Below are 144,179 nucleotides of genomic sequence, written 5' to 3'. Positions count from 1 at the left end.
AATTTCTCCACTTTGTCTTTAGCTTCATTTTCTCTGTTTAAATGCAATGGCATTTTAATCATGTTTTTCTAAAGCAGTATTTTTTTCTCTATCTTTATCTACCTACCTGCCTATCTATCTCTACCTTTTTATCTCTTTATGTACAGTAGAGAGATACTCTCTATAACACAAATGGATCTTGTCAGAGACTGTCTTCAAGTATTAGGATTTTTGTGTGAATTTTTAAGTTTATGGGCTTTTTTCTATTGTTTGACATTGTTTAACACACATCCTTCATTTTTACAAAAATCAAAGCTTTAATTTTGAAGTTGTATTAAATGATTTCAGTTTCATATTATTTGTTGTTCAATAATTGGTCACACCTAAATTTATAGTTATAGTTATCCTTTAAAAGATTAAATTTTCATTTACTAATGACTGAAAATACCATTTTATTACAAGTATTTGACAGTAAAATATCTGTCTACAATCTGGTGACCGGTTTTTATGTGCATGGAACTACAACAAGGCAATGGATAGTTGCAGTTTAATTTTAACATTTCACAGCTTGCAATGGTGAAAAAATATGTACCTGTGATGTTATAGTTAAACGGGTATACGTCAAGGCTAAAAGATGGAAATGAACATCCACAATTAAATCTTTATATGTTATATCTTGCAATGGTGAAATAAATATCTGTCAATGACATGAATGTTAAATGGCTATGTATCAGCATCTAAAGTACAGAAATTAATATCCTCAATTAAATGTCTATATGTTATATAAGATTTTGACACAGAAATTCCTTACAATTTGAAATTCTTTTAAGAGTTTTTCTATCTTAGAAAAGGTTAGATCTGTATATTTGCCCTTTTTAAAAACATGGTAAGCGTGGAACACTGAGAAATTTTAATTTACAGAAGGTCTGCAATTTTTAAACAGTAAATGACCCATAAGTATCTTCACATCTCCTTTAAAATTTTAATCTAGTACACTAAAAAGTTGAATCTCTTTTCCCCTTCATTTTTAGTTCTCTTTATCAATCATCTTTAACCACTTTCATTCTCTTAAATGTTAATAGGTAAAAAAAAAAAAAAAACGATATATAATCATAAAATTAAGAAGGATTCTATGAAAGAAAATTAATCAAGTTATAATGAGAAAATATTGGCATTTTAGCTTATTAAATACATACTTTATATATAGTGTCAATGCTGTAAAAATAAATTAAAATTTCTAGAAATATCTTGCTTACATAGATAAATATTATGCAACTCTGAATATCTTTTAGGACTGCAGAGAATGCCATCTCCCAGAGAACTCTAACTAGTAGACACTTCAAACAACATAGTCACAGGGTCACAATGCTGAAGTTCATTTAGAGACTCTCTTTAGTAAGTACTTTTTCAAAATGATGTCTGTTTTGGAAATGTGGAAGTAAAAAATGGTAAACCCAGCGATCATAGCTTATTTAAGATTCTTCTGGAAATTCTATAAGGGTAATATTTATTAACTATGAAAAACAGGTATGGAAACTAAATTTTTGCTGGTGAGCACACTGTAGTGTATACAGAAGTAGAAATATAATATTGTACACATGAAACGCATAATGTTAAAAACCAATGTTACCTCAATTAAAAATAAAAATAAGTCAATTGTTACTACAGTATTTAAATGGTAAGACTAAGCAGGTATGACAAGCTAATCCCAGAAATAATGCAATTTTATTATCTGCTGATTCTGTATAGGAAACACAAACTCATTAACAAATATAAATTATAAATTGTTATTTCTTCTCGTGATTTTCACATTAGGAATATATATCTATGCAACTTTATTTTAGTATACAGATAGCAAACACATATGCCTGGTACCAACTTTCTACAAATTTTGTTTTGTTAACTTACAGGAAAATCAGCTTTTTCAAATTCTAGTTGCCACTCACCAAATCACTTTTCCCTCAAGATTTCTCCATTTTGATGACAAATCAAGCTGTTACATTACACTTTCATCAGGCAGTGTCTGCACACGTATCCAGGCAACCACATGCTGCAGTTGCATTGATTCCTTGAAGCACAGGATGAGAAGGAACAGGAAGGTCAAGAAACAAGTTTTAAGAAAAAAACTACCATAAATAAATAATTTCTGAGTTGTTTTTGAGTCAGTAGCATTCCCACAAGCTGAGTCTATAAACTCGTAATTTTAGACATTTGCATTTCCCACCTAAATAAGAATGTTAGGTTACAAAAAAGAAATGGGTTTTGGTTCTATGACAATGTAATATAGATCCAGACCCAAATATGAATGCTTCAAATTCATTAACTGGATATTTCTTTATTCTAGCTTGAGGAGGTTTTCCTTTTTCATGATTTCTGTAACAAAACATATCTGAACACATTGACTAGTTTGTATATGCTGAGCATGCTAAAATAAAAAAAATAAAAAAACCTCTTCTTGCTAAATTTAATTATCCTTGGCATCCACTCTGGACAGACTGACCTCTCAAATGCATCAATGATGATGAAAACTATCCAGTACCAATTACCATAACAGTCATACACCTTCTCTAATTTGCTGCTTACAAGTTGAGAGGGGTCAGTAAGAGGCACCTAAAATCCTTCAATGGTCCATGTTCTATTTTCTATCCATTTAAAAGACTAAAACATGTCCCCCAATATTCAGCTAGACACATTTTTTATGTTATCACTCTAGCCTCTGAACATGCAAACATACAGTGATCACATAAAAACTGCAAATGTTAATTAATGTTTAGAAGACTTAGATTTCAATGTACCAGAACACAAGAAAAAAAAGAATTGAGACACCTAAAGAAACTGGAAAAAGAACAGAATAAAATCAAAGAAACAAGAGAGGCTATAAGGATAGAAATCAATAACACAGAAAACAAAAACAATAGCAAAGATTAAAGAAAGAGTAAATTTAGTTGAAGACTGTTTAAGGTTTCGTGTTATTTTTACAAGACTGAAGATGAAATAGTGCAGAACAAATGAAGATAAAATTACTGTTACAATGGAGATTTAAAATACAACACTATAAAATTTATATGTTAATAAATTTGGTTAATTGCAATGGGTACATTTCTTGCAAAAGAAATACCAAAACTAGAAAAAGAATAATTAGAAACTTGTAATGTATGGACTTACATGGCACTAAATATTTTTTAGTAATTAATGACTCCTCTTTGAAATCTACTACTATCCCACATGCTAACATGGAAATATTTTTTCTATTCTTTTTTTAAAGTTGAACTATAGTTAATGTACAATATTATGTTACTTTCAGGTGTACTACATACTGATTGCATGAATTATGAAATGATCACTGTGATAAGGCTAGGAACCATCTGTCCCCATACACAGTTATTACAGTATTATTGACCATATTTCTTATACTGTATATTGCAACATTGTGGATTATTTATTTTCTAACTGCTAGTTTATACCTCTTAATCATCTTCACCTATTTTGCTTCCCCACCCTCCTCTCCTCTGGCAATCACACTTTGCTCTCTTTATCTATGAATCTGTTTTTGTTTTGTTTTGCTTTTTAGGTTCCACATATAAGTGAGATTATATGGCCTTGTATTTCTCTGCCTGACTTACTTCACTTAGCATGATACCCTCTAGAGCCATCCATATTGTTTCAAATGGCAGGATTTCATTTTTTATGGCAGAGTAATATTCCATGGCATATATATGTACCACATCATCTATATTCGTTCACTTATCAATAGAGACTTAGGTTGCTTCCACATCTTGGCTACAGAAAATAATGCTGCAGTGAGCACTGATGTGCATGTTCTTTTCAAATAAATGTTTCCTTTTTCTTTGTATAAATACACACGTGTGAAATTGTTGAATCATACGGTAGTTCTATTTTTAATTTTTTTAGGCACATCTATACCATTTTACATATGGGCTCCACCAATTTACATTCCCACCTTTTCTCCCCATCTTGGCCAGTGCTTGATATTTGTTGTCTTTATGATGATAGCTATTCTGACAGATGTGAGACAGTATCTCATAGTGGTTTTGATTTACATTTCCCTGACGATTACTGATGCTGAGTATTTTTTAATGTTTCTGTTGGCCATCTGTATATCTTCTTATGAAAAATGTCTATTCAGACCCATTGCCCATTTTTAAATTGGGATTATTTTTTATGTTGAGTTGGGTGAGTTCTTTGTATATTTTGGATATTAACCACTTATCGGTTACACTGTTGGCAAATATCTTCTCCCATTCAGTAGGCTGCCTTTTCATTTCATTAATAATTTCCTTTGCTGTTCAAAAGCTTTTAGTTTGATGTGGTCCCATTTGTTTACTTTTGTTTTTGTTGTCCTAGCCTGAGGAAACAGACCCCAAAATACTGCTAAGTCCCATGTAAAAAAGCTTACTGTCTATGTTTTCTTCTAGGATTATTATGATTTCAGGTGTCATGTTTAAGTCTTTAACCCATTTTGAGTTTATTTTGTATATGGTGTGAGAAAATAGTCCCATTCGGTTCTTCTACATGCAGCTGTCTGGTTTTCCCGACACCATTTATTGAAGATGCTATCTTTTCTCCATTATATATTCATGCCTCCTTTGTCATAGATTAATTGATCATATATGCATAGGTTTATTTCTGGTCTGTCCATTCTGTTCCATTTACCTGTGCACCTGTTTCTGTGCCAGTACCATACTGTCTTGATTACTGTAGCTTTGTAGTATAGTTTGAAATCAGACAGTGCAGGACCTCCAGCTTTATACTTCTTTCTCAAGATTACTTTGGCTATTCAGTGTTTTTATTACATACAAATTTTAGAATTATTTATTCTAATGCTATGAAAAAAGGCCATGGGTATTTTGATAGTAATTGAATTTTTTTTTTTTTGCGGTACATGGGCCTCTCACCACCATGGCCCCTCCCGCTGCAGAGCACAGGCTCCAGACACGCAGGCTCAGCAGCCATGGCCCACGGGCCCAGCCGCTCCACAGCATGTGGGATCCTCCAAGACCGGGGCACGAACCCGTGTCCCCTGCATCGGCAGGCGGACTCTCAACCACTGCACCACCAAGGAAACCCGATAGTGATTGAATTTTATCTGCAGATTGCTTTGGGCGGCATGGACATTTTAAAAATATTAATCTTCAAATCCATGAGCATGGTATGTATTTCCATTTATTTGTGTCATCTTCAATTACTTTCACCAATGTCCTACAGCTTTTAGAGTACAAGTCTTTCATCTCCTTTATTAAATTTATTCCCAGGCATTTTATTCTCTTTAATGTAACTGTAAGTAGAATTGTTTTCTTCATTTCTATTTTTCATAGTTTTTAATGTATAGAAATTCAACATCTCTATATATTAATTTTGCATCCTGCAACTTGAGTGGTTCATTTATTAGTTTTATTAGTTTTCAGTGGAGTTTTTAGAGTTTTCTGTATATAGTGTGATATCATCTGCAAATAGTGACAGTTTTACTTCTTCCTTTCCAATTTGGATGACTTTTATCTCTTTTTCTTGTCTGATCCCTGTGTGGTTAGGACTTCCAAAACTATGTTGAATAAAAGTGGCAACAGTGGGCATCCTTGTCTTGTTCATAGTCTTAGAGAAAATGCTTGCAGTTTTTCACCATTTAGTATGATGGTATGTTCCTTCTATACCTACTTTGTTCAGAGTTTTTTTTTTTTAATCATAAATAGATGCTGAATTTCAGAAAATGGTTTTCCTGTATCTACTGAGTTGATCATATTGTTTTTTACCTTCATTTTGTTAACATGGCCTATCACATCATCTGCAGATATTGGGAAACATCCTTGCATCTCTTGAATAAATCCCACTTGTTCTTGATGTATTATTCTTTTAATATATTGTTGAATTTGGTTTGCTAATATTTTGTGGAGGATTTTTGCATCTATACCATCAGGGATAGTTTTTTGGTCTTGTGAAATGAGTTAGGAAGTGTTTCTTCTTCTTCAATTTTTGGAATATCTTGAGAAGGATAGGTTTTAACTCTTCTTTAAATGTTCTGTGGAATTCACTGTAAAGCTATCTAGTCCTAGACTTTTGTTTGTTTGGAGTTTGTTTTATCACTGATTCAATTTATTTCCTGGTAATCAGTCTGTTCATATTTTCTATTTTTTCCCAATTCAGTCCTAGCAGATTGCATCTTTCTAGGAACTTACCCATCTCTTCTAGGTTTCCATTTTATTAGCAAATAATATAGTTGTTTTAGTAATCTATCATGATCCTTCATATTTCTGCAGTGCTGATTGTAACTTCTCTTTCATTTCTGATTTTAGTAATTTGGGCTTTCTCATTTTTTTCTGATGAGTCTGACTAAAGGTTTATCAATCTTGTTTATTTTTTTCAAAGAAGCAACTTAGTTTCTTTGATATTTTCTATTTTTTGTCTCTACTTCATTTATTTCTACTCTGATCTTTATTATATTTCATCTACTAACTTTAGATTCTATTTGTTCTTCTTTTCCTAGTCCCATTAAATGTAAATTTAGGCTGTTTTAGATTTTTCTTGTTTCCTGAGGTAGCCTTGTATGGCTGTAAACTTCCATCTTAGAACTGCTTTTGCTATATCCAATAGAATCTGGATTTCTTTTACATTTTAATTTGTCTCCATATTTTTAAATTCTCCCTTTGATTTCTTCAGTGATCCATTGATTGTTTAGTAGCATGTTGTTTAGCCTCCACATGTTTGTGTTTTTTTGTAGGTTTTTTTTTTCTTGTAGTTGACTTCCGGTCTCATAGCATTATGATTGGAAAAGATGCTTAATGTGATTTCAATCCTAAATATATTAAGACGTTTTTTGTGGCATAACATGTTATCTATTATGAAGAATATTCCAAGTGCACTTGAAAGAACGTGTATTTTGCTTCTTTGGGTGGGATGTTCTGTATCTATCAATTAAGTGTACCTGGTCTAATGTGTCATTTAAGGTCAATGTTTCCATATTAATTTTCTGCTCTGATGATCTATCCATTGATGTAAGTGTGGGATTACTATTATTTATTGCCATCTACTTCTCCCTTTATTTGTGTTATTATTTTCTTTACATAGTTAGGTAGTCCTACACCTAAGGTACATATATTTAATTCTTGTTGGATTGATCCCTCCATCATTATGTAATGTCCTTCTTTGTCTCTTGTTACAGCCTTTGTTAAAGTCTATGTTGTCTGATATAAGTATTGTTTTCTTTTCATTTCCATTTGCATGGAATATCCTTTTCCTTCTCTTCACTTTCAATCTGTATATCTTTATATCTAAAGTAAGTCTTTTGTAGGCAGCATATATATGGGTCTTATTTTTGTATCCAGTTAGTTCCTCTATGTTTTTAGATTGGAGCATTTAGTCCATTTACATTAAAAGTAATTATTGATAGGTGTGTACTTATTGCCATTGTCTTACTCTTTTTCTGGTTGCTTTTGCAGTTCTTTTTTGTTTCTTTCTTCTTTTTTTGCTCTCTCCCTTGTGATCTGATGAGTATTTTTAGTGTTATGTTTGAATTCCTTTCTCTTTTTAGTCTGAGTATCTATTATAGATTTTTGGTTTGTAGTTAACATTAAATTTAGATATAGCATCTTATATATGTGTGATTACTTTAAGTTGATGATCTCTTAAATTTGAATGTGTTCTAACAACACTATATTTTACTCCTCCCACATTTAATATTTTTGATGTCATATTTTACATTTTTTTGTTTTGTGTCTCTTAACTACTTATTTTGGATATAGATGATTTTACTACATTTGTCTTTTAATCTTCCTATTAGATTTACATCTACTGCCTTTACTGTATATTTGCCTTTACCAATGAGAATTTTCCTTTCATAACTTTTATACTTATAGTTGTATTTTTTTTTCTTCTGTTTTCCTTAGAAAAGATCCTTTATCATTTCTTGTAAAGTTGGTTTAGTGGTGATGAACTCTTTCAGCTTTTATTTGTCTTTAAAACTCTTTATGTTTCTTTCAGATCTGAATAATAACCTTGCCAGGTAGTGCATTCTTGTTCATAAGTTTTTTCTTTCATCACTTTGCATGTATTGTGCCACTCCCTTTTGGCCTGCTAAGTTTCCACTGAGAAGTCAGCTGAAAGTTCTCTTTTATGTAACTAGTTTCGCTTGCTACATTTAGAATCTTTATCTTTAATTTTTTCTATTTTAATTACAATGTGTCTTGATGTGGACCTCTTCACGTTCATTTTTTTGGGACTCTGTTCTTCCTGGACCTAGATATCTGTTTCTTTCATCAGGTTAAGGAAACTTTCCATTATTATTTCTTCAAATAATTTCTCTGTCACTTTCTCTCTTTCTTTTCCTTCTGGGACTCCTGTAATGTGAATGTTAGTACCATTAATGTCCCAGATGAATCTTAAACTATTCTTACTTTTTAAAATTATTATTTTCTTTTTTCTGTTCAGCTTAGGTGATTTCAACTACTCTCTCTTCCAGGTCGCTGATTTGCTCCTCTGTGAGATCTAACCTATTAATTTCTCCTAGTGTATTTTTATTTTAGTTATTTTATTCTTCAGCTCTGTTTGGTTCTACTTCAAATTTTCTCTTTGTTGAAATTCTCATAGTATTCATCCATTGTTCTCTCAAGTTCAGTGAACATCTTTATGATCATTACCTTTAACTCTTTATCAGGTAGATTGCTTATCTCCACTTCATTTAGTTCTTTATCTGAAATTTTGCCTTGCTCCTTAGTTTGGAACACATTCCTCTGTTTTCTCATTTTGCCTAATGTTCTGTGTTTATTTCTATGTGTTAGGTCAGTTGGTTATATTTCCTGATCTTAGAGAAATGACCTGATGTAGGAGACATCCTATAGGGCTCAATAGTATACCCTCTGTTCACCAGAGCTGTATTCTCTAGGTATGCCCGCTATGCGGGTTACATGCACCATTATGTTGTGGCAGGGTTAACTATTGTGGGAGTCCTATTAGCAGGTCTGGGCCCAGACCCAGTTGGTTGCAAGGCTGTCCCTTGGGTGGTGACTGTGAGCCCACTAGAGGGTGGGGAATGTTTCCCATGCAGTTGGTTACACAGCACAGGGGCTGTGGGGCTGCTACTGGCTCAATGGTGGGTAGGACCAGGTCTCCACATGGCTCTCTATGCAGCCTGCGGAGGCTTGGGGCTGGTGTCCATCCACTGGAGGACAGAGCCATATGCCCACGTACTGTCTGCATGGACTGGTGGGTCTCAGGGCTGGTGCCAGCCCCCTTGAGAGTGGGGCTGGGACACTCACAGCTGTCTTCACAGCTTCCTGGGGATTGTGGCTGTTGCCAGCCCAATGGTGAACAGTATGCCCCCAAGGCTAATAGGCTAGAAGAAGGATTTCCAAGTGGTGCTTCTCAGTGCCAGTGTTATCACAGTAGAACAAGCTCCAGAATATGGACTTCTGCCTGTATCTCCATCCTCAGGGAATTTTTCAATTGTCTCCTTCTTCCATAGGAGACTCTCCAAGATCAGTAAGTGGGACTGACCTAGACTTCTTTCAAGTTATTGACTCTGTGCTGGAGTGTTTCAGAGTAATGTGCACCCTTCTGTTTCCTACAGCCCTCTGGCTCTCCGGAACATAAACCCCACTGGTTTTCAAAGCCAGATATTATAGGGCTTCCCTTCCCAGTGCAAGAGTTACCCAGGTTGGGGAGCTGGATGTGGGGCTTGGACCCCCTCACTCCTTGGTGGGAGGCTTCTATGACTGTGATATTCTTCCAGTTTCTGAGCCACTGACCCAAGGGTATGGGTCCGGACTAGACCACATCTTCACCCCTCCTACTCTTCTTGTTGTCCCTTCTTTATGTTGTGCTTAGCTGTAGAATTCTTTTCTGTTAGTCTTTAGGTAATTTTCATAGATTATTGCTCTCTAAATAGTTGTAATTTTGTTGTGTCCATGGGGGGAGGTAAGTACAAGGTCTGCCTACTCCATCATCTTGTCCACCTCCCCTTTTCTATTTCTTATACATCTGATCTTTATAATCAATTATTTTCTCAGTAGAAACTTAATTTCTAAAGTATGCGAGATAATAACCATTTTAGCTATTTTGAATTTTACACAGTATATAAAATGTTTTTATATCCCAAAACCTGTAATTAGTCATATATAATGATATACTGCTCTTTTAAGATTTCAGGCAGAAATTAAGTAAATGTTCTATATATATATATTTTAATATCAATGTATATATTTCTATGTATATAATTATTTGTTTCTATGTTTTGTACATGCATATTATGCATGCATTTATTTATATATGTGTATATTTAGATATATATCAATGAATAAATATATAGAAACAAAAAATTATATAAAATAAATATAGAAAACTTAATGGAAATAAATATATAATGCTATATTAATAATTTAAAAGTAAGTTTTAAGATATACTAATTGTGGCAGCCTTGATAATATAATTAGTGGATGGCCCAGCTGCTGCACCTTGAAATCCATCACCACAGTTTTGCAAGTAGACATATTGCATGGTCTCTCCCAACCAAGACTCAGTGCAATTGAGATACTAGGGCAGACCTGGTTCAGGTACAAGCAAATTTCTCTAATGACCAACTTTGACTTGAAGACTTCCCAGTGGGTTTGCCAAAATGCATTAGACTTCACAACAGTCTAGGATGTTTCCACTCAACTTTCTCTTCTTCTCTGGCACTTAGGGTCAGACTTTCATTGCACTCTCAGCCTGTCCAGCTCCCTTTTTATTTTCTCTCACATAGCCATTTCCTTTAATGAAATTCTAACATATTTAATCTTGTATTGGTTTTGGCTTCTCAGGGGAACTGGGCTAAAACAAATTGTACAATCTATCATGTACCACTAGTTTATGTTAATCATTATCAAAACACAATCTGGGGTACTTCCAAGAAAATCCATAAGAAAAGGATCAGTAAATGTGTTTTAATAAGTTTTTAATGAATTTTGAAAATGTTACTTGTAAATACAAAAAAGATTGTATAGTTAAGAAACATTTACAATAGGCTCTAGCATTAGTCTAAAGTTTATCTTTAGTGCTATTTGGTACCAATAAGCATGGACTGTTTTTGTAAGCCATCTTTTAATAATTATAATATATTCTTAATTTTAAATAAAGAATTTAATTTAATTTATAAAATTAACTGGATATCCAATAAAAAGAAATTTAAAATTACCAGTATTCCCTAAATTGCAAGGCCATCCAGATTATCATATAATGTTCTTTAAAGTTTGGGAAATTATAACTGCCTTTAAAAATCTGTTGAAATTTACAAACTTCTCAGAATAATGCACATATGTTTAATTTTTCCCCAACATTTGTGTGTGTGTGTGTGTGTGTGTGTGTGTGTGTGCACGCACAGGATAATATAGCTCTATACCTTGGAGACACGGAAGCATATGGCTTTATAAGTTAATTTTATTTTTCACTGAATACATTGTAATGATTAGTGCATTATTCTTAAACAGCATCATTAAATTATATAAAGTATGCTATCAATTTTATTTAACCAATTTAACCAATGTTCTATTGTATGATTTTTAAATGATTTAAATATTATTGGGTTTAAATATTTGAGTATATCAATAGTTACTTCCATAAGATACATTTCTAGCAGTAGAATTTGTAAATTAAAAATACAGTCATTAAAAATGCAAATCAAAACTACAATAAGCTACCACCTCACACCAGTCAGAATGGCCATCATTAAAAAGGCTACTAATAACAAATGCTAGAGAGGGTATGGAGAAAAAGGAACCCTCCTACACTGTTGGTGGGAATGTAAGTTGGTACAGTCACTGTGGAAGAGTATGAGGTTCCTCAGAAAACTAAAAATAGAATTACCATATGATCCAGCAATCCCACTCCTGGGAATATACCCAGACAAAACTATAATTCAAAAAGATACATGCACCCCTATGTTCATAGCAGCACTATTCACAATAGCCAAAACATGGAAACAGTCTAAATGTCCATTGACAGATGAATGGATAAAGAAGATGTGGTACATATGTACAATGGAATACTACTCAGCCATAAAAAAAGAACAAAATAATGCCATCTACAGCAACATGGAAGCAACTAAAGGTGATCAAACTAAGTGAAGTCAGAAAGAGAAAGACAAATACCATATATTACTTATATATAGAATCTAAAATATGGCACAAATGAACCTATCTACAAAACAGAAACAGACTCATGGACATAGAGAACAGATTTGTGGTTGCCAAGGGGGGGTGGGGGAGGGAGAGGAATGGACTGGGAAATTGAGGTTGGTAGTTGCAAACTATTACATTTAGAATGGATAAATGACAAGGTCCTAACATATAGCATAGGGAACTATATCCAATCTCCTGGGATAAACCATAATGGAAAAGAATATAAAAAAAGAATGTCTCTATGTGTATAACTGAGTCACTTTGCTGTACAGCAGAGATTGGCACAACTTTGTAAATCAACTATCCTTCAATAAAAAATAAATGAATAGAAAAAATACTCATTAAAAAATATATACATAGAAAAATAGCTCAAAAAAAGAAAATAAAGTATCTGTTTATCTGAGCTCTCAATGTCACTAATTATAATTTTAGTCTGCAATTAATTGAAGGTGAAATGTTATTTTATTAAGTATGTATTTTATTGATTTCTAGAGAGGTCTACTGAATCTCTCTCCCTCCCCCCCCATAATTGTTGTTTTCTTTTGTGAACTGTCTTTGTACTGTGTTTGCCCATTTTCTACATTAATAATTTGAACTGCATTCATGGATTTAGAAGAAATAACCTATTCTTGCCTTTCTGGGATAAATTCGCTTGTCTGTAAAATATTGCTGAATTATATTTGTTAGTATTTTATAAAGTTAACCTCAATAAATTAGATTTAATTTTTACTACTTTAATAATTTTTGTAAGATTTTGGTATTAGTGATATTCTGGCTATGTGAAAAATAATTTATATGTTGAAAGAATTAAATTTTAGCTTGTATACATTCCTGCAGTTTTCTCAGCCTGGACTTTTATGGGAAGTATCATGTTAATTATTCCACTCATTTCACCCTTTCTTCAGATTTTAGCAGATATTACCATAGATTTAAGTAGTCTGATTTTTATTTCTAATTTCAGGTTAATTTCCAACTATGGGTTTCCATTGCACTAATCAGAAAATTTCTATATATTCAAATAATTTCCAAGCAACAAAAAAATTGTATAGATCTTAGACTACTAAGAGTGAATTAAAAGTTGACATTGATTTTAAAAATTTAAAAGATATTTAATCTCTTTGCTTGTAAATATATGATACTCAGTAGGATTACTTTATTATTTTGTGTAACTTACTGTCCAATTTTAAAATGAATGACATAACAGAAGCACAGATTTCCACTTCTCATTTATCACATCATATAAGTTATTTTATTATAAGTTACTCTTGTATAATATAAAAGAACTAAAGCATACATTCTCTAAAGTGTTTTATAGTTGTGTAATTCCCAAAGTTGAATATCCCTAATTGTACAATGAAATGTAAAAGTAGGAGAATGTTCCAGATGTATATCTGTGTCATTTGTACTGATATGGTAGTTCAAGCTTGGTATAACATAAACTCTTTGGGGAAAGCATACAAAAAAGAATGGAGGTGTCCCTAGTATGCAGTAATGTTCACACTTATGGAAAGGAAAAAAAGTGAGGGGAAACTAGTAAGAGAGAGAAAATATTATTACATTTGATTTGATGCAGTATTAATGATGTTGGTAGAGTATAAAGTTCACTTTAAAACATATTTCTAATAAAGATGGATTCTTTATATTGAAGCCAGGAAACTAGGCAGATAGAGATAATGAATTTACATTTACTGATTAAAAATTACTTAGATTCATTTAATGATCAATTAATTCTCTGCAGCCTTTTATAAATTTAACCTAAATAAGAAATATGGATGCTGAAAGAAAAGGGGAATAATTGAGGTATGTGGGAGTAGATTGTTGCTCTTTCCTCCTAAATTACAGAAATAATAGAAGTAATAATATTCCACATTTAGACAGCTTTTCCTTCTCAACTATTAAAGCAAGCACAAAGATTAAATTAGGTGTCCTTTTTCTTACCTATTCAACCAAGCTCAAAAACATAGCAAAAATAAAAGAGCCATTCTTATTGCTTCTCTGATATATTCTAATAATTGCCAGTCAGTAGTTTACTGATTTCTTCATCGTATAACAAGTTGTATATTCCTTAAAAACTGCATCTCTCTTTTCATTGTTTTTCAGTGACTAAGGACAGGTATTTGACTACTGGCTTGGTGCTTGGCTGATGTTTGTGTGTCTTTGTGTGTGTTTAGGCACAGATATTTGTAAGATGAGGTGTTGACCAAAGGGCTACTGACATTCATCTTTAAAGCACCTCCAGCGTATTATTAATAGGGACATTTAACAGAGACCTTGGCTCTTAATCAAAATTTTTCTTATTCAAAAGCTCTTTGGGGGCTTCCCTGGTGGCGCAGTGGTTGAGAGTCCACCTGCCGATGCAGGGGACACGGGTTCATGCCCCGCTCCGGGAAGATCCCACATGCCACGGAGCGGCTAGGCCCATGAGCCATGGCCGCTGAGCCTGCGCGTCCAGAGCCTGTACTGCGCAACGGGAGAGGCCACAACAGTGCGAGGCCCGCGTACCACCAAAAAAAAAAAAAAAAAAAAAAGTTCTTTGGGAGAAGTTATCAATAAAGAATTTTATTGCAACATGAAATTGTGCCATACCACTAATATTAAACAAATATAGATAGCGCTTACAGATTGCAATTGGAAGTGGATGGGATGTCATTATGAGAAAATGGATTGAAAAATGCTGAATCTCACTAATCCAGTTCTTGACAGGCCATAATTTGCAACAACAACTCTATTTACAAGAGTTCTCTGTAGTGATAGATAGATGAACAACCATAAATTCGCATTTTTGGATTGTAATACATAATTGTCTGCTCCAGGCTTTTGACTTAGCCTATAGTTTTCTTCCATAGGTAAAATCTTTCTTAATATGAAATATTTACATGAGTATATTTAAACCATAACTATTTGGTGCTTTCTAATTCATTGTTGCTTTATTCACTATAACCTTAAGCCTAAATTACTTTACATTAAAAAAACATTTTCTATAATTATCACTCTTCTCTCAACTAATTTTATTTCACAAATGAGGATTCTTTGCACTGCAAGTAACAGAAGCCTGTTCAACCATCTTGAGTAGAAAAGATTTTAGTATGTCTCAAAGAACCCAAAGCAAAAATATAATTCATATTAGAATCTACTGGGAACTAGGTAATCAAATTTCATCAAGATAGTATTTCTTCCTTTTTTTTTTTTTTTTGTCTATGCATTTCTGCTTCATTCTTCACTCATGTTGCAGAAAGTGTCCTCTATTTTTTAGTACAGCTGGCAGATTAGTCACTGAGGCACCTTATGTTGTACTGTTGGCACTAAAGACAGACTTCTCTTTTTTGATCCATCTCTCCATGTATCTAGGGCTCTCTGTCTCTGTCTCTCTTCTTCCCTCTTGTTTCTGCTCTCTCTTCCTCCTTCCCTTTTTCCCTGTTACATCTTCTTCCTCCCTGTGTATCTCATTTTTTCTTTCTCTCCATTCCATTTTTAAAAAACTCTTAGAACTGGGAATAGGATAGACCAGATTGTGACAGGTGTCCACCTTGGAACAATTCCAGGAAAAATATATCATTTCGGGCTTCCCTGGTGTCGCAGTGGTTGAGAGTCCGCCTGCCGATGCAGGGGACACGGGTTCGTTCCCCAGTCCGGGAAGACCCCACATGCTGCGGAGCGTCTGGGCCCGTGAACCATGGCCGCTGAGCCTGAGCATCCGGAGCCAGTGCTCCGCAATGGGAGAGGCCACACCAGTGTGAGGCCCGTGTACCGCAAAACAAAAAATAATAAATTTCATAGTAAATGGCTGCTTCTTAGGGTAGAATAACAATTAATAGCATTTCCCAGAAAAGGTGAGTGAAACTAAGTGAAGGACCTCTCTGCAGACAAAGCAACTGGCCCATGACTTAAATATATACCACCACTAGTGCTGTGGGAAATATACATATTTGTAATATCTTCCTCAGATTTCACACTATATTAATGTATATATTAATTATACTTGTATATTCATAAAGTATATCAATCATATTGAAGTATATTAATTTCCAAAGTTATATATTAATTATATAAATTTCCAATTTTTATGTTATATTAATTTCCAAAAATATACCTTTGGTGGTAAATGTTAAATATTTTATTTTTCCATAGATATATTTATTGTTTTTATTTTGTTTTCAAGCTCTCCAGTTAAATCTTTCTTTCCTTTTCCAATTTTTGTTTTCTGTTCTTGTATCCTTTCTTCTTTAATGCCTGAACTGGTAACACAGTGCTTCATTTAAAATCCCAAACACAGTGTATGTCAACTTTGCTGAAGCTGCATTTTTAAGATGAGGCTTTGAATTTTTTTGGGGGGGGGGGGAAATTAACCGGGTCATTCATGCAAAATTTTGCACACCAAACTAAGTATCTAATTATGCTTTCTTATAGCAGATTGTGCTGTGCTCCAGATGTATGCTCTTAAATAGCTCTGTAATGTTCTGCAACTCCAAGCAATGGCATTTTGAAACTTTTTTATCCCCCTTGGAAAACTCAGTTTATCAACTTTAGTCAAAGAATAAACGTGTCTATATCATGACACAATCTACTAAGTCAATCATGTTTATGCTTGATTCTGGGAGAAAGTGAAGCACGTGTCATGTTAAAGTTTAAGTGGCATAAGAAATTACATAGTTTGAGATTAAATGTTTCTGCCAGTACAGATATACAACATAGGAGAAAATACATAGGAGTATTTTCAGAGCATTGCTTACTGAGTTCATAATACAAGATTTTTCTAAAAAGTCATACCAGGTCAAAATGCCTTGTTTTGGAAGAATACAAATTAAGCTATAACAAAGGCTTTATTCTTCTTAAACAGATATTTTAACCTGTTATGACAATATGTGTATATGTGTGCTTGTGTGTATATGTGTGGATATATGTATATACATAAATGTATGAACATATATATGATTGCCTATGTAATAGTTTCTTTCTAGTGTATGATTAGTCCTTTCATGAGTTTTGTAGTTTGAATGTTTTAATATTAATGTTTTAATATTAATTTAATATTAAACTATAAAATACAAATGATTTACTTTTACTGAAGTACTCTCCAACACAAAATTCTCTACGGTGGCAATTTTGAAAGTGCATAGAAATATTCCAGATACAAAATCTTAGCAATGAAATCAGTTAACTACAAATTGATCTTGTAATTATAAATGCTAGAACTCAATACATTTTTAATGCTCAAATTAAGATACACTAATTACACAGTAACTGCTAAATAAATGGCATATAATTTAGAGTTATGCCAGAGTGCTGCTCAGATTTAGATGCTTCTAATCATGGGGGAAACTTGCTCATCGCTGGTAAAACGTTAACTTTGATGAACCAACTGGTGATTATCCAAGAAAAGATCTACTAATGGAAATTGTGAGTTCATATAATTTCAGGTATCTTTTTTTTTTTCATTGACCTATTTTGAAGATTGTTTTTAAACTCTTATTTCCATTTCTTGTTAATTTATTCAATGTTTCATAACAATGGAAGATTCCAATTTTAAAAAAGATCTTTTTTAAAAAGTCAAAAGGATTATTCACAGAAGCAATATTTTGAATACTGATTATGTTTCAGAGTATAGTAAACAAATGCCAATTTTATCCCATGTTGCTTCTAAAACTGATATGTTTTCAATGTAATTCAATGGATAAAATATTATGATACTAAGGAGAAATTTTGAATGGGAATTTAAAAATTTGCTATGAATTATAGTTCTTGGAGGATAAAATATTTCATTAAAGGAGAATAAAAGAGGTACATAGAAGTTTGTGGAGATTCATATGGGAAATTCTAAGAAATTTCAAAGTCTATCAAGTTTAATGTGACATGTTTTTCTTGAAGACTAAATTCACTTGAAATATAGGACTTTCATTTTCCTTGATATATGTTTCCCATTAGCTTTCCTTAATGTTTATTGTCCTTAAAGGGAGGGGTCATTCTTTGACTCACAAGTGGAATAAAGATAAAAGGAGAAAAAAAGGAGAGGTAGACAAAGATCTTCTTGGAATAACTAGAGAAGAGTTGAAAGGGAAGGGAAGTAAGAGAATAAGAAGTAATGCATATCTAAATAGTTTTAAAAATAATTAAAATAAGCTGAACTGTAAGTGAATAAAACAAAAAGGAAAATGGAGCACTTCTAAGTGCAAACATTTTTGAATAGAAATGAAGTGGTTAAGAAAATGGTTAAGAATAACAAATGAATTTAACAGTAGACAAGCTATTTATTCTCTAGAACTATTGAATTTCTCTTCAATCAGAGATGTGGGTAGGAGTCAACCATTCCTAAAGCCAGGGCAGTGTGGGATTCACTATTAATGAAAATGGGGATTGATTATATCAGATATTCATCCATTGTTGAGTGTAGAGTCCTATAATTTTAATTTTTTTCCTTATTTTCTTCCCAGCAGTTTATTGTGGAATTTCTGGGGGAGTATACAGGGGCCTTCAAGACCAGGTATTTTGATGTAGTTTTTTCTTTAGTTTCAAAGTACAGAGAAATCCCTTAAAATAATTTAAGTAATAAGGCAATTTATTGACCAAATGCAGTAGCAAGAAGAATACTTAGGCTTCAGATTCTGGGATAATCTTCCAGTCAGTTATGACCAAGATGAGGTCACCTGGTATATTATTGTTTACTTTTACAGAAACCATGAATGGGACAGTTTCACTACAAAGGAAGCTATGGGAGTTTAGTCGACAATTGTAATGCCTGCTACTCAATAGGAATTATAATATTAACAGTACAATATGGTACATTAACAGTACTCAAGTATCAAATACAAGAGGACAGATTCAATTAGTATCTTTTAACTTTTGTGATAGAAGTACATGCTTCAATCCATTATAGTTTGTTCTCTTCTCCTACCAAATCAAAAGACTTTATCCAAACTAAGATTACTAACAATATTACAATTGATAACCCCATACCCTATTTTATTTTATTTTTTAAATTTTATGGAAATATAGTTGATTTACAATGTTGTGTTAATTTATACTGTGCAGCGAAGTGACTCATTTTAAATTCTCACCTTTGATTACAGAATAGCATTTGGCAATGGTGAACTTCCCACTAATATTTAAAACTCTTGCCTTTTTTGTTTTCTTCAGTACCACTCTTACTAAGTTCTATCTATTTATCCTTTCTTTTTGTTGTTTTCTTTGCTCTCTTTCCACCTGATGAGGTCCATCCTATATTTGATTGAAGTTCCATTTAAGATTGTGTTCTTTTTAAACTTAAAATATTTCCTTTGGTAATCCAATGGATCTTATTTCACATATGATCAGATATCACTGGAATGGTATGAAACTTTTGGTGTGTATGTATGAGTGTGTATGCTCATTGAGATAAAGGTCCATAGATTTCATCAGATTTTTTTTTTTAGGTCTATGAAATTTAGAACCACGTCTTTATTTTATGCTTGTCTTCAAAGTCCCAAACTCATAATTCTTGCCCTTTAACATAACCACCTGGGTAACCTGAAAACACTGCACAATCTCATTCTTAGCAAGTACAAAACTGAATTTATAACCTATCTTCAAAAATACATTCTTGGGTTTCCCGGGTGGCACAGTGGTTGAGAGTCCACCTGCCGATGCAGGGGACGCGGGTTCGTGCCCCGGTCCGGGAAGATCCTACATGCCGCGGAGCGGCTGGGCCCGTGAGCCATGGCCGCTGGGCCTGCGCGTCCGGAGCCTGTGCTCCGCAACGGGAGAGGCCACAACAGTGAGAGGCCTGCGTACCGCAAAAAAAAAAAAAAAAATTCTCTACTTACTATTTCTTTAGACTTGTTAATTGAATTATCTTCTAATCTACTTGTATAATTTTTAGTGTTAAACTTAGACTTCTCCTTCTCTCTCATTTCCTAACATCTTTAATGTTAAATGTAAACCCTATACCTAACTATCCCAATACTTCTTACTTAAGGACTCCTTCAGTTGCCTTTTACACTACTGAAATATTTCTCCCTAATCATCCTATTCCAGATCGTCTTCCTTACTGACAGTATATCATATCAGTTCAATGATTATAAACAAAACAAAACAAAACTCTGCTGGAAGATTTTAGTCTATAGAAAGAAACATGGCAGGATTCTCATAGTTTCTTTTCCAGTTGCTTGTGTTTCAGACCTTAGTGTCATTATTACTCTAATTCTCATAATTCTCCAAATAGACAAGCCTTTCATATTGTTCCCAAGATGGAGTTACCTATGTTTTTACCCTTGCAAATTTCTGTCTGCCCTTTAAAACTCTACTCCTCTCTTATGTCTTCAATGGAACTTCCCTTCAATACCAGAATAAGTTTGGCTAATCAGCCTTTTAGGTTCACATAACAAATATCTACTCTGTTTCTCTTATAGTAGTCAATAAGCTGCTTTAAACTTGTATGAATTTTCAAGTTAATCTTTCTCATCAATTCTCATTTCCTCATTATGAGCTCCTTGAAGACATTGTTTCCTAAAATTCCTAAAGGTGTTAGACCATAAATCATATACCATGCTCCTCAGGTAAATACTGGTACTAAATCAGACATGGGAAAGGAGGAGAAACATAAAAGGACATCAAATAATTATCTCCTGTAGCTCTCTCATATTGAACAAGAACTCTCAATTTGAATTACCCTAGAGCCATCTTACTCTAAATGATGCTTATATTGTATATTAAGTTATTCAATGAAAAAAAAACTTCTATAATCCCTTTAAAACTAAACCTCAATTGATAAAGTATGAGGAAGACTGTAATTTAATAAGTAAAAATTTTAACCATTTGATCTAAGAAATTTACAGCTATCAATATATATATTATATACAATAAAAATAATTCAGATAATGTGAGAGTTCAGGTACCTACAGGAGGTAGATCCTTTTCTGATAATTACATTAAATTCACTGGCTTGACCAATGGGCCCTTTAATACCTGTGCTCTCTGTAGAGTACTATAACCTATGCAGAGAACATGCTGTTAAATCCCTAACATCTTAAATCTGCTACTGCTAGAGGAAGGGACATATTATGAAAGAAAAGTGGACAACTGGAGAAAAATTTATTTTAATTGATTCTTTAAGTTTCAAAAACTTCCGTATGTAAATCTTGGGAAAATGCTTAAACCAATTATTATCCTTTTTAACAAAGAATAAAAAAAGAGAAGTATTTTATTTTTAGCAGTCTTTCAGACAGAAGTCTTATAGTGAAATCCATGTAGATATTCTAAATGACATTCATAAAATGTTCCACAGAATACTCATAAATTTAAAAAAGCATGGATTTCTATATAGTAATTTCTATAAAGTTTTGTATTATAGTTAATATTTCCCAGTTATTAACCACACACATACATACTCCTACTACTGGTTGAACTCAACAAGGTCATTAATCTGAAAATAAATGTTATATGTCATATTTTCCTTTAATATGTTTTATTTACTTACTGATGTTATTTTATATGTTTTTACCTAGGATGTAAAGATTCTTTGATATAAAAATACAAAGCTATGCATTTCCTTTGAATCTTAACTATGTACATCAGAAAACTTCACTTAAATATTATTTTTGAGTAATTCAAGGTTCAGTAAACCTTTTCTGTAAAGGGCTATGCTATAAATATTCTAGACATTATAGGCCACATATAGTATCTATCACATTTTTTAATCCTTTAAAATGTAAAATGATAACATCAGAAAAAACCTAGATGATCTTGGGTATGATGATAACTTTTCAGATAAAACAAAGGCATTATCCAAGAAATAAATAATTAATATTAGAAACTCTGATCTGCAGAAGGCAATGTGAAGAGAATGAAAAGATAAATCACAGACTGTGAGAAAGTATTTGCAAAAGATATCTCTGATAAAAACTGATATCAAAGATATACAAATAACTCTTAAAACTCAACAATAAGAAAACAACCAACCAGGGTGCTGTCAGCATCATGGCAGTGTAATGTCCCTTCTTTTTGTCCACACTTCTAACAACTAAAAATCAGCATCCATCAAGTAAAGTACCACTGGGAGCTGTAGAATCCAGCACCATATGCCAAAAGATCTAGGAGAAGTCTTGCTGACCTATACATTGGGTATTAGGTAGATAGACTTCAGTATGGGTCAGCAGAAGCCAACGCACCAGCCCCATCCCGCTTGGCCAAGGTTGGGGAAAACCTGGAAAATGCTGGTTTGGGTGAAGATAAGAGAGACTTTGTAGAAGTCTACCTGTCCCAATGAAGGATTCAGCTCTCCATTGGAAAAATAAAAATGAGTTTGTATGCCTTGGAGAGGGTAAGAGGAGTTTTGCCAGCACTGCCCCTCTTGTAAGGAAGCACAACACAGAGCTGAACTAGCCAGCATCAACATCTCCTGCAAAGGAAAAGGAGAGTGGTGAATGAGTACCTAACTCACTGGGGAAATGCTGCTGGGGAAACTTGTTTCTTTCCGGCCGTACCCAGAATATTATTCAGAACTCCAGCAGAAGCCTGCACAAAGCTGCTGGGAGAAACTCACTCAAGGATCTTTGGGCATTCTCAATACTCCAGTGCTACACCCACACCTCTGCCTACCATGTGGCTGGCTCCTTGTGAATCCTCCTGAGTTCAATAGCAAGACAGAACTCTGGTAAACAGGGTATCTGCTCAGAAAATCAGGGCAGGGTCTGTGGCTCAAAGTGAAGGGACAGTGTACTGGAAAAACCCACAGCTCTCCTCCTGTTTATAGTCTTTACATTTACACAGAACACTGCCACACTCACAAAACTTTTGACCCCAGATATGTTGAGACTTTCCCCACAAAGCAATTCCCTGCACCAGCTGGATGCCCTTCAATTTACTCATTTCTGACACTGTTTACCTAGAGATAACATCAGATCCCAGAGGTAGAAGGACTAAGTCCAATGAGAATGCCACCCCCCTCCCACTTTAGGTGTCAATCACAAGTAGAAGGTTCCCAGTTTACCCACAACTTCTGTCTGACTTGGCTACATATTGGAGGTTTCCATTACTTCCTCTCACTTTGGATTAGATTAATTTTCTACAGTGGCTCACAGAACCTAGGGAAACAATTATATTTACCAGATTATGAAAGGATATGATGAAGGATATGGATGAGTAGTCAGATGAAGAGATACATAGTGAAAGGGTGGGAAGGGTCTCAAATGCAGGAGTTTCTGCTCCCATGGAGTTGGAATGTGTTACCCTCCAAGTATATGGATGTCTTAACTAACCTGGAAGCTTTCTGAACTCATACTATTGGGATTTTTATGGAGGCTTCATCACATAGGCATGATTGATCACTGACTCATTTTCAGCCTTTCTACTTTCTCAAAAAACAGGAGGAAGAGTTGAAAATTCTAAGCATCTAAACATGGCTTGGTATTTCTGGTGATCAGTTCTCATCCAGGAGCCATCTAAGAGCTCATCCAGATTTGCCTCATTAGAATAAAAGACACTCATATCACTCAGTTAATTACATGGTTTTCAGGAGCTCTCTGTTAGGAACCAGGGGCAAAGACAAATAAAGTTTTTTTCTATTATTTTACAGATGAAAAAAGATAATCTATGCAAATGTAAAACAAAAGAAAGCAGTGGTAGCTACATACTTATATCAGACAAAGTAGACTTTATGCCAAAAATTAAAACAAGAGACAAATAAGGTCATTATACCATGATAAATGGATTGATTCATCAAGAAGATATAACAATCATAAATATATATATATATATATATATATGTATGAAGCATTCAGGTACCTAAATATATTAAGCAAATACTAATATGTCTGAAGGGAGAAATAGATAATATTACAAATATAACAGGAGACTTCAATATCTCACTCTCCACAACAATAGATAATCCAGAGAGATAATAAATAGAAAATTAATAAGGAAACATTGGACTTGAACAAAACACTGGATCAAATTGATACAAATAAGTTTATAAAACATTCCAGTTGATAGCAGCAGAATACAGATTCTTCTCAAGTATACATAGAATATTCTTCAAGATAGATCATATGATAGGTCATAAAACAAGTCTAAGCAAATTTAAGATTCAAATCATACCGAGCATCTTTTCTGACCACAATGATATGACACTAGAAATCAGTAACAGAAAGCTGGAAATTGGCAAATATGTGGAGAGTAAATAACACACTCTTGAACAACCAATGGGTCAAAGAAGAAATCAAAGGGAGATCAAGAAATATCTTGAAACAAACAAAAATGGAAGCACACATATCAAAACATAGGGGATGCTGCAAAAGCGGTTCTAAGAGGGAAGTTCATATAGATGGGTGCCTGCATTAAGAAACACATTAAGAACAACAGAGGAAGAAGGAGTGGCCAAGATGGTGGTGTAGCAAGACCTTGAGCTTACCATGGGCAAATGAAAATTACAACTATTTACAGAGTGACTATTGATGAGAATGACCTCAAGACCAGTAGAGAAGATTGTCTACAACTAAAGATATAAAGAAGGAACCACAATGAGACAAGTAGGAGGGGCAGAGATGTGGTAGGCATCCCCTGAGTAGGCAACCCATATGGGAGGATAAATTACAATTGCAGAGGTCCTCCTCAGGGAGCAAGGGGTCTACAACCCACATCAGGCTCCCAGGCCAGGCATCCTGCACTGGGAAGTCAATCCCCTAGAATATTTGGTTTGAAAGCCAGTGGGACTTACTTTGGGGAGAGCCTGAGGGCTGTGGGAAAGAGAGGCTTCACTGTAAAAGGGTACATACAAAATCTCACATGTTCTGAGACTCCTGGCAGAAGCAGTAATTTGAAAGGAGCCTAGGTCAGACCCACTTGCTGAACTTGGAGAGTGTCCTGGAGAGGCAGGAGGCAGCTGGGACTCACCTTGGGGGTGCAGGTGCTGGCAGCAGCCATTTTGTGGCCTTGTTCTACCATGAGGACACTAGTGCCAGCAAATGTCATTTTTGAATCCTCTCTCTGGCTTATTAGCACTGAGACATGGCACTACCCACCAGCTTGTCAGTACCAATAACAGGACACCTCAGGCCAAGCAGCTAGCCATGCCTACTAGAGGGCCCAGAACCTGGCCCTACCCACCAGTGGGCTAACACTAGCCCCAGAAACTGGTCTCACCCACCAGAGGGCAGACACTAGTCTTGGGATCACTGTGGCCCTGAAGCCAGCCATGTCAATCCTAGTCCACCAAAGAGCAGGCCAACACAAGTTCCGAGACCCCTGGCACTACAGACACTCTAGCACTGTGCTCCATCTATCAGTGGGCCAGCAATAGACCCAGATGCCCTGGGACTCCTGGGACTCACCACATGAGGCGGCCCTACCCACCAAAAGGCCAGCAGCCTCCACACAAGGTAGGGCCTGGTTACCAACTGCACAGGGACAGCCACACCTACCAGTATTCCCACGGTAGTCAGTAGTCATTCTGCCACAAGAGAAAGACACACATAGAAGGCACCACCCCTAGAGAATATATCTCTGGTGACCAGATGGAAATGTGCTGCTGGGCCACATAAGATATCTCCTACATAAGGCCACTTCTCCAAGATCAGGAAAGTTCTACCATCTTATCAAACATAGGGAAATAAAACAGCAAATTACACAAAATGAGGTGACAGAGGAATATGTTCCAAATAAGGGAAAAATGTAAAATCCCAGAAGAAGAATTAAGTGAAATGGAGATAAGTAATCTACCTGATAGAGTTGAAGTAATAATCATAAAGAAGCCCAAAGAAATTAGAGAAGAATAGATGAACAACCTGAGAAGTTTAAAAAAGAGTTAGAAGATATAAATAAGTACCAAAGAGAACTAAAGAATACAATAACTAAAATAAAACATATACTAGAATTGATCAACAGTAGATTAGATGATACAGAGGAACAGATCATAATACTGGAAAATAAACTATTGGGTGGGCCAAAAATTGCCTTTTTTTTTTAAGTAAAAATAAAAGACACATTTTTCATTTTCACCAAGAACTTTATTGAATGATATATCCACCGTTTTGTTCCACTACCTTCTGCCATTTTTCAGGCAACTTCAGAATTCCATCTTCCCCAAACTATTTATCTTTTTGAGCAAAGAACTGGTTCAGGTGCCTTTTACAGTCTTTCAGGGAACTGAAATTTTTTCCATGAAGAGAATTTTGTAAAAACTGAAATAAATGGAAATCCAAAGGTGCAATGTCTGGTGAATATAGCAGATGAATCAGAACTTCCCAGCCAAGCTGTAACAGTTTTTACCTGGTCATCAAAGAAACATGCAGTCTTGGGTTATCCTGATAGAAGATTATGCATTTTCTATTGACTAATTCTGGATGCCTTTTGCTGAGTGCCACTTTCAGTTGGTCTAAGTGGGAGCAATAGTTGTTGGAATTAACCATTTGGTTTTCTGGAAGGAGCTCATAATAGAGGACTCCCTTCCAATCCCACCATATACAAAACATCACCTTCTTTGGATGAAGACCAGCCTTTGGTGTGGTTGGTAGTGGTTCATTTTGCTTGCCCCACGATCTCTTCTATTCCACATTGTTGTGCAGTATCACTTTTCATCACCTGTCACAATCTGTTTTAAAAATGGAACATTTTCCTTACGTTTCAGTAGAGAATCACATGCGGAAATGTGGTCAAGAAGGTTTTTTTCACTTAACTTACAGGGAACCCAAACATCAAAGTGATTCACATAACCAAGCTGGTGCAAATGATTTTCAAAGCTTGATCTGGATATTTTCAGTATGTCGGCAATCTCCCACTTGGTATAACGTTGATTGTTCTCAATTATTGTTTTGATTTGATCACTATCAACTTCAACTGGTCTACCCAAAGGTTGAGCATTGTCCAGCAAGAAATCACCAACACGAAACTTCACAAACCACTTTTAACATGTTCGATCAGTCACAGCACCTTCTCCATACACTGCACAAAACTTTTTGTGTGTTTCAGTTGCATTTTTACCTTTCTTGAAATAATAAAGCATAATATGCCAAAAATCTTGCTTTTTTTCTTCCATCTTCAATATTAAAAAGGTTACCAAAAATTCACCAATTTTGATGTCTTTTTTTAAATGCACACTGATATGAGAGCTGTCACATACAATCTAACAAAATTGTTTCAAATGAAGTTAAAGACAACTAAGTGCTACTAGAGCCATCTTACAGAAAAAAACGAATGAACCTTTTGGCCCACCCAAGAGTAGAAATCACTTAAGCTAAACAGAAACAAGAAAAAATAATTTCAAAAAATGAGGACAGTTTAAGAGACTTCTGAGAGAACATTAAGCATACTAGCATTTGCCTTATAGGGGTTCCAGAGGAGAAGAAAGTAAGGGGCACAGAACGTATATGAAGAATTAATAGTTGAAAACTTCCCTAACCTGGGAAAGGAAACAGATATCTAAGTCCAGGAAACAGAGTCCCAAACAGGATGACCTCATAGAGGGTCACAGCAAGACACACTGTAATTAAAATGGCAAAAATTAAAGATGAGAAAATATTAAAAGCAGCAAGAGAAAAGCAGCAATTTATATACAAGGGAACTTCAAAAAGGCTATCAGCTGACTTTTCAGCAGAAATTCTACAGGCCAGAAGGAAGTGGCATGATGCATTTAAAATGATGAAAGGGGAAAACCTATAACCAAAATATTCTACCCAGCAAGGTAATCATTCAGATTTGAAGGAGAGATCAAAAGGTTTAAAGACAAGCTAAAGCTAAAAGACTTCAACATGAAACCAGCTTTATAATAAATGTTAAAGGGACTTCTCAAAACAGAAAGGGCCACAACTAGAAGTATAAAAATTATGAAAGGAAAAATCTCAATGGTAAAGGCAAATACACAGTAAAGGTACATTGACAATTTATAAAGCTAGTATAAAGCTTAAAAGACAAAAGTAGCAAAATCATCTATACCCACAAGTGATACACAAAACAAAAGGTTGTAATATATGATGTCACAAACCGTAAACATAAGGGGGAGTAAAAATGCAAGGCTGTTAAGTGTGTTCAAACTAAAGAAATCAGCAACTTAAAATTATCATCTCTATATATAGAGACAGATATATTGATATGTTGATATATTATTGATATATATAAGCCTCACTGTAACCACAAACCAAAAACCTATAATAGATACACACACAAAAAAAAGAAAGGAATCTGAGTATATCTCTAAATATAGTCATCAAATCACAAAGGAAGAGAGCAAAAGAAGAACAGAACAAAAAAGAATCACAAAAACAGCCCTAAACTGTTTAAAAATGGTAGTAAGTATACTCTATCAATAATTACTCTGAATATAAATAGAGTAAATGCTTCAATCAAAAGGTAGAATGGCTGAAAACAAGGATTAAAAAACAAGTCTTATATATATGCTACCTACAAGAGACTCATTTCAGATCTAAAGTCACACACAGACTCATTTCAGATCTAAAGTCACACATAGACTTATTTCAGAGCTAAAGTGAGGGGCTGGAAAAAGGTATTCCATGTAAATTGAAATGAAATAAAACCAGGGTAGCAATACTTATATCAGACAAAATAAACCAAGACACTAAATAATGATAAAGGGATCAAACCAACAAGAAGTTATAACAATTGTAAATATATATATGCACCCACCATAGGAGCACAATAAATATAACAGATATAAAGGGAGAAAATGATTGCAACATAATAAATAATAGTAGAGGTTTGTTAACACCATATTTACATCAATGGACCCATCCTTCAGACCGAAAATCAATAAGGAAACATTGGCCTTAAATGACACATTAGTTCAGATGGAATTAAGAGATATATACAGAACTTTCATCAAAAAGCAGCAGAATACCCATTCTTTTCAACTGTACATAGAACATTCTCCAAGATACATCACATGTTAGGCCACAAAACAAGTCTCTGTAAATTTAAGAAAACAAATTATATCAAACCTTATGACCACAGGTGAGAGCACAGATAAACTATAAGAAAATACTGCAAAAAACACAAACACATGGTGGCTAAACAATATGTTCATCAGAGAAATCAAAGTGGGAAAAAAAAAGGGAAATACTGTAAAAGGAATCACAAAAATCCAACATCTGTGGGATGCACGAAAAGCAGTTTTAAGAGGGAAGTTTGTAGAAACACAAGCTTATGTTAGAAAAAAATAAAAATCTCAAATAAAAACCTAACCTTACACCTAGAGGAAAAACAATAAGAGGAACAAATAAAACCAAAAGTTAGTAGAAAGAAAGAAATCATAAAGATCAGAGGAGAAATAGATGAAATAAAGACCAAAAAATCAATAAAAAAGATTAATGATACTAAGAGCTGGTTCTTTGAAAAGATAAATAAAAGTGATAAATCTTCAGCCAGACTCATAAAGGAAAAGAAGGGAATCAAAATAAATAAAATCAGAAATAAAAAAGGATGAGTTACAACTGACATCACAGAAATACAAAGGTTCATAAGAGATTGCTATAACAATTATGTCAATAAAATGGAAAACCTAGAAGAAATGGAAAAATTCATAGGAATGTACACTGTCCTAAGACTGAATACAGAAGAAATAGAAAATATGAAAAGACCAGTTACCAGTAAGGAAACTGAATCAGTAATTAAAAAAAGAAAAACTTCCAACAAACAAAAGTCAGGACCATATGCTTTCACAGGTAAATTTTACCAACAATTTAGAGAGGAGTTCACATCTATTCTTCTCAAACTGCTCCAAAAAATTGCAGAGTGAGGAAGGCTCCCAAAGTCAATCTATGAGGCCAATATCATCCTGATGCCATAATCAGACAGATATCACAAAAAAGAAAATTATTGGCCAAATCACTGGTGAACAAACATGCAAAAATCCCCATCAAAATATTAGCAAACAGAACTCAACAATACATGAAAAGGATTACATACCACGAGCAAGTGGGATTTATCCCAGGAATTCAAGGTTGGTTAAATACCAACAAATCAATCAATGTGATACACCACATTAACAAATTAAAGAATAAAAAATCATGTAATCATCTCAATAGATGCAGAAAAGTCTTTTTAGGAAATTCAATATCCATTTATGATAAAAACTCACCACCAAATGAGTATAGAGGAAACATATCTCAACATAGTAAAGGCCATATATGGCAAGTCCACAACTATCAATAATATCATACTCAACTGTGAAAAACTGAAAGCATTTCTTCTAAGATAAAGAACAAGATAAGGATGCCTAATTGTCCCACTTCTTTTCAACATTGTATTGGAAGTCTTAGCAACAACAATTAGACAGGAAAAAGAGATAAAAGTCACCTAATTGGAAAGAAAGAAGACTGTCACTATTTTCTGATGACATGATACTGTATATAGAAAACTCTAAAGTCTCCACCAAAAAAATACTAGAACTCATTAATGAATTCATTAAAATTTCAGGATACAAAATTAATAAGCAGACATCTGCTGCATTTCTATACACTAACAATGAACTATCAAAAAGAGAAATTAAGAAAACAATTCCAATTCCAATTGCATCAAAAAGAATAAAAGAGTTAGGAATAAACCTAACTAAGGAGGTAAAATGACATTTTCTCAGAAAACTATAAGATACTGATGAAACAGTATACCATGTTCATGGATTAGGCAGAAATAATAGTGTTAAAATAGCTATGCTACCCAAGGCAATCTATAGATTCAATGCAATCACTATCAAAATACCAATGACATTTTTCACAGAATTAACAAATAATTCTAAAATTTGTATGGAAACACCAGAGACCCCAAATAGCCAAAATAATATTGAGAAAGAAGAAAAAGCTGGAGGTATCATACTCTCTGATTTCAAAATATACTACAAATCTACAGTAATCAAAATGGTATTGTATTGGCTCACAGACACATAGACCAATGGAAGAGAAAAGAGAGCCTAGAAATGAACCCACACTTTTATGGGCAATTAATCTACAACAAAGGAAGCAAGAATATACAATGGGGTAAAGACAGCTCTTCAATAAGTGGTGTTGGGGAAACTGAACATCTACATGCAAAAGAATCAATCTGGACTACTTTCTTGCACCATATACAAAAATAAACTCAAAGTGGATTAAAGACTTAAATGTAAGACCTGAAACTATAAAACTTCTAGAAGAAAACATAGACAATATGCTCTTTGGTGTTAGTCTTAGCAAGTAAATTTTTGGATATCTCCTCAGGCAATGGAAACAAAGTCAAAACTAAACAAATGGGACCACATAATACTAAAAAGCTTTTGCACAGTGAAGGAAACAACCAAAAACAAAAAAAAGGTTGCCTACTGAATGGGAGAAGATAATTGCAAACAATATATCCAATAAATAGTTAATATCAAAAAAAAATCTACAAATAAACTCATACAACTCAACATCAGAAAAAAAAAAAAACACACTTAATGGGCAGATGACCTGAAAAAACATTTTTCCAATGAAGACAAACGGCCAACAGGCACATGAAAAGATGCTCAGCATCACTAATCATCAGGGAAATGCAAATCAAAAGTACAATGAGATACCACCTTACATCTATCAGAATGGCTATTATCAAAAATACAACAAATGATAAGTGTTGGCAAAGATATGGAGCAAAGGGAAACCTGTGTACTGTTTGTGGGAATGTAAATTGATGCAGCCACTATGGAAAAGTATGGAGATTCCTCAAAAATTAAAAATAGTACTACTATACAGTATTTGCACTTTTTACTATACAGTAATTGCTATACAGTAATTTACTATATTTACTATACAGTAATTGCATTTCTGGGTATTTATCTGAAGAAAATAAAAACACTAATTTGAAAAGATATATGCACCCCTATGTTCATTGCAGCATTATTTATAATAACCAAGATATGGAAGCAACCTAAGTACCCATTGATTAAAAAAATGGATAAAGAATACAGACATATGTGTGTGTGTATATATATATATATATATATATATATATAAAACAATGGAATATTTCTTAACCATAGAAAAAAATGAAATCTTGCCATTTGTGACAACATGGATGGACCTAAAATGTATTATGTTAAGTGAAATAAGTCAGACAGAGAAAGACAAAAACTGTATGATTTCACCTATGTGTGGCATCTAAAAAACAAAACAATTTAACAAATATAACTAAATAGAAACAGTGCCATAGACATAAAGAACAAACAGGTGGTTGCCAGAGGGGAAAGGAGTGGGAAGAGGAGAGAAATAGGTGAAAGAGATTAAGAGGTACAAATTTTCAGTTACAAAATAAATGTCATGGGTATGAAATGTACAGTGTGGAAAATGTCAGTATATTGTAATATCTTTGTATGGTGATGACAGATGGTAACTGGAGTTATCATGATGATGATTTTGAAGCTTATAAAAATATTGAATCACTATATTGTGTATCAGGAACAAACACAGTATTGTAGGTCAATTTTACTTAAAAAACAAACAAACTCATAGAAAAAGAGATCAGATTTGTGGTTACAAGAGACAAGGTGTGTGGGGAGGGGGAATTGGAGGAAGGTAGTCAAAATACAATCTTCCAGTTATAAGACAAATAAGTGCTAGGAATATAATGTACAACATGATAAATACAATTAAAACTGCTATGTGGGGCTTCCCTTGTGGCGCAGTGGTTGAGAGTCCGCCTGCCAGTGCAGGGGACATGGGTTCGTGGCCTGGTCCGGAAAGATCCCACATGCCGCGGAGTGGCTGGGCCCGTGAGCCATGGCTGCTGAGCCTGTGCATCCGGAGCCTGTGCTCCGCAATGGGAGAGGCCACGGCAGTGAGAGGCCCGTGTACCACACACACAAAAAAACCTGCTATGTGTTATGTACAGAAGTTTTTAAGAGAGTAAATCCTAAGAGTTCTTACCACAAGGAAATTTGTTTTCTAATTTTTAAAATTCTGTATCTATATGAGAATGATGGACCATCAGTAAACTTACTGTGGTAATTATTTCATGATGTATGCAAGTCAAATCATTATACTGTACAGCATAAAATTATACAATGCTGTATGTCAATTGTATCTCAGTAAAACTGGAAGAAAAAAGAAACAACACAAAAGCCCAATTAAAAAACCTCACTTTACACCACAATGAACTAGATAAAGGACAAACAAAGCAGAAAGTTAGTGGAAGGAATGAAGTAGCAAAGATCAGAGCAGGAAAAAAAAAGAGAGATTAGAAAAATAATAGACAAGCTCAATGAAATTAAAAGCTAATATTTTGAAAAGATTAACAAAATTGACAAACCTTTAGCTAGACTATCTAAAAAAAGTGGAAGACTCAAATGAAATCAATAAAAATGAAGGAGGAGACATTACACAGATTCCACAGAAATACACAGGATCAAAAGAGACTACTTTTAAGAATTATATGCCAACCTGTGGGATAACCTATAAGACATGGATAAATTCCTAGAAACATACATCTTACCAGGACTGAATATGAAGAAATAGAAAATCTGAATAGTCTAATAATGAGTAAGGAGATTAAATCAGTAATCTAAAACCTCCCAACACAGAAAAGCTTATGATAAGATGGTTTCATTGATGAATTGTCAACTTTTAAAGAAGATTTAACTCCAATCCTTCTCAAATGCTTCCAAAAATTGAAGAGGAGAGAACACTCCCAAATTCATTTTATGAAGCCAGCATTATCTTGATGCCAAAGTCAGATAAGGATACAGGAAAAGAAAAGTACAGTCCACCATCCCTGTTGAATACAGATGCAAAAATTCTCAACAGAATATTAGCAAACCAAATTCTAAAGCACATTAAAAGGATTATACACAATGATCAAGTAAGATTTATCCCTGGGATGTAAGGATGGTTTAACACACTGCAAATGAATATATGTGATATACCACATTAGACAATGAAAGATAAAAGTCATATAATCATCCTAATAAATGAATAGAAAGCATGTGACAAACACAACATCTTGCATAATAATAAACCTCAACAAATTGGATATAAAAGGAATATGCCTCAACACCATAAAGGCCATATAGGACAAACCCACAGCTAATATCATACTCAATGGTGAAAGTTTGAAAGCTCTTCCTCTAAAATCAAAAACAGGACAAGGGTAACCCCCTCTCACCACTCTTATTCACCATAGAACTGAAAGTCCTAGCTAGAGCTGTAGTCAAGAAAAAGAAATAAAAGATATCTAAATTGGAAAGACGAAGCAAAATTGTTATTTACAGATGATATCATTTTATATACAGAAAATTCTAAAGGCTCAATCAAAATATCCTTGTAAATAATCAAAGAATTTAGTAAAGTTGCAGGTTATAAAATAAAAATACAAAAATCAGTTGTATTTCTATATGCTAACAATGAAAAAAATCTGAATAAGAATTAAAGGAAAATATCCACTCTCAATAGCATCAAAAACAATAAAATACTTAGGAAAAAATTTAACCAAGGAAGTGAAAGACCTGTACGCTGAAAACTGTAAGACTGTGATGAAATAAAATTGAAGAAGACACTAATCAGTGGAAACATACCCTACGTTCATTATCAGAAGAACTGATATTGTTAAAATGTCCATATTACCCAAAGCCATTTATAGATTCAATGTAATCCCTACTAAAATTCAAATGGCATTTTTCACAGAAATAAAAAAGCAATCATAAAGTTTGTATGGAACAACAAAAGACCCTAAATAACCAAAGTAATACTAGTAAAGAAAATGAAGCTAAAAGCATCACACTTCCTGTTTCACACTATATTTGAAAATATAGTATTTAAAACAGTATGGCACCAGCATAAAATTAGACACATAAACAATTGGAGCAGAATAGGAAGCCTAGAAATAAATTCTTGCTTATATGGTCAACTAATAGTTGACAAGGGAGCCAGCAACACAATGGGGAAATAATAGTCTCTTCAACAAAAGAAGTTAGGAAAACTGGATAACCATATGCAGAAAAATGAAATTGAATGCCTATCTTACACCACTGACTTCCATTAACTTGAAATGAATTAAAGACTTAAACATAAGTCTTGATACCATAAACTCCTAGAAGAGAACATAGGAAAGACAATACATGACATTAGCGTTGAAAATGATTTTTTTAGTAGGAAACTGAAAGCATAAGCAACAAAATCAAAAATCAACAAGTAGGATTACATTAAATGAAAAAGCTTCTGCACAGCAAAAAACAAACAAACAAACAAAAAAATCATCAACAAATAAAAAGGCAACCTAAAAAATAGGAAATAATATTTGTAAACCATATATTGGATAAGGGGTTAATACCTAAAATATACAAAGGGGGACATATATAACTTAACAAAAACAACAACAATACAGTCTGAATAAAAGATGCTCACCGTCACTAACCACCAATGAAATACAAATCAAAAGCACAATGAGTTATCACCTCATATCTGTTAGAATGGCTCTCATCAAGAAGACAAGAGATAACAAGTGTTGTTAGGATGTGGAGATAGGGGAAGCCTTATGCAGTGTTGGTGGGAATGTAAATTGGTTCAGCCACTGTGGTAAACAGTATGGAATTTCTGCAAAAAACTGAAAATAGTAATACTATATGATCCAGCAATTCCAATTCTGGGTATACATCCAAAGAAAATGAAAACAGGATATTAAAAAATATTGGCACTCCCATGTTTACTGCAACATTAATAACCTAACTGTCAACAGATGAATGAATAAAGATGTGTTATATATATATATTCAACCATGAGAAAGAAGAAAATCCTGCCATTTTCAAAACATGGACAGACCTTGAGGGTGTTATGCTAAGTGAGGTAAGCCAGAAAGAAAGACAAGTACTGTAAGGTATTATTAGTATGTGGAATCTAAATATGCTGAACTCCTAGAAACAGAGAACAGAAGGGTAGCTACCAGGGCTGGGATTGGTGGAATTGGGGAGACTGTTAAACCATACAAACTTGCACCTAAAAGATGAATAAATTTCAGAGATCTAATGCACAGCATACTAATTCTATTCAACAATACTGTATTATATACAAAGTTGTTAAGAGACTACATCTTACATATTCTCACCATAAGAAAGAAATAATAATGTGACCTGATAGAAGGGTTAGCTAACACTGTGGTGGTTATCATATTGTAATATACAATTGTATCAATTTGATACATTCTGCACCTTAAACTTACACAGAGTTATGTGTCAATTATATCTCAAAAAATAAAGAAAAATCTCTAAGACTTACAGTCAACTCCTATCAATGTCCCTTTAATTATCTTCTAAAGTACGTGTTAATTACTCATTACTTACAAAATAAATTTTATTTACTCTGCTCAAAGTAAAGAAAAAAGTAAAACTTGACTGATTAAAAAATGAGCCAAATACCTTAACAGATATCTCACCAAAGAAGATATATAGATGCCAAATAAGGATACAAAAAGATGCCCCATATCTCATGTCATCAGTGAAATACAAATTAAAATGAGATATCACTACACACCTATTAAAATATGAAACAGTGAGGACATCAAATGCTGACAAGAATGTGCAGCAATAGGAATTCTCATTCATTGCTGGTGGAATGCAAAATGGTAAAATCACTTTGGGAGACATTTTGGTAGTGTCTTACAAAACTAAACATGCTCTTACTATAAGACCCAGCAATCTCCCCCCTTGGAATTTAGTTAGCCTAAGGAGGTGAAAAATCTATGTCCTTAAAGAAATATGTGTACACAGATGTCTATAGCAGTTTTATTCACAACTGCCAAGGAAGCAACCAAGGTGTCCTTCAGTAGGTGAATGGATAAAGAAAGTATGGTACATCCAGAAATGGAATATTATTCAGTGCTAAAAAGGAATGAGCTATCAAGCCATGAAAAAAAATGGAGGAATCTTAAATGCATATTACGCAGGGCAGCATAATATAGTAGAATAGGGGAGGGTATAAATTACTAATTTTCACATTTTATAAAGAGGATGTGTGTTGGTAGTATGTGGCAAAATACCATTTTACTTTTAATCTTTATAATTAAATTAAAACTTTTCATAGAATGCTAAGAATTTTTTAAATGATGAATACTTCCCAAACTACTACAAAAATAAATCAATAAAAGCAAATGAATTCTGCATTAAAATAAAATAAACCCATAGAAATGAAATATAAAAAATATATAAATATATGAAATATAATATTTCATATAAATGAAATCAAATAAGTATGAGCAACCATATCATCTTGTCTAGTATGGCAAATGATTTTAAATTTCATATTATATTCCAGGACTTTCAAACTGAGTACTAAAAAAGCATATATATAGTATAAATATTATATATATATATACATTTTTTGGTTATTTTTTACTGAAAAAAATCATTCATAAATTGATGTACAAAAATGTTCAAACACATGAGTAAATAATGTATGTAATGATAAAGAACTATTTTTTGTGAAAAGTGTTTTTTAAAACATCTTTATATTTCAGTGCAAAAACATACCCCTGGCACCTCTTAAAACGTAAGAGCAAGCTCAAAAAACTGTAGTGATGGAAATAAGTGAGGAAAATAATATATATTGTATATATATATAATTAAAAATCCAATTTTAGAAAGTTATATCAAGAAAATTCAAAAATAAAGAAACTAGATTTGATAGTAATGAGAACTGACAGGTAGGATTTTATTGGGAAAAGTGAGTGATTAATCTATGAGTGATTAATGACAGTTATCTTAATTGAATACAAGACATATTGAAAAATATCACAAGTATAGTAAAAAAGCAAAGTGTCAAAATATATAAATCAAAAAATTTAAAAGAAATTTACTGCGTAAGAATGGAGAATTTTTCCACTTGTCAGATAGTAAATAAAGAAATAACTCCAAAGGATCTGATTAATATAAATTCTTTTAATAGACCCATGACAAAGACTTGTCCTATAGTGTGAGAAATTTTGTTTTCAAAATTTCTTTGAAATACCTTTGGGGCATTTATACTTTTATTAAAATTTAGGTCACAGAAAATCTCAATAAAATGCAAAAAGTAAATATTTAGGAAACATTCTGAAACCTCAATATGAAAACCTTGAAAATCATAATCAAAGAATCCACAATAAAACCACTAACTTGAAAGTAATTAAGTAAATAAATTGTTTCTATGAATTTGCTTAGAATGAGTACCCATAATTTGGATCTGTTGCTTTAATAATCATAATATTCACAGTGTTGTGTTCGTAGAATTGACTATCTCCTGGATACAAAAAGACATATGTAACTTTGTAAAAGATCCTACCCAGCATAATGAGAAAAATAAAATAAGAAATAAAAGTTGTAAAAACCTAAATATAGTTCTAGTCCATGAATTTCTAACATAGAACACTGGTGAAATCAGAGGTGAATGAGATAATTTTTGCATGAATCTTTGTTTACTACTTCCTAGCTTTGTGACCTGGGCCAATTACCCTAACTCTCTGAGCTCCAATTTCCTCTTCTTTCACACAAAGACACTAACAATACTTACCTTTTAAGGTTATTTTAAATATAAAATAAAAGGTGTAAAATGCTTAGAATATTTTTTTGTCCCATATCATTATTTTATTTGGTTAATTGCTGCCAAGTCAATTAATAGTAATTTTAGTAGTGTTATAAGCTTGTTCTTGATCTGGGCAATTGGATTTTGGTTTAGAAATGCAGTATCTCAATAGTTTTTGAGTCTATCTTACTCATATAGTGACACATTAAACACTGCCAATAAGTTTCTATTGCTAAGATAGCCAGAATTACTCTGGTTCATTTTACGTCTGAATCAGAATTTTTTCCTTTTTCATCAATTCTGGGAGCTACCCAGTATACATCCCCAAACATAATTCTTTTTAAATTTTAAAATTATTTGCATAAATCAAGTCAGATTTTATTGATTGCAATCAAAGAATCCTCATTAGCACCAAAGTTTGTACCTGACTAGATGTAGGTAAGATTGATCCAAGAAAAGTGGTGTATTCAGAGATGGCTATTGAGAAATAATAAAAGATATGGAATGAGAAGTCTTCAGCCATTAGCATATTATGGTAAAATATGCCATATTTTACATCAAATCATGTAAGCAGATTAAGAATGAAACTTGAAAGGATAAGAAACTTCTTTCTCCACCAATTTAATACAAATGCTGTCAATTAGGCTGATAACACTGATACTGTCCATTAGGTTGGATGATTTGTCTGCACCAGAACACTGGATAACTTAATGTGACAAATTCAAATCCCCTAGACATAATCTACACATTGCCCCAAGGTGTAACCACCCTGAAAGAAGCATTTAACCACTGTGGTGATAGGATTGAGAACACAAACATACATTCAGAAATAAGTAAATAAATAAATAAATATCGACTTGCCAAATAAGCCCACCTATTTAATTTACAACTTCATTCTGCCTCTAATGAGAAAGTTAGGGAAATCTAACCATTGTAATAATGATATTAGGAAGCTTTGAAGGATTTGGGTAACAAGAATAACTAAACTTCCTTGAAATACCACCCATTGCATTATTCTTTTTGCAGAGCCCACTCCTCTTTTATAAAAGGAAGTTCAACTTCCCCCTGAATCTTCACCCTTTGTTCTTAGCCAGGGGCCAGAATTTAAGTTCAGCCATTACTGATGGTGAAGCAGTGGGGGAAAATGCAGAAAGTTTGAGGAAGAGAAAAGGTATAACCAGAAAAAACTGCTCAAGTTGGCGATAAAGCATCTCAAAAATTGAAAGAATATTTGTAGAAATATACTTTTGAAAGTGCCCAAGAATGTAGAATGAACCAAAAGTTTGAACCAAACTGACTGTATCGACACTGGAGCACTCTGCAGAGATTCAGGCAGCTGGTCTAGGTTCTAATAGATTTTGGGGTTGGATAATATGAAAGAGAACTGGTCTGTAAGTAATCCATGCTAAGTGTTACTGAATGTGAGAAATCTCTTGGTCTAAAAGAAAAGAATGCAAAGATTTTGAGAGACAAGGAGGTTGAATCAGCTCATCATGAGTTTTGCATGTACCCTTACCTCTTTGGATCCTCCTGAGAGGTATTCCCACAACACTTTCCTCTCTTCCTTTCCTTGAGATCTACTATAACTAGGGAGGTGGCAAAATTCAAATAAACAAACCAAGCCAAATTTGCAATTTTCTTTGGGCCTTTAAGGCTGGGGAGAAGGAACAACTGAATGGCATTCTAAGGGGGAGAGAAGCCCACTGAGGCTGAGCATGAGAGGTAGTAGTTAATTACAAGGCAAAATGTATAACAGGAATTAGGGTGGGCAATGTATAACAGGAATTAGGGTGGGCAAAGAAATAGGACCTTTGAGAATGATCTGTTTAATGAAGATTATACTTAATTAATTATGGGATTCCCAGTAATTAAATTATTAAGAAATTCACTGATATCTTAAGTAATCTGTATACTAAAAAACAACAGAAAAAACAGATAACAATAAAAGTGTACAAACTTCAGATATGAATAACTAGATATCTGAACGACAGCAGTAAGCCAGACGCAGTCTTTGCCATTCTTCAGATGTGTGTTAATTCAGAGTCACAGATTCCATAAATGAATAATTTTCTTGATTTCTTTAAGGAAGGAACCTATAAAAACACCACAAGCATGTACCTACTGTGAGACTTTACCTTCATTCTATCACTAAATTACCTATGACCACTTACCTAAATAACTCTAGACTAAGGACTGTAAACACCCCAGGCTTTGTGAGATTATTGCACACCAGTTCTGAGCTAATTCATGTGTCTGAGGACCTGCAGAAGTTACCATATTATTTTCTACAAAAGAAAGATGTTTAAATTAACTTTGTGATTTGAAAGTTCAATTGCAGTTAGTCATTGTTGGCATCATCTTGAAATGTGTTTCAAAATAACATTAAGCATGTTTATGTACAAGTTAACTTAAAATATGTCTCAAGGTTCCCATGGTACAAACTTTTCAGTTGTATGTCATTTTATTTAAGCTAGCAGCAGCATAGAAAATGTATGATGAAAATTTCAAATTGAGCATTTCTATATTTCTAGGGGAAACTGAAGGATAATGTGAGGTTGAAGGCAAAGGTATGACCAGTAGCATTAACAGCCACCACAACAAGGGGCGCAATAAGATATTTTTCGTAAATTTATTCAACGTATATTTATTGAGAACCTACCAAGAGCTAGGTGTGTTCCAAGTGTTTACAAATTTTCAGGGACCTTAACAAGAAAAAAAAAGGCTTTTGCCTCTAAAAAGAGACCTTTTAGTGGAGAGATATGGACAATAAATTATATTTTGTACCACACTGCAAAATATTAAATGCAAAGGAGAAAAATTAATATAATAAAAGGGGAAAACGTGTTCCAATGATGGAAAATTTGCAGTGTTAAAGAGGGGATCATTGAAGATGTGTCATCTGAGCAAAGACTTGAAGGATACAAGAGACCAGTCTCTGCAAATATTTGGGGTAAGGACATTCCAGGTAGGAAGAACAACAAGAGCAAATATCATGGGGCCAAGGAGGCAAATAGAGAGGAAGGGGACACTGGTTGAAATGAGATAAGAAAGACAACAGAGGAATATACTTAAATGGAAGGAAACGTGGCATTTATTGTAAAATAACCTTTTTGCCAGTCTTCTTTTAATTGACCTAAGAAGAATATTTAATCATGCCTTACCAAAAAATGCGGCTCTAGAAACCATAGCTAAATAAAACTATATATATATAGTTATATGAATAATATATAATTATTTATATATTATATTATATAAAACTATATATAGTTATATAAATAATATAAATAATTATATATCATTTATATAACTATATATAGTTATATAAATGATATATAATTATTTATATAATATATAATATATTATATAAAACTATATATATTTATTTATATATATACATATATTATATATATATATATATATGTATGTACATATGCTTCTAACTCCTATTACTATTCTATGTCAGAAGAAAGTTACATTTTAACTATTTATTTACCAAAAACTTAGCCTGCAGGTATTCATCACTTTATATCGGCATGCTGAATAGCAGAGACAAATATATTTATAGAAATAGCACACTTAAGAATATCCTAGTCGCTTTTCTGTTACAAGCTTATAACAAATTTGGTGTGAATATCATTTTGTAGAAAAGTAAGATGTTTCAAAGAAGGTGGTACAAATGACATCTCTAGGTGTTAGCTTGTTACTTGTGGTACAGTGACATTGACCTTAAACAATTCTCTTAAATATAGGTAAAAATCTCTTAACTACATATAAATAAATGATAGGTACAAATAAATAGGTGTAAAATAAGTATAAATAAATAGGTATAAATCTCTTTAAAGGGTATAAATCTCCTACTTACACCATGGGAAGCATGGTCAGAGGAGAGCTACCTTTCCTCTGCCCATCCATTTTGAGTATGCTACAGACATACTATTTATCCTCATGGAATCAAATCTTGAATAACGATTTCTCTTCCTCTTACTTTGCATCCATGTTAGTCATCCCATCAGGTCTTACTTAAAAATTGTTTTAACAAGAAACCCTTATTTTCAGGGTAATTAGCTGAGAGCCCATATCTATGGGAAATTGTGTTTGGTTGAGAAAGGCCTCCCGCAGCCCGAAAAGTTATCTAGGGCAAATCCTTGGAATCTATGAATGCCTTCTAAGTTGGAAAAGGAATCTTTTGCAGATGTGGTTTATTTGAAGATCCTGAGATGTGTTAATCCTGGATTATCCCGGGGAACCCTAAATCCAATTACAAGTGTCCTTACAGCAGAAAGACAGAAGGAGTGTTGAGACAGACAGGAGAGGAGAATACACAAAAGAGGAAGAGGCAGTTTGACCATGGAGGCAGATTCGAGTGATGTAGCCATGAGCCAGGGTGACTGGAGCCACCAGAAGCCGGAAGAGGCAAGGAATGGAAAGTGCTCTACTGTCACCAGAGGAGGGGCTGCCCTACCAACACCCTAATTTCAGACTTCTGACCCCCAAAACTGTGAGGCAACAAACTTATGTTCTTTTTTCACCAAATTCATGGTATTTTGTTACAGCACTCCAAGGAAACTAATATGGAAGTTATAGTAATACAAACATTATATAGATTTTTTTATTTTCAAGTTTACTTGCAATTTTGAAGGAAATGTAATATGGTATATTAGGAATTAAAATTTCTTTTCATAATTTTAGAATTACTGAAGAGACTTCTGAAAATGTCTACACCTGTAGCAAGTGCCCACATATCTGTGTAGGTACATTTTTCCTTTCTTTCACATTAAGGATGCTTTGGCAGAAACATTTGAGAAGTAGGATATTAAAAGATTAAAAGTCCATAATTAAAATCAAGAAGGGAAATATTTTACCTGGTTGCATTTATTTAACCAATTTTTGTAAGTTAAAATTATTGAAGGAGAATAATGGATACTCCTTAGAATATAAACAAAATTGGGGAGAAATAGAATAAGGCTTGATAAATAGCCACTGAATCCCAGGAACTCTGCTAACCTCACTCATATATTATATGTCATCTCATTTAATCATCATCATAATCCTAAATGTAAGCAAGTGTATATTTAACTAAAAATTAATTATATATATTTTATCTGGGTTAGTAGTTTTTGATTCAGCAGTTCCAGTGGAAAAAAGCCCACTATTACTACCCTGTTTGAAGTTCCTCTATTAAAGTTCTGTTCAAAATTGTGATATAAGGCAGAAACATATTAATTGGGTTTAGAGAGTAAAACAGCATGTGAAACATAGGATAAATCTACAGGGATTCAATAAGCTAAGGACAAATAAGTGGATCAAAGCTGAGAAGAAACGTGATAAAATAAAGAGCAGACTTTCCCTCATTCAAACTTCTGCACTCCTCATCCTTGATCTTATTGGGATAAATAGCCTTTGATAACAGAAAAGAAATAATCCTTCCTCTTTACCACCACTTCCTTCAGAGAATGCCAGAGGTACATATTTCTAATACATACTCTGAGACTCATGAGTTATGGAAAGTGTGGTTACACTATCAAAAAATGTTTGAGAATCAATGAATGCTCTATTACTGTTCTACCTTCCTCCTGGAGAGTCACAGAAACATCACCAATTCATAAGCCCTGAAAAATCCTGAAGTTAAAAAAATCTTGTTTAATGTTGTCAACTTGTCCCAAATGTATTTAGCCATGGACTCTTTTGTTCACCTGACATTTGTTTTCCAGAGGAACTCACATTGGATAAAATTGGCAGCTCAGCCTTTTTGGACAACATGCAGTATGAATGATTCTGAGGACAGTCCTGACCAAAACTTGTAAAAAGCCAAGAGTAAGCATGATATCTCTAGATTTCTGCTATTTAGGTTATATCTTAATGAATGAAGTCATAGCAAATTTACAGTACAATGATTTTAGGACTTTCATGCCTATAACAAGCCTAAGGTACAAACATCGAGAAGGACAACACAGTTAAATATTTTATAAGAGGTTAAAAGAAATGTATATAAAACAAAAATACCCAAGACATACCTGTATTCTGTCCTCTGGAAACAGCATGAAAGCTGTTGTGTAAAATTACAAAACAAAGACATCCAACCACCCAGAAATTACCCTCTCTTACTCCTCTTTCCTTCCTTCCTTTTCTTCTTTTTAAATTTGAATTCAATTAACACACTTAAAATAGGCTTAAAATCTGGCAAAAATAGATAGTTTTTCTAACATAAGAAAAAGATGATCAAAATATATTTTCTCAGATTATCTTGGCCGCATTTACCAAAGGTAAGCTGTTTTCTTTTTTTCCCCCTGTAGTTTAATCTGGGATGTCAATAACAAATTTTTTTATTAAAATGCTGAACTTCACAGGCAACAACCTAATTAAATACACTTTGTCCCTTTCTGCGCCAAAGAGGCATTACCATCTGAATTTTCTCCAAGCTTGATAGTATACCCAAAACAGTATATTGAGTAGGAAGAAACAAAACAGAACCTAAGAGACAATTTCGCACATCTGTTCCTGTGGGTGTTCTTTCATTCTATCTCATTTATAATTAATGAAAAATAATGATGCTGACACAAGTTAATTACTATGAAAAATTACAGTTTATGCTATTTATTATAATAATGGTAAATTACTTGAGATTTTCAAACACTGTTCCTAAGCAATTAGAAGTGTTCATAAGGAGTTTACCTGTGAAATTTTTTCATCTGTGTTTGCATTCTGTGAAGTGAAAGAACACCCAATGTTTTTCATTAGCAGCAGAGATAACAAAGCAAGAGATATTAATCATAGAGTCCTGTACCTGAGAAAACATTTAAAATAAAATTGGATTGTATAGCTGAAGCAGAGGTCAAAACAGTACACAGAGATATTTATTACAACCAAATTTTTCTTAACAGGTTCAATTTGGTATAACTAATTAGAATTACTATCTTGTCCTAGTTTACCAAAAATATTAAATTACTGATTTAAAAATTAGAATTAATATCTTTCTAATTAGCACAAATTAGGGGATTGTCCCTTCTTGAACTTGCTTTCTTATAAAACTTATAAACTTATTGTAACACTAATGCAATAGTCCTCAGGTTATTAAGAATAACTTAAGACTAAAAAATACTAATTAGGCCTAATATGCCTGTGTAAATGAGCTAAGTGAAAAACATCCCTGTGAAATATTTTGTTTGCTGTAGTTTCAATAGTAACCTGAACAGGAAAGAGTTTGTTTTGTCTTGTTTAGATCAATGACAATATTGTTATACATATACACCTATTTTGTTTCAGTTTTTATTCATTCAAAGTAATACAGAAAAAAAATTTAAAAATTCAACACAGTGACAAATTCTCCATATTAGTTTTAATATTTTCTATTAATTATGTTTTCAGGAATACGTTGATTTAAGAATACACCAGTTGCTAAGAGAAAGACAAATAAATGTCAAGCCTTTGCCTTTTGAAAAGGCAAAGAAAAAAACCCATAAAAATGTATAACTCTTATTCATTAATATGTAGTCAGTAGTTGGCATTAAAATTAGTTTTGATCAAGTAGATCCTGAGTCATTATCATATAACACCTCTCCTACAAAATATTAACTGCCATACTTTAGATGATATCCTCTTTTCTAAACACGTGTAAAAATTCAAATCACGGAATAGAACTGAACGTGTTTAAAGAAAATAAGGGTATAAGAAAATAAAAGTCTTTACTTAGTAAATCATATAATTTTAGCATAACTGATTAAATATCAGAATTCAAAATTTTTTAATCAGAAAGGAAAGTTGATTGATTCATATAACTGTACTTAATACATTTTTTCCTGCTTTCACATGCTGATTACAGTTAGTGAAGTTACTGCATCAGCATTATCTCTTTCTCTGCTTTTGTTAGGCTGCTTATCTTTAGGTTGGTTGCATTCTCATCAGGATCTCTCCATGATGAACACTAATAGTTGCAATGTCCTTAAACCTTTAGATTTCCAATGGTGGTGGGTTGATGGTTTCAGAGTAAAAAGAATGAAAATTTTATTTTCAAAAGCAATAGCAAATTGAAATAGACTTACAAATTTTGTTTGAGATTTAATTTCATGAATAGATAAGACTAATTTTTGATATCTTTTATCAATTTGCTGTGCATAAATGGATATTTCTCAGTATACTATTAATACAATAATGAACCTTGTTTAGTCCTTATACTAGAACTATGATGTTGAAAATATCTTATCACTGAAGACATAACTTATCATTGGACATGTTAATTGCCCAGGATCAAACAATTTTCAAGCAACTAATATAGGAATCAAACAGAGATTTATCTTATTGAAAATCTATTTTATTACAATTTTTTCCAGTTTCTTTTTAAATAGATTTAATATTTAGATAGAATTAATAGGAAATGATTTTGCTAAGGATGACAGTTATACTCTATTAAAAGAAGTTTTAAATTTTTCCTTAATAAGAACATAACATTATATACAGATATCTGAAATTTTTGAATCTTTTTGTCTCATATTTCAGACTCTACTTAGTTACTGGAGATTATTTGAGAAAAAAATCTAGTACCATATAAAGGAAAGCCTGTGTACTCAAGGGTACTTATATTCAATGGTTCAGAGGCTGACATTATTATATCTATTCAATAGTATTCTTTTTAGTAAAGACTTTGCTCTAGATGACTAATTGTTTCTCAAGAGAACTGATTAAATATTTTAATTTTAGTGAAATCATCACAGAATGATAAACTAGAAACTGAATTTTGAAACCAAGGACAATTTTATAGTCATCCGTATATTTTATAAAATTTTACACTGTGAACTCTCTCTATATTCATTCTATGAATTAGTTTCTATGTAGTATGTCCTTTTTCATGAAATGGTTTCTTCTTTTATGCTTAAAAACTCATGGGTCCAACTATATGAAAAATAATCATTTAATATATATTTTATCAGTTCCTTCTAAACTCTTTCTAGAATACAAACGAGATGCAATTTAATTATCCAGAAAGTTTAAATTCACAAACTTTATAAATCAAACCTGAGAAACTCAGATGTGCAAGAAATTTTGCAATATGGTATTTCCTTTAAATGAAATTAAATCTGAATCCTAGCAACCAATCCACCATGTTGACACAGCACTTGGTTTCAGACTTTGGGGAAGTTTTCAAGGATCTGGAGGGAAGGGTGGCTTTATGACCATCAAAAATCAGGAAAAGGGCTGAAAGTCTCCAATACATAATAGTCAGGCTCACGTGATCATTATTGAAGTCCACGTGGCCTCTGAAAGTGGCAGTAATAATTCTCTAAAAGATGTGAGCCTGGAATTTTGGGAAAGCCTTCCTAGGTAACTACATTTGGTAGGAAGATTGGACTCTGGAGGAACAGAGGCCTCCACTCGCCAGACGACTAGCCCTTGTACTTGATTGCATCCTAGAGGAAAAGGTACCTTTTCTAATGCTAGTGAAGGTGCACTGGGTGTGGGCAACAGTCCTGGCAAACCTCCGTAATTATACCACACAGATGCTTCCCTTAAAGTTCTGCCTCTGTCCAAGTTGCCATTATATATCATGATATAGGGACCATGATATAGGCTCTGCTTCCTGGAGGGCCTGAAGATGTCTGCTTCCGTCCCAGTCTTGTGAGACATCTATTCACTTTCCTCTAGAAGACTTCCATAATGCCCCTTCCTCACAATGTATTGTCCTCAGAGAGGATTTATTTACACACACACACACACACACACACACACACACACACACACACACAAACAGAAAAAGAGGTTTGGCTTTAAACTTTTCCACTTAAACCTCACCAGAGGCAATTTAAATACTACCATAAATTTTCTTTCACTAAGTAAGTAAATGTTTTCCTCATGACAACTACATACTGCACACATATTTTAAGGTGTTTTGTAAGGCAGAAAGAGGACTGGAAAGAAGGAAGTACCTATGTATTGAATGTTTGTTATGTTTCAGATGCTTTATATTATTCACCTCTTCTAATAGCCTCACTATCCTTACAGTGTCATAATTTATTTTTTCATTTTTTGGAATATGAGGAAACTAAAATTCAGTAAAATGATTTTAAAAATTAACCAAATTAATTTACGCCTTGTTGCTAGTAACACAACTTGCATCTAAACTGCGGTTTTCTCTCACCCCAAACTTCATGACATTTCCACTTTACCAGTGTTCCCAAAATTTAGCTATTCAGTATATACCAAACTTAAGTTTTTCCATGACATTGGACTACTTGAATATCTCATATGTCTACCAATTGCTAGATGGAGAGTCACAGTAGCCTCTCCTGGAATGTACTCCCATTCCATGGACAGATGACTTATCTAAAACTCAAAACCAACCAATTCTGTGGAAAAACCTTCCACTTGACTCTTGGACTCCAGAACTCCTCCTGCAGCCTATGGAATTTAAACGTCCCTGAAAGAGAGTACAATCACCAAGAAGAGAGAGAAAGGTCAAGTCCTCTATTCTCTAGATCCCTCTAATTTTTATTCTTCAGAGAGATACCTCTTATATCACATTGGAGCTTAAAAGTGGTATCTTCATTTATTTTAGAGATTAGGAGTCCAGGTAGTAAGATTTGGAAAATTAAAAAGAAAAAATTTTCCTCAATCCTTCCATAAGCAAATGAAGGAGAATCCAGAAAAAAAAAGTGAAAAACAATGCAATAAGGAATTAAAAATATGGGATTAAAAACAACAGAGTAATTGGAAGGGGGCAGAGCCTAGAGAGAGGCATGTGCTTTTACATGTGCATTTACAAAGGTTGGCATTAAGGAGCAGGGAACGGGCTATGGAAAGTACAGCGTGGGCAGAGAGGGCTGGATTCCTTGTGAGAGGTGGGTGTGGGTTTTTTTATGGGATGATCTGCTGAAAGCAGATGAGGGTCTGACAGTTAAAAACTTGAGCAGAGAGGTAAACTGCATCTAAGGTGAAGGACCAGGAATGGGAGGATTGAGAAAACTTTAAAGAGCTGAAGAATGGGAAGCAAACCTAAAAATTTAAAGGTGGGAATGCTGAGGGAAGAGGTGCTGAGACTGTGAAGCTATAATGGTGGGAGTAGGAGCAAGCTGACAATTTACTTCCAGAGAAATAGTGGGACCCAAGGCTTTAGATGAAGAAGAAGAGTTGAGGTCTTGACATGTAGGAGAGAACACAGGGTTTTAGTAATGGACCCTGGAAGGTAACAACAAGGACACAAATATAAGAAGCTTGTACAAAATCTTTTGGGTAGAAAAGACATGAGAATAAAATAGCTCCTCCATTTAGCACCATATTGGCCTCCTGTGATTTACTCATCCATGTCTTGGGTTCCATTGTATGAGGCTAACTAGTCACTATTCCTATTGCACAGCCAGGCTGAACAGCCATAGAACAAAGGATTCTGGCTATGAGCATTACCTCTGAAATTCTGTGAAAGACCAACTACAGGGTCTAAAATCTGCCTTTCATAGCCTTATAAACTGGGTCAAATGATTACACCACTACCTGCAGGGGAGCTAATTTCCAGAGAAGCAAACTTTGACCAATGGGAACTGGGAGGCAGAAGGAGCCCAGAAGATAAATTCCCTTTCCTTGCTTTCATGGAAGCATGGCTATGGCATGGCTCCCCTTGATGTGTGCCCAGAGATCTTACATGCACCAGCTTAGACACAGAAAGAGACTGGGTCTCTTTTCAACTTTTCTTTTTAATAAATTTTATTAAAAACGCTGGATATTCTTTTTCTTTCTTTGGCTGCACCACATGGCTTGCAGGATCTTATTTTCCCCACCATGGATCAAGCCTGGGTCCCCAGCAGTGGAACAGCAGAGTCCTAACCACTGGACTGCCTGGGAATTCCCTCTTTCCAACTTTTCTTAAAGCGGTAGCCAGCACTGTTGTGCATGAATTTGCTTTAGCTCACATCCTTCCTTGTCTCACCACTCTTTCTCTTCACCTTGGATTTGCTATCCCAGATAACACTGTCAGTTTAACCCTTGTTTTGGGCCCTGTTTCCAGATAACTTTAGCTAAGGAAATTACATAAAAACTATCCCCTAAATCTAAGCCATATTTAGAAAACACTTCAATGCATCATGTTGATTCCTATAGAAATAACGGAAAGTAGTATTCAAATATGGATTCAAGTTCCAGTATTTCTATGTGCCATATGTCTTTTCATACTGTTTTGTCTTACTGGGTTTTAGCCGCTGATGGGGATAAAACCATCAGATGATTTAACTGCTTCATAGAGTTATTGATAATATATTAAAAATTGTAGTCAAAGCCATATTATAAGGCAAATTCAGTCAAAAGTTTTCATAAGTAAATAAAAATACTATCAAATTAATTATACATTTGATATTTATTACATTAATATAATAGACTACATTACCATAAAGAGCTATTTTATTTTATACTTTAATGTTTGAATATAAAACTGAAACCATTATAGAAGATGTCTGACATATTTTAAGGTAGATTGTCATAATCTAATTAAATATGTAACTGCTATTTTTTTAATGTAAAAATTAAAAATGGAAGAAATGAAGGAAGGAAGGAAGGAAGAAAAGGAGGAGGATTGAATAAAGGGAAGAAAGGAGGAAGGAAGAGAGGAAAGGAGGGAAGGAGAAAAGGAAGGAAGGAGAAAGGAAGAAACATAAGAAAAGCAGTAAGTTTACCTACAGAATGTAAATATCAGGAAATATGACTTTAATTATTTGTAATTAATTATTATTAGACTAATTAGACTCTTAACTGCATTTTCAATTTTTAAGGATCAGCAAGTAATCCATTTTTACTTGTTGGCATCAGTTGCATGGAAAAAACATTGATTTTCTGTTAATCTTAACTTTTCACAAATATACTATTCATTTTGGTTTAAAAAAAGAATGCTGAGGCAAACACATAAGGTTGTAACTGAGGTCTGTTTTCAGTTCTATATAAAGGTGCCTTGATTAAAACAACTGAACTCATACATGGAATTTAACATACTTCCTGACTGTAATGGTTTTACTCCATTCTCCAAGTCCACTAACATGTAGATACAGTGTAATTAAAATCAATTAAGGAATTCTAAGGTATGCCATACAGTAAATTTCCAATTCTATGTTGGCTTCAGAACTACTGATATGTGGAGTGTTCCTCATTCATAAAAGGAAAAAGCTCAAAGCAAAACCTATGCCAGAGGAAAAGAAGATGACTACAGAAGCCATTCCCCTGAACTTGTGCTCTAGCTAAACATACACTATTTTAGGATAACTTGCCCAATGCAATACTTAATAGGCTTTATCACTAAAGTACATTTCTTACTATCTATTCTAATATCTTACTATAATAGAAGCCCTTATTTTACCTGTTAAACTTTCTTAATCTACTGCCTAAGAAAATGTATAAATGTATAGTAGAAACACTGATTATACAGTTATTTCTGTTTACTAGGAAATGTTCATTTTTAAGAGCTTATACATTCTTGCATTTACCTAAATTTCCCCTAGGGAATATCTAATAAGTGCTATGTGATGATGTGACATCACTGTCTCTGAATATTTCTGGAAATTGCTCCAAAATCAATATTTTAAAACATGACAATGACTGTATAGTTTAAGTCAGACAAAAGAAGAGACCCAGGAGTTCACCATTACATTTAAAACTTTAGAAACCAATGATGACTGAACTCCAAAAATTGCCTACTTGGCTGCTCCATCATTGTGTTTTTATCTGTCTTGAGAGTTCCAAATACATCAGCTTAATTCTCTGGAGTTTATAATCAATTGTGGCTATAAAACACATGGCTTAATTTTCCACTGAAGTTTAATGTTTTCCTTGGGCCTCCCCACTCATGCCTTCTCAAAATGGTTTTATCACTGTAATATAGAGCAGTGGAATTAAGTATGTAAATATTTGACAGCTTACAGGTTTGCTTTTCTTCTGAGTCAAATTAAAATAGCATTGAGTTTAAAACTTGCAAACACTACTAGGTTTAGTTCAAATCTTCAAGAACTGAATTCCCATGCAGTATATTTTACTTTGAATGTCTCATTTCAAAATTCAGAACATTACACATTCAAGAATATATCAGTTTCACAGGCCAAGTTAGGAAATCTGAAAGCACAAAAGTGACCATTTATTAAAAGGAAGAAAATTAGTACAATTTATGTGGACATGTAGACTTTGAATAAATAGTGGCTGATAGTCTATGCTTTCAATCAATTGCTATAATGTGAAAGGCATCTTCCAGTTAGCATTATTTTTGCTATTATTATTTTTCAGTTTGTAAAACAACAAAACAGAAACACAACTAAACTGGAGTTTATAATTTGGCAAAAATATGTATAGGGATTTAGAACTATGGTGTCAGTTTCAAAATACCTCTTAAGGGACAAATTCATGGGCTGTACACCATTGGATTTTGGATATTTACCAGGTTTTTACAAATGAGATTGTCAATTACATAGCTAGACATAGTTATTTGTTCTTTAATGTAATTTTATTAAAATCTCAACATTTCTTAGTTGCTTATAATTATAGTATTGGGTTGGCCAAAAAGTTCGTTCGGGTTTTTCTATAACGTTATGGAAAAACCCGAACGAACATTTTGGCCAACCCAATACATCTAATATATATTTCAAACTTTCTTCATATTCCTGACAGAAATATATATTAAAAATAATAGAAAATAATTTTAAAGGGACACTCAAGTTATAAAAATAACTAATTCCAAATCATTTAAAAACTAAGAGAGAGGAAATGATGTTTTTAGGTTAAAACACAAGTGTGCTCACAGCTAATATCACACTCAATAGTGAAAGACTGAAAGCTTTTCCTCTAAGATTGGAAACAAAACAAGAATGCCTGCTTTCACCACTTCTATTCAACTGGAAGTTCTAGCCAGAGCAGTTGGGCAAGAAAAATAAATAAGAGGCCTTCAAATTGGAAAGGAAGAAGCAAAAGTATCTCTGTTTTCAGGTGACATGATCTTATATATAGAAAAGCCTAATGATTTCACACTACAAACGAAACAAAACAAAAATTCTTAGAACTAATAAGTTCAACAAAGTTGCAGGATACAAAATTAACACAAAAATCAACTGCATTTTTATACATTAACATTGAAACAATTTGGAAAGTAAATCACGACAGTAATTCAATTTACAATAACATCAAAAAGATTTATATTCTGAAAAATAAATGTAACTAAGTATATAAAAAAATTTTTACAATGAAAATTACAAAATGTTGAAAAAAACTGAAGAACATTTCAAGAAATGGAAAGACATCCTGTGTTCATGGATTGCAAAATATATTGTTAAGATGTAAATATTAGCCAAACCAATCTACAGATTCAATTCAATGCTTATCAGACTCCCAATAATGTTTTTTGCAGAAGTAGAAAAATTCATCCTAAAGTTGAAACGGAATCTCAGGGGACTACAGATAGCCAAAGCAATTTTGAAAAATAACAAAGTTGGTCTCACACTTCCTGATTTAAAAATATAATATAAAGTTAGAGTATTTAAAACAGTATAGTACTTGTATAAAGACATATTTAGACCCATAGAATAAAACAAGAGCTCAGAAATAACCCTGTGTATATATAGTCAAATGTTTCAACAAGGGGAGCAAGATCATTCAATGAAGGAAGGACAGCATTTTTAAACAATAGTATTGGGAAAACTTAATATGCACATGCAAAAGAATGAGGTGGTCTCTTATCTCATACCACACACAAATTAGCTCAAAATTGATCAAATACCTAAATGTGAGAGCTAAAACTATAACATTCTTGTAAGAAATCATAGGGGAAAATTTCCATGACACTGTATTTGGCAATGATTTCCTTCATATGATATCAAAAGCACAGGCAACCAAGAAAAAATAATTTGGACTATATCAAAATTTACAACTTCTGTGCATCCAAAGGACATAATCAACAGAGTAAAAGTGCAACGTAAGAAATGAAAGAAAATATTTGAAAATAAAATATTTGAAAAGGATTTAATATCTAGAATATGTAAAGGACACCTACAACTCAACAATAACAATAAAAATAAATAACCCTACTTAAAAATGTGCAAAGGAATGAGCAGACATTTCTCCAAAGAAGATACACATGTAACCAATAAATGCATGAAAAGATTCTCAACATCTCTAATCATTAGGGAAATGCATTAAGACTACAGTGAGATATTCCCATCATTATTATGGCTATTATCTAGAAAAAAACAGCAACAAAAATAGCAAGTCCTGTTGAGGATATAGAGAAACTGGCACCCTTGGGCACTGTTGGTGGGAATGTAAAATGATGCAATCACTATAAAATCATTAATTAAAATTTAATTACAGTGTGATTCAGTAATTCTACTTTTGCATATATAACCACAAGAATTGAAAACAGGAACTTGAATAAGTACTTTTACGCTAATGTTAATAACAGCATTATTCACAATAGGTAAGGGGTAAAAGCAAGCCAAGTGTTGATTTTAGGAGTTACTGTAAAGATACAGTAATCAAGAAAGTATGGTATTGCAAGAAGGATATATATAAAAATTATTTAGAAAGAATTGCGATTGTAGAAATAGACTGACACACATATATACAGTCAACTGGTTTTGGGAAATATGCCACTGTAAATAATTCACTTTGGGAAAGATGGCTTGTTCAGCAAATTACAGTGGAGCAATTGAATATCCCAATGCATATATATATATATATATATATATATATATATACACACACACACACACACACACACACATATGTATTCTGATATATATCAACAAAAACTTGGCCTTACCACGGATCATGTACAAAAATTAATTCAAAATGTAAGATCTTAAACTTAAATGTTATAGATAAAACTGTAAAACTTCTAGAATAAAACAAAGGAGAAAATATTATATATCTTGGTTTAACAACACATTTCCTAGATGAGAAAAAGGAACATGAACTACAAAAAAAATTTTAGATGACAAATTGGAGTTTTTAAATTGAAAACAATTTCACACTTTATAGTAAACTTTAAGAAATTAAAAATTCAAACAACTGATTGGGAGACAGTATTTGCAGAACATAAATCTGATAAAGGACATGGATCCAGGATACAAAGAGCTGTAAAATTTTACAGTCCAATAATAAGGTGATAATCACCCTGATAAAAAATCATGGACAAAGGACTTGACTAGAACTCTTGGAAGAAGATTTACAAATGAAAAATAAGCACATATATAGATGTTCAATATCATCAGTCATTAGGGAAACACGTTAAAATGTGGTAAGATATTAGTATACACACAGCAGTGGTAAAATTAGAAAGACTGACAATGCTAAATGCCTCATTAATTGACAGTGGGAATGAAAAATAGTACATATTTGAAAAATATTTTGTCATGCTCCTATAAATTTTAACATATACCTCCCCTAAACTCAGCAATCCCGCTTTTTTTAATTTACCCAAGGTCAGTGAAAATATTTGTCCACAAAAAGGCTTGTATGCAACTATTCATAGCAGTTTTACTCATAATACCCCCAAATAGAAACAATCCAAATGATCATCAGAGAATAAGAAAAACAAACTGGTATGTCCACAGTATGGAATGCTGCTTGGCAATAAAAAAGACGGAACTACAGATACACACAACAACTTGAATGAATCTCAAAATCGTTAAGCTAAGTGAAAGAAACTAGATACAATATTATATACTTTTAAATACTATTTATATGAAATTTTTGATAAGACAAAATTATAGAGCATAACAGTGTTTTCGAGACACTAATAGTTGAGGATGGGGCTTGACTATAAGGGGGTACAGGGGAACAATTGGCATAATATATAAGTTCTATATCATGATGATGGTGTTAGTTATATTACTTTATACATTTGCATAAACTCATTGAACTGGCAAATTTTATTGTAAGTAAATTGTTTTAAAAACTTATTAAATTATATATCCTGCAAACATGGACTAGTTAGAAAGTTCAACTAGGAATAATAGTTTTTCCATGACATTGTTTTGAGTCATAGCCATTCTATTGCATTATTATGATTTTTCATTGCAAATACACTTTTTACATTTTAAAAATATTCATAAAATTACACTGATAGTAAAAACCCTGTTCTACTGAGGAAAAATTTGAAAAAATACTGATGAAATTAAAGATTGGGAAAAAAATTTTAAGTACAAATAGGCTGAAATTGAAATAATGTGAGGGATTTGTTTTAGTTTGTTTAAAAAAAAAGAAAATTAGTCTAAACATTTTAATGCCTGTTATGGAAATTCCAACTGAAAATAAAGATAAAGAGTAACAATATGGAAATATTAAAATATGAGTTTATGAAATAATGCCTATATTATTACAAAATTTATAGGACTGGAATTAAAGCATTGGTTGTAGCACTGTATATTGGTCACAAACACTGAAGTATTTCAGTCATGTTATTAAAAAAATCCAAAGATAAAAAAATAATGACTTCTTTCTGACCTCTAGGTTTTTTCCCAATGGTCCCAGCACCATATATCATTAGTTGTAAAACATGGTATCACTTATTTGAATAACTGGGATACATTTGGCTAAGTGGTATTTGATTTCAATGCTACAGTTTCTAAGGAAGTTGTAAAAGTTTTTGAAAAACCTGCCTTTCCTGACTAAGATTAAACATGTTGTGTGATTGTGTCATGAGAATTTTAATATTCTCTGCAGTAAAATGTTTCATCATTGATCTGAGCAAGGTCAGAGCACGGTAATAATATCTCCTTATTTTCATAGCTTGAATAAACCTAGAGTCACCAACCAGGAGAGTCCTCCTTGTATTGCCCAAGTTTTTCATTCATTGCTAATATTTATTAGTACTACTTTTTGAGGGAAGGATTCATTAGCATTTATACTGCTGTGATTTTTATCAACATTTAAAATTACTATCTAGGCATTTTAGAAAGAGAATTCTGCAAGACAAACAGGTTGTGTAACACATATGCCACCCAAGGGAAAAAAAATGATGATAATACAGTAAAAGAAAACAAGGGATGTGGCTAGAATTTCCATTACCTATGACAGAGGGTGAATTTAGTAGAAAATATAAATTTTCAATTTTGCTGGTTTCTTCATTCTCTTTCTTTAATACTGTGAGTGAGAAAATGTGAACCCTCAAGTAAAATGAGAATTATTAAAAAAAATAATATTAAACAATTTGGAGGTATGGAAAAAAGAAATAAAACTTGCCCAATAACTGGAAGAAACTTTTTCTCTTTTGAAGTAATTAATAAGCCAACAAAAAATAAGCCACAAGGCAGCAGACTTTGCCAACAAACATAAGAGAAAATCAAGAGTGAAACAGGAGCATAGAGGAAGAGAAAATGTCTCTGAATAAGGGTTAGGGAAAGGCTAGGCAGAAAGAAAGGCCTTAAAGAAAGTGCCACATACATGAAGTGATGGGGAGGAACAGTAATTAACTAGAACCTTGTATATGCCAGGGGAAAGGACTCCTGTGTTATAAACTCAGGGAACTCAGAAACTTTCCCCTTGTTCATTTTTTCTTTCCTTTAGAAGACCTCAGCCTTCTCAGTAAGACTCACTTAAATGTATTTATTAAAACATTATTTATATTGGGCTTCCCTGGTGGCGCAGTGGTTGAGAATCTGCCTGCCAATGCAGGGGACACGGGTTCGAGCCCTGGTCTGGGAGGATCCCACATGCCGTGGAGCAACTAGACCCGTGAGCCACAACTACTGAGCCTGTGCGTCTGGAGCCTGTGCTCCGCAACAAGAGAGGCCGCGATAGTGAGAGGCCCACGCACCGCGATGAAGAGTGGCCCCCGCTTGTCACAACTAGAGAAGGCCCTCGCACAGAAACGAAGACCCAACACAGCAAAAATAAATTAATTAATTGATAAACTCCTACCCCCAACATCTTCTATTTAAAAAAACATTATAACATTTAATCATTTGTAGTTATTGAAAAAATATTAAAAATATTAGTTAAGGCAAATTTAAAATTCATAAAAAAGAGAAAAGAAAAAACATATCACCCATGTTAACTACACTGACAGCTACTGTTACATCTGATATATTTTCTTTCTGACTTCTTTCTATGCACTTGTTTATACAGGTGTAAATTTTATGCTTCACTTTTTCTTTGATAGCATATCATATATATTTTCCCATGAAGAAATCCAAATAACAGGAAATATTTAGTCAAAATGAAATGACAATCCTTTCCACTTCCTTTTACCTTCAGAATTCAAAAACAAAAGCTTACTTCTTGTAGATAAAAAGGAAGAAACAAGAAGGCAGCAGAGGTCTTTGGACCTTGAATTCATCAGTTTTGTGGTCGTAATGCACTGCTATATTTTGCTTGTGTGTAAAAGGAGTGATTTCGACATGAACATATATTTCAAAAATTATTATAATGCTTTATTAGCAAAAGTGTAATTTCACCCACAAGCATAGTTTTCTTTCAGGAAAGTTGTGTAGGAGTAAAAACAACTCTATTTCACCACAAACAGATCATCACATTAGCAAAGGCACCATCATGGTAATTATGATGTGTTTTAAATAACTACACAATTGTTTCTATGAAAGCTGCATATTATTAAACCATAAAAAGTACAGCAGAGTATTAAAATCTCAAAAGTGAAACACTTGAAGCCTAATTCATAATGCTTCCCAGGAGCCACTGCCTTGGCACTGGGTTGTGATACTACTATAGACCTAAATGGGAACTCAATGATCGCTAAATATTAAGCATAGATTACTTATTTTAACAGATGAGAAATCTGAAGGTCTAGCAAGCTGAATTTGTCCTAAAAAGCTGTTTTTCTTCATTCCTGCTATAGCTAAATTTCCACTCCTCAGTGACAGTGGCTGAGTCTCAGTGAGTTCACTGCGAGAGCAACTGTTCTGCAGAGGGGAGTGGGAATACAGAGCAAGCTGGGAAATACAGTCATGAAGAGCAGCTCAGACTTACTAACCTTACATTAAACAAAAAATATTCATCCCCCACTAATCTCCATTCTTTATAGCAGGAATGTCAAATAGTTTTTATTTCATCAGAAGTTTTGAACAATTAACATTGGCTGCTGGGAACATTATGTTAAGGAGGATTCTGAAAAAGTAGCATGAATGTTCTGCTAAATTGGTACAAATCAGAGGAGGGAATGATCTAAATATTTGCTATATTTGACTTAGATGCAATGTTAAGTAGATTAAAATAATCATTTTTAATACTGGCACATGTAATAGATCAATGTATTGTTCTCCTGTTGACCAGTGCCTTAGTCATCAACAAAAGTAACCATGGTGTATATACTGCAGTTATTTAGGTCACACTACGTACAATAAATGCCTCTTCATTAGGAAACCAATTAAAGTGTCAGTTTTAAGTACTCAGAGACATGAGTGAGATAAATTAATTTGCCTGATTTTTCTGAAGAAAAACACTGGGAGGAGAAACAGAGCTGATGGTTGACTACAGACTTGGGAAAGCATCTTGAAAGGTACTGGTGGTGGGGAGGGATACATAGACTTACCAACTGGTCTTTAAGTGAGTCTTTCCTATATGTTCAATTTAACTTACATGCAATGCACAAAAGTAAAAAAAGTAGGAAGGAGAACATAGCCAATGTAATTTTTCAGGGTCTCACAAGTCCCTAAAAACAGATTTAAATTATTTTCAGATTTCAGTAACTGGTTAGGTAGTCATTTGGACATAATGTAAATATCATGGCAGGAAGAGAGGTTTGGGGTAACTGCTTGTGATTTGGATATTGTAAATAGCACTTAGCTTGAAGGGGTTTAAAATATATAGCTTGGGTGTAGGTAATAGCCCTATATCATTTTTATATAAGATGGATGCAAAGTAATATTATAGTCAACTATGTTTTGTGTGAGTTGGTTTCTATTTCTGATAATTATTTTTCCTAGATTAGTCACATTAATTATTTTAATTCCCTTTAGTTTACAACTCTCTTGATTTGTTTTTATTTTATATATAAAATATAAATATTTCCTCTTAAATCATAATAGTGAAAACTTATCATAAAACATCATTTTGAAAGAAATAAACAAAAGTCACTATGGTAGCTAAACAGACTGTTTCAATAAGCTTTCCTTAGTCCTAAGACCCATTTCTAATCATTATGTAACTACTCACCTAATGCCTTTTCGAATTTAAATTTTAAAGCATAGTTGTTGAGGAAGAATACATACAAACTGAATCTTTCCACAGTGGTATTTCTTTAATATATTCTATTTGATACAGATTCTAAGAAACTACCTTCACTTTTTTTGGATACTATTTCATAATAGGTGTTAAGCACTGCAGTATGCTGGTAATTTTAATGGTGTGCCTAATCTATTCCATATTTTCCAAAGATTCCTAAAATGCTTCCCATGTGAACATGAAGATTAATATAAAAGTAGGGTTTTCTCTGTTCTATTTCCTCAAGATGAAATGAAAGCTCTGTACCTTGCAGCTGGCTCAGCCCTCTAGATAAATGACTCTTTCTTGCCTGCCAACCTCTACATACTCATTAAGCTTAGAATGTGGGGCCAATTTAGTCCATAAAAAGAAAAAAGGTAAGTGAAGAAAAAAGAGAAAAGTATGCCATGTATAGGGTACAATAATGTCGTCTTTGGCAGGCAAAGGAGTAAATGGAGCTCAGCTGCTACAACAAAAGGTATCATTCAAAATGAAATTACTGTATCTTAACCCTGGGTGCACTTTGATCAGGACTTTTGCTCCGTAAATTGAGAAGAGGAAAAGCAAGTATTGAGAAGCAGTTACTAATGCTAAGGCTAACCATGACATGCATTAGCATACAGCTTACCACATAGAATTATTTCTTTAAAAACTAATGAATGAGAGAAAATGAGGAAGTGGCATCAATTCCATAGAATATTTAGAAATTTTTGTTAGTTTTGTTAATAAAAACATGCCTCTGATCATCTGAGAAGAGAGAAAAACACACAAAAGTTGAACCTCGTGTTTATTTTATTTAATGGTATAGTTTTCTTTTTCCACAAGTATGTGTATGAGTACAAATGTGAGATGACCAGTGGCCCCCAGCAGGCCTTGCCAATTTTAAAAACCTTGATGCATAAGAAAACATCTAGAAGCACATTTTTCTTAGTAATATTACTATCTTCCACTCTGGTAGGATAGAACCTAAAGAAAGAGATAGAGACAGAGAGAGACAAAGGGAGAGACAGACTGTCATTTAAGATAAAAATTTTAAAAATTATGTATGCAAATAAGTCACTCTTCCCTTGGGTACTTGTAGAGTCACTGATTATGAAATATTAATCAAATGGCAACCATCTAATTTCATTTTAATTCTAAAGTTGACAACTGGGGAGAAAAGGGAGTGGTAAATTGTGTTGCTCATGTCCTCTTAACCCAGACACTAAAGATACTTAATAGTAAACATTTGTTCTACAGGGTGTTAGAGACTCTAAGACTTTGTCTTCTGAAAGATGTTTGAGGCTGGATAAGCTATTGTTCTATAAAGAAGGTGCTGGGTGGATATAAGTAGAGAGTGACTGATTAGCTGAATGATTAGCTTTTACTACAACCACTTCCCACTGTCCCCAAAGACAGGAAGAAATTAACCAAAATCCCCATATTAAGTGTACCTAGGCAACCAATGTTTGTTTGGGAGATTTCTTCCATGCCTAACGAGGGCACCCCTCTGTGAGGCATTTCAAAACCCATGATTTACTCTTGATGCCCCATACATATACACAAGGAGAGTCAAGAGATTGCACAAAGTAACACTTTGTCAATTTCACCTGGGTTAACAAAATATGAAGTGTGGGTTTTATGACTATACAATCTGTAATACTAACAGGCAAATTACACCAGGCACAAAAAACAGGATGGAATAGAGGTTTGAGTGTTATGATTCAAATGGACACACTGATTATATTCATTCACAACCTATTCTTTAGTCCTTACCGAAATTAAAATGATATGTTTAAGATATTCCTTAAAGTTCTACCTTCATATTTATTAGTATATATATTTTAGCACAACTAGCTGCTATATGCCTCCCCATAGCATGCATTAACCATAGGCCCATTTCCAGTGATGCACTTCTAGGTCATCAGTAGATTCTTACTACTATGAAACAAACACACAATGCAAATATTTTTCCATATCAACCTGAAGTCCTTTTTGAAATTTTTTCTTGAATTGACCTCCTTTCTGTTCATAACGTAAGGAAACCCACCGGTACACAAGGTCAGTCCTTCCCCACTCCACTCTTATCCCCACAAGAGCGACTAGTTGGCTTCCCAGTCCTGAGGGAGGCCTAATAGGAAACAAAATAATTCAAAAAACAGCTGAGGAAATCCACCCAAGCCAATGAGAAAAATCAATATAATTCTTTGTTCTTAACTACTCTGGCAAGATCCCACATTCTTAATGGTCCAACAAGAATCATTACACTATAAGGAGAAAAACACATAAATGTGGGAGAAAGACTGTGCAATAAGAAAAAAAGCCCTTTAATGCTTGATGAAACAAGAGATCTTTGAAAAATTTTAAAGCATTATGATAGGTAATCTCAGTGTAATTTTGAGAAGATGAAAAAGATGTTAAGAGAAAAGTCTCTTTAAAAGAATAAGAAACAGACCTTGTGAATTAGAAGTATGATTGTTGAAATAAATTCAATAAGATTCTATGACACAATGTCAAAGAAATATTCAAGAATACAGGTCAACTGGATAAAGAAATAAAACAAATATATATTTAATGTATGTTAATATATTAATTATATATATGAGGAAAATAAAGACACATAGTACCATATCAGCATTTTTGATTTTTAAGTAATAGAAGATGCAAAAACAGAAAATGAAAGGTTATACATTTTGCAATAAACAATAGAAGTTTTGTTTTAGAATGGATAAGATATATAAATTATATATTGAAAAGGTTTACAGGATATAGAAAAGGATTATGGAAAGAAAAGTTACATCACCAGATATCTGAATTAATACTTTAAACACTCAAAATCAAAAGGAATATTTCACGGGTATTTAAAAGATTGAAGGACTTTTATTATGAAGAGTTTGGTTTTCTTCTGGACATCAGGAAATAAGGCACATATCAATGTGATAAAATTTCAGCGATGCAGACTATGTTTCCCTTGTTTCTCACTGTACATAGAAAGAAGAGAAAAGTAAGGAAGCTCAAGTCTGATTGCCTGCTGAATGTGATAAGATGGTTAAAGGAGATACAGATATAGAAATGGGTAAAGGAAATAAGTGAAGAAGGATAAATAACATTGAAAGGGTAGGCATCAGAAAAATGATGCCTTTAAGACCCAATCCATTTAAGAACTGTATGTCTTTATATTAATACTTGACACCATGTTAGTTATTAGTATGTAAGCAGTTAAAACAGTACACAGTTTATGAAAAATGGCATATTATGGAAAGTTTAAGGAAGAACTGAAAGAAGACAATTGATATTTTGATCAATATTTGCCAATTACTACATATAACAAATAATAATTATCAATGTGATAAGAGATTTCAATTTTTATATCCATATGAATTCTAGATACAATTTAATGAATGTAGTCTGATTTTGGAGAACACATAAGCAACTCTTTTTATGCTTTCTTTTTCTATCCTTTTATAGCATTCTATTTCAAGATGAAGAAGAAAACAAAATCTATGATTTTTTTCAGCAGGCTTATTTTTTTTCATACTCCAGATTGTTTAATATGTTCCAAAAAAATGGTTTCAGTAAAAAGCATAACAGATACGATTTCACCATAAGAAAATATGCATTTAAATAAGATGTGAGATACATTAGAACATATTAAACCAATGAAAAGAAAACCATCTCTATATATGATAAACAAACCACATGAATAACACTGAAGTCAAAAAGAAAGTATCTTACCTCACCTGTTGCCTAGCACTGCCTAACTCAATTGTTCAAAATTAAAACTGAAAGAATAACAACAGAAAGATAAAAACTGGATTTTCCCCTTCCTCCACCAAATTATTGTCATAAATATCACTTAATTAGAGAGGAATGTATGGTTTCTCAAAGAAACCTTAAGCAACTACATTTGGTCCACGAATATCTCCCATCAGTCTTACAAGTAACCCCAAAGGACTATTTTATGAACAAAAATTCTTATCCATTATTAAAGTTCCAAGTTTTAAAGGAAAAACAACTGATCATTGTCACTTATTTCCTTTTAGATTATAGGAAAAAAAGTAAAGGAAGTTTGATACTGGTATTCTATAGATAGCTTTCTCTGTTAAGACTGTTTGAGTAGACATTTTGAGTAGACAAAAAAGACTATTCTTTTTTTTACTATGACAAACACTGTAGCTAAACTTGTTCAATTCCAGACACCTCTATGGTCAGATAAAGATTAGACAAGATCAGATAGTTTCTAGAAATGTAGCAGAATTTCTTTCTACTCTCAGCTAAGGCAATACATCTGGGGTAAAAATATATCAATGAGAATTTACACAGCCAATGAGTTTCCTGTTGTATAAGTTATGCTAAAGCAAGGCTCAGCATGCTGGTCTTCCATGTGAAGAGGAATCACCTTATCTGCCCACAGCAAATATAATCTTACAGACTGTCTTTCAAGTAAACCAAACTAAGCAGATATGGAGCCTGGTGTTTCTTTTGGATTCTAAGTCTCATTTCATTTGTTTGGAGCTCAGGGAATCTGAGGAAGTCCTTGTTTTCATGAATGGCTAGAGATAATGTATTTATGCTCTATCTTTCTTACATGAACCACCTTTGAAGCAATGTTGATTTAAACATCAGATTTTTTCTTTTATTTTTCATCAACCATTTAAATATTATCAATCCTGTGTGGTTTTGCCTATCCCTTGCAGAGTTTGGTCACAATTTTGTTTTTTGCTGAAATTGTTCTTTATATCATCAGAATAATAAACATGAATAAATCATGTGCCATTTTTTGAAGATAAGAAATTACATATGCCTGTAAGAGTTTGTGATTTAGTTGCAGAGGAGGGACAGGCACACAATGAAATACATTATAAGGTAGCAAATTCTACAGGGAGTGTGAATGGTTGGGGCCAAAAATGGCCTATGAAGTCTGAGGAAATTATCCCCAACGACTGAAGCATTCAGGGAGGCTTCCTCTAAGAGATAATACCAGCACAGGAAGCAGTGCTTAAAAAAAATTTCTAAGAGGAAGATTTTTATGGTGTGCTGATGAGACCACCTATATCAGAGGGTTTGTGAAGAATAACAGCGAATGAGACCTCAGTGTTAAATATGGCTGACTTCTAATGAGTCTTGGAAAACTTTGGGAGAAAAAGCCAAGAAATATAAACATATCATCATATATATTTCAGAATACTTCCTTTGCCCTACTTGATTAAGCATCAAATGATATATTTTATTGAAGAATAGGAGAGCATTTTATGTCTTATGTTTGATATTTTTATGCTGATTGAATAATCTCTTAATTTTATAATAAAATTTTCTGAGTGATATTTTGATATTTAATTTTTAATAAAATAATTTCATTCTACTGGTAACATTTATCACATTCATTATTATTATTATAAGACATAAAGTCTTTCTAATTTGTTCTGAGATTAAAAGAAATATTCATTTTTGTTTTTTAAATTTTTTCTTGTTTTGTTTTACTTTTCAGTTTAAAATAGAACATACATATTTTAATGTCATTTTGTAAAGCTTGGAAAAGTCTAAATTGTTCCTCTTAATTTTAAATACAATCATGAGAAATTATTTTTAGAGTATTAAATATTTCAAAACTTAAACACATATCAAGAAGTTCGGAATGTATGAGAGGCTTAAAATTAAGGGGCACTAGGCAAATATGTCTAGCTTTTTTATTTTATACTTTTTTAAGTAATATTCTTTCTAACTAATTTGCCCTAAGATCTACTTATTAAAGATATAAACTCTTTTAACAATTTAACAGCTGCCTTGGTGGAGGTTTGGTATGCAGAAGTTTCAAAAAGAGAACAATAATGACAAAAACAAGCAAATAAAAACCCCAGTAATGACAAAGAACAGCTACCAGAAAATTTGGGACCCAGAAGACTACAAAAGTTGCCTGGGAAAGCAAAATATCTAAAAAGACATTTGTAAATTAATTTTGACTTTGAAAGACTCTGTCAGTTATGGTGTATTGATAAGTGGGCAAACTGACATACAGCTCTGGGTTCTATATTGAAAGTTAATTTATTAATAATGATGAAAATTCTTATAATAATAATAATCATGGTGTTGGAGGTCATAAAGGTTCATCTCTGTGAAATATTTTCCATTCTTATGGCATTTTTGGAAACAGTATCTTACTGACTTGTGGAAGGAAAGATTTTAAATGTCCTATCTAGACTAGAAAGGAGAATCAGATAGAATGTTGGGAGGAGGGAACTAACAAGTATTGAGTACCAAGGATGTGCCATGCTCATTATATTCATAGTTTAATTCATTCAATAACAGTATAAGGTCATTGAGGCAACTTCAGGTCAGGGCATTTGCCCAAGTTAACACATCTGAGTAAGAGACAAAGTAAGGAATCAAACTCATCTGCTTGACCTTAATATCCATACTGATTCTACTCTAATTAAATACTTCCATGCAGAAGCAAAAATCTCTCAGATGTTACTCTGGCTTCTGGACAGAGTGTGCCCTGAAAATGATTTTATATAGCAATACTGATGATAAATTTATTCTGTAAAACTGTACCACAGACTGAGGCAAAGACTGCAATTTCCATAGCCAATATCCATTTTTTCCTTTTCACCCACAAATGTAATTCTGATTTCATCAGGTGTAATAAGCCTGTATTTTCCACTTTCCCTTGTAGATCGGAGTACCCACGTAACACAGCGCTCATCAATGGGATATACATGAAAGCTGTCAGCCACTAACAAGAATGAAACAGTGCCATCTGCAGCAACACGGATGGACCTAGAGACTATCATAGTAAGTGAAGTAAGTCAGACAAAGACAAATATCATATGATATCGCTTATATGAGGAATCTAAAAAAAATGATACAAATGAACTTATTTACAAAACAGAAACAGACTCACAGACTTAGAGAATGAATTTATGGTTACCAGGGAGAAGGGTGGGGGGGATAGATTGGGAGTTTGGGATTGACATGTGCACACTGCTATATTTAAAATAAAATGCCTTTCCATGAAAAAAAAAAGTTGTTGACTATACCTTTGACAAACTCTTTACATTATATGAGTGAAGGGATGGAGGATGGCTGACTCCAAAGTTGCGTGACATTTTCCCCTTGCCCTTCTTGCTGTCAGGAAAATTGATGCAATGCCCAGAAATAAGAAACCATCTTGGAACTACAAGTCGACTGTCACAAGTTAGGAATAAGTGATTAAAACATCAAAGGATCCTAGATCTCTGACAGCGTGGTGGAGTCACCACATACTCAGACTACCTTTAGTCAAATTTCTCATATAACAAGGACAAAAAAAGATAATACATTAATTACTCAAGCCAAAATTGTTTTCAGAGTTTGCAATTTATAGACTAAAATAAAACCCTTAATTATATGCCAAAGTACAAGAAAAGCTATCTCTTAATCATTGTGTTTATGTGGCAAAAAACATCCAGACAAAAGTTAAAAGTAAAAAAGAAAAGGTGATTCAAACAATTGTTTTTTCAATACCTGGAATTTTAATGTTATAAAGATACACACATAAGATTCATTCTCTATCATGTAATTAATACTTGCTTCACATTTCCACTAACCATCTTAAAGAAAAAAAGCCATTTTTAGGAAATATAGTTAAGTTAGTTACAATGATGAAAATACTACAGGGATAAAAGTATTGGGGTCCTGAATGACCTAATTTATTCCATCATCCTACAATGTCTATGAATTAGATACAACTGGTCACAGGCACTGTGAAAGTAAAGTGCCATGGTACCTCAACCTTCTGCAATTAATTGTTATGGTGAATAAGAGTAAACATTCTATATAATTCCATGGAAACATTACTATATAAATAAGAATATCAATATTTCATAGCAAAATTATATAAAGGTACCATTAATTTAGCATAATGTTTTTACAGCATTGACAGCATTTCTTATTTATATCTTTAATTACCAGTTACTATTTTACAGGTATAGATATATTTTGGTCAATTCTTTTGATAAATATATTAGCTATATTTTTATATTGCATAAAATACAATTTAAATGATTATAACATCATTAAACTTAAAGCATACTTTTAAAATAAACAAAACATAATTTGCCTAATAAATTGAAGTTTGAATATGTAAATTAAAGGTACAAGGATTATGTCCATTCAATTTTTACTGAAATACATGACAATATGTAGGATGTGATGTTATCATGGTAAAATATTTTATTTTTAGTTTTTAAAATATAGAAACTTTAAAATATTTTCTTGATGACTCAATTACTTAAAATAATTTTAATTAGTGTCCCTTGGGAATTTAATTCTGTAAAATTTCCAAAACACAGTCAGAAAAACCATAGCTTGGAATTAATACTTCCACTCAACAGATGCCAATTAACAGAAGGAACATATTAACATTCTGTCATTCATTTTAAAAAGAAGATATTGAATATATAGTTACTTTGTGTTTGTTCAGAAAACTTACATACAGTTTTTAACTTGATATTAATCAGAAAAGATTGAAAGGACTAATTCATTACCAAGGTCAGCCTATCATCCTTTTCTAAGGGTTATATCTAAACACTTAAGGAACACTTGGGGAGAGAAAGGAGATGGCATGCCACTGAGTAGAGGAAAGAACTGAAAAAGAGACTCATACTCTAAATAAATATATAGAGTCAGGCACACTATCTTTATCTGGACATAGATAAACAGAATACTGTTCAATGTACTCATCTTTACAAAACATAGCTAAAGTAGCCTAACATATTTTTTCTTCTGATTTTAAATTCATTTCCTTGGTGAGGAACCATGTAGTTGGCTGGATGCCACTGTTTATTTATTTTAAATACTTTCATTTCTTCTCTTATTTATTACTCTTACTTTAAGTACACCCAGATGATTAAACTTAACATTGTACTTCAACAAAGTAGAATATTTTCTGTAGTATTAAATATATTTTCAAATCACATATAATAAACACATAGGATTGACATGTTCTTTTAAAATTTATTTATATAATACTTATCTAAATGGGGCTCAAAATGTCAAATGTGTGTGTGTATATATTTTGCATTTGCTCAAAATTTCAAAATCTCAAGTTTACAAAAATATAAGGACTACACTATTTCAAAAACTTGACATAATATTTATTTATATTTTTATTTTCTTAAAATAACCTTTAATCCACATTGGAACTCTAGTGAATACGTTAATGATTATAAAACATAGTAATATTTAGCACAGTTGGATAAATTTGACATGCTGTTCTCAGAAATGTATTTTAACAATATTAATATTGATATAATATAAAACATGGAAGGTGGCTCATGAAATATTTACTAAGATTTAACTTTAGGAAGATGGCTAATAATGGTAAATAATAGCTATTTGAACTAGAAAAGTTAAAAAAAAAGAAACGTTTTAAGTGATATTTTAGATACCATTTTTTTCTTAACTGATTAGGGGCAGGGGATTGGAGGGGGATCAAACAACACTGCAATGTTTCAACAAATGCAATTATATTACTTGACATAAATATCTTAAATCCTTCTAGAAAAGTAAAAATGTCTCCCTTTGAATTTCCATTAGCATTCTCTCTTCTATTACTTTTAGCCAGCCATTTGGTTAGGGCTGCAAATTTCAGTATTCCAGGAGGAATACTGGTTTTCTTTCAGCACTGATGTTTATTATGTTCTTTCTGGAAGACAATTCCATAACTGATGTATCATATTAATTTGTTTTGTAGGAGTTGATCAATTAACTTGAGAAAACTCTGTGTAGTGTTGATTCAATCACATAACAAGCGTAATTTAATATAAATGGTGCATAAGACATTGATTTTGCCCAACTGCTCTGTAGAATTAGTGTCACTAAAGAAGGCAGCCAAGCTGAACTAACAATATTAAGCATTTGTGCAATTTATCTCTTGCTATAATGAACAGTAAATGATATAATGACCAACAAGATTAATGATAAAACAAACACAGTAGTTAGATTCATGCTGTAGAAGACCAATTCACAATGTTACTTGGTAATCAATAATTTGAAGATTAATTTAACCAATAAGAGTGTAAAATCAAGCAACAGGGGAAATGGAAAACTTTCCTGGAACATGTTTATTGCTATAGCCTTTTAAAAATATATTCAGGGGCGGAGTCAAGATGGCAGTGTGGGAAGACATGGAGTTCATGTCTCCCCACAACTAGGGCACCTGCTGGACACTGGTGGGGGACCTCGGCACCCAAGGACAAAGGAGGAACCCCCAATCAAACTGGTAGGATGTGGGGGGATGGGGGGAGAGGAGAAGTGGAAGCTGGACAGGACCAGCACCCCTGAGGGGGTGGGTGAGAGGGGGGAGGGGTTTCCATGCATGGAGGGACCCTCTGGGACTCGGATCGGGAGGAACGTGCCCAGCATTTCCCCTGCCCAATCGACTGGGGAAGTCTGCCCAGCTCTCCGGCTATGTCCTACACACTCAGAGGACCCCTCCAGGCTGCACTGATCCTGGGAGCATAGGAGGGAGGTCAGGGGAGAACAGAAGAGGCAGGCAGGAGGGATCCCCCAGGACCAGAGGAGCAGGGGAAGGAGCAGAGGACATTGGTCCCGCTGAGCTCCCAGGTGGGGTCCCCCACCCTCTGAGTCCAGAGGCGGAAGGCACACCTGGGCCCCTCCTGTTCCATTGAGTCTAAGCCCCACCCCCCACAGACCCCAGGGCCTTTTCCAGCCCTATGGGTCTTAAGCATAGGCCCTGCCCATTGCCCAAACCCTGCCCCTGCTTAGGCCCCGCCCTCCACCAAGGCTTTTTTCTACCTTTTTTTTCTCCTCCTCTTTTTTGACTACTGTGGTTCTGTTTTACCTTCCAGTTGTTGTTTCATCTATATTTTTATTTTTATATTCTTTCTAACATATCGGTTAGTTTCCTACCCTAATTATATTTTTTAATTTGTTATTTTTCTCTTTTTTTGTGTGTGCCACCCCACGCAACCTGCAGGATCTCGGTTCACCAGGCAGGGGTCGGGCCAAAGCTCCTGCAGTTGAAGCTCTGAGTCTGAACCACTGGACTAACAGAGAACCTCAGATCCTGGGGAATATTCATAGGAGTTAGGTCTCCCAGAGGTCCTCATCTTGGCATCAAGACCCAGTTCTACCCAACAGCCTACAAACTCCAGTGATGGAAGCCTCAGACCAAACAACCAGTAAGACAGGAATACAATTCCAGTCATCAAAAAAAAAAAAAAAATGAGACTGCAAAAAATATGTCACAGAAGAAGGAGCAAGGTAAAAACCTACAAAACCAAATAAATGAAGAGGAAATAGGCAACCTACCTGAAAAAGAATTCAGAGTAACGAGAGTAAAGATGATCCAGAATCTCAGAAATAGAATGGAGGCATGGATTGAGAAAATACAAGAAATATTTAACAAAGATCTAGAAGAACTAAAGAACAAACAAACAGAGATGAACAACAACATAACTGCAATGAAAAATACATTAGAAGAAATCAATAACAGAATAACTGAGGCAGAAGAACGAATAAGTGAGCTGGAAGACAAAATGGTGGAAATAACTGCCAAGGAGCAGAATAAAGAAAAAAGAATGAAAAGAATGAAGAAAAACTCAGAGACCTCTGGGACCACACTAAACGCACCAACATTCGAATTATAGCAGTCCCAGAAGAAGAAGAGAAAAAGAAAGAGTCTGAAAAAATATGAAAAGAAATTTTAGCGGAAAAATTCCCTAACACAGGAAAGGAAATAGTCACCCAAGTCCAGGAAGTGCAGAGAGTCCCATACAGGATAAACCCTAGGAGAAACATACCAAGACACATATTACTCAAACTAACAAAAATTAAATTCATAGAAAAAATATTAAAAGCAGCAAAGGAAAAACAAAAAATAACATACAAAGGAATCCCCATAAGGTTATCAGCTGATTTTTCAGTGGAAATTCTGCAGGCCACAAGGGAGTGGCAGGATATACTTAAAGTGATGAAAGAGAAAAACACAACCAAGATTACTCTACCCAGCAAAGATCTCATCCAGATTCCATGGAGAAATCAAAAGCTTTTCAGACAAGCAAAAGCTAAGAGAATTCAGCACCACCAAACCAGCTCTACAACAAATGCTAATGGAACTTCTCTACACAGGAAACACAAGAGAAGGAAAGGACATATAATAACAAACCCAAAACAATTAAGAAAATGGTAATAGGAACATACATATTGATAATAACCTTGAATGTAAATGGATTAAATGCTCCACCCAAAAGACACAAACTGGCTGAATAGATACAAAAACAAGACCCGTTTATATGCTGTCTACAAGAGACCCACTTCAGACCTAGGGACACATACAAACTGAAGGTGAAGGGATGGAAAAAGATATTCCATGCAGATGGAAATCAAAAGAAGGCTGGAGTAGCAATATTTTTATCAGATAAAACAGACTTTAAAATAAAGACTGTGTGACAGACTCTAGGTCTATCCACCTCATTACAAATAGCTCAATTTCATCTCTTTTTATGGCTGAGTAATATTCCATTGTATATATGTGCCACATCTTCTTTATCCATTCATCCGATGATGGACACTTAGGTTGTTTCCATCTCTGGGCTATTGTAAATAGAGCTGCAATGAACATTTTGGTACATGATTCTTTTTGAATTATGGTTTTCTCAGGGTATATGCCCAGTAGTGGGATTGCTGGGTCATATGGTAGTTCTATTTGTAGCTTTTTAAGGAACCTCCATACTGTTCTCCACAGTGGCTGTATCAATTTACATTCCCACCAACAGTGTAAGAGGGTTCCCTTTTCTCCACGCCCTCTCCACCTAGAGTCTGTCATACAGAGTGAAGTAAGTCAGAAAGAGAGAGACAAATACCGTATGCTAACACATATATATGGAATTTAAGAAAAAAAAGTGTCATGAAAAACCTAGGGGTGAAACAGGAATAAAGACACAGACTTACTAGAGAATGGACTTGAGGCTATGGGGAGGGGGAAGGGTAAACGGTGACAAAGGACATATATACACTACCAAACATAAGGTAGATAGCTAGTGGGAAGCAGCCGCATAGCACAGGGAGATCAGCTCGGTGCTTTGTGACCGCCTGGAGGGGTGGGATAGGGAGGGTGGGAGGGAGGGAGACGCAAGCGGGAAGAGATATGGGAATATATGTATATATATAACTAATTCATTTTGTTGTGAAGCTGAAACTAACATACCATTGTAAAGCAATTATACTCCAATAAAGATGTTAAAAAAAAAAAAAAAAAAAAGACTATGGGCTTCCCTGGTGGCACAGTGGTTGAGAGTCCGCCTGCCAATGCAGGGGACACAGGTTCGTGCCCCGGTCCGGGAAGATCCCACATGCTGCAGAGCGGCTAGGCCTGTGAGCCATGGCTGCTGAGCCTGTGCATCCGGAGCCTGTGCTCCACAACGGGAGAGGCCACAACAGTGAGAGGCCCGCGTACTGCAAAAATAAATAAATAAATAAATAAATAAAATAAAATAAAGATTGTTACATGGGATAAGGAAGGACACTATATAATGATCAAGGGATCAATCCAAGAAGAAGATATAACAGTTATAAATGTTTATGCACCCAACATAAGAGCACCTCAATACATAAGGCAAATGCTAACAACCATGAAAGGGGAAATTGACAGTAACATAATAATAATGGGGCACTTTAACAACCCACTTACACCAATGGACAGATCACTCAAACGAAATAAATAAGGAAACACAAGCTTTAAATGACACAATAGACCAGATAGATTTAATTGATATTTATAGAATAATTCACCCCAAAGTGGCAGAATACACTTTCTTCTGAAGTGCACATGGAACATTCTCCAGGATAGATCACATCCTAGGTCACAGATCAAGCCTTGCAAAATTTAAGGAAATTGAAATAGTATCAGGCATCTTTTCTGACAACAATGCTGTGAGACTGGAAATCAATTACAGGAAAAAGACTGTAAAAAACACAAATACATGGAAGCTAAACAGTGTGCTACTAAATAACTAGGAGATCACTGAAGAAAGCAAAGAAGAAATAAAAAATACATTAAAAAATGACAACAAAAACAGGATGACCCAAAATCTATGGGACACAGCAAAAGCAGTTCTAAGAGGGAAGTTTATAGCAATTCAATCTCACTTCAAGAAACAAGAAAAATCTCAAATAAACAATCTAACCCTACACCTAAAGTGACTAGAGAAAGAAGGACAAAGAAAACCCAAAGTCAGTAGAAGGAAAGATCAGAGCAGAAATAAATGAAATAGAAATGAAGAAAACAATAGCAAAGATCAATAAAACTAACAGCTGGTTCTTTGAGAAGATAAACAAAATTGATAAACCCTTAGCCAGTTTCATCAAGAAAAAAAGGGGGAGGACACAAGTCAACAAAATTAGAAATGAAAAAGGAGAAACCACAACCAACACTGCAGAAATACAAAGGATTATAAGAGACTACTACAAACAACTATATGCCAATAAAATGGACAACCATGAAGAAATGAGCAAATTCTTGGAAAGGTACAATTTTCCAAGACTGAACCAGGAAGAATCAGAAAATATAAATAGACCTATCATAGTAATGAAATTGAAACTGTAATTAAAAATCTTCCAACAAACAAAAGTCCAGGACCAGATGGCTTCATAGGAGAATTCTATCATACATTTATAGAGAAGAGGAGAGCTAACACTGATCCTTCTCAAACTCTTCCAAAAATTGCAGGGGGTGGAACACTCCCAAATTCATTCTACAAAGCCATCATCACCCTGATACCAAGACCAGAAAAATATATCACAAAAAAATAAAATTATAGACCAATATCACTGATGAACACAGATTCAAACATCCTGAACAAAATACTAGCAAACAGAATCCAAAAACATATTAAAAGGATCATACACCATAATCAAGTGAGATTTATCCCAGGGATGCAAGGATTCCTCAATATATGCAAATCAATCAATGTGATACACCATATTAAAAAATTAAGGAATAAAAAACCATATGATCATTTTAATAGATGCAGAAAAAGCTTTTGACAAAATTCAACACCCATTTAAGACAAAAACTACTCTCCAGAAAATGGGCATAGAGTGAACCTACCTCAACATAGTAAAGGCCATATATGACAAACTCACAACAAACATCATACTAAATGGTGAAAAACTGAAAGCATTTCCACTAAGATCAGGAAGAAGACAAGGATGTCTGCTCTCGCCACTCTTATTCAACATAGTTTTGGAAGTCCTAGCCATGACAATCAGAGAAGAAAAAGAAATGAAAGGAATACAAATTGGAAAAGAAGAAGTAAAACTGTCACTGCAGATGACATGAAACTATACATAGAAAATCCTAAAGATGCCACCAGAAAATTACTAGAAGTAATCAGTGAATTTGGTAAGGTTGCAGGATACAAAATTAATGCACAGAAATGTCTTGCATTCCTATACACTAACAATGAAAAATCAAAAAGAGAAATTAAGGAAATAATCCCACTTACCATTGAGACAAAAAGAATAAAATACCTAGGAGCAAACCTACCTAAGGAGACAAAAGACCTGTATGCAGAAAACTATAAGACACTGATGAAATAAGTTAAAGCTGATACAAACAGATGGAGAGATATACCATGTTCTTGGATTGGAAGAATCCACATTGTGAAAATGACTATACTATCCAAAGCAATCTACAGATTCAATGGAATCCCTATCAAACTACCAATCGCAATTTTTACAGAATTAGAAAAAAAAATTTTACAATTCGTCTGGAAACACAGAAGACCCTGAACAGCCAAAACAATCTTGAGAAAGAAAAACAGAACTGGAGGAATCAGGCTCCCTGACTTCAAAGTATACTACAAAGCTACAGTAATCAAGACAGTATGGTACTGGCACAAAAACAGAATAATAGATCAATGGAACAGGATAGAAAGCCCAGAGATAAACCCATGCAAATATGGTCACCTAATTTACAACAAAGAAGGCAAGAACATACAGTGGAGAAAAGACTGCCTCTTCAATAAGTGGTTCTGGGAAAACTGAACAGCTACATGTAATAGAATGAAATTAGAACACTACTTAACACCATACACAAAAATAAACTCATAATGGATTAGAGATCTAAATGTAATGCCAGACATTATAAAACTCTTAGAGGAAAACATAGGCAGAACACTCTTTGACATAAGCCACAGCAAGATCTTTTTTGATCCACCTCCTAGAGTAATGAAAATAAAAACAAAAATAAACAAATGGACCTAATTAAACTTAAAAGCTTTTGCACAGCAAAGGAAGCCATAAGCAAGACGAAAAGACAACCCTCAGAATGGGAGAAAATATTTGCAAATGAAACAACGGACAAAGGATTAACCTCCAAAATATACAAACAGCTCATAGAGCTCAATATCAAAAAAACAAATAATCTAATTAAATAATGGGTGGAAGACCTAAACGGACATTTCACCAAAGGATACATACAGATGGCCAAGAGGCACATGAAAAGATGCTCAACAACACTAATAATTAGACAAATGCAAATCAAAACTACAATGAGATATCACCACACACCTGTCAGAATGTCCATTATTAAAAAATCTAGAAACAATAAGTCCTGGAACGGTTGTGGTTAAAAGGGAACCCTCCTGCACTGTTGGTAGGAATGTAAATTGATACAATCTCTATGGAGAACAGTATGGATGTTCCTTAAAAAATTAAAAATAGAACTACCATATGACCTAGCAATCCCACTACTGGGCATATACCTCAAGAAACCCATAATTCAAAAAGAGACACGTACCACAATGTTCATTGCAGCACTATTTACAATAGCCAGGAAATGGAAGCAACCTAAATGTCCATCAACAGATGAATGGATAAAGATGTGGCACATATATACAGTGGAATATCACTCAGCCATAAAAAGAAACAATATCGAGTTATTTGTAGTTAGCTGGATGGATCTAGAGTCTGTCATACAGAGTAAAGTAAGTCAGAAAGAGAAAAACAAATACTGCATGCTAAAGCATATATATGGAATCTAAAAAAAAAAATTGGTACTAATGAACTTAGTGGCAGGGCAGGAATAAAGATATAGACATAGAGAATGGACATGAGGACATGGGGAGGGTAGGGGGAAGCTGGGGTGAAGTTAGAGTAGCATCGACATATATACACTACCAAATGTAAAATAGCTAGTGGGAAGGAGGAGTATAGCACAGGGAAATCAGCTCAGTGCTTTGTGACCACCTAGAGGGGTGGGATAGGGAGGGTGGGAGGGAGGCTCAAGAGGGAGGGGATATGGGGATATATGTATACATATGGCTGATTCACTTTGTTGTACAACAGAAACTAACAGTATTGTGAAGTAATTATACCCCAATAAAGATCTATTTAAAAAAATAAATATATATATATTCAAAATTGAGTATGCTCTAATTTATCATATTTAAACTTTATGATAAATTTGTTTTCCAGAGTTTTAACCTAAAATTATATACTGTGCCAAATAATTCATTTCTTTAAAATGTCCCTAAACTGATGAAATACCCCAAAAGATCAGGAATGCCTCCTTCTGATTCTGGTACAAATGGAGAGGATATTTATCAGTAGTAGTCATTCACAACTGTTGTGCTTTCCTTCCAGTGACTTTGCTGAATGTACTTAACTGAAGAAATAAAAGTCCAAGAACTAAAACATCGGAGATGTATAGAAGAAATCTCTTAATGGAAAATATTAAAGGTAACCAAAAATAAAGTCTGGTTTATTGTCTTTTCTTGTCCTTCTATCCAATTCACTAACTCTGACTCATAAATTCTAGACCTTTAAAATTAAATTATGGACTATATGGCAACCATACACTCAACAGTAAATTGGAAATTTTTAACTTTCAAGTTCTATGCTTTCCTAGAAGAAAGTAATCCAGACTAAGTGATAAGTGAGGTTTTGTGGAAATGTTCCCTTTGACTTCATTCGTTCCATGGAGTGAAATGGCTAAAAGATAATACTCTGCAGTTCTTTCATTCAACCTGTCTGTTCATGACTTGAACTACAGCTAATAGTTACTTCCTCTACAAAGGAGAGTTAAAAGTACTATTTCCATGGTCAACTCTACTAGAAAAACAAAGAATTTGCATCTTGGCTCTATTTACACTCAAATAAACTATACAAACTTATTTTATGTGAATAAATTTTTATAGACTCAAACACACATTATCAATCTCTATGCTATTATTATGCAAGAGCATCATCTTCTGATGAAAAGAAATTAGGACAGTGTTTGTGGTCAAATGTACAGATGACAAGTATTTTAAAGCATGTGATAACATATGATAAGATAAAAATAAAGACAGCATTCACTGAAATCTTACTATGCCTCAGGAACTCCTCTAAGCACTTTAGACGTAATAATATTTATACATCACATTAACTCTCTGAGACAGGTACATTACCTCCATTTGGTAAATATTGAAGTATTGATAAATGCAAGAGAAGTTAAGTAACTTTCTAAAGATCCCACAGCTAAAAAGTGTAAGATTGTGGTTGGCACCAAAACTTGCTGTATTTACTATACTATAATTTCTGTCTAGTTAATTTAAAAGACAGTTTCCCCATTCCACTTCATTTTTCTAAAGATGCAGTCAAAGGTTTTTGTTTCTTTATTTGTTTTGTTTATCCTATACTTCAAAGAAATCTATAGTTTGTCATTTATCTAATTAAATTCACGTGCTTGTGAAAAACAGAATTTCATATGTATTATAAGAGCAAGCCAAACATCCTAGCTTCAAGAAGGGCAATAACAGGATTGGAACAGAGCTATAGGTTTTCACTCTAATGTCTACCATTAACATCCTGCACTATTCCCTACACACTTATTTCTTCTCGTGCTACAACTCCTTTTTCTCCACTGTGTGAGGACATGTATTTAATTTACAGCTTCTGTTCACTCATAAATTTTGCCTCTTCATAATTATAACTTGTGTTTTCTCAAAAATTTGGAATTCTATGAATACTTATAACATTTTTACCTTGAACTCCATTCCTAACTGCTTAATTTCTATTTCTGAAAGGATGTCTGATTAACTTAGCCAGTTTTGCAGACCAGATCAAGTGGGACTGGCTGATATATTAACTGGCTATTCTTGGGTTAGGTGTCCACCTCTGGTCCAGCTGCACTGTTACGATGAGGTGGTCATGAGCAGTTTTTGATTAGGGGCAGTGAATGAGTTGGGTGAGGATCATTTAGAAGAGGCTGTAGACTGCCGACTCCATGCCAGGGTCTGTAGCATAAGATTCATAGATCTTGGACATCACTATTTATGAACATTCATAATTTGCATGTGTATCAGGCCAAAAACCAAGAATGACTTTAAAAAAGAGTGTCCAAGAGTTATTTTTAGTATTTTTTTCCTTTTTTTTAGTTATACATTGGTTTAAAATATTAGATGACAAGGTACTGTGGCAGAACAAGAGAATTCAAAAAAATATTTTACTAAAACATTTCATTTGATCCATGCAGTTGTATAATTTTAAAAGTTACCGGTTGCTACCCACTCATAATAATTTGTCTCACTGAAAAGATATTAGAGTTTTATGAAATCAATCTGTGATTACAGAGAGGCCACTGGAAAAGAAAAGGAGCTAAAAATTAGAGCACTGTGTATAATAATTTCTTAAATCAGAAGTTGGTAAACTATGATTGAGAACCAAATTCAGCCCATTGCCTATTTTATTTTATTTTATTTTATTTTGCGGTACGCGGGCCTCTCACTGTTGTGGCCTCTACCATTGCGGAGCACAGGCTCCGGAAGCGCAGGCGCAGCAGCCATGGCTCACGGGCCTAGCCGCTCCGCGGCATGAGGGACCTTCCCGGACCGGGGCACAAACCCGTGTCCCCTGTATTGGCAGGCGGACTCTCAACCACTGCGCCACCAGGGAAGCCCTCATTGCCTGTTTTTGTAAATAAAATTTTTTTAGAACATAGCCACACTCATTTGTTTATGGATTGTATATAGCTGTGTTGGTGCTACAATGGAAAGATTGAGTAGTTGTGACAGAGTTGTGACAGAAGCAGTATGTCCTGCAAAACCTAAAATATTTGCTATCTGGCCCTTTACAGAAAAAGTTTTCTGACTTTCGTCTTATGGATCAGAAAATTTTAGAAGATAAAAGGAAAATGAGTTGTAATGAAATTATGCTCCTGACACTGCACATTTTAAACCTTTCCCTTACTTGAATTTGGAGTTTTTAGAGATGTTGATATAGTAATTATCATTATCTGTAGGTTAGAACATAACCTTGTGAGTAGGCTTAGTATTTCCTTTAAGGGGTAATTGTCTCTCCTTTCATTCACATTGAGAAGAGGCTAATAAGAAAGAAAATGAAAGTGCATAAAGTAAGCTTTATATTGCTAGATGAAGAAATAACCATTTCTCTTTGGCCTTCCCTCTTTTGGGTTTTGTCTTTTGGAGAGCAGATGTCTGGCTCTGAATAGAAAGTGCTAAGATGGCATCCTTCATATGGAAGCTGAATGAGATACAGGATGCAGTGTACTATCTGTAACTCCTAGTAAAATGCAATTGTGGGAGTTCAGATTACCAGGGTCTATTCTCACACTCATTTTTTTTTCTGTTATTCTCAGCACTTATAAATGTCTGTTTGCATGGTCTAAATGTTTTTCATCTGCATAATTGGGTAGAGTAATGTTTGTAGGTTTAAAAAATAAACCCCACAATTTCAGTGGCTTAACACAATATAAGTTTATTTCTAACTCTTAAAGCAGTTCAATATAAACGTTATAGTTGGCAGGCAGATTTCCTCTATGTGGCTATTTAGAGACCAGGCTTTTTCCATTTTATGATTTTTCTATCACATCACTACACCTGGATGCCAGGAAGCCATAAGGAGGAGGGATGTTTGGGTAGCTGCCTCACCTATATTATGGAAGAAAGTACAATTTTTTGTTGTCCATTTTACTGTCTATACCAAAACAATGCACCTATAGTTTACTTTCCCATGACCTATAGTTGGGACAAGCAATCTCTGAAGCCATCTTGGTAAAAAGGGGGAAATATGTAAGGAGGAAGTGAATATTGGGAATGAGAAATGAGACTATGAGGCCAAGTCAAACATCGTTCTTGGTGGGTCATTTTTCCCTTTAACAGCCTTCATTTACTTGACTTTATTTTATTGGTTAAGGCAGCAGTTTTCTTGAATGAGCCAAAATAAAATAATATGAAATAAATGTGCACATCTACTGGGGGAGCAGGAAGCAGTACGGACTTTGGCATATGGTGAATAGCATTAATATTGAGGAAAAGTGAAACTACATGAAGAAGAAAAAAAAGGCAGGAAGGATCCAAAATAAGCTTTGTCTTATATTCATATGTGGTAGAGAATTCCTCAATCATGAATAGATTTTTCAACAAAAATAATTAATTTTTATTAATGACCTAGGGTTTATATCCCTAGCAGAGTTTTATTATGATTGTTTCCATGTTTTTAACAGAGAAAACTAAGGCTGTGAGAAGTTCAGTGATTTGCCCAAAGTCACATAGTAAAGGAAGACACTGATTTTTAGTCCGATTTTCTGACTCTTCATTCTATATTTTGTCTGTTATACTACATAGTCTCCATAGAGTCAGGATAGGAAATTTTATGTACTCGTCAGTATAGGTCAAACTGCTGAGTTTACCACACCATGCTTTCTTCTTTGGTGTGCGTGTGTGTGTGTGTGTGTGTGTGTGTGTGTGTGTGTGTGTGTGTGTTGGAAGAGTAGAGATTTGCTTTTGTTAGTTCAAAAATAGGTGGAAGACCTTCATCTACAACTCCCTGGAAGAAAGTGAGCCAAATCTGATGGACTGATGACTTTACTCTGTGTGACTGGGTCAGACGGAGATAGTTAAGCACACTCAGGGCCCCCAAGCTAGAAAGTGCTTTTGGATGCCATTCAGAGAAAAGTCCCTGAAGCTAGCATGGAGCTGGCCCCAACTTCCTCACATTGGCCAATACAAATATTATTATTGGTCCTATTAATCTGTTACAGTTTTTGGCTCTGTAACCTTCTAACAGCAATATATTTCCACAATGCTGTTTTCCTTCTATTTGCTCAAAAGCACTTGATATTAATTTCTTCTAAGTTGTTTATACACACTTTGTTAAAATAGTAAAGAAACAATATGGATCAATTTTTACCACATCTTTCTTAAACTTTCATGACTCATTCAATTTCCACTTCATTTCCTGTATCTGGAAAATAGGAAAATACTGTCTCTAATATATTTCTATACTTACTTTCTTATAAATGGTACTATGAGTACTGACATTTTCAGGATGTCTTTTTCCTTATGACATATTCCTTCACTGCAATCACCAAATTAAATGCAGTACATTGGCTTTGGTTTGTTTTTACATTAAGTTCAAGTTTTGTTTTTTATATTCTAAGAAGTATCTATAATATCCATAACCCATTTCATAAAGCCTTTCAAAATTTTTTTTTCTTTTAATAGATCTTTACATATCAGAATCTAATTGTGGAAAAAATCACTAAACTATTTTTTAACAACATGTCTGTATCTATATATAATAGGATTTTTTATATTATTATGTGGCGTATGCTATTGGCTTTATTTGGACTTTTTGCAACCTCTTATAAATAAGAAAATGTTAACTAGTAGAAACCACTTTAATTGTATGAGCCAATCTCACTTACTCACTGTCTACTTCCTCCTTTAAATCATTAATGTGCATAAACAAATGGGTAAATCTTGAGTGGTTTCTCATGTTTTTCATAGATAACATTTCTAGACTTGGAGAGACAGAAAAAAAAAAAAAACAGGTTTCTACCACACAAGTAGCTAAGTCTTTAGCAAATGTCTTTAGCTTGATATAATGCACCCAAGTCTTCAGCTAGACATAATGATCATAAAAAGCAAGTAAATCACTAATTTGCACATATTTATGCTTATCATGTTTCAAAATGAATTTACACATGTAAAATAGTTTTGTTAATATTTTTATAAACATGGTGCATATTTTTTGTACTTTGTAATTAAACACACTTCAACAAATTTTATGAAGTGTGATGAAAGCCCCAAATTGTATTAGAACACTTTTATCTCTCCAAGATTTTTAGAAAAAAATAATAAAATCATGTAGATTTCTTGCTCAAAATTCACTTTGGCTACGCAGTTTTCCTTTTGAAGCGGCTTTGCAACATGATAGTGGTCTAAAAACCTCTTATGTAGATATTTTGTGGTTTATCATGGTAATTTTATCTTCAGCATGTACATGATTCTTAAGAAAATAGTTATTATAACTCCAGTTCTTGATACTCCTGAGGTTGCACCCAAATATATGCACATATACATATGCTTCAAAGAAGGGTCTGTGAATTTCAGCTTTGATGGTGAACTGAGGCCTTATGGACAAGTAAGTTATTGAACAACTAACATTTGTTAGTATGTTGACCATGCATATGAAAATGACTCAATATATATTATTTGTTTTGTAATATTTAGGGCAATTTCAAATTATTTAAACTTCAACATAGTTCAGGAAATATACAGAAAAAATTTTAGAACCAATTTTACAAAATGCATAAAGTTAGGAATTTTTATGGTGTCACTGTATGCTTTCAAGCTTCTCAAAGGAAACTTCTTTCTATAACTTTATCTCAGTGTCTTTTTACCTATCACAATGTCTTAGCCAATAATGAACGCAAAAAAAATTATTGAATCAAAAATGAAAATGTCTCAAAGATATAAGGCACCTGTCAGTCAGATAAGACATTCAAGTTAAATTTACAAATCTGGAAAATACCCATAAGATCAGGACACTTTGGTAGATACGTAGAAACTATAGATTCTTTTATAATTTTCATTGTTTCTATTCTTTTCCCTTTCCATGACTAAGAAATCTAAGAAGTTTACATTTCAGATTAAAGTTTCAAACAAGTATCTGCATAAATTATAAGTGGAGTTTTTTTTTTTTTTTTTTTTTTTTTGCGGTACACAGGCCTCTCACCATTGTGGCCTCTCCCGTTGCGGAGCACAGGCTCCGGACGCGCAGGCTCAGCGGCCATAGCTCATGGGCCTAGCTGCTCCGCGGCATGTGGGATCTTCCCGGACCGGGGCATGAACCTGTGTCCCCTGCATCGGCAGGCGGACTCTCAACCACTGCGCCACCAGGGAAGCCCCAAAAATAATTTTATATAATCGTATGTATATGAGAGAAAGTATGCAGCAGTATTGTTTATAATTTATAAGAATATAAATGAGATTTAGAGAAAAATCTAAGAAATCTGGTAAATTATGGTATATATTCATAAAAATACCATGATTGAGTAGGTAAAAATAACAGCAATGGGTAAAACAATGAAATTATGAGAAAAACAGATTAAATATATCATGCTGTCTACCTACATGTATGGCTGTACATAAATATTATGGCTTTCTCTTCTTCAGGCACACGGTAGAATTCATCTCTCTTTCCCATTTGAAGTTAGGGTATATGACTTTATAAGGTCAATTGAACATAAACAGAAATGATGTGTGTCCCTTCCAGACAGAAGCTTAAAAAGCCAGCACATGCTTCACCACCCTCTTTTGCTCTACGCAAGAAATAAAGGCCATTCTGTCAGTTTGGATCCCAGAGTGAAGAAAAGTATAGGAGTAACAACCTTCTAGCTGACTGGTGATGGACATATAGTTTAAGCAAGGAATCACCTTTTGGTCTTTTAAAGAACTGAAATGCTGTGGTTCTAATCACAACACAATCTAGTCAACCCTGATATTTGTTTAAGTGTAATATCATATATGTTAGAAATATAATTTTCAGGTAAACCTATGAATTTTATGGATTTTAATATTATTATAGAATTAGAAATTAATCTGCAGAGGCATGAAACTTTGAAAATCTTCACCTCTAACCTATTAGTTGGATCAATATGGATTATTTTAATTAGCCACTACCGTTACACTTCATTCCTGCTTTTAATTCCCAACCTATAGCTTTAAAATTATTTTTCATTAATGTCAGTGGGAATTTTGTTTATAGTCACTTTTTACAATAACAAAGTGGAAAAATGTAAGTTTCTATCTGGATTGTAAGATTTAGGAAATTTCACATTTTTTATTCAAAGTATTGAGTGTAGAAGAATCTGCCCAAAGTATATATACGACTATGAAATTCTATATACGACTATGAAATTCTACAAGTCCAAAGACAAGAGAAGATCAAAAAAAACTCTACCTCTGTGGTTGAAATAAGTGAAGAATTTGGAGGAACCTGAAGAAAATTATCCATCTATCTATCTATCTATCTATCTATCTATCATCTATCTACCTGTCATCTATTTATCTAACTATGTACTTTTAAAAAATTAGACAAGTCAAGGAGGGCATGAACTGACAATCACGGCATGGGCATATAACAAATTATCAACATTATTTGATCCATATTGTGCCTAAAAATGGCATACCATAAATGTGGTCTCTACAAATGACATACCATATCTCTTTGGTTGAGATTTCAGGTAATGCTTTTGTTTATACATGTACTATATTTTTAACAATGCAAGTATATTACTCAAAATAATATTTTAAAATTATGGGTCTTATTTGTTGTTAATAAGCAATGTGTAAAGTGACTAGTTAGGGTTAAAATTAATTTATGATTGAAGTCCTCTCCAACACCCTCTTCTCAATTGAAAACAATTGAAAAACTGATATCTTATAGAAATGTAAGTTAAACTTTTATTTGTTTTTCATCTGGTGGAATAACACAAATCATATTTTCAGTTGGAAATGAACTAAGGATTTGAGAATTATGAAAGCCGGAAGAATCTTAAAATTTGGGAATGGAGAGAGCATTGAAAGATTCAATGATTTAGAGGGAGATCTTTTTGTTTGTTGTTGATATCTGGATGTCATATCTCTAGGAAGTATGGGTCACGGTATCATCAAAGATATTGATGATAAATAGCTCTAGGAACATGGTTGATGTCTCTCTTACTCAATGCAGTAGTTATAGCTATCTTATTCTTTAATTGGGAAGTGATGAATCAGAAATAGTCTGAGACGATGCATAATCATGAGGAACAAAGTGGATGAAAACAAAATGTCATATTATTAGGCAGTCACTGGGTTATTTGAGAGAAGCAACTTGTAGGGAAGTGGTTCTAATTCTAACTTTGGCTCTGAAATAGTCACTTTGTTCAAGTGACTAAACTCTAAATCTTGTTTCTTCTTTCATAAAATTGAGAAGTAGGAAGAGCAGTTCATTTTACACTCTTTATTCTGTATCTCTCAAAGTCATAATTTGGAATATATCTTTAAGCGACATGGATTCTGAGAATAAAATTTATCTTAACACAGCAGATCTTTGCATGACTTTAATTTTAGCACTCGAAGATCATTAAGGAAGTATGAAAACCATCCTACTAACTTCATGTCATTTTTTAGAAAGCATTTTAAAAAAAGGGCTGAAGGCTAGACCTACAACTATGTTTGACTGTTTTAATTTTAAGCTATTATCCATTTTAGTTGCAAAGAAATGTTAGTTTACAAAGAAATGGTCCTCCAGTACAAAACAGTGGCAGTCAACATCACTAACAGCAACACTTGTAGCCACAGTTACAAGGGAAGTAACAACAGCTGTAAAAGCAATTACCAATTTTTAAACAATATATAAATGTCATATATCATTTTCTGCATTTCCAATTTACATTTTTTAGTTCTTATAAAAGGTGATTTTTATTTTCGCTTTTTACAGATGTGAGAAAGAGGGATAAAGATGAGTGTTAAAGGTGATGTCACTTGCCCAAGGGTTAATCATTTTTAATCATATGCCTTCTCTTTGGACAATGCTGCTCCCTAAATACCTTTCTACTCTTACATGAAGCAAAAATTTCATCCTCATCATACTAGGCCAATATAGTGTTGCTATTTCAAGTGAATTATTCAACTTTGTATAGTGTGTGTGTGTGTTTTAATTCATCTGAACCATTTGACCAACATTAAGATATGACATTTTTCAATGGAACTAATATCTGATGATATAGTCCTGTCATTCCTAAAGGGTGGATATGATTAACATTTCATAAGACAAGCATTTCAGCACTTGCTCATATGTTTTTTAAATTTTTTAATTGACATATAATTTGACTTCTTTTCTGGTTGTTAGATTATGCACCAATATATCTGAGTAAGGCATGTTTCCTATATTCAATGAATATTAGTCTTTGGAGCTGATGTTTTTTAATAACGCTTCATGCTGAGAACTATTTGGTTTGATTTAAAGAGATGAGTTTGTTATAATAACTTTTGTAAAAGGCTTTTATATCCCTTCCCACCCACTTACATTACAGCTTTGAGATATTGCTTTTAATTAAGTTCATTCTTTGATAGCCATAACCAGTTTTTATAAAGTATACAGTTACTTAGGAACTATTGTTTAGGTTGTAGTTTTGGGAATAAATGCTGATAATTAAATCATATAACTCTTTGATATAAAGAAAAATTATATCAGCTAAACATCAGGAGTAATTAAACACTCAGGAGTTTAGTGTCATTCAAATAGAACATAATTTGAATATTACAACTTAGGTCAAAGGAGACTGGAAAAAATCAAGACTTTATAACTGGAATAAACTAAAACTTCAGAAAATTACCCAATGCCTTGAGGAAAAACTACTGCCTGATGTAACTTTTTTACTCAGCCTAAAATAAGACATGAGCAAAGAAGAAATAAACATTCTCAATTTTTATTTCTCAAGTGTGGGTGTTTAAAAAGAAGCAAAACAAATTAACAAACAGAACAACGTAGACTGTTTAAAATGTGGTAAAATGTAGGTCAGGACAACTAGAAAATCTAAAAATCCTAGCAACAGAAGTTTAGAAAAGAGGTGTTCCTCCCACTTTACCCCCACTAATATTATTGTCTCTTGCAATATCAGTTTCCACCTAGTTCAAGCAAAGAATAGTTCAAAAGAAATTTATTGGTCAAAACTGAATTCTTTCATATTTATACTGTAAAGCAAAATTCTCCAAATGTGACTTCATATAATCATTCATTTTTTTCTCATTAGATTCAATTCCAAAATATAAATCAATACTATAAAATATTGTAATATATGATTCTTTCCTTTCCAACGAATTGTTTTCCTACTCTGAGGTCTCAGAAGTGAGGAGGAAGGCAACCTCTTTGTTAATAATGGAGAATATAAAATTGTCATTTAGGAAAATCTTTAAAAAGCAGAGTCCATCAAAGTGCCCAGCAATTTTCTCCTTTCAAATTCTATAAAAATGTAAAAAATAATTTTTTTACTGCAAGCAGTTTCTGAGCAATATAGACATACTTTAAGTTCTTAAATCTTCTTAGTATACAAGCTTAAGTCATGGAATCTTAAAGGAACTCAAATATTCTGCATTTATTTTTCTCTTTTATAACAGTAAATATTGTTAGTGGCACATAAGAGGTAACTAAGTTTTAAAAATAAGATGTTTAAAAAAATTGTCCATCAATTTAAAATTATCTCTACATGAAATCAAAAAGAAGAAAACCCACTATTTTTTTCTTTTATTTTTTCTCATAGATTTTATTTAGGGCTTTTCTTTTTCTTATTCATCTTATAACTAAATGTTTGTACTCTTGATCAACATCTCCCCATTTTACCTACTCCCTAGCCCCTGGAAACCACTATTTCTATAATTTGACTTTAAAAAAAAAACAGATTCTACATATAAAAGTGAGATCATACAATATTTGTCTTTGTCTGGCTTATTTCACTTAGCATAATTTTTCCAGTTTCATTCATGTTGTTGCAAATGGCAAGGCTTCCTCTTTTTACAGCTGTATAATATTCTATTATGTATATATACTACATGTTCTTAATCCAGTTATTTATCTATAGACACTTAGGTTGTTTCCATGTTTTTGCTGCCGGGAATAAGATTGCAATGAACATGAGAGTGCAGGTGTCTCTTCAAGATACTGATTTCTTTTCCTTTGGATATGTATCCAGAATTGAGATTGCTGGATCATACAACAGTTTTGTTTTTAATTTTTTGAGGAACTTCCATACTGTTTTCAATAATGCCTGCACCAATTTATATTCTCACCAAAAGCGTACAAGGGTTCCCTCTTCTCCACACCCTTGCCAAAATGTATCTCGTCTTTTTGATGACAGTCATTTTAACAGGCATGAAGTGATACTTCATTGTGGTTTAAATTTGCCTTTCCTGGATGATTAGTGATGTTGAGCAGCTTTTCATGTACTTGCTGGCCATTTGTATGTCTTCTTTGAAAAAATATCCATTCAGGTCTTTTGCCTATTAATCACGTATTAGTATTATTTATTTTTTGCTATTGAGTTGTATGAATTCTTTACATATTTTGCATATTAACCCCTTATCAGATATATAGTTTGTACATATTTTTCTCCCACTTTATAGACCACCTTTTCATTTTGTTGATGGTTTTCTTTGCTGTGAAGAAGATTTTTAGTTTGATATAGTTTTATTTGTTTATTTTTGCTTTTTTGCCTGGCTTTTGGTGACATACCAAAAAAAAAATCATTGCCAAGACCAATATCACGGCGGTTTTTCTCTATGTTTTCCCCAAGGATTTTATAGTATCAGGATTCATGTTTAAGTCTTTAATCCTGTTCAAGTTAATTTTGTGAGAGGTGTAAGAGAGGGGTCTAGTTTTATTCTTTTGCATGTAGATATCCAGTTTTCCCCATACAGTACCATTTATTGAAGAGATCATGATGCTAAACAATGTAGATACAACAGTAAATATCTTCTTGGTGATTCTGGCTTCTTTGTGTTGCATAGGGATGAAGGAAATAACACTTTCAGAGTTTGGATAAAGAGAGAGTTAATGTGTTATATTTATACTTCTATACCTCACTTGTGCTCTGAACTCTCTAGGCAAAATTCATACAGTTCCTTCTGGTTCTCAATATAGATATTAATGCTCCCTTAAAGAAAAGTTTTATACATTTTGACCACTGAATCTTCAATATTCAAAAATAAGCCAAATACTAACAACACCATCACTATGATGATCTCCTATGAATTGGGTTTTTATATTCTCCACCTAGAGATTTAAATTATAAGACAATATTTAACAAACAGAATTAGTAGAATAAAGTAATTGGCAAATAAATTAATGGGGTATGGCTCTTATATTGTTTATAAAAGGAATGTTTCAATGGAGGTCTTAGCCTGTTGGTATAGAACTCTAAATTGAGTACAAACACATAGTGCTGATCTGGAGCTTCAAGTTCCAACTTTCAAAGATATAAAACTAATAATACACCTTTCCTCCATTTGAATTACCTGAAATGTCACTTAACTCTCACATAGTGTTAGCAACAAGAATGTAGACCTGTGCAATACTTTCTTTGACTATCTACACACGAAGTAGGACATTTTTGTAACTTCTGAATTTGAAGACACCCATAGAGCCCCAGAAGGCTCTACCAATATTAGTCAAAACAAGGAATATCTACCTAACCTACCTCTTTCTTCCTTGAATCCCAGCAAATAAATATTAAATCTCTTCTATTTGGAAAAAATATATAGATACCTAATTTATATACCTTGTCTTTCCTAATTGCTTTATGAATTTTCTTCCTCATAAAAATTTAATAATGTCATTCTGTCAAATGCATCATGTGGAAAGAGATGCAAAATTCTTCACTTTTGTTTTTCTGCTTATCACATATACTTTAGTATCTCCAATGTGTCTATTTCTCTTCCTTTGCTTCTCTTATACAAAGAATGATGAATGCAGCCCAAATTGTAGTCATACTTTCAGAAAGATTATTTTTAAGTGCTAAATTGTAATGTTATCTATTCTCCTCTCCATTTCTCCTTTAAAAAGTGGCTGATTTCCTCGAGTTAATAAATTGACTCTATTTTACAAACACATACACACACATACACATAACTCCTTATGTTAAGATTTAAATAACAAAAGTATAAAGATATTAGATGCTTGGTGTTCAATGTCAGGTATAGGTAGATACTCTTAGTTTAGCTCATTTATTTCTCCTAACCATCTATGCCAATCCGTCCATAAACACTCTCATTCCAGAATAATGAATGCATTAAAAAAAATTAGGTCACTCTTTCTTAATCTTATAACATATTTTCATTTACTCTTTTCAAAACTTCAGGATTAAATGAATTCATGACATTTTTATATAGTCCTGGTGTCAAGTAATTCTTGTTTCTAAGTCCCCTTTATTGCAATTTATAACCATTTCACTTCATCCAGTATTCCTAAGGCAATCATTCAAATTCTAAGAGTTACTGGCATCTTTCTTTAAGACTAACTGCTGCAGATATTGTATTCACATATTTCCCTGCTTTTTTTTTTTTTTTTTTTTTTTTTGCGGTACGCTGGCCTCTCACTGTTGTGGCCTCTCCCGTTGCGGAGCACAGGCTCCGGACGCGCAGGCTCAGCGGCCATGGCTCTCGGGCCTAGCTGCTCCGCGGCATGCGGGATCTTCCCGGACCGGGGCACGAACCCGCATACCCTGCATCAGCAGGCGTACGCTCAACCACTGCGCCACCAGGGAAGCCCCTATTTCCCTGCTTTTTAAATACATTATGTATCTTGGTAATATCCAGAGAAGCCAAGCCAAAAAAATCCATTGTGTGTTACACTGCGTTAAATGATCCCCCTTTAACTTCATCCATTTCTCTATAAAGTCATGTAGCAAAACCCACTAAAACTGAATGAAACACATGATATTTTTAATATTAGCATGACCATATCACAACTTTTGTATTTCTACAAATCTAGAAGCAAGAACAAATATCCTCTATCTTCCATCTAATAAATTGTAGTGTGATATTATTGAATATTTAGTATTTACTAGTTAGGCTTTATGATAAAAACGTCACATGCGTTTACTTATAAACTTCAACTTGATTTTATGGGACATTTTATGTTATTTGCCACATTTCCATATGACATAGCCAATCTTTATGGAGATTAACTAACTTGTCTGGATCTTAAGGATATTTTAATTTCCTACGCATGTACCCCAGTCAAGGGTAAACTCAGCTCAGAGTACTCTTTTTCACAATTAAGAATTGATGTTAAGTTCTTTTGCCTCTATTTCTTGCTATATTAGGAATGCAAAAAAGCATCAGTTATATCTTTCTTTTAAAAAACTACGTATTTAACTAAGTATAACAGAACAGATAACAGCAGCAGCAAAAAGCTAATGACACTTTAAACACACTATTTTAATTTAACCTGACATCTTTGAACCTTAGTATATGAGTTCTTATTTTTTATACAACTGCCTTCAGTGCAATTTTTGTAGCATTTTAACAAGCTATTGTATACAAACATTTCTTTTAATATACACAGTCCACATATTTATAACAAAATATTTATTGCACCATATGTCATAGATCATTTAACATTCCCCAATTGCTAGGAGTATTTATTTTTAATCTAGTTTTGCTATTATTAAACATGCAATCATTAGGATTTTTAATAATACATGACTTTTTTTTTCACTTGAAGTTTATATAGACCTTTAGACTTACAGAATTAGAGAGATAGAAAATAAAGTTTTATGTTTTTATTGCTCATCATCTCATAGTCAAGGTAACTGAGAATTTGAAAAGTTTATTATCTTATGTAATAAAATATAAGTGACACTAACAGACCTGATATTAGGACCCCAGGTGCCTGGCTCAGTGTTCTTTCTCTGACATTGTAAACTTTATATTGACATTATAAATATGGTAGTTTTAGGCTAGCTATAGAAATTTCATGTTAATTTTAATGAATGTTTCAAATGTCTCTTAATCCATAACTTTATAGATACTGTATAGAAATGCTTGTTTTCTCTTTATTTTTAGCTTAAAAGCTATGGGTAATTTTTTTAAATGTATAATTTACTGCATCTTTCATAATTGTTTTGCTTTTCTGTAATCTCAAGGTTTATTTAAAGCTAAAATAAAACTTTTCAAAGAAAACTAAAACAACTTTTTTTTTCTGAAGTAACTGTTGAGCTCCAGTCAGACAACATTAATACAATTTACAAGATATGCTAAACAGTAGCTACTAAAATCTGCTAATGCAGCATTTAAGCAGAAAAGATAGGTCAAGAAATTCAAAGTGATGACTGTGTACAATTGTTCATGCAAAACTATATTCCAAGTGCCCAGGTCACCATAGAAACTAGATATATATGTATACATAATACATATTTTCTAGATTTTATGCATTGAAACTACCAAATTATATTAACTTTGTTTATGTGCATTCTTATTTCTATTATACGCTTAGATCAAATTGTATTCAGAGTTTAGAATACATGAGGTGTGCTTAGATAACTAAATGGAAGGAAAACACAGCTTGTGTCTTTTGGGGGGTCATTGAATTTTTTTCAAAATCTTTTTATTTAAATTAACATTTCTTGAATATTCCATTAGGTTAGCAATGTATTTGGCACAATATTTTTAGACTTTAAAATATACATGCCATTGTAATTCCACTTTTAAATATATGGACCAAATTATGAATCATTCTTAATAAAATAGGTCTTTAGAAATTATCATAGAAATGTACTTTCATTCCAATCTAGTTTTTTAAAATTTCCTTCCTTTAAGGGAAAATATTTATTTAACTCAATGAATTTCCTATACACATTATTGATTGATTAAAATATTATTTCCTTGAATAGTCTTAGATTCAAGAAAGATCACACAAGGTAAAGGTATGTGTGTAAGAAGATAATAGTGGTTTCTGTTTTAAAATAGCCTCTTCTCCATAGACAAATCTGGGTAATAGGCAATACTGGACAGACTCTATTTTCCCCTGCTTCACCCTCTCAAAACTAGTTCCTTTATTAGTGCTCTCCAAATCTTCATCACAGCACATCAATCTTATCTCTCTACATATACCTTGTTCTCTTTCATTCATTCATTGAGCATTTTCACTGCTTATTTGGTACACAGAATTAGCTTGGTGATTGGATTACAGTGTGTATTCTAGGTGCTTAGGTGTTCTAGACACACCTGGACACATAATGACAGCACAGCATAAAAATGCTAAAATAGCAGCATGTGTAAAGTGTTGTAGAACCACACAAGAGGAGACAACTGGTTCTGTCTGGAAAAACCTGGAAATCCTCATAATAGAAGTGGCTTTTGATAAAATACTTGACAAGTAAAGTAGAAGAACTTCAGCTAAGAAAATAACTAGTGAAAGGCCCCAAAACTATAGAAGGGTAGAATGAGTCTACAAACAATAATGCTGGAATCATACATTATTTGGTATGAATGTGTTAATCATGAAGACCTGAGGATGAATTTATAGACATCATTTTAGCACTTTACTAACTGAAAGGAAAAGAGGTAAGTTAAGGACAAGAAATGAAAAAGGGTTTCTAGGTGCAAAGGAAAGAATCGAGTTGTCTTCTTGAACTGAATATTTATCTAAAGAAAATATAGATATGATGTATCAATTATAAAAGAAAGATTTTTAAAGTCTTTAAGGGAATTCTAATAAAGCACTCTTTCAAGATATATTAATGCTGTTATTTCATCTGGTAATTTAAAAAATATATGATATGCACAGTGAGGGAGGGAAGTCATATTTTCCTAAAAAAAAAAATGTATACTTCATTGGATGGGAACAAGAAATAATGTCTATGGTTACACAGTACTACTGCCCCTTGTCCTCTACCTTGTCCTAACCATTGTTTGGGAAAACTTTGGCAGCCTATAATCCCTAGTTTCATCATTTCATGTTGGTGAAATGATCATTTCATGTTTACTAGTTGTAAAAATGTTGCCTTTTCATAAACCTCTATAACCAGGTCCCGTTTTTCAAACCCATTTGTCCCAGCAAGAATAATTTTCAACATAAAAGATAATTGGATGAATATATATCAATAGTTTTATTTGACATATTGCTAATTATACTAAAGAGGAACTTGCATTTCATCATTTTATCTTTATCTATCTGGTTCAAAAATAGGAATTATGCTGCATCACCATATATGGCATGCAATGTTTTTCTTCTGTGTAGAATTTCCGGGAAAGTCTCTGTAGAAAACGGTTCCTAGTTGTGAGGTCTTCAACTTCAAGCATAGTTATGGAAATCTTCCAACTCAAAAAGGAAGGAGCTTAAGTCTCAGTAACTTAAGTATATTTATTTTATTGTTAAAAGTTCAACTCTCTCAAATTTTCATCCATGATCATATCATGTATTTTAGTGCAAACAGAATGTTCATCAAAACATGACACTTCCTTTAGTCAGTCATGAGTTCTGTTTTAACTAAAAAAATGATGATTTTTTTAGTGTACAGCCTACATACAAAAGTAAAATTTCAAAACATTTACAAAGTAGTTATACCTATATTTTTACAGCTGCAAGACACTAAAAATATATAGGAACATTTGATATATTACAGCATCTCTCTCTCTCTCTCTCTATATATATACACACACACACACACACACACACACACACACACACACACACACACACACACTTTTCCCCTAATGTGACTAGCTCTATTGAATTTAGTTATATAAGAGAATAACTGGGGGCATAACTTATTCTAATCTAACATTGCCAATGCTCATGTTGAAAGTAAAACTCTTATATGAAAAATGAATGCACTAAGGGTAGTGTTCTTTTTAACATAGATCATTTCAAAATAACTGCCTCAAGATTATGTCACTAGTGTCTTAGAATTGTCACTAGAAGAACATTGGGGACTTCAGCACAGGCCTGAAAGAAAAATCTCTTCTATCTCTCATTTCTTGTTCTAATTCACTTTCTACTTTGTAATACTTAGAAAGCCTTTTTACAGAGTGTTACTTCCTTTTAACAACATTTGATACATAAACTTCAGTTCTTCAGAGGAAAAGCAGGGTCTGGCAGAGTGTACAATGGAGTAAACTTCTGTGCATTTAATTATTTTTTCTTAGCAAAGACTATAACAAAGATACTGTTTAAATCTATGCCTATATTTATGTGTATGTATGTCTGTGTGTGTCTATATGGATATCTAAAAGTATTTGCGTATCTGTATGCATGTTTATCTCTCTAGTCTCAAAGAAAAAATCCAATTTTAATCTACTAGCTCTTCAAAGAGTAAAGAAATATTTGGCCATGTTGGAATTATTCAGAAACCATATAATTAATACAAAACCATATGTAATGAACTTTTTGAGCATTATAAGGATTGTTTTTCGAGGAAAGTTTACATACATTCTCTTTGTGTCTTCTGGTCTTATCTAGAACCAGACCCCCCAGCAAGATGATAGGACACTACAGAAAAAAAGACGGGGCTAGGAATTAAACACAACTGGTTAACATCACCTCTATTCTCTTTGTATGTGTTGAACATAGACAAAACACTTGAATTCTATGAATTTCAAAGTCTAGAGGAGTTAAAAAATGATTTTTCACAGAATTATAAAGTATTGTAAATTATAAAGAACTGTAAATTATCAAGAATGGAACTTCACACACTGCAAGGGCTTAGTTTATAGACAAAATGTTTTAATTATTTTGTTTACAAGATTCTCTAAAAATGATTATTTGGAAAAAATTTAAAAGCTTATTTGTCTAATTACATGGCCTCATATGACTGATCTAATCTCCTGAATACATAATCTCCACAAATAAAAACTTTGATAAGAATGTAAGAGAATATAAATCTTCAAAGAATCAATAAATGACCATAAATGAAAATCAACATATGCTTTAATTTGTCTAGGAGAATTTACTAAGGCATTTTGAACTGGAGTCTTGGCAAATGCATTAGATATATCTGTTAATTTACTCAAGTAAGCCTTTTAGAACAGCTACTTAGTCAGATACATGTACTTATACTTTAAAAAATAATCCCTTATATTAATTTGTTTCTCTGATGAAATCTGAATAGTTTCCATATAAGTGTTTTCTGAGTTATTTGCTTGCATTAGCATGTATCACCATGGTTCTCCACATTAGAACAAACCAGGAGCTACATCTGTTACCCTTAAATTATCATTTTATAAATTAGGGAATTAAAGGGAAAAAAAAACCCAAAGCTTCAGATAATTGTTAATGTAGGAAAGGTAGACTACTTTCCTAAATGAGTTCTCATTTGCCTTTTCCTTAAAGGTTGCTTTCCCACAGAGTTCTATCATTCAGACTTCAAATTTTTAGGCTGAGATTTTCTTCACTTTCATGACTTCATCAATTTCTATGTGTGAATATTTTCCACCAAAATCTCTAGCACAGAGCTTGCCCTTGTACTTCAAACACATATACTGAACTGCCTTCCAGGCATGAATAACTGGTGTCCCATGGATGTATCAAAACCACAGTGTCTATAACTGAAAGCATTAATTTTCCTCCAAAACTCAATTATATCACCATCACTGGGGTTACACAATCATACAACCTAGAATTTGTCTTCAAATATTGTATTCCTCTCAGTCTGTACATAATTGGTAACACAGCCCTATTTCTCTATCTTTTTAACAACTTTTATATCTTCCTGCTCTATCTCCACTGATGCTGCTTTATTTCAGGCAAACATCTCTTATATAGACTGTCACTCTAGTTGTTTAACTAGTCTAGATGCCTTTTCTTTCAAAATTTGGCAGATAAATCTTTCTAAAACTAATAACAACAATAAAAATGTGATCCCCATTATATCCTAACTTCAAACCATTCATGAAGTTGCTTCCTGTTGCCTGCTAGATAAAGAATCCTTAGCAAAGTATGAAGAGTTCACCATAATCTGGTCCCTGCAGAACTCTCTAGAGTTATTGCCTTCACATTCTACTTCCATAAATCTGAGATATAGGTCAAATGGAACGAGTTGTTCATCACAAACTACCTGTGTTTTGCAACTATACCTAGAGTACTGAAATCGTATGTCAAGATATACCAACACTGGGATGCTGTCCAGCAGCTTTCCAGTCCAATTAAAACTGGCAACTCATTTTTGCACCAACTATAAAATTTTTAAATGCTTTATTTTTCATAATAAAAATATTCCATTTACGTAGTATCTAAATTCTCTTCAGCCACAACATTATGGTAAACTCATTGAAAGCTGGAATCATACCTCATCTCCCATTAAGTTTCCTCAATTCCTGTACTTAGAATAGTAATTGACAGAAAGCAAGTGTCTATCACTGTTCATAGAATAAATTAATTCCCAACCAGTACTTATTAATCCATTTATCAAACAAATTGGACCAGTGTTCTTGATGTTCAACCCAGGGGAAAAATAAATTGAGTTTGAAATTCTGGGGATAAAAAGAATAATAAATATTATTATTATAATGATATTGGTGATGATTAAAAAATGCCTCCAAGTATTCTGAAAACAACTAACTCTCTGGGCTGGTGGGATGGCAGGGGTGAGGGTGGGCAGTTGGGGATAAAAGGCAATGTAATGTGAAAATTATAATAATAGGCAAGTAATGAATTTTCAAGGATGTGTTGTGGAACTTATAAATGATATTTGTAAACATGCAACCCAATTGGTGGCAAAAACAAACTGGATTAGAGAGTTATTATGTCTTTCATTTTAAGTTGCCTTTTGACCAAGAGAAAGAGAATTAGAATATTCTTAAATTGATTCTAAGCATTTATGGTTATACCTCATTTATCTCACATTACTGAGGAAGGATATTGTTATTTATATTAATGAAATAATCAGATAACTGAAAGTATCCTTAAAAAATAAGTATTTATTCTACATACATGATGGCGCCATGAAGAGCTCTTCAGAACTTCTCTCTAGAGAAATGAGCAAATCTGGTGAAAACCACTGATACAAATAAATAAAGCTTCTGAAAATTGACCTAGGGAAACACTAAGGGCACTGTATTAAAGGAAACAAATACTAATTTAAGAAAATCTCCTAAAACTCTGCAAGAACAGTGGAAGTCTATGCACTTGAGTCACAACCCTCTTCCCCCCTCCCATCACCCAGGTCAACTTGATGGAGGCTATACTTGGGTAGGTGTGGCCAAGAAGACAGAGCTTTTTCAGTCCTCATCTCCCAGTCAAGAGTTGCCGTATCTGTGAAAGTCAGGTCACCAACATATTTTATCCCCTTCAACACTAAGTTGAAGGAGCTAAGTGCCTAGTAAGTACAATAGGTCAGGAGATCCCTCATCTACCAATCCCCTACACATTGGATAGAGGTTCTACATCAGGCATGGCTATCCAAAAATGTTGGAGTCAAGTGCCTTCACTCCAGCCTGCTTGTTGAGCAGATGTTCCATGCTGACGAGGCAAGCTGGGGGAACCAGAGGCTATAGCCACATCCAGCACATAGTAGTGGCTCAGAGAGTCTTCCCAAAAGGAGAGGAAATCCACAAAAATAGAGAGTTGTAAAGTTATCCCCAAGGTTATTGACTTTATTTGAAACAAAGTTTGGGGAAGTTCCCTTGTAAGGACACCGAAAAGAATATCTTAATTAAGAACAACAAGCTAAACCATAGACCATCTAGTTTACCAGAGAGAACAAAGAAAAGAAAGCTAAGAATAGTCCTGTTGGGGTCATAACACTGTCATCTCATGGTGATTGTGTGCATGCTCAAGGCTGTACCGTCCAAGGACACCAAAAGCTGCACAGTATGGTAGAAACTAATTTCACTAGAATAGCCAAGTCCTAAAACAAATAAACAGACAAATAATAAGAAAACAAGCCCTGGAGAGGAAAGAAACCAGTATCCAGAGTTGCTGAAAATGTCTTGTTTTCAACAAGAAATCATGAGACAGGCAAAGAGCGGAAACTGTGACCAAAGCAAACAAACAAACACACAAAAAGCAAGACAACAGAAACTATGTCAGATTTAACAGGTTGGCTTCAAAATAACCATTATAAATATGTTCAAGGAACTAAAGGAAGCCATGCTTAAAGAAGTATAGGAAGATATAAAGACAATGCTTCATCAAATATAAAATATGAATAAAGAATTAGAGATGTTTTAAAAGCAAGTGAAAATTCTGGAGTTGAAAAGTACAATATTTAACATTCAAAATTCTTTAGAGGAACAAAATGATAGAATTGAACTAGAAGAAAGCATCAGCAAACTTGAAGGTAGCTCTATGGAAATTATTCAACCTGAAGAAGAGAGAGAATATATAATGAAGAAAAATTAAGAGAGACTCAGAGAAATGTGAGATTCCTTTAAGTGCACCAACATAGCATAATGGAAGTACCACAAGGAAAGGAGAAAGAGAAAGGACCTGAAAAAGAAATATTCAAAGAAATATTGGTTTAAAATTCCTGAATTTGCTGATAAATGTTAACCTATACATTAGGTTAATATTTATCCTAAGAAGCTCCCAATCCCAAATATGATAAATGCAAGAGATCTATACACAAATACATGGTAGTAAAAATACTGAAAGACAAAGATAAAAATTTGAAAGCAGCAGGAGAAAAACCACTCATCAATTACAATAATATTAACACCTGATTTCTAATCAGAAACAATGGAGGTCATAAGGCATGGGAAAGAATAGTCAAAGTGCTGAAGAATAACAACTGTCAACCAATAATCTTAAAAGCAGCAAAGCTACCTTTCAAATATGAAGGTAAAATAAAGACATTCCCAGGTAAACAAAAACTGAGACAATTCTTGTAATTGCAAAGAAAGTGTGCAAGAACTAATAAAAGAAGTTCTTTATAGTGGAAGCAAGGAAATCTACATAGAAATTCAAATCCATGTGAAAAATTGAGAACTGGTGAAGGTAACTATATAATTATAAAATACCATGTAGATTCATATTTTTATTCTTTTTTTCCCCTTAACTGATTTGAAAAGCAATTGCATGTATAAAATTGTACTGTTTGGTCTGTACCATATAGCAATGTAGTATATCAAAGAAGCACAAAAGAGGTGGGTAAGAGCAAGATGATGACTCAAACCCATAGGAACAAGTGAAGAGAAATGTAAATGGTAATTAAGAAGGTAAATATAATAAAATCTATAAACATATACTTGCTCTTATTTCTTTTCTCAGCTTTTATAATTTACATGAAATTATGCAAAGTAATTCATAGCAGTGTATTGTTAATTTTGTAGCATATGTAAATGCAATATTTATTAATAATAGGATAAAAGTTAAAAAGACAGAATAGAGCTATATATGAGTAGCATTTCTACATCTCAGTGGAATTTAGCATAAATCTGAAGTAGATTCTGATAAACTAAAATGTATGTGGTAAGCCTTGGAGCAACCATAAAGAAAATAATTCCAAAATATAAGGAAAAAAAGTATTTTCTCCAAAACATAAATAACCTATCCAGAATAAACATTTATAAACGTACTGCCTTCTTTCTTAACTGAAATTCTGTGAACATATATTAAATCTTCTTTGGCAACTTGAGGCCATGATTATGAATATAATTGACAACGTAAATAAGTACAAGTGGCTATACAATAATGTGAACTTGAAATATATAGAACCGTTTACTGTTAATCTAACTTCCTTCTTGTTTTTCCTTTTGTTATTTGTCAAGTGGTAATCCCCTCTTTGTGTTCATATCACAACACATGTTAAATGAGATTTATTGATTTATGTACCTGTCTTATTTCTCTTTATTCACACCAAGCAGCTCTGGGTACTGCAAACATTAAACACTAAATAAATGCTTGAGTAAAGAATAAATAGAGATTTGGAGATTAACCACTTGAAGTGGTTAACAGTAAGGATTCTATTTTGAATACTTACTAACGCCTTTGCTGGCTGAACTTCCTCTAAAAAGTTATTTAAACTCTTCCTGTTTCTGTTCTCTCATTTGTCAAATGGAGATAAATATAGTGCTTATCTCATAAAGTTGTCATGAGGATTAAATTAGTTAGTATCCAAGAACAGCACTCTGAGCTGGATCTTACTTACAATAAACACTATTTGTGCTTGTCCATATTATTCATGTATGGATATGCTAACATTTGTTTTGGTTGCTCTGGTAAATCTTTTGATACTTTATGTTCTTAGTAAATTTGAGATAGATGAGCTTATCAGATAAATCACTTCTGGATAAAACTTCACATTTACTTAGTTCTTTGCTATTTGCCTTTCTATTCTCTTTGCAGGCTACTCTAATTATAAATAGGAAAGAATAACTGCAAAACACAAGACATTTGTCTTTGGAGAGATTTGAGAATATGACTGAGAAGACAGGGAGATCTTATTTTTTAATACTAATTTGATAGTGAATACTCCATCAAGACAGAGACTTATGAACAACTAGGATCAGATTTTCTATATTGTTTATATCCCCTTGGTATTCAACATGTTTTTGCAGTTTTGTCACAATGCCTTCTTCACACTCATTTATCTGTTTTCCGTTAAATGTTCTGATGGTTCATGTCAGAAAGATAGTGTTGGAATTCATACCAAATGACAGAGGATCTGTATTGTGGAATCTCATTGACTGACACGTGACATTAACTTACAGGAATTTTGTGCTTTCCAAGTGTTTTTTATATTATTTTAAATTCACCTCAAAGAAACTGTGATAATCCTAAAGAGTCTTGCTGAGTATCAAGAACTTAAGAACAGCACTGAAGAAAATGGACTCTAAAATTATTTAATGTTTAATTTATCATGTCCAAGGGATATAAGTGGCTCAAACACATCACCAACTCTAGCTTTTATTTATATATTTACTATTACAAGTCTTTCTGTTTAGTATGTAAGCCTTTAAGTTCCTAATGAGTCTTTTGCTTTGAAATTATGAAAGGTATGATAATCTCCTCTTGGTGTGTTCATGCCACCTACAAACTTTGGAATCCTGTGGCATGCATCAGATTTTTCAAACAGGTATTCTGTCAAGGACCTAGGAAGCTTTCTTGATGAGAAAGGGAATGGAATGTTAAGGGAGTGCAGAAGCCAAATATAAAATTACTTCTAGAAATTAAATGCTTCCACTGAAACCATGCAAAATGTATAAGAATATTTCCAGAAAGTAAACAACAAAGAAAAAAAAAACTCAATCATTTTATACATCCTGAGAAATATGTTCTAAACCTATATGATCCTTGATGTTCTCATGTAGGTGGTAATTTCTTATTAATATCAATATATAATTTAAAACTTAATTCTTATATGTAAGAAGTGGCACATTCAGTTTGGAAGCCCTAAAAATAGTGGTCTCTGTTAGGTAGTATTTTATAATACTCTGATATCCTCAATGTGTACAGTTAGAGAAAATCCCTAATTTATTCCTAAAAAAATATTTATATTCTCAAGATTCTAACTCAAATACAGTTTTCCTCTTCCAGTTGAAGACGATTCTAATAAAATAGATCAGTCCAGGGTTTCTCAACCATGGCACTATTAATTTTTAGGGCTGCATAATCCAGTGCTTTGAGGGGCTGCCTTGTGCATTGTAAGATATTTAGCAGCATTCCTGGCCTCTATCGAGGACCCTCCCTCAAATTGTGATGATCCAAAATATATCTAAACATTGCCAACTGGTCTAGTCTGAAAAGAAGTGTTTTATTTTTTAATACTATGCAACAGATTACCACAAACTCATTGGCTTAAAACAACACAAATTTATATCATAATTTCCCTGGTCAGGAGTCTGAGTTAGCAGGATATCACTAGGCTGAAATCAAGGTGTTGGCAGGGGCTTGCATTCTCATCTAGGGCTCAGCAAGAAGGATGCCATCTGCAAGTGAAGGAGAGAGGCCTCAGGAGAAAGCAACCATACTGGTACCTTGACCTTGGGCCCCCAGTCTCCAGAAATGTGAGAAAAATAAATTCTGTTGTTTAAGCCACTCAGTGGTGGTATTTTATTACAGAAGGCCTAGCAAACTAATACAGAAGACTATTCAACTACCTCAGTCTGTGGCAGCAAAGCAGTTGGTTCTCAAGAAACTACCAGGAAGCCAAAGTGAATTTCACATCAGGATACAAATGCCTCTGGAAAATCATAGCTTCTCCCCTTCTACTTTCCAAATCTCATGCGCTTCTGGTTATTGCACAGCAAAGGGGATTCTGGAAAATAGTTTCCAGCTTCTCTTCTATACACAGAAGAAATTTTAGAAGATGTTATTGGTGAATCCAAGTTGAAAGCAGGCAATGAAGCATGGTATTGATAAGAAATTTGTTCCCAAATCTTAGCTTGCTATTATTTTTGTCCTTGTTTCTTCAGTTTGAGTTGTATTTGTGCTACACTTTAATCTTCTTTAGTGCTCTTACTATTATTCTTTTAAGTGTATATTTCTTCCCAGTTGTTCTATTTCATTAGTAGTTGCCTAATCCATATGCTTTGGCTGTATTTTTCACATGGCTACTGGATCTTCTTGGATTTGTTATTAATTTATCAATTTATATTTTTGGCTGCTCATTGCTTTATCTCCTTGGGTTACTTGAAAGATAGTAATGATGATTAATTACTCTTTAGCCATGGATTTACTAGTCAATAAGCTATTAGTACCTGTAGAAGGTGGGAGACTTGACTAAGGAGTCTTCTAAGTGGTGAAGTCTGGGTTTCTCAGTTTAGGGGGCAGAGAATAGAGTATGAAGGACTCCTTCGGCCAAAAGTCCATCCTCTGGAAGACCCTGAGGAAAGGCTCTGTTCAGTATTTGCAGCAAATTTTTTCACTTTCAAAATTCTAAAGTAGTGAAGACCTCAAGCCCTCAAAGCTGTCCAGTTCTGAGGTGGTGGGCATTTCAAAGGCAATCAGGCTGCTGTCTCTCCCAACAATGGAAGAAGTGGAAACTTACAGAGCCTCTTTAATTAAAAAAAAACAAAAACATAAAACTCTTCTCTTCCTACAACATCCACTAGAATTTGACATTTTGAATTTATACTATTTTTCATCACTTACAGATAGGAATATATGACACAAATGGCTAAATATTTTTTAGACTACCAACGATTAATCAGGCTCCATTCCTTGGCTAATTATCTGAATTTTTTTCCACTATCTAAAAATAGTTTGAATTTATACAAATAAATTAATGAATGAAAGGACCAGAGCTTGAAAGGAGATGGATGATGATAGAATATAAAAGGATTCCTCATTTGTCATCTTGCTGAAATTCCAAAGGACCAGCCAGTGGAAGAAACCTTCTTTCTAGATAGAAGTTTTCTATCTTTTACACCAGTTGCCTTAATAATAGATAATTACAGTCTGTCTACACACTTCCTAGAGCTTAAATTTGATATAATTTTATTCATTTCCTGCCTTAAGTCACTTTTGAAATTTGTTGAAAAATTTTAAACATCTGCTTAATTCCCCTGACGAAGTGGCTACATTTTATTATAAGTGAGGCAATCTGTATGTTTAGCTTATTTCTTGTGTGTGTATATTCAGCATGGTGATTTGATAAAAATGGGCCTATAGATCTAAATTATACATTTAATAGTCATTTGCAAAGTTCAGAGAATTTTTGAAAATTTAGAAATTTAAGACTACAATTTTCTTTTCTTTTTTTTTTTTTTTTTTGCGGTACACGGGCCTCTCACTGTTATGGCCTCTCCCGTTGCGGAGCACAGGCTCCAGACGTGCAGGCTCAGCGGCCATGGCTCACGGGCCCAGCCGCTCCGTGGCATGTGGGATCTTCCCGGACCGGGGCATGAACCCGTGTCCCCTGCATAGGCAGGTGGACTCTCAACCACTGCGCCACCAGGGAAGCCCAAAGAGTACAATTTTATTATGGCTAAAATAATCATAAGTGATGCCAGTATGTCCTTGTCCATTTGATTTATTGGCTCCAATTTCTATCTACATATTAAAAATGGGCACCCACGTGTCCTGGGAGACAGAAGCTTTCGAGCAGCATGACTTACTTGCTTTCAAGTCGAACTTAGTTTTATTCTTTTGGCAGCTGCTCAAGCTTATTACTCCATAATTGGCACTAACAGCTGCCTCTGCTGTGTAAACCATATGAACATCACACAGTCCAGACTCTCACCATCTCATTTAATATTAGCTCACTTTTTGTGCAATGAATTGTGTAGTCACAAAAAAGCAAACCAAAAAATAGAATGGAGAGTATTATGATCTTGAATTCAGAAAAATTGTGGTCTTCAAATATTCCTTTTAGTATCTGAATCTGATACATTATCATAGTTTCCTTAAAGCCATGCATATATTCATTTTCTACATAGTTTTGTCCTGCTTATAAATTAAAGGAGAAAATAAATGTAAAGAATGATGCTAATAAAGTAACAATATGAAAGATTCAACTTCTGCATTCAGAACTTAAACATAAATTATAAATCTATCTTTACCTTGTGAAGCACAATTTTAAATAATGGACAGGAAAGACAAGGCTAAGTAGAGCTACATCAGGGTATTACCTTGAAGCATATGGAGTTTTATCCAGTTGAAGATAAGATGAACTGAAATCTCTAATTCAGAAGTTTATCTACCATAAACCAAACATTTATCCATCTGCCCTCTCAGTGCGATGAAAACCTTTGGCCCATAATAGAATTCACCTTAAGCATGTTCTTTTATAAAACAGATGTTTCTCTTAATCACACCCAGTTAAATGTGCAGTAAGCTTAGGAAATACATCCTGACTGACAAGATACATCTAGAGTAAACAGGACTGTTTAGTTCTTTGCAACAAGTAACCCTGCTTCATCACTAATTCATTTATCATGTACTTCTATGTGATGGTATTGAATATCTTCTAATGTCAATGTACCGAATTAGGAAAAATATAGGATATGTGAGTCTAATAAATGATATTAATCCATGCATACTCTAGAAGACATTAGATAAGTATGAATGTAAATATAGATGTGTATTATAAGTATATGTATCAATTAATATACATGAATGAATAAATAACTACAATATAATTTCAGTTACTGTAGCTGAATTTAACTATTACCAAAAAACAAAATAATTATTTTAAATGAGTGATTTCTAATACTGTTTCTTGAAAACACATATTTAAGTTTAGCCTGATTTATTTACCTCATGAAATTTTAAGAAACAAAGATTTCTAATATAATTTTCTTATCTATTCATCTTTATCAAATCTACTACTATAAAGACCCATATCATCATGTCTGAAATAAAATGCTTCATGGTTTTAGCCCCCTCACCAACCCATTTTAAATTACCCAAGCATATTAAAACACATCAGCTTGCTAAAACAAATTTTAGATATCATGATGTTGTTTGGGAAAGTAAAGAAATACCTTTTTTCTTAACAATCTAACTCCTCAAGATAAATTATTTACAGGATCAAACCTTGCTTTGCAAATAAACACCTACTTTCACAAATCCATACACACACACAACACACAAACACATTTTATGTCCTCCTATCTTGAGCCTTCACTCCTAGATGATGTTCATTAGATTTGATAAAGTGATTAAACCTATTTGTACAAACCAGACTTTGTGTGTGTGTGTGTGTGTTTATGTTAAATCAGGCACTCTTACTTTATGTGTTTATAAATAATTTATTTATAAATCTTTTTTCACCTTTGTAACAGGGACTATCCTAAGCATGGTGAAAAAATAACCAAGTCATAGTCCTTGCCTTGTAGAAATACACATTCTTTTTTTGTTTGGTTTTTGTTTTTGTTTGCGGTACGCGGGCCTCTCACTGTTGTGGCCTTTCCCGTTGTGGAGCACAGGCTCCGGATGCTCAGGCTCAGTGGCCATGGTTCACGGGACCAGCTGCCCCATGGCATGTGGGATTTTCCCAGACCGGGGCACGAACCCATGCCCCCTGCATCGGCAGGCGGACTCTCAACCACTCCGCCACCAGGGAAGCCCTGAAGTATACACATTCTTGATGGTTAAAGAAGTTTCCTCTATTTTTATTTTGCTGAGAGTATTTTTTTAATGAATACATTTGAATTTTATAAAATGTATTTTTGTGTTTCTTTTGAAATTACTATACTACTTTTCTTCTTTAGTATGTTAGTATGGTGCATTGCATTGTTTGATTTTGAAATGTTGAAATAGTCTTTCATTACTGAAACAAAATCTACTTGGCTGTAATATATTATCCCTTTATTTATTGCTAGATTTTATCTGTTAATGTTTAGCTGAGGATTTAGTGTATTCAGGATGAATATTTGCATTTTTCTTTCCTTGTAATCTTTATCTGGCTATGATATCAGGATGTTGGACTGATAAATTGGGAAATATTTTCTCCCATTCAATTTTCTGGAGACATTATGTAGAAAATATATTACTTCTATCTTAAATGCTTGATAGAATTCACCAGTGAAACCATCAGAGACTGAGATTTACTTTGTTAGACATTGCACTACTTGTGGCTCATTTCATTGAGAATAAATTTTGATAGTTTCAAGGGATTGGTGCATTTCATCTAATTTTTTCAAATTTACTGCTGTATAATCACTTGTAATATTGTCCTACTATTATTTTAATATCAGAGGGGCATGTACTGAGTCTTCTTTCCTTTCTTTGTTAGCCTTACTAGAGGTTTATCAATTTAATTGATCTTGAAAAAAGACAACACATTTGGCTTACTGATTTTCTCTACTGTTTGGTTCTTAATTTCACTGATCTTTGCTCTAATCGTTATTATTATATTCTTTGTTTGCTGTAGGTTTATCTTGTCCTTCTCTCTCTAGTTCTTAAGGTGAAAACTTAGATTATGGATTTTAGATAATTATTCTGTTCCAATATATGCATTTAATGCTATAAATTTCCCTCTAAGAACTGTTTTAGCTATACCCAACAGGTATTGCTATAGTATATTTTTATTTAATTCAAAATGTTTTCTTACATACCTGAGACTTCCTCTTCACCCATAGATTGTTTAGAAGTGTATTGTTTCATTTACAACTCTGGGGATTTTGGGGGATTTTCCAGATATCTTTTTTTTTTTTTTAAACATCTTTATTGGAGTATAATTGCTTTACAATGGTGTGTTCGTTTCTGCTTTATAACAAAGTGAATCAGTTATACATATACATATGTTCCCATATCTCTTCCCTCTTGCATCTCCCTCCCTCCCACCCTCCCTATCCCACCCCTCTAGGTGGTCACAAAGCACCGAGCTGATCTCCTTGTGCTATGCGGCTGCTATCTATTTTTAAATAGCTATCTATTTTACATTTGGTAGTGTATATATGTCCATGTCACTCTCTCACTTTGTCACAGTTTACCCTTCCCCCTCCCCATATCCTCAAGTCCATTCTCTAGTAGGTCTGTGTCTTTATTCCTGTCTTACCCCTAGGTTCTTCATGACATTTTTTTCTTTTCTTAGATTCCATATATATGTGTTAGCATATAGTATTTGTCTTTCTCCAGATCTCTTTTTGTTATTTATCTCTAGCATTCTATTATGGTCAGAGAATATGCTTTATATGGTATTTATTTTATTAACTAAAATAATTACTATTTCTTTTGCTTGTCCTTCATTCCTGAAGTTACATGATTTCTTCTGGAATCATTTTTGTTTAGCCTAAGAAACTTTCTTTAAATTATATTTTGGGGGGGCATTCTGCCACTGACAGATAATCTTATGTTTCCTTAATCTAAGAATGTCTTTATGTCACTGTTATTTTTGAAGGATATTGTAACTGGACACAGAATTCTAGGTCAAGAGAGGGTGGGATCAAGATGACAGAGTAGGAAGATCCTGAACTCATCTCCTCCTACAGATACATCAAAACTAAAACTATATATAGAACAACTCTCTCTAAAACCAACCTGAAAACTAGTAGAACAGTTCTTCTACAATTAAGGACATATAGAAAAAAATAATAATTTAGATGAGTAGGAGGAGCAGAGACATGATTTAGTCAGGACACACATCCCAAGTAGGCAACCCAAAAAAGGAAGGGAATATCACAAACTCAGAGGTCCTCCCTGAGGAGAAAGGGGTTTGAACCCCACATTGGGCACCCCTGCCCTGGGGACAGGCACCAGGAAGATGAGCCCCCTTAAATAGTTCTGAAAAACAGCAAGACTTTTGACCTGGAGAGCTGAAGGTCTGTAGGAAACCAAGTTTGCTCTTAAAGGGCTTACACACAAATTTACTTGCTCTGAGTCCCAAAGCAAAGGCAGCAAATTGAAAAGTGCCTGGCACTCTAGTCAGCTTGCCAAGACTGCACAGGCAAACCCCCTGGAGATGATTAAAAATAGAAACACAACTTTCCAAAATCTATGGGACATACCAAAAACAGCTCTAAGAGGGAAGTTCTTAGTGATACAGGCCTACCTCAAGAAACAAGAAAAATATCAAATAAACAATCTAAACTTACACCTAGAGGAATTAGAAAAAGAAGAATGAACAAAGTAGTAGAGGAAAGTAAATTAAAAAAGCACAACAGAAATAAATAAAATTGATACAAAAAAAAGACAAAAGATCAATGAAACTAAGAGCTGGTTTTCTTAAAAGATTTAAAAAAATGGATAAACCTTTAGCCAGAATCATCAAGAAAAAAAGAGAGAGTACCCAAGTAAATAAAATTAGAAATAAAAGAGAAGTTACAACCAATATCACAGAAATACAAACAATCACAAAAGAATACAAGAATTATATACCAAAATTGGACAGTGTAGAAGAAATGAATAAATCACTAGAAACATATAATCTTCCAAGACTGAATCAGGAACAGATAGAAAACCTTAACAGACTGATTTACAGTAATGAAACTGAATCTATAATAATAAAAAAAAAAACTCTCAACAAACAAAATTTCAGAACTAGATGGCTTTGCAAGGGAATTCAACTATACATTTAAAAAAGAGTTAATACTTATACTTCTCAAACTCTTTCAAAAAATTGAACAGAATGGAACACTTCCAAACTTATTCTATTAGGTCATCATCATCCTGATTTCAAAACGAGACAAAGACACTGCCAAATAAAATTACAGACTAATGTCATTGATGAACATAGATGCAGAAATCCTCAACAGAATATTAGCAAACCATATTCAACAATACATTAAAAGGATCATACAACATGATCAAATGAGATTTGTTCCATGGATGCAAGAATTGTTTAATATCTGCAAACAAGTCAATGTGACACGTCATATTAACAAAATGAAGGATTAAAACCATATGATCATCTTGGTAGACACAGAAAAGGCATCAGACAAAATTCAACATCCAATCATAGTAAAAGCTCTCAACAAAGTGCGTATAGAAGGAACATACCTCAACATTGTAAAGACTACTTATGAAAAACTCACAGCTAACATCACACTCAATAGTGAAAATCTGAAAGCTTTTCCTCTAAGATCAGGAACAAAACAAGAATGCTCACCTTTGCCACTTTTATTCAACATAGTATTAGAAGTCCTAGCCACAGCAATCAGAGAAGAAAAAAAGAAATAAAAGGCATCTAAATTGGTAGGGAAGAAGTAAAACTGTCACTCTAAATATTACACTATATATAGAAAACCCTAAAGGCTATCCCCCAAAAGCTATTAGAACTATTGGAATAAGTTCAGTAAAATTGCAGAATACAAAGTTAATATACAGAAGGCTGTTTCATTTCTACAAACTAATAATGAACTATCAGAAAGAGAAATCAAGAAAGCAATCCCAGTTACAATCATGTCTAAAGTAAATAAATACCTAGGAATAAATTTAACCAAGGAGGTGAAAGACCTGTACTCTGAAAACTATAAGACGCTGAAGAAAGAAGTTGAAGATGACACCCATAAATGGAAAGATATACTGTGCTCATGGATTGGAATAATTAATATTGTTGAAATGTCTATACCACACAAAGAAATCTACAAATTCAAAATACCGATGGCATTTTTCAGAGAACTGGAACAAATAATCCAAAAATTTGTATGGAAATACAAAATACTGCATATAGCCAAAGTAATCTTGAGAAAGAAGAACAGTTGGAGGTATCAATCTCCCTGATTTCAGACTATACTAGAAAGCTGTAGTCATCAAAACAGTATGGTGCTGACACAAAACACAGATACATAGATCAGTGGAACAGAATACAAAGCCCAGAAATATACCCATATATATATGGTCAACTAATCTACAACAAAGGAGGCAAGATATACAAAGAAGAAAAGACAGTCTCTTCAATAAGTTGTGTTGAGAATACTTGACAGCAGCATGGAAAATAATTAACTAGACCCTTTTCTCACACCAGACAAAAATAAACTCAAAATGGATTAAGTGTTTAAATATAAGACCTGAAATCATAAAATTCCTAGGTGAAAACATTGGCAGTATGCTTTTTGACATCAGTCATAGCAATGTTTTTTTGGATCTGTATATTCAGGCAAGGGTAAAAAAGTAAAAATACACAAATAGGACCACATCAAACTAAAATGCCTTTGCAAGCTAAGGAAACCATCAACAAAATGAAAAGGCAGCCTACTGAATGGGAGAAGATATTTGCAGATCATTTGTCTGATAAAGTATTGATAAGCAAAATATAAAGAACTTACACAAGTCAATATACAAAAAAAGACTGTGTTTTTAAAATAGGTTGAGTTATAATTAGCATACAATATTATATTAGTTTTAGGTGTACAACATAGTAATTTCATATTTTTATTAATTAGGATATTATCACCACAATAAGGCCAGTTACCATCAAAAAAGGGGTGGTACAGAGGATCTGAATAGGCATTTTCCCAAAGAAGACATACAGATGGCTAAAAGGCAAATGAAAAGATACACAACATGACTAATCATCAGGGAAATGCAAATCAAAACCACAGTGAGATACCACCACACTTTTCAGAATGACTATCATCCAGAAAACAGCAAATTAGAAGTGTTAGCAAGGATGTGGAGAAAAGAAAACCCTTCTGCATTGTTAGTGGGAATGTATCAATAAATTGGTACAGCGACTATAGATAAAAGTATGAAGAGTCCCCCCCAAAAATAAAAAATATAACTAACATACTATCCAAAAATTCTTCTCCTGTGTATTTACCTGAAGAATAGGAAAACACTAATTTGAAAAGATATATGCACCCCCATGCTCACTGTAGCATTATTTATAATGGTCAAGATATGGAAGCAACATAAGTGTCCATATTACTCAGCCATAAAAAGGAAAGGAATCTTGCCATTTGTGACAACATGGATGAAGCTAGAGGGTATTATGAGAAGTGAAAAAAGTCAAAGACAAATACTGTATGTTTTCATTTATAAGTGGAAGCAATAAAAATTGTACAAATATAACAAAACAGAAACAGGCTAATAGTTATAGTGAACAAAATAGTACTCGCCAGAGGGGGGCAGTGCAGAATGGATGAAAAGGGTGAAGGGGACTGAGAGGTACAAACTACCAATTATAAATAAATAAACCTCAGGGATATAATGTACTGCACAGGGAATATAGTCAATAATATTGTAATAACTTTGTGTGTTGTGTAGTGTATAAAAATATTGAATCACTGTGTTGTACACCTGAAACTAATATACTATTGTAAGCCAACTAAACTTCAATTTAAAAAATAAGAATTCTAGTTTGAGAGGATTCTTTATCTTTTCATGGTTAGTCTGGTTAGAGGTTTATCAATTTTACAATTTAACTGGCATCTGCAGTGGTTCCAATGTCAATTTGGTTTTCAAATCCTTTGCTGTGCTTCAATGAATTGTTCCATTAATTCCATCAGGGTGAGCCCAGACTTGTTTACAATTATAGACAATTCAGGAGCTCTCTGCTCTTGCTCACTCCTCTTCAGGATTTGCCCCACATTCTCTGTATCCTTTAAAGCCCCTTACATTGTCTGCTGGATAAATGTATTTTCTGTTTATTTCCTCGGTAATTTAGCTTCCCATGCTGCAAAGTAGTTCCATTCTTCTGGAGCTACACTCGTAGATAAGTTCTATAAGAAAATGGAAAAAAACTGGGAAATCTCCCCCAAACTCTATGGACTTCTTTTCTACAATTCCTCTGGCCAGGAAAATGGTTTTATATTGAGCTTTTAGGTGTCCGAGATATTCTGCACTACTGATGCCTCATTCCATTCTAAAACTCTCTTTTATGGACTTTATCCTACTTCAATAACTGCCTCAGCTCAGTCTTTAAGTGGCACTTCTGTCAATTCTATCCCATTCTTTTATGGTCTCTCCTATTTTCCAAAACTCAGTAGATTTGTGTTTGCACAAAACTGACCCTTCCTTAAACTTTTCTCCCATATTCCTATTTAAGTAAAATGTTTCCTAGAAATAGTTTCAAAAAGTATGGTGTTTGCTGCTGAGTAAATTCTTCTGTTATTTCAGCATGAGTTACAATTGCTTACACTTAGAGTCACTCAGCAGGAAGTGAGCAAGTGAACCAGAAATTTGAAATATTGCCAAAGAAAGTAAATGAAGAGATAACCAATAGGTAAATAAACATAAGCCACATCTTTGTTCACTTATCTATTTTTTTAATGAACTTGGAAAATTTTTGTAACTTTAATGCAATTTTAAATGTGTTCTTAGAAGACAAAAATATTGCAAGTGGTATCAATCCTAAATTGTACTATCTACTATCAGGTTCAAGTGTCTACAAAATTAAAATTATTTACTCTTTTGGACAAGAAGTTTGTATGCTATAGTCTTTGTCTTATGAGATGAATTTACTCCTTAAACAATAAAAACTTGTTTAATTAAAAATTGGAAATTATGATAATTAAGGTAAGCTTAACTGAAATACATATGTGCACCCTCAAAAGATTACTTTCTAGAGTGCAAGTCAAGGTACTATTTAGCCTATTTTCAAGTAAAAGCCAGAAAATTATTTTAATCCATTTTAGCAGTGGTTTTGTTCAAATATTGTATATGGCAATAAAATAAATTTTGTCTATGAGTATTTTAGGCTCAAAACAGTTTTTTTCCTCCACATTTGTGATTGATTCTCACATTCCTCAATTGCTGTCAGCAGATTATTATATGTATATTTTATTTCATGTCATTTCTTCTATTTTTATTTTATTTTATTTTTTTTGCATCATTTCTTCTTAAATGTTCTATAATTCAGACTTAACTTTTATTTCCCAATTGGGCACAATTAATGATATTTTACTACAAATACTGAAGTGCGAAAGTCAATGATAATTAAGAGCTTTACAATACAGAAAGGTGAACTGAGAATTCCTGTGTTGAAATTATGAGAGAAGAAAATACTAACAATGCACATGGTGAGAAAAAACTAAATTGAATGGGAAAGAGAAAAAAAATAGAATGAACAGAATGTGCAATTTTATACACAACTGAACATAAAACACAACCCTAGAAACGTAAGAAATGTCAAATTCCTTCTGCTGGTGATAATTCAATGTCTCTTCTTATTTTAATGTTTTCCCCCCAACAAAATTTGATTTCACCCATAAGCACCTATAGCATCTTAATTTTTATTTAAATCTTCTTGGAAGATAATATTCTAACACTAATACATCCAATAGCTTAAAAAATCTTAGCTTATTATAGTTTCTATGAACATTTTACAGCATACTCTTTACTATATTATATGTTTTGCTACTATATAAGAAATAAATTCCATAAGGGCAAAAAAATCTGTGTTATTCATCTATTGTTCATGAATAATGCCTAACACAGTGTCTTGAGCACAGTAGGAACTAAATAAATGTTTGTTGAATGGATGGGGAGACCAGATTTTTTAGGGCATTTGATATCTCAAGCTGTTTTAAGTACGTGTCACAGAATTGTCTTCTTTCTGCCTCTAGGCACTTACAATGTACCTTGCTGCACTACTTTGGAGCACTTTTTTTTTTTTTTATTACTTGTACTATCCCAGGCCCAAGGAAAAGAGGAGATATAAGGTAAGAATTGGGAAATTTTTAAGGAGGTGTGAAGGTTTTCTTTTGAGATTCTTTAAATTGTTAAAATATGTGATAATCGATATGACTTTAAAGAAATAACAGGAAGTTATTTCTTCTAATACCTGATGCCTATGCCTCTAGCCCCTCTGGACAGACATGACAAAGCAATGTTAGTACCAAGTTCCATGAACTGAAATTAATTAATACATAGTTATTGAGCTCCTAGATTTCAGTAGGAGATAAGTATAACATGGTAAGTAGAGAAAAGGGGATTTCTGTCCAATTTAAAAAACAAATACTCAAACATGCCATCTTAGGACAGTGTGAGCAAAAATTAACAAAATCCAGTGGAAACACATCTTGATCACCAAAACAACCCTGTTGTCTGGTGTGGTGACTATGTCAAGTAAACATATATTAATTAGTATATTTTCATCAATTAAAAGGATATAATAGGGAAAAAAAGGTTAAATCAGAAGGGCAATTAGAATCTCTATATGTTGCCAACTGAAGCAATTAATTGTATAAAAATACTTTTCTCATACATATACTGCAATGAAACTGTTTTTTATCTTTCAGTATGCTTTGAAATTTTTTGTTGAAAGGTGAATGTAATGTTACTGGTAAAAGGAATTGTGATAGGGCTTCCCTGGAGGCGCAGTGGGTTAGAGTCCGCCTGCCGATGCAGGGGACACGGGTTCGTGCCCCGGTTTGGGAAGATCCCACACGCCGCGGAGCGGCTGGGCCCGTGAGCCATGGCCACTGAGCCTGCGCGTCCGGAGCCTATGCTCCGCAACGGGAGAGGCCACAACAGTGAGAGGCCCGCGTACCACAGAAAAAAGAAAAGGAATTGTGATAAATAGGCCTTTAATAATGTAGTGGCAAGTTGTGGAAGAAGGGGAAGCATTATGTAGCCTATGAGTATGTCTCAGTTTTTGGTTAACCTGCATCTGTGGACCATGAACTTCACCAGTGCTTCTCATTTTTTTTTTTTCCTCCGCTTAGGTGGGACTGGGTGGATGAAGGCGCTAGAGTTGTGTACTTCCTTTCTTTCAAGTAGATTAGGCTCCAACCTCCTGCTGGAATCTCAAGGGGATTTTTCTCTGATAATCACTAGGAGGGTCTGGTAGACCTCCAGAAGGTCAAACTTTCAAAAGTGTTGGGACCCTCCTATGACAACCTCCTAGAATTTTGACTCTCAGAATTGTCCACATTGCACTTCCAGTAATTTATCAATTACAGCCTCCTACTCCATCATTGGTTTCCACAGAGGTTCTACTTGTGAGTTTCTGCTGATAAAATATGATTCTCTATATCCACCTGTCTCTCCAATTTTGGCATCAGCTGTTTACCCTGTGACTTCACTTCTCTGACAGTTCTAAGAAGGATTGTTGGTTTTTCAGTTTGTTCAACTTGTTGCTTTTGTTTGGGACAGAGCAGCAACTTCTAAGTTCCTTATACCTGTACTGGAAACCAAAGGTCCCATATTGGTTTCTCTCTCTCTTTCTCTCTCTCTCTCTCTCATACAGTAGAGGTTTTCTCTTTCACAGTAGGGGCTTTCTTCAGTTTTCTGATCATCTTGTAAGTAGGGATTTAAAAGATTGATTGAGAACTCTCAGCATATGACTGGGGGCTTGCCAGCTATGAAATTTACTGCAGGATGAAACCTCTGATAGCAAATTCTTTGTACTTTCACATCAAACTGATCCACTTTTAATTTCTGATTTGAAAAGATCTGACTGTCTGAATACTGAGCGTCAAATATTGAAAAAGATCCTGGTTTTCAGCAGAAACTATGTATTCTGTTACTTAATCACCAGCGCCACTAAGGTTTTCTTTGTGATAACCTTGTCCCCAAGTATACCTGTTGTTTCCCAGGCCAGTCTCACTCTTTCAACCTCTCCACAAAATGAACAGATTTCCCTCTAGAAGAGGCTGTTACTAGGCTGTGTAGTATTAAGGAGCTCTAGCTATCCCACTGCCTCTTAAACAACTTACAACTGCTCTTCCTCATTGTAGCCATCTCTTTCGCCCCAACTCCCAGCAGTATCTGATTCTCCAATTCCTGAGGCTATGAGGAATTCCATAATGAAAGAATGATTCTCAGTTTGTACCACTAGTGATTAAGAATTTGGACTTCTCAGGTCTGACAATTCAGGTCTCTTAATTCACTTACCACCATTCTATCTGCATTCTAGCTTCCAAATGTGTTGCTCTTGTCTGCCTTCTAGTTCTCTCCATCACTGGAGTTTCATGCCCTTAAAATAGTCCCCTTAACTTTTCTTTCAGGATTTTGTTATACTGTGAAAGTAGATACCAGCATACAGTCCATCATTTTACCTGAAACTCTCCACATTGCTCTTACTAATATAGAATCAGATATTAGAGCAAATGTATTTATTCCACCCATGAAAAAGTGCACCACAAATTTAATTTCGCTAGGGACATTTAATCTACTAATTCTGCTTATAAGTCAAAATGTTAAAATTGATCAAGAAAATTAGAATTTCAAAACAAATGGTAACACCATTTTTTTCAAAAATAAGTCTACCTCTTTAAAAAGTGAAAAGGAAAATGTGTTAAAGAAAACTCATAGAAAGCATAAATTAGAAAACATCACAAAGTACTTCCTGCTTTGTATTTTTCAATATTTCTCCCTGTGTTCTCCCAGAAGAGAAATCTGGTTGTTAGACTCATCAAATCTGCCACTTAATCTCAAAGGCAAATGTAAGATGTAGCCCTAATGCTTTCTGCATTTTTGTGCCTTATGAAACCAAATAGTACAACTGATTGGAATGTAATAAAAATATATTAACTGTGATATATAAAATCAACACTTGGTAGCTGTCATTCTCAGAATAATTACATCCCTTCTTAAGCAAACAGTTTGAAATTTTAGAATATATGATTAATTGAAACTTGAGATACCAATGATTATAATAGTAGCTATATTGCCATAGTTGTGAGAGGATAAAATTTATATTTAATGAACATAGCAGGACATAACAGCTTGACTGTAATAGTGTTAGTAGGTAAGACTCTTATATGTGCTGAGTCGGTATGTAAATTCATCAAACAATAGACATGTTATTTGACAGAATCTCAAGTCTATGATATTGTGATTTTATATTAAGTAAATTTGGTAAATTTGACAGGCCTGAAAAAGATTGCTTATCAAAGAAATATGACTCATTCAGGTCTCAGTGATTACCATTAACAATACTATATTAAAGAGTAGCATGTATATTACTCTATAAATTATAAGGAATTCCAAAATGCAATATTTCATTGATAGAAGTAATCTATGAGGAAAAATAATTATAATCATCCCCAATTTACAATGGAGGAAACTAATGTTTAAGGTAGTTAAAATTCTTATTCAATGTTCCATACAAAAAATGATACCTTGGTTCCTCTTACAGATTTTCATTTCCCTACTCTGCTTCATATATATGATAAAGACCCTTCCAGTTTTTTTTTTAAACTTTAAGTATTTACTACCTTGTTCCTCCTGCATTATTCCAGAAAAATCACCTTAAATAAAAATTAAAAAATATAATATATTCTGGCTGCTATGTCATTTTGATAGTAGAGGAAATGAGACACAGAGAAGTTAAGCAACTTTCTCAAAGTCACACAGTAAATACAGGGTAAGTATCATAACTCAAGGCACTCAGGCTCCAGTGCCCTCAAATTAAATGTAAGAATCTGCTTCCCACTTAAATAAATCTCCTTTGCAGTTAAAATAATTTTAAAAAATTGTAATAAATGAAAATATGCTGTTGCTTATGCCTTCCATTGAGCACAAATACATGCAGAAATGATAGATATGAAAAACAAGAGTCAACTAAATTATACAGAGTGATTACCAAACACAAGGCTTATATAGAAAGAGTGTTCATATGGGTGTAAGTAAAGACCTCATGCTTAAAGCATAACTGTAGTTATCTCTTTAACATGATGTTAAAAATGAATGTGATTTTTAAAATATTTCTATACACATGACAATAAAATATAACTAAAGTAAAACTAAAATATGTGTGGCATTAATAAGTTTAGCCTTTGGTAGCTTAAATTTACTTTTGTTTTCAAATGTATGAGAATACTTAATATTAAATATAAATAATTTTAATATTACTTTAAAATGGCATATACATTTGATACATATATTTGAAGAGGAAAAAAATATTATTTTAAGCTCAAGTAAATAGATACACTTGTGAATCATGCAATTGATTATGATTTACAGTTTCTAATATAATGTCAAGTGAATATGCTTTTCCTTTCCACGTTATTGACTTTCAATTAAATAGCCAGCATAAATTAAGCAGTTGCAGGTGAACAGCTGGATCTTAATTTCTTCATTTGACTTTTAAGTACACATATTTAAGATTATTTAATTAAATTTGCACAGGTGTCACAAATTGACAAACACATATACTGAGGGCTTAATGGAAATAAAATTACCTCCAATAAGAGTGAAGTTGGAAATAAGCTCCTTTTGGAGAAAAGATAAATGGATAAAGAAGATGTGTCACATATATACAATGGAATATTACTCAGCCATAGAAAGGAATGAAACTGAGTTATTTGTTGTGAGGTGGATGGACCTAGAGACTGTCATACAGAGTGAAGTGAGTCAGAAAGAGAAAAACAAATACCGCATGCTAACACACATATACAGAATCTAAAAAAAAAAAAAAAAAAAGAAAGAAAGAAAATGGTCAGAATAACCTAGGGGTAAGATGGGAATAAAGATGCAAACCTACTAGAAAATGGACTTGAGGATATGGGGAGGGGGAAGGGTAAGCTGGGACAAAGTGAGAGAGTGGCATGGACATATATACACTACCAAATGTAAAATAGATAGCTAATGGGAAGCAGCTGCAGAGCACAGGGAGATCAGCTCCGTGCTTTGTGACCACCTAGAGGGGTGGGATAGGGAGGGTGGGAGGGAGGGATATGCAAGAGGGAAGAGATATGGGGACATATGTATATGTATAGCTGATTCACTTTGTTATAGAGCAGAAACTGACACACCATTGTAAAGCAATTATACTCTAATAAAGATGTTTAAAAAAAAGAAGAAACTAATTTGTGTGGATTCTCATTTTTCCTTGGGTACCAGATCGCTTCCAATGTACAATCAGGTGGTTTGGCATTTATTTGACTTATGGAACTCAGACTTTCTGTATCCCCTATGGAACAGACATTTAAGCATAGAGTGGGGACTGTCATATTGTTCCTTGGACTTACAACATTTTCTTTCTTATTACTTATTAAAATCTTGCATACAAATATATGAATGAACTCTCATTCACCATCTCTCTCCCACTCCTGCTCTTTCACACACACATACACAAACATACCCAAAGTTTCATGATGGCACAAGCGCTGTGTAGTAAAACTAGATTTCATTTGGATAGATCTGTGCACATCATCTGTGCATTACCATGATATAAGTTATATCAAACTCAGAGTTTTGACATGCCAGATCAAGAATATAAGCACAGCGACTTCCCTGGTGGTGCAGTGGTTAAGAATCTGCCTGCCAATGCAGGGGACACAGGTTCGAGCCCTGGTCCAGGAACATCCCATATGCCATGGAGGAACTAAGCCCGTGCACCACAACTACTGAGCCCGTGCTCTAGAGCCCAGAAGCCACAACTACTGAGCCCACGTGCCACAACTACTGAAGCCCGTGTGCCTAGAGCCTGTGCTCCGCAACAAGAGAAGCCACTGCGATAAGAAGCCCACACACTGCAATGAAGAGTAGCCCTGCTCGCGACAACTAGAGCAAGGCTACATGCAGCAACAAAGACCCAACGCAGCCAAAAATAAATTAAAAAAATATATAAGCACAATACACAATGGCAAACATACAGAATGCTGTCTGGTTTTTGGAGGGGAAAGATAGTGGTTTGTTACAAATTTAACTACAAATAGAACTGTGGAAAAAACAAAAGTTTGAGACATTTAAGTGACTTACTGTTGTTTTAAAAGTCAATCGTCACATTTTAGAAATTAAAAATAATTTCAGTCATATTAACTCCCATTATAAATAGCATGAAGAAAGCATACATCTCTGTTAAAAATTATAATTTGTATTATTAAAATATATTAGAGATCACTATAGTAAATTTTCCAACTATAATAACCAGTATAGTTGAAAAGAAGAAAATGTCATGGGGATGTAATGTACAACATGATGACTATAGTTAATAATACTGTATTCCATATTTGAAAGTTGCTAACAGTAGATCTTAAAAGTTCTCAACACAAGAAAACAATTTTGTAACTATGTGTGGTGACAGATGTTAACTAGCCTTGTTGTGGTGATCATCTTGCAATATATACAAGTATCAAATCATTATGTCTACACCTGAAACTAATATATTAGTAGTTACTAAGAAAATAAGAATCATCATATATATCACTAGCTACGTAAAATTATCCTGAAATCGTATGATCTTTGTATCCTGTGTCCTCACATAAAATCTATGCCCAAACCACAATCATGTACCAACCCAGATCTTTGACCCCACCCTCCATCCTAGATGATAAAACTAGTCCTACTAGCTGAGTTAGTGACTAGGACTAAAAATTAAATCAGTTCAATTTTAATCAAAATAATCAAAGAGCAAGAAAAAGTGATTGCTAAAAAAAGTGATTGCTGTACTGTTTATATAAAGATTATTAGATTTGTAAACAATATAAAAACAATGATTGAGAAACCACTAAAAACGAAAAAGGGTAAAGTGGTATCACTAAAAGCCATAAATAAGTAAATATGGAACTCCTCAAATATTTAAATAAGTCAAAATAAGAAGAGAAGGAGGGACAGGGAAATGCAGGCAACAAGTACAATAGAGGAAAGAGTAAAATAATAGTTGACAATTGAAACATAGCAATAATTAAATTATTAATGGTATAAATACTCCAATTGAAAGCAAAGACTGTTGAAATAGATAAGTAACCCAATCATATGCTATTTACAGAAGAAATGACATTAAATATAAATAAAAAGATAGGATGAAAGTAAATTATGGGGAAATATATATATATACATATGTAACAACTGACATTGTTATATGTCAGTTATACATCAATAATAAATAAATATTAAATAAATTAATAAGTTAAAACAGCCAGCTCTTCCTCTTTGCTCTTCCCAACCCCAGAGAATATTAGCACTATCTATAGCCAATAGCCCAAGTCAGAAATCTTAGTCATCCTTGGGTCTTCTCTTTTTTTACCCTCTATATCTCTCAGGATATGATAGGTATATTGCAGTACAGCAAACACTCCCGAACTCTCAGTGGTTTAACACAATGGAAGTTTATTTCTCACTTTGACTACAGAATCAGGGCTGGGCCTCTTCTCCACTTTCTCACACTGATTCTGGGTCCTGGGCTGATAGAACAGCCACAAATTGGAACATTCTTTGTCACCACAACAAAGCTCTAAAGGGTTTCATCCTGTGAATGTTATGCTCAGCCCAGAAGTAGCATACAGCACCTCTGCTAGAGCTGGTAACTTGGCCTATCATCCAACAAAAGGAGGCCAGGAAGTACAGCCCAACGTTGTACCCAGAAGGCAGAGAGTAGAAATATTAATAAGCAGCGTTAATAACTATACTGTGTCTTAAGAGGGACTCCCCAGAAGCAGACTCTAAGATGAGGATCCATATGAAAATAATTTATTAGGAAGTGTTGCCAGGAAAAAAAAGAGTACAGAGTGGGGAAGAGAGAACAGGAAGAGGAGGAAGCCAAGCAGATACTGGACATCAAACAAAGTCCTATGAAGGGCAATTTAGGCTCAACTCCACAAAAAGTTTTGGACAGTCTTACCTCAGAGCAGTCTGGACTAGGGGCGAGGAAGCTGGAGTAGTTTCTAACTCTGTGCAGGGAGTCATTTGCTAGAGCTCTTCTCAGGGCGATGTAAATCCCAGGTATGTTTAGCTTTTCTTGCAGGTGTTAGCTGTTGGATGTGAAAGCACAGCGTGAAAATAGTAAAGAGATCTGAAAGCATACAGGTGGAGCATTGACATCATCTGCCACACACACACCTCAAACCAATTAAAAATGTTGTTTTTCTTGGAAGACTATATTCCTTTAAAACAGAAACATTTTAGATTTCTAATTAAAGAAGTTTTTTCCATCCACCATTTTTAGGTTTATAATTCAAGTCAGTGTTCAATTTAAAAATAATTACAGTTCATTAATTTACAAATTCTGAATTAAGTTTTTGCTTAATTTTTTTCCAGTTTTCATCGTCCTACAGATAATTCAAATCTTTTGACTGAGAACGTTCAGTCTGAGAACATGTTAATATTTAATATAGTATTTTGCATATATACAGTTAATGGCTATAAGGATAATGACAAGGATAAACTATCTTTTTTTTTTTTTTTTTTGCGGTACGCAGGCCTCTCGCTGCCTCGGCCTCTTCCATTGCGGAGCACAGGCTCCGGACGCGCAGGCTCAGCGGCCATGGCTCACGGACCCAGCCGCTCCGCGGCACACAGGATCCCCCCGACCCGGGGCACGAACACGTGTCCCCTGCATCAGCAGGCGGACTCTCAATCACTGCGCTACCAGGGAAGCCCCTAAACTATCTTTTTTAAGTCTACAAAATGTATCTGACAAACACAGCATTGCCCTGGAGTAAGGATGGAAGCAACGTCTACCGTTGTATTGAGTTTGTCTTCTTTTGCAGCTTCAGAAAAAGCTTCCGAATGGAGTTCTATGAAATTATATTTTTTCTTTACATGAGTTTAGAGTGATATGTTTAGACTGTACTTAGTAATAATGATAAATACAAGTGTTGATTAAGCTTTGACAAGTCAATTTCACCTATAATGATTATTATGAATCAGTAGCAAGGCTTCTTCATCATCACTGAGTCTACATGCCATTAACAAGTGCATGTCAAAAATGTTAAGGAAGGGGCTTCCCTGGTGGTGCAGTGGTTGAATCTATGAATAATAACCAGAAAGATTAACTGATTTAAAGAAACAAAAGTGGCAAGGATAAGTCCATACAATATTGTTAATATCATTGTTTTATGAAAGTAAATTAAGAAGATATAATCTTTCAGAACTAGATATGCTAAATAAGTACACCCACTATATATCTACAATCTAGTCAAGAAAGAGTCAAATACACTCATAACAGACAATTGTTTTAAATACACACACATAATTGGTAGACTAATCAGATACATACATGATAATTATCTAGACTGGTAAAAATTTTGATACTGTACAAAAGCCTCTACTCAGACTTTCCAAGGAAAGAGTCTATAATCAGACATCTCAATATCTTGCTTTGTTAAGGAAAGATGCCACCTGATGTGTAGCTATAATAACTGATTCCTTGAATTTCTCCTGCAACAAAAGGAAGGTAGAAAAATGGCTTCTGGAGGGTGAGGCCAATTCATGAGTTCTAAGCTAAATGAAATACAATAGGAAGTGTAAAAGTATTTAAAGGAATGCCATAGGTTGCTTATTTTTTCAAACATTTTACGAACATTATTTGAGCTCCTGTAATGCACTTGGCCATGTGCAAAACACTAAGAATACGCCAGTAATCCAGACAGTTGTTCTTCCCACTTTCATAAATCTTATATTCTTGTGTGTATATGTTAATTACGAGTGATAATTCTATAAAAGATAATTACAGAATGCTTAAAGAGTACATTATACAGACGATGAGAATTTCTTTTTCCAATCAGTCCTTCTAACCCATCTCTATAGCATATTTTTCTGTATTTAACAAATAACAGTGCTAAGACTCTACTACATCTAACAAAAAGCCTCACGGGATTTCATAAGGTCAATTTTTCTCTTCCACCAGAATGGAAGTTAAAGAATTGAGAATAAAGGCAGACCAACTTCTTTGGAACTCTTTCCCTTTATATCCTTCAGGGCCATATACACCAAAAAATGTTTCCACCCTTATTTTGAAAGAGTTAGCAAATGTCATTTAGTGTTTGATTTACTATTAGCAACAGGAGAAATCAGAACTTCTTGAGATATGGTCTGTTAAGTGCATTAAAAGAGCTATGGTTGAAAGTTGCTCTAGTAAAATAAAGTAATATATTGGTATACAGGGGTATTCTCTGCTTTACTTGGATTCCTGCTGAAAAGGCTGATGATAATTTGCTACCTGAGCTCTTCAGGCTACTGTATATGAAATGTTTTTTTATTAGCAAGTCTGTGATATATTTGATATAGCAAACTTCCACTACAGCTTACCCCATCTCCCACTGATGTTGACAGGAAAACATAAAACTGTTAATAAGAATGGTCCTTGTATACCACTTCCTCAAAAAGTTTTGGACCAGTACCACTTAACAGGAAAAGTTATTATTAGTTGTGACAGATCAAAAGGCCAACAAAATTGCTTGATATAATGTGTGGGGTGCAAAAGCCTCAGGTTCAGCAACTAAAAATTTCTTTTATGATGATGACAAAACACACTTACTTTTCAAGCCTACGCTTCCACCTTGACAGTCTGCTGATAAAAGCGAGTTATGAATTATGACTTTGGTAGCTTCCCATTAAGACTTCTATTCCCTCTAAGCAACAGAGTCCAGCAAAGCAACTGAGTCAACATAACACTCAGACATTTTAGCATTTTAAAAGGCCAAAGCTGGGTTTAAACGCCAGAGCAAGAAACAAATTCTCCGATCTATCTATTTCCTCTTGTCTGATATTAGGAAACGTAATCTGATTATTTTTCAAAAGTACCCTTTGGCTTGTTCCACCCTTCATCCTAACCACTAGTAAAATAACGTTAATATTATACAATAGATTTTAATTATCTATTAAATAAAACGAATTCACCCTCCAACCTGTTCTATGTATCTAAAATGTAATTGTGTTAAATCATATTTATTCTCTTTTCTGCTAAATGCTTTTAAAAGTCACTTTAGTAATATATTGACCATACCGCAAAGTAGGTATATAATCAATAAAGTGAACTTGGTATGGTTTATAAAAGGTAAGATCATGTATTTACTTTAAAAATTAATGTTTGATTAATCAAGGGTATTCTGTTTTTTTCCCCTTTTACAACCTCTCTTGATTTCCATCCCCACCCATCTCCCCCAGCCACTGGCAACCAATTTTCTACTATTTTTTTCTATGAGTGTAAATTTTTTAAAGATTCCACATATAAGTGATATCATGCAATTTGTCTTTCTCTTGTCTGGTTTATTTCACTTAGCATAATGCCCTGAAGGCCCATTAATGCTGCCGCAAATGCCAGGATTTTATTTTGTTTGCCATGCCTAAATAATATTTGGTTTATATATATAGCACATTTTCTTTATCCATTCATCCTTGATGGAGACTAGGTTGTTTCCATATCTTGACAATTGTATATAATGCTGAAGTGAACATGGGAGTGTAGGTATCTCTTTGATATCTTGTTTTCACTTCCTTTGGATATACAGTTGACCCCTGAACAACATGAATTTGAACTGCACAGGTCCACTTAAACGTGGATTTTTTTCAATAAATACATACTACTGTACTACAGGTTCCATGGTTGCTTGGATGACAAACCTTAGACAGTGATGGCCAACTGTAACTAACGCCAGCATTGTTCAATGGTCAACTGTATATCCAGAAGTGGGATTGCTAGAACATATGGTAGTTCTATTTTTAATATTTTGAGGAATCTCCATACTGTTGTCCATAGTGACTACACCAATTTACATTCTTATCAACAATGCACAAGGGTCCACATCCTCACTAACACTTGTTAACTCTTGTCTTCTTTTTTTTTTTTTTTTGCGGTACGCGAGCCTCTCACTGTTGTGGCCGGGGCACGAACCCGTGTCCCCTGCATCGGCAGGCAGACTCTCAACCACTGCACCACCAGGGAAGCCCAACTCTTGTCTTCTTAATGATTTCCATTCTAACAGGCCTGAGGTGATATCTCATTGTAGTTTTGATTTTCATTCCCCTGATCTTTAGTGAAGTTGAACATCTTTCCATGTACCTGTTGGCCATCTTTGCAAAAATGTCTGTTCAGTTTCTCTGCCCATTTTTTAATTGGATTAATTGGTTTTTTGTTTTGTTTTGTTTTGCTATAGAGTGATATGAGTTCTTTATATACTTTGGATATTAACCCCTTATCAGACCTATGATTTGAAAATATTTTCTCCCATTCTGTAGGTTACCTTTTCCTTTTCTTGGTGGTTTTCTTTGCTTTTCAGAAAGTTTTTAGTTTGATATAGACCCACTTGTTTGTTTTTGCTTTTGGTCTCAAATCCTAAAAAGCATTGCAGACATTGAGGTCTAGGAGTTTACTGCCTATGTTTTATTCTAGGAATTTTACAGTTTCAGGTCTTACATTTAAGTCTTTAATCCATTTCGAATTGATCTTTGTGCATGGTGTAAGAGAAGGGTCCAGTTTCAGTCTTTTGCATGTGCCTGCCCAGTTTTCTCAACACTTTTATTAAAGAGACTATTTTTTCTGCATTGTATATTCTTGGATTCTTTGTCGTAAAATAATTGACCATATATGCGCATGTTTGTTTTGGGGCTCTGTACTTTGTTCCATTGGTCTATGTATCTGTTTTTATGCCAATACATACTGTTTTGATTACTACAGATTTGCAATATAGTTTGAAATCAGGAAGTGTGATGTCTCCAGCTTTGTTCTTTCTAAAGATTGCTTTGGCTTTTTGGGGACTTTTGTGATTTCATACAAATTTTAGGATTATTTATTCTATTTCTATTAAAAATATCATTGCAATTTTGATAAACATTGCAGTGAATCTGTAGATAACTTTGGATAGTATTTATATATTAACAATTTTAATTCTTCCAATCCATGAGCATTGGATATCTTTCCATTTATTTGTATCTTCAATTTCTTTCATCAATATTTCATAGTTTTCAGTGCACAGATCTTTTACCTCCTTGGTTAAATTTATTCCTAAGTATTTTATTCTTTTTGATGCAATTGTAAATGGGACTGCTTTTCTAATCTTTCTTTCTGATAGTTCATTGTTAGTGTATAAAAACACAACTGATTTTTGTGTATTGATTTTTGTACCTAGCAACTTTACTGAGTTGTTGATTTAGTTCAAACAGTTTTACTGTGGACACTTTAGGGTTTTCTGAATACAGTTTGATGTCTTCTGCAAATAGAGACAGTCTTATTTCTTCCTTGTTTGGATGTCTTGTATTTATTTTTCCTGTGAGTAAGTTCTGGTTGAATAAAAATAGGGAGAGTGAGCATCCTTATCTTGCTCCTGATATAAGAGAAAAAGCTTTCAGCTTTCACTGTTGAGTATGTTAGCTGTGGGCTTGTCATATATAGACTTTATTATGTTGAGGTATGTTCACTCAGTGCCCAGTTTGTTAAGAGGTTTTATAGTGAAAGGATGTTGAATTTTGTCAAATGCTTTTTCTGCATATATTGAGATGATCATATGGTTGTTATCCTTCATTTTGTTAACGTGGTGTACCACACTGATCGATATGTGGATTTGAACCATCCTGGCATCTTTGCAATAAATCCAACTTGATCAATGGGTATGATTTTTTTTAATGTACCTTTGAATTCAGTTTGCTAGGATTTTGTTGAGGATTTTGGCATACATATTAATCAGGATATTGGCCCGTAATTTTCTTTTAGTTGTCCTTGTCTGGTTTTGGTACCATCATAAAGCTAGCTTTGTAAAATGAATTTGGAAGAGTTCCCTCCTCTTATATCTTATGGAAGATTTTGAGAAGGATTGGTACTAACTTTTCTTTAAATTTCGGTAGAATTCACTAGTGAAACCATTTGGTCCTGGGATTTCCCAGGACATAGATGTGTTGGGAGTTTTTGATTACTGATTTAAACTCCTTAGTTGTTATTAGACTGTTCAGATTTTCCATTTCTTCATGGTTCAGTCTGGTAGACTGTAGATTTCTAGAAATTTATCCACTTTCTGTTTTGTACAATTTGTTGGCATATAATTGTTTGTAGTAGCTTTTTATAATCCTTTGCATTTCTGTGATATAAGTTGTAATGATTTCTCTTTTATTTCTAATTTTACTTATTTGAGTCATCTCTCTTTTTTCTTGGGAAGTCTGGCTAAAGATTGTTCATTTTGTTTAACTTTAAAAAAAAAAACCTACCTTAGTTGCATTCATCTTTTCCATTGATTTTTTATTCTTTATTTCCTCTCTGTTTTTTAGTATTTCCTTCCTTCTCCTAACTTTGGGCTTTGTTTGATCTTTTTCTTTTCTAGTTCACTGAGGTGTAATGTTAGATTGAGATCCTATTTTTTTCTTGTTGTAGGTGTTTATCTCTATAAGTACCCCCTTGGAATTGCTCTGGCTTCATACCATGTTTGTTATGTATTTTTGAAGAACTTCTCAGGTTTTTAATGTGCTTTTCCCCCTGGTTTATTTAAATTGTTTCCTAGAATGGACATTAAAATACTAAGAAGCTTCATATAATTCCAATTTTATATTCCTCATCAGCCAATGAAATGGCCTGCTAAGCTTTTGAAATTTATTATTATGTGGGCTGGATTATTTTCCTTTCCTGCCTTACTTTGTTATGTTTCCTCTATAAAATGGAGCCAAAGCTAGTAAAAGTATATGAATGACCTCTGTCACTAGTACACACTGATAACTGTGTTATATTTAGCTAAAAAAACAAGGCACATGGTGAGACACAATTTTTATTTTATATTATTATAATTATTATAATAATTGTCAATAAAACTGAATATTGATAATGATCATCCATTCCTATTTTTAGTTTAAAGTCCCTGAGAACTGGATCCTCACTATTCTAATTGGAATCTCTACTGTGGCTTTTTTTTTTTTCCTTATTTTTATGGATGTATATGTGTGGAGTATGGCAGTGGAGCACCAATTCTAGGAAAAGTGTGAAGGGAGGATTTTATTTTCAGGAAGTGAATTGAGCCTTATTCTGTAAGAAGGGAAATTCATTCAACTATTTCCCAATATCCACTGGAATATTTTATTTAAAGGGTAGGATAATATGAGTAGAGGCAAGGGTTCTTCTGACAAGAAAAATATTAGTACTCTAACTTTTTGACTATGGTTTAAAAGTATTTAAATTTTCTGATGTCTGGGGTGACACTGAGCAAAGATACTTCAAAGAAGACAATCCCAAAGGCCCCAAGGAGAAAGTCTTAATAAGGGTAACATGAGTTCAACAGCTGGACAGGTCTCAGTCCAGCATTCAAGGCTCCTCAGCATCAGAAACAATTTGGGTAAAAATGATAGGCAGTTGTGGATGCAAACTGAAAACTCTTCGTGGAAAAAGAACAGTAATGTTGACTAGTTTCAATATGGTACACTCATTTTGATAGGAACACTGGGGAAAAGGCAAGGTCTTCCTCTGATCCTAATAGCTTAAAATGTTACTTTAGAATTGTCATCCAGAATAGACATCAAAGATAATGGTTTCTTTTGGTGGATAAGATCTCAGTGAGTGTAACACTTCCTGCAATAGACAGGGTCTATAGAGATACCTCTTGCATTTAGCAGTACCTGGCTGGGGGAAGAGGCTCCTAGCAGAAAACTCATGTAATCCTGACAGCAGCACATTTGGCAGGCTGACCAGACATTTCACTTCCCTCTCTGTGAATCAGTGGTTGTTGTGACTTCTTCAATGGTGTAATCACATCTGAAGTTCTTAGTCTTGTCATCAGAGGGAAACTCCATAGAGGAAGGACATACATGGGAGACTTGGAATCATCATCATTAGGACAATAAAGTGATCTAATTTTGAATCTCTGTATTTTATTAGATCTTATAGAGGAAAACATGTTCAGTGTGTGTGTCTATTCAAAGCAAGTATTTTTTCTTGTAATCTTTTGAGTACTTTTAACTGAAATTAAACTTCTCTATTAGAGAGATTTATTTTACTGAATATCATATATTCATACCTAATTCCAAGTATAAATTTAAAGTGTTTAGCCAACTCTTTAGAAAAACTATGTTCACGTATCATGTTGTCTCTTACCTAATACATTCTTATTTAACAGTTTTTCTGGAAAATCCTTGAAAACATGCTATAGTTTATTTGTAAATGTTACACATAATCTGCATTTGCATAATGTATTATGAAGTTTTATTTTTTAAAATTCTCAAATATGCAAATGTTTCAGAAGTCATCCCAATTCATCCTCAGTTCTAACATGAAACCACTTTACTCTGCCAGGTTGGGTATCAGTGTGTCAAATAAATCAAATTTATGATTATATATATAGATTATAATTTGTGCATTACCAGCTATTCATTATGAACAAGAATTAGAAATGATACTAGAAGTATATCCTAATTTTAAACTAAAAATTATTCCAATTTCAATTACTTTTATGTTTTTAATATGGGAAATAGATTTCATATAAATAATAGTAAAAATTTTTCAAAATTATAACAATTTTCAAGTAAAAATTGTACTTTTTTGTACAATTTTTGTTCCATATTTGCAAGGAAAAATTAATGATTCAATTAAGAGACAGTTTAATTAGGCCAAACACTATTATTATAGAATTATTTACCTAAATTGAGAAGTCTCTTTTAAATAAAATTGTGGAACAAGTTGCAATAATTTGTTTAATCATTTCATTAGTGGTAATTTTTCTAATGAGCTGTTAAAATATTAAAATGAGATTTTATCTGAGAATGTAAATATCACATATATTAATAATGTGCACTATATAACTAATTAAAGAGACTGAAGAATACTAAATAAATGTTTGATGAAAATTATTTTCTCATACAGTTAAACTAATTTTGGAAGCTGTTATCCTTTAAATTATAAAATTAATTCCCTATTTCAACTAAGCAACAGCATGTTATATATTTTTCATACACAATCCTAACTCTACTGGGGAGATAAAAAAGAGAAAAAAGAAAAGAACATAAATCTGTCCAACTGAGGAGTTCCAAACTGGATTTTTAATAGTGATTAATCCATTCGATTTCATTCTGGGGTCAGGTCTGGGGACTAAGTAGAATTATGAATTTTAGGCTTAACGATGTACTAAAGTGAGGGGAGGCAATGTTCAAATATATGATCACTCTACTTGAAAAAAGAAATGGATTTTCCTCCCATTCGTTCTTGAAGATTTAATCCACTGTGATATATTGAGGTTTGTTTAATCATTTCAACTTTTATTCACTATTCCATAGAGAATTTTATCACACAGCCTAGGCATTTAGTGATGGTACATATTTGCTTTAGTGATGGCATACTTTCAAGATAATTCCTCATTTTGAATTCCAGTACAAAGGGTAGTATTTTATTCTAAATTACTGGAACACAATTAGCATATTCATTAACACTTATCCTCTGTTAGCTTCTCTAATAATATTTTATCCTAATATTTGTTGCATTCCTCAGACAAACCTGAAGCTTTTTAAAATGATGATGTTAATTGTATTACAAAGACTAATATCTCCTGGATTGGTTTCACTTTTTACCAACTCAGTGTATAAGTAATTATGAAGGACTTCATAACAGGTTATTCACCCTTTGAATTCTATTATCTTTTCTGTAGATATTAGCATTAACTTGTTCAAATAAGACTACTTATTGAATTTCAAGCCAAAGTAGATAAAGTAATAATATTTAGCATGGATATGTGTGTTCATGTCTACACATATTCTTTCTGCCACAAATTGCTAAAGCAAAGACATGAAATCAAAGATTTCAGTCAAATATACTTTTTAGGTTGAGTCAAAAGTGGACTTTTTTTCGGCTCACATCCTTTCATAAACCATGAGATACTCAAATTTAAGCTGAATTTACAGAGCCATTGGTTCGCTTAGTATTAGAAAAAAGGAATCACTGCAATTTTGTATGATTCCCAGTATATTCTGAACTCTGTATAGCCATTCATGTTTCTAACTAGGAAAGCTGATGAGGAGCTGGATATAGGGAAGCATTTTTAGCTGCTATCTTACAAAATGGGGGGGAAAGGGTTTGGGGGTGGTTGGTAATGCAGTTGTATAAGTTCAGATTAAAATATTTTTCTGAAAATTTTAGAGAATGAGTCATTATATCCGTTCATTTACTAGCTATCAATAATTGTGGTTTTTAATGTGCTGTGTAGTTGTCTTAACTATAGAGGTGCATGGATGTAAAACTTAATCTTTGACCTCAAAACGTTTATTGCTTAAAAGGGTGATCTGACATATGAAAGAATGTAAGATAGAGTAATGTGTACTATGAAAATGGAATATGGGAAGAAAAAGTATGAGGTGACGGTTGGGGAAGATTCCTTGGAGGAAGAAACATTTCATAAGAATATTAAATGAACATTAGGCATTATTCAACCTTGAAAAGGGTCATGAGGTATTCCAGACAAAGGAATTAGCATAAACAAAAAGAGCGATAAAACAGCCTGCCAAATTTTGGAATAAAAATATATTGTCTTAACTCTGTGTGTATCTTTGTGTATCTGTTTGTATCTGTGTGTCTGTAACAGAGTGAGAGATGGACAGAGAGAGATAGCAGAGAAAGGCGAACCTGAAGATAGATCTGAATGTCTCAATACAAAATCAAAGACTAGATTATGATGGTTTCTTGATTACCATGCCAAGGTATGTGATCAGTGTCTACAAAAGATATTTAACAGTAAGTCAAGTAATAATGGCTATAAAAGTAATAATAAAGAGAACCATTTTATTTATTAATATTTTGTGTATTTTGGACAATGTACTAGGGTTTTTACATATTTTGCTTTTAGAAAATAATATTACATAGTTTGAAATATTAGAAAACTTGGATTCCAATCTTAGCTCCACAACTTTCTCAGTCTGAAATCGGCCAGTGTGGTTTTAAAACTCATGGATTCTGGAGTTTAAAATCCCTGTTTGAATCCTTGCTTCATCATATGCTAGCTATGAACTTGAATCATTACATAATTCTTGTGTCTCAGTTTTAATATCTACAAGTAATCTCCAGCTCATGAGGATATTGTGATGTACACACCAAACACTTAATTTCGTGTGTGTCCCACAGTAGGCACTCAGTAATGACACTGATGCTACCTATTTTTTGTGATATTTGCAATGGCCCTATGCTTAGTAAATATTTTCACATAAGAAAGGTGAAGCTCAGAGAAGTTCAATAATTTGCCTAAAGCAAAGAGGGAGTAGAAGAAGATATTAAACCCATACCAATCTTACTCCAAAGTCTGTAATATTTCATAATGCTCAACTGTCTCTCTTAATTAAATGTGCCTTTGGAAAATTCTCTGATGGAGAATGGATTTCAGAAAGGCAAGATTAAAAATAGAAATACAAGTTATGGGCTCTTCGAGAATTCAAGCAAGAAATACTGATGATCAGAATGGAAAGGAGTGTATGGGGGAGTCTAAATAGATTTAGGAACTGAATGTGAAACACTGATCGAGAAGAGCATACCCACCTCTTGTGCACCTTGTCAAAATCTATCTTCCCTTACTTTTCACCCTAGCCACTACTTCACTACTACCAATACAATCACCTTCTAAGCTTTTGAAATTTATTATTATTGGGGCCACACTCTTTTCCTTTCCTGCCTTACTTTGTTCTTTCCTCATCTATAAAATGGAATAAAAACTAAATAAAGGTATACAAATAGTCACAGTTCCTAGCACATACTGGTCACTGTGTTATAATTAGGTAAAAAGACAAGGTACCTGGTGAGACAGAACTTTTATTTTTTATTATTATAATTATTACTAAATCCCAGAGTAATTGATATTTGGCAAAAGAACACAGGAGCCAACTGAAAGAGCTCCCATTTGTCAAAGTTGGAACAATTTGAATCACCAGATAAATAAAGTATACCCAACAGCCTATACAGATATAAATACAAAATTACATAAATAAATACACAGATGAAAATACTGAGAATAGACATATATTCCTTGCAGGAGAATTTAAAATAATTTATGTTGATATTTTGCCCCCAAGGAGGTGGGGTAAATATACCCACCTCTTAAGTGTGGGATCCACATAGTGACATTTTCCCAAAGGTAAAGTTTGAAAAAGGGGAAGCAGAATAACTTTTCATGAGACAAACCAGACAAACACTGCCTTAGCCAGTCGGTACAGGTTAATATGAACAGTAATAACTCATGTTGATAATATGTTCCCTTATGATATGATGAGAACTTTACCTCTGTATTCTTTCTCCCCAAAACCAATAATCTCTGTATAATCATGATAAAAACATCATATGAATCCCAGTTGAAGGACATACTAAAGGATACCTGACTAGTACTCCTCAAAACTGTCAAAGACATCAAAATCAATGAAAGTCTAAGAAACTGTCACAATCAAGAGGAGCCCTAAGGAATAATGGTGGCTAAATATAATGTATCTTTGATGAGACCCTGGAAGAGAAAAAAGACGTGAGGTAAAAAACAATGAAATCTGAATGAAGCATGGACTTTAGTTAATAAGAATGAGTCATTATTGGTTCATCAATTTTGACAGATACACCATATAAATGTAAGATGTTAATTACAGGGAAATAGTGTGTTGGGTATATGGGGATTCTCCCTACTATCTCCGTAATTTTTTTGTAATCTGAAAGTATTCTAAAGTAAAAAAGTTTATTTAAATGCTCAACAGTTTTTCTTTGTCAAAGACATGGCTAAGAAAATAAAAACCCAAAGCTACAGAGTGTGAAAAGTATTTGTAAACCATATATCCAGCAAAGAATTTGCATTCAAAATTTTAAAGAACCCTCAAAACTAAGATTAAGAACAGAACCCAATTTAAAAAGGGCAAACACTTGAACAGATATTTTATCAAATAGGATATACATATGGCAAATCAGCACATTAAAAGATATTTTACATCATTAGTCATCAGGGAAATGTAAAATAAGGTCACAGTGATATACTACTGCATACCTATTAGAATGGCTAGCATTAAAAAAAATAGTGAGAACGCCAGGGAGTTGAGAGGTTGCAGAGAAACAGGAACTCTCATTCCTTGCTGGTGGGAACACAACATGGTATGACCACTCTAGAAAACCATTTGGTAGTTTCTTATAACATTAAATGTATGCATACCATATGAGCCACTAATTACACTCCGGGATATTTACAGTAGGGAAAAATAAACAATAGCAACTCAAGTTCACACAAAACATAGTAGCTCCATTAATAATCACAAAACCTGGAAATAATCCTATTGTCCTTCAATAGGTGAATGAACAAACAAATTGTGGTGTAACCATACTATAAATATAACTGAGCAATAAAAATTGAATGAACTGTTGGTACATGCAGTAAGATGGATGAATCACAAAGGCATTATTCTTTTTTAATATATATATATATTTTTTTTTTTTTAAATTGGAGTATAGTTGCTTTACAACATTGTGTTAGCGTCTTGGACCTCCCTTCCCTCCCCACTATCCCACCCATCTAGGTCAACAGAGAGCACTGAGCTGAGCTCCCTGCACTATACAGCAGGTTCCCACTAGCTATCTGTTTTACATATGGTAGTGTAGATATGTCAACCCCAATCTCCCACTTCATCCCACTCCTCCCTTTCTCCCACCGTGTCCACATGTCTGTTCTCTACATCTGCATACCTATTCCTGCCCTGCAAATAGGTTCATCTGTACCATTTTTCTAGATTCCACATATATGCGTTAATATACGATATTTGTTTTTCTCTTTCTGACTTACTTCACTCTGTATGACAGACTCTAAGTCCATCCACATCTCTACAACTGAACCAGTTTTGTTCCTTTTTATGGCTGAGTAACATTCCATTGTATATATGTACCACATCTTCATCCATCTGTCGATGGATATTTAGGTTGCTTCCATGTCCTGGCTATTGTAAATAGCACTGCAATGGACATTGGGGTGCATGTGTCTTTACCATATGACACAGAAATCCCACTACTGGCATTTACCCTGACAAAGATATCATTCTGAGTGAAAGAAACCAGCCTCAAAAATTTATATACTCTATGATCCCATTTATATATCATTTTCAGATAGACAAAATCACAGCAGTAAAAAATCAGTGGTTGTGAAAAGACAGTGGCTTGGGGATAGTGTGATTATAGAGACAGCAAGAAGGAGATTTTTGGACTGAATTATTTTTTATCTTGATTGTGATGATGGTATGCAAATCTATACATGTGTTTAAGTTCATAAAATTGTATACCAAAATAAATTCAATAAAAAAATCCCATGAGGGCTTCCCTGGTGGCGCAGTGGTTGAGAGTCCGCTTGCCGATGCAGGGGACACGGGTTCGTGCCCCAGTCCGGGAAGATCCCACATGCCGCGGAGCGGCTGGGCCCGTGAGCCATGGCCGCTGAGCCTGCGCGTCCGGAGCCTGTGCTGCACAACGGGAGAGGCCACAACAGTGAGAGGCCCACGTACCACAAAAAAAAAAAATCCCATGAAATAGACAAATGTTACTTATTACAGAAGAGGAAGTAGAAAGATTTGAAAATACATACCTTGAGCATTTAGAAAAGACAGTCAAAGAAGTTCCCCTAGAGATATCCCATTGTGGAATGAATGAAAATTGTGAGGAAGAGTGAGGAAGATGTTGTCAGGCAAATGGAAAGATAGAGGAATTAAAACAGAATGAAGATTTAGAAAATTTGGAGAAAACCAGCATATCTGGAACATAAAGTAGAAGTGACAGAGGGAGATGAAAAGGCTGGAAAGGTTGGAGACAGCAGATCTTCAAAGACCCTATAAACCAAGAAAAAGCATGTGAAACTATTGGTGGGTAAATTTATTTTCTTAAAAGTTAACTAACTTGGACTACAATATATCTTACTGCATGAAGACATTGCTTAAAGCAGCAATGCCCATTGGGTTTAATTTATAAAGCAGTGAAGTGCTGCCAAGCTAGTTTTATATGAGTTTATATGAGAAAAAATAGATATGTTTTTATTACCAAACACTTACAGTGGCAACTATGCTCAGACCTAAACATTAATCACCAACATCACACATGCCATACATAATTATGCTCATAAATATGAAAATATGAATACATAAAATGTACAAATAAAAATGCATATATAATGTAAAATTGAGGAAACTATGAAATTCTGTGGCTAGAAGGGGCTTAATGGTTATCTCTTCCAAACTAGAATACTGTTTTTCAGGACTGGTGTGTAAGATGATTTAGAAGCCACACAGATGGATATTTAAAACTTTAATAGCTATCAACTTATTTTAATATGCAATAGAAAACTAAGCTCTTACTAGCATAAAAATGCCTAGATTTCATGAGTATGGTCACTTAGGTTGAAGCCAATTTTTTTAAAGTAAATAAAACAAAAGTTGATTATTTTTAAATGCAAAATTTTTATAGCAGAAATAGCATGCCAATATGTGAATAGCTGAAAAGATTTTACATAAATATGGAGGCTTAAAAACCTGTTCTTATAAAGCACCTTAAGTGTTTATCCAGTCTCTAGCAGAACATACTCACTTAATAGAAACAGATTTGTTCCAAGACAGCTATTTTCATTCTTTATTTTTCTAGTTATATACCTGGAAAGCCCTTCTTTATGCTGAACTAACTATAATTTTCAGCCATTGGTCATGTGTAGTTCTTCAGGCAATATAAAATGAATCGACTTCTTTTCTTGTGACCATTAGATGTTTGAGCATGAACTGGTTACAATGTGATTGTTTATGCTGGTGAAAACGTACAAGGGGTGTTAACACTACATTCATCTATCTGCCTAATAAGAGAATAAATGTCATTTTGGACTCAGTGTAGAAGTTGTCCTTTCCACTAGTAGGAGCCAAGGATAAGTAACATCCCTACTATTGTCCTATGTCTTCATCTTGTCCAACTCCATGGCAATGAAGAGAAAAATAGAGCTCCAGGAAGCTCAGAGAAAGTGTAAAATGTACAAGGTCATACAAATAGAGAAACAATTTCCTCACCCAACAATTGAAAATAGAGCTACTCATCCAAGTTCCCTATCTTTAGCATGAGTCCATTTGTTCCACATATTTATTATTTCACCTTTCTTATTTAGTAAAACAAACCTCTTATTCTCTATTTAAACAAAAGTGTATGTTGCCTAGGGAGATTTCAAGCATGTACTATGGTTATTGTTCTGGTGGTCAGAATCACCAGAAAAGTGATTATAAGTAATATACCTTAGAAAATGCCTCATTATCTAGGAGGTTTTTCTTTCTATAAATGCCACAGATTATACTTCCAGATATCTCTCAGTCCAAAAAGCCAGATTCCTGAGATGCATACTTCCCCTTATTTCTGTCAGTTTGATCTTGTGACTATCTCCTGTGTCAGTTCAGACTATAATCACCTGTGTTTTGTGGATTTTTTCAACCTATTAAAACCGGATTCCTTGTTTTTAGTCTTCTTGCTTAGTAACAAATGTGGTCATAGAAAATAAAAAGGCTAGCTTTAAAGATTCACCAAACCCCATATTTCTTTGGCTGCTTGGGAAAGAATTTCCCTGCCCCTTTCTATACCTCTTCTCTATACATAATTCCTACATGAGATTCTGGAAGAGTCAGAAGCATCAACTAAAGAAAGCGTGGTGAAGAGCAGAAAAAAAAGACAAAAGATGCTGATCACACCCTTTCTAGACCTACTGCATGTTTCTAGGCTCAAGCAAGCTGGAAAGAGATTCTGGGTGAAGAAAAAAATTACCTTTAAATAAAATTATGAGTTTTAACTCTTACATTTGATGAGGCATTCTAATAACTTAAATTTGATTATTTTTGTGACAAATATTGATCAGTTTAATTAGAATTATACAGGTACTAAAATATACATGTTTATCTTCAGGGCTTCTCATTAAAAAGGGATAATAACACCTCAAATTACAAAATACTAGAAGTATAGACTATACTAAATTCCTGTCATTTTACATGTCCACTATTCTGAAGTTCATTCTGATAATAAAGATTTACATTTATTGTAATGGTTACTGACTATTGAATGAATTTTGCCAATGACCAGTCAAACAGAACAAAAAAACTCCATATTTAGTGTGTCCAGACATCTGGTTTCACAATGATTTGGCTTGAAAAGGAGAATCTATACATGTATCAGGTAAATAAGAAGTCAATAATATGTCAAATATTGAAGAAAATATATATAGTTTTATCTACTAGACCAGTTTACTTTATTAGAGGCACCATTATAGGTAAGAAATCCTGATTCTCCTATTGTTTAAAAAATAACTCATATAAATTGAACAATATTTATTTTTTGTTTACATTAAGATTTCCATTGACTGAGCTCAAGTTTTAGAAACCAAACCCTGTTTTCTGTATCTATTTATAAAAATTTTAATTTCCAGACACGTAGAAGCATGAACATTTACTTACTTACAAAAAAGAACTTCATCCACAGACTAAATAGAATTTAGATATTTACAAATACCACATTTTTATAAAACAGAAAAGTAAAAGTAAGCTATCCAAAGTCTGAGCAGGCTCTCATGATGTACTAAATAAGCCTAATTTCTCTATACTTGAATGGGGATAGGTAGGGGGCTCTGCCACTGAATATTCCTGTAGCCTTGGAAAAGTCATATCTCCTCTTTAAGTCTTACTTTCTTCCTTTTTAAAGTGGGGGAATATAACAAGACGACCTTTTACATTAACATTATAAATAGCCATTCATTCTATTTCTAACTTGAAGACAATTATTTGGGCTCCCTTGTTCAAGAAACTGTCTATGTCTATGTGTGTAATATGTAGTTTAACTTCTTACTCTTTTAAACTATGCTACTAGGAATAAGAAGTAACAAAACCACACTATTGCACAAAACCACAGCCTATAGAAAGAGGCTTAGCATTTGGGATGCACGCTACAGGAAGCACAGGTCTTGCTCACTGCATTTTCTCCTAATGACACTGCCTTTTTTAGTATCAACATAGTATTAATCACAGTGTGGAATACAGATTCTAGGGAAAGTCTGCTAGTCCTCTCCCGTGATTCACATAAAGGATGTTCCTCTCATCCAAGTAATTCCAAAGGTGACAAATATTACAGATGCTGAATTTATGGGAGTGCTTGCTCCCTGTTTATTAACTCATCCATCTTGTGAGAAATAAAAGGACAAAACAGTGAGGCAAGTGGGCTTTTCTTATCCTGTCAGCTCAATGATGTTTTAAAGTAATCAATATCTATAATTACTAAGTCCTGCCAAGAAAATTTAACTCTTCACTGCCTCGTTGTCTACCCAATTCCTAACATGACAGGACAAGTAAATTAAAAGTTAATTAGAAAGAACATAGCTTCGATTATGACACTGATTTCTTTCACCAAACCCATGCTAATGGACCTACATTGCATCCTGTCTTAACTTACAGTATATTTGTGTATCAGGTATTCTTAATCTGGGACCCATGGAAAAAGGAGGTCCTTGTGTTGTTAAGTGTCCAGTTTTGATATATAGCATGCTGGAGGTCTTGTAGTCAGGTGATCTCACAATTTCCAGGTCTTGCAGACTCAATGCTGAGATCTAACAGCCTTGAAGTATTAGACTTAGGGCCTTATTGGAGAGAAGAAATTAAAATTGTTTTCAAAGAGTTAAAAAGCAGAGGTGATCTGAGTTTAAGCAGATTTCTAACTAAATTCCAGCCCTCAAAATAGAGCAAATTAAACCCATGTTAACTGAAAAATGCAAACAATAAATCTGAATGCAAATCAATGAAAAAGGAAACAAGAAAAATAATAAGGAAAGACACCAAAGACAAAAGTTCTTTTTTTGAAAGATCTTTTAAAAATATATAACTCCTAGTAAGACTGATCAGGAAAAAAAGAGAGAAAACATAATTCCCAAAATCAGAAATCAAAAAGAGGACAAAAGTAAAGATTCTACAGATATAAAAAAGGTAAAGAAGAGCTACTATCAGCAATTTTTCTCAATAAATGAGACAACAAGGATGGACAATTAATTGTAAAGCAGAGTGTACCGAAATGAAATAAGAAATATAAAATCAAAATAATCCAGTAATTAAAGAAATTGAGTGCATAAATTTAAAACCTTTTCACCAAGAAACCCCCAGCACTCAATGGCTTCACTAGTGCATACTGACAAATACACAAGGAAGAAATAACAGTACCATTACAGTAACTCTTTCAGATAGTATAGGATAAAGAATCTCATTTTAGACACCACAAATAAAAATCTGAAAAAGTTAATTTAGAAAAAGACAATTATAGACCAATACCATTCATAAGCATAAATATAGAAATGCTTAAGAAGATATCATGTAAAGGAATTCAATGATATATCACAAAGAATCATGTGATCAAGCAGGGTTTATTCACAGATTTCAAGGTTAATTTAAGTTTTAAAAATCAGGTAATATAATAAGCCATAATTAAAGAATGAAAGGGAAAACAGTATTATCTTGGTGGATTGAGTAAAAGCATCTGACTAAGGTCAAAACCATTGTGTTAGAGAAAAGAAATAGTCTTTTCAATTGAAGAATAAATAAGTTAAACACTGAGTTACTATATGACCCAGGTATATGACCTAGATACATAATCTGGAAAATTGAAAATATACGTTAAGACAAAAATTGTACACAGTTGTTTCTAGCAGCATTATTCCTAATAGCAAAACAGTGAAAACATATATGCACCAGCATATGAATGGATAGACAAATTGTAAATATTTATGCA

The sequence above is a fragment of the Delphinus delphis genome, chromosome 3 (genome assembly GCF_949987515.2).
Source record: "Delphinus delphis chromosome 3, mDelDel1.2, whole genome shotgun sequence".
NCBI lineage: Eukaryota > Metazoa > Chordata > Mammalia > Artiodactyla > Delphinidae > Delphinus > Delphinus delphis.
Note: the sequence above shows the minus strand (reverse complement) of the source record.